The sequence below is a fragment of the Spea bombifrons genome, chromosome 1 (genome assembly GCF_027358695.1).
Source record: "Spea bombifrons isolate aSpeBom1 chromosome 1, aSpeBom1.2.pri, whole genome shotgun sequence".
NCBI lineage: Eukaryota > Metazoa > Chordata > Amphibia > Anura > Pelobatidae > Spea > Spea bombifrons.
The window spans coordinates 18,097,673-18,241,851 of NC_071087.1; the positions used below are offsets into that span (position 1 = coordinate 18,097,673).

Consider the following 144,179-nt stretch of genomic DNA (forward strand, 5'->3'; position numbering starts at 1 on the left):
CCAGGACAGGCTCTGCCACACTGACACCCAAACACACACACCGGGACAGGATCTGCCACACTGGCCCAGCCCGCCCTTGGCTTCACCTGAAGAAGATCATCGTTTTGGAATGGCCCAGCCAGAGCCCAGACCTGAATCCAATTGAACATCTGTGGGGTGATCTGAAGAGGGCTGTGCACAGGAGATGTCCGACAGATCTGACAGATTTGGAGTGCTTTTGCAAAGAAGAGTGGGCAAATATTGCCACATCAAGATGTGCCATGCTAATAGACTCCTACCCAAAAAAGACTGAATGCTGTAATAAAATCAAAAGGTGCTTTAACAAAGTATTAGTTTAACGGGGGGCACACTTATGCAACCAGGTTATTGTGGGTTTTTTCCCCCTCAAAGATTTCAGTTTGTTTTGCAATTGAATTGTTCACGTTATAGACCACATTAAAGGTGGAAAAAGTTCTGACATGATTTACCTTTGTCTCATTCTTAAACACAACAAGAGCCTGGCATTTTCACAGGGGTGTGTAGACGTTTTATATCCACTGTATGTACGTCTTCATTTCTACATAGTTATATGCTTAAATTGACTAAAGTGACCTGAGTCCGACTGATCCCTCAAATTCATGATTGATTCCTGTGAAATGGTAAATATTTGCTTTATGAGTTACAATCTAGCTTTTATTGCAAAATAAAGTACTGGTCAGCAGGGGGCAGCACCAGGATGTCCCTTGGTGGCTGTAGTAAGATGCATATATATATATATAACGCATGTTTCTTAACTTATTCACATTAACAAGAATATAACAGTAAAACTGGGTTTTAATGCAGACAAAGCAATGTGCAAAATTATTATGAAACTCGTATACTGATCGCTCATAATAATAAAGCTGGTGGAGTGGTAGGTATAATAAATACATGTCCACTATAAACATTCTTTTTTATAAAAGTTAACATGGTATTTTTTTGTTTTTCATCACATTGCTCAGTCATGCAAAAATTACTTCTGTATGAACCCTCCCCCGCTTCTGCCTCGGTTAAAGACGGCCGTGGCGGTCGCAGGGCCGTTTTGTTTCGATTTAGGGCGGCCTAGGAGGCAACTGCCACCCTACCCTGCGAGTCCCTGTAATCCCGTGCACAGCTGCAAAGCTACCTTCACATTAAATTTCAGAGGTGGTCTTAGCCGGGGTAGAATTACTGGGACCCACAGGTATATTGTGTGACTGCCCACTCCCTCCCACAACACACGGAATACTGCCTGCACCCGAAAACCTTTTGACGGGTCCCGCGGAACCTGCATCCCAATGCAGTCCTCTACTTCAAACTTTCTGGGTTTGGCCCTTCATAATGCATAATGGAGTTGATCAGTTTAAACTGCTACTTCCCAGTAAACCCACCTGTCAGTTCTCATTTTACTTCCAATATATCCCTTTAAAACTGGAATCACTACCAGGTAGGCTGTAACCTTGCCGTGAGTGACAAGATGGATAAATTCACTAGTAAGCAGGAGGAGAAACAGGTAATGAAAGCTGAGGTCAGTAACTATAAGGTCGCAGTAGCTGGGGGTGGTAACCACAGGGACTGGGCAGACTGGAGCAGTGGTCTAAACAAGCCAAGGTCGGAAGCCAGAAGGTCATAGTAGCTGGGGTCAAGAATGGAAAAAGTAACAGAAGCTAGGGAAAAGGGGTCAGGGAGCAGGAATGGGTTCCAAGATGCTGAGTTCCAATACAGAATAAGCAAACTGAGCAATTGTGAAAAGAGCACCATACATTTTAATAGGCCATCTGTGTGTTCTCAGAAAATGAGTTTGTGGAGCCTTTAAGAATAACTTATATCTAACTAATATCTAATTATCATTAGCATTGACCACCACATTGGAGTAGTCTACAAACTATTTGGATCCAGCTTGGTACAAAATGCATTGAACATTTCATTGTGTTTTTGGAGATGGCTGTTGGAATTATATAACTCTAATCATAGTATCATGAAGAAAAACAGATGAGCTGTTTCCTACATTGACAAATATCCCATGTATTTTTCTGTTCATAGATGACCAAGCCACAGACATCCTGCCAAAGCTTTTGAAATTAACATACATATATATAGCTAGCAAACTGGCACATTAAACTTTGCCTTAAAAGAGAAAAACTGCATTTTAATGCGTAATAAATCAGTCTTTTACTTTTTTTTTTTAAAAAAAGGTTCATTACCGTGAGCAAATGCAGTACAATGCAAGCATGAACCGAGTCCTTTGTTTCCTGCCTACCATGAAATATGAGTTCTTAACCATGCCATGAAATGTATTTGCTGGTTCATAATACATGCTCATTATAAAGTAAAAATGTAATCCTTTCTTTTTCTACTTTAGTTCATGTTCATTTTACATCAAGTATAATACTACACAAAGTAAATCATAATAATATAATATTTTACTTCTTTAAATAAGAGAATCATGCAGATGGCAAAAAAAAATATATATTGGAACGTGAACAGACCTGGATCTTCTTTCTTTATTCATACACAAAAGTATTGATTCCAGGTGGCAGGTGAAAGGCTTTAGCAGATGTCCCATCCCATAATAGAGATTACTGTATTCACCTAGGATGCCAATTAAATGTTATTGCATTGGTGGAGGGGATGCTGGAAACATCATTACTATAATATCCATATTCATTATTAATGGGATATTAAATTTGGAAAGGAAATGCAACCCAATGCAAATATGTATAGATGGGTAAAAGCAATTGTACTACCCCGTTGTGAATTATGTTAAAGTGCTAGCATTACTTAACTAGCCTCTTCATAACCTCATTTAACCTTCAATCAGTTTAATTCAACATCTGCAAGGTGCCTGTACACATACATTGATGTTCATCGCCACCAGTGGTGCACCGGCACCGTGCTGGAGCCCTCCTGAGGAGGACTGAACTGTCTGCCGCTGATGCAGGATGGGGAGATCATTGATGAGGAATGGAATCATTGCTCCTACAGGCCTCTGTCTCAGTGCTCCCTTACGCTGTGCTCTGGCTATTGATGGAGAGGGATATGAGGGAGAGAGAAATAAAACGGAGAAAATGAGAGAGGAGAGAGAAAGAAAAGAGAACATTGAAAGAAAGGACAGAGAGAGAGCTGGTTAAAGTGTGAAGGGAAGTTTGCATGTAAAGGAAAGTATGTAATGTAAGGACAAATGTATGGTAAGATGTTTGTGTATAAAAGCAAGCATGAGAAAATGTGTATGGATAAGCATGGGCAACAGCAAATGTACCAAACTGTTGGTTTGGGCCCTCTTAATGTTCCTGCTATATCCCCGATGATGTTTCTTCTTTTTGCTGCCTAAGGATGGCCTGTTTTACTTGCATTGAGAGCTCCTTTGACCGCATGTTGTAGGTTCACAGCAAGGGCTTCCGAATGTGAATACCACACCTCGAATCAACTACAGATTTTTTACCTGCTTAACTGATGAAGGAGTAGCATACACATATCCCTGAAACAGCTTTTGAGTCAATTGTCCAATTACTTTTGGTCCTTTAAAAAAAAAAGAGGGGACTACATATTAACCCCTTCAGGACACAAATTATGTATAGTTTTTTTCAGCACAAGTAGGGCTTTATTTTGAAATAACAAATAGATATATATATATCACAGAAGTGAGTACACCCCTCATATTTTTGTAAATACTTTATTATCTTTTTATGTGACAACACTGAAGATATGACACTCTGAGTGTACAGCCTGTATAACAGTGTAAATTTGCTGTCCCCTCAAAAAAACACACAGCCATTAACCCCTTAATGACAAGACTGTTTCTTACTTGTAGTACATTTTGGGACAATGGCTCTTAACAGTTTTCAGTGTTGCTGTAATGTTCTTCTTTCTCATTTTGTGCACCCACACACATTATATATTGTTTTTTTTCAGGACAAACAGGGCTTTCTTTAGATACCACTATTTTTATCATCTAATTTACCATTAAAAAAACGATAAAATATGGTGATTTTTTGTTAAAAATTACTTTTTCAAAAATCTTTAACGCATCTGCAAAAACTAATGAAAAAACCTGCTAAACAGATTCTACTATTTGTCCTGAGTTTAGAAATACCCAATGCTATTTCAAAACAATTTTTTCCCCAAAGCTGGTCATTCTGCCCCATGTGCTATTTTGGGTATCTTTGAAGTTGGCCATTGCAGTTTACCCCATCAAACACAAGTTTACCCCATCAAATACAATAGGGTCCCAACCTCCACTATCTATTACTGCCCCAAATCAGTTCCAGGGATGGGCAGGGTAAATGTCTGTAGTGGAGGAATTAGGGAGGGGGGGTGACTAATATATACTTATATATGCACCATGGGGTGGGGGGATCTGATATTAAACTGAAACAATGCCGGTCACTCCCTGCTTGCAGATTCTGGCTGTCTGCCAGAGATAATCCCCTCAGCAGGTGATGGGACGATATACTGCTGAGGGTAGCCACAGAAGTCTTTACATAGTCAGGGCCCATAGTCAATAGGGAGGAGGCTGGCAGTCAGGCCTCTCCAGTGGCCCCAGTGATGGAGATTTCCATCACACCGTAAATAATTTTTTCCTTAATACAGTGGCAGTACGAGTGGGTGTTCTCTCTTAGGGACAAGTAGCCTGTAAATCTAAAAAGTGGTTAGGTGTCCCCAAAACCCCTCCTCCTTACCCATAAATATGCTACCGCTCCGTAGGACCCCAGTAAGTGACAAGAACACATATACATGCTTACAAATTTATTCTCGGAAGAAGGGAGGGATAATGCAACTGTATTAAGGAAAATATAATTTACGGTAAGTGAAACATTTTCTGTTTTTCCTGACATACAGTGGCAGTACGAGTGGGATGTAACAAGATCCCTGGAGATGGTGGGGAGGGGCAAAACTTAGGAGACCACCGACTCCAAAGACCACCTTCCACCCGAAATCCGCTGCAGAGGAGGAGAAGACGTCCAGCCGCTAATGCTGCCCAAAGGTACTGAATGAGGACCAGGTTGCCGCTATACAGATTTCCTATGGGTTTACCACACCTTTTCAGCCCATGAAACTGACATTTCAGTCAGTGGAGTGAGCCGTTACTGGAAATAGTAGCGTCTGGATATTAGCTTGGTAAGACATACGAATGGTATCTTTAGAAGCCGCTTTTCCTGCAGATCGACCCAAAAAAATAATAAACAAGTGATCGGTCTTTTGGATGGTACGATTAATATACATCTCCAAAGCCCTTTTGACATCCAACATGTGCCATCTACATTCTTCTGGGGAGGAAGGAGGTGGAAAAAAGGAAGGAAGTATCAAGGGCTGATTGATATTCGACCTGGAGATAACTTTAGGAAGAAATTAGAGTTTCAAATGAAGTACAACCTTGTCTTGATGGAAAATAGTGAATCTTTCTGTGGAAGATAGCGCTTGGATTTCCCCCACTCTTCTGGCAGATGCAATTGCCACCAAAAAAACAGTCTTTAAAAAAACATCTGACCAGTAGATGAGACGCCAAGTCTGAGAGTAAAAAGTGATTAAGGGACGAAATCTGACCCTTTAGCGTCGAGACACTGAGACCTGAAGCAAAACCTTCTCGTAAAAAGGATGGAGCTGATATCCGGAGGGAAGACATTAAAACCCTTGATGGAACACCATAGAAGGAACTTTTTCCAAATACGAAAATATAATCCTGGTAGAACCTCTGACAGATCTCAAAAGTAGGTTAGACATCTCTTAATCAATGCCCTGATTACTCAGAATCAGCCTTGCAACAGCCAGGCTGTCAATCGGAACATCCGAATCAGCTCTGGACGAAGATCTCTGTTGTGCAATAGTTGTTCCGAATTTGGAAGTTCCCAAAAGGTTAAGATCAGTTTGAGTACCGAAAACCAACTCCGGTTTGGCCAGTAGGGAAATAATGGCCAAGACCCGGGCCTTGTCTGTATAAATTTTTTTGCAGAATCTGGGGAATCAAGGCCACCGGAGGGGGAGATGCAGGCCATATGGAATTTCCACCTTATAGCAAGGCCGTCCAGGAATTGAGGTAAGTCCAGCTTGTTGAGGGATGCAAATACCGGAACCTTCTTCTTTTTTCTGGTCACCATCAGTTCCACATCGAGAAGGCCGAATCAGGATGCAGAAGATCTTTTGGGTCAAAGACCACTCTGAGATCACCGTGACCTGCTGAGATCGCCCGCGATCCAATTGTCGCAGCCTCTGATATGGGTGGCCAAGATATCTTCTAGATGTCGTCGGGCCCACATCATTAATTCTACGCATAGACTCTGAAGCCTTCTTATCCGTGTCTCCCCTTGTTTGTTTAGGTAGGAGACAGTCGTCATGTTGTCTGACTGTATTCTCACAGATTGACCTATCTGGGGTCTGAAAACATTGAGAGCCTGAAGAACCGCCCTCAGTTCCCGGTAATTGGATGACTGCAGTGAATCTTCTGGAGACCATCTTCCTTGTCTGAAGTGGCAACTTAAATGTGCTCCCCAGCCGGCTCCTGAAGCAACTGTCATCAGAGCGATCCAATTCCTCAGCTGGAACGATAGACCTTTGGAGAGATGGACTGATTTTCTCCACCAGCTGAGTTGGGATATAACCTGCTCTGGGATTGTGAAGATTAAATCCTGGTCTTCCTCTCGTCTGGACCAATTTGTAAGAATCTGCCATTGCAGGGACCTTAGCCGAGCCTTCACCCAACGACTGCCGGGATGGATGCAGTAAGAAGACCCAGGTCGCTCATAGTCCTTCTGAAGGAACAGGTAGGACTCCTTTGTAGTGCAGCAATTTCTCTTCTTATCATCCTGATCCTCAGAGTTGAAAGTAGAAGGCAACAAGAAACTGAGTTCACCACCAATCCCAAGAATTGGATCCTGATGGAAGGTATAAGGTTGGATTTTTTCCGGTTGATGATCCAGCTGTGACTTTCGAAAAATTGAATCATAGATGAAAGGTCTGTCTGAAGCCTTTTTGGAGATCCGGCCAATCGTCTACGTACGGAACGATACAGATCCCCCTCCAACTCAGGTTTGCTGTTAAAGGACACAAGATCTTGGTGAAAATCCTTGGAGCTGATGATAGTCTGAAAGAAAGAGCTCTGAACTGAAAATGATGAGTCTTACTGTTTGAACAAATAGAGAACCTGAGGAATTTTCTGGACACTTCGGCAATCGGTACATGGAGATAGGGTCTTGCAAGTCCACAGTCACCATGAAGTCTCCTCTTTGTAGAATTTGAGTGACCAAAAAAAATGTTTTCCTTCCGGAAACAACTGATTGATAGCGGATACAACTGTTGACCTTCAGATAGAACACTGGACAGAAGGAGCCATCCCGATTTGGAACCAAAAAAAGTCTTGAGTAAACTCCCTGGAATTATTGGTGACTCAGTACTTTCTCTATGATGTTCTTCTTTAGTAGAAGATGGCTGGAAAGACCTGGTATTCTTATACAGGTATCTCCTATTCCACTTGACCCTTCTATCTTAAGGGAAAGCTCTTGTAGTGTCTGACATCTGTCTAATCAGATCTTTTAGATGGGCTCCAAACAATTTCTTCCTTTCAAAAGGCAATTCACACAAGGATGCTTCAGATGCGGAATCTGCTGTCCAGGTTCTCAACCACAGGGCTCTATGTGCCACAGATGATAAACCCATATTTCTAGATGATAACTTCAACAACTTTTGTGAAGAATCTGTCAAAAAATTGTTAAAGTCTCAAATTGTTCATGAGTCTTGTTATCTCTGGATCCGATTTGTCATAGAGACAGTCTTCCAATGCCTGTATCCAAAACTCTGCCACTGCTGAACTGGATACTGCCGCCCTGCACTGAAAACCTGCCGCCTGAAAAACATGCCTGCAAGAAGTCTCCGCTCTTCTATCCATGGGGCCCTTGAGCCCGGAGACTTCACCAATGGGAATAATAGTTTTCTTAGATAGCTTGGTGTCCTTGGAAACAAAAGCCCTTTTACCTGGGTTGTTCTATTCCCTCTCAATAAGCTCGGTCAACTTGGGTAAAATAGGGAAACCTTTGATCTTAACCAGATCTTCGTCTTGTAAAAGCCGTGCCACCTCCTTAGTGAACTTACGCAGCTCTTGTGGAGGAAAACCAGACTCATCCTCTGAACTTGATGTCTCAAAGTGATGATTGAGAAATTTCAACCAAGGAAAGGTCTGACTGTGAAGAGGACCTGGACCTCTTGCGTTTATATGAGGATCTTTCATTCACCTTCACTTTGGGTTGAGCAGCAGAAACTTTAAATGTCTCAAATGTTTGGGCCAAATTCTCATGAAACCAACCCAGAAAGGATTGCATGTCCTTTTGCTTTTCCTTAGCGAGCTGTTCTGCTCAGCAGTAATTACAAAACTTTTTCTTGCAGCAATTTGGAAGAGGGGTGGCACATTCAGTACAAGCAACATGCTTGGATTTGAAAGAGGATTTTTTGGGAGCAGGTGCGGGCATTTCATCTTTCTCTGATATATCTTGCAAAACCGGACTAGACATCTGGAAATAAAAAAATAAAATTGAGATTTTTTTTTTTTTACAATAGGGAAGAGGCATTTTAAGGAAAAGATAGAAAAATTTCACCTTAAACTCATCTGGACCATGGTGGGGAGGGGGGGGATGCTGGTGAAACAGATCTGTGCTGACAAGCGCTGCTGTCAGACAGGAAACAAAATACATTTGAAATTGGCACCCTCTAGAAGATCAGATTCGCGCATGCACTGTAGCGCGATCGGATCCTCAGTGGAACGCAGCATCACACGGGTGTGCGTCCCACCGTAATACGCACGCTCCCAGGAAATAAAATAATCCAGACTCCAAACCCTCCGTAATTATAAGCGATACGGAGGGAAGCCCCTCTCTGCTCACTGCCCGGGGAGCAATCGGAGGATGGATCCCCCAGGCAGCAACCCGTGTGCCTCACCAGCCTTCTGTCAAGAAAGAACCGGGGTCCTATTGAGCGGGAGCATATTTAAGGGTAAGGAGGATGGGCCTGCGGGGACACCTAACCACTTTTTAGATTTACAGGCTACCTGTCCCTAAGAGAGAACAACACCCACTTGTACTGCCACTGTATGCCAGGAAAAAAAGGTTCAGTTTCACCTATAAAAACTATTTATAACCTGTCCTGTTTCTGGAAACACCTTATATGCCTGGTATTTTCATTTATTTTGGCACTTACATTGGACTCCTTAATGACCAATGACGGACCAGCCACACAAAAACGATCAGTTATCGACCAATGACGTGCCTGGCACATCATGGCATCAATCAAGCTTAGAAAGCATTTTACAATCGCTATCTTTGGATAAAGCGTTGCTGTAATGCCTCGATATCAAGGCACTCCGCAATACTGAGATCGACATCAGGGGCCATATCTGGCCCCTCCCTGGGGAAGCCATACGCTGTATTAACGGTCGCCTCCTAAGCTTCCATGGTGTCACTGAAATGCTTCGATAGCGAGGCACTCGGCAACACCGAACACCCACCCCAGGATGCACTGTGACCGCTCTCCGGAGATTTCGCCACTCGCAAGATGGCGGCATGCTATAAAAAAATAACCAAGTTTCCAAGAGGGTCTCTTCAGACCCTCCTGAGAACTCTGGCTCCACTTGCAGGTTGAATGCAGGTACTGCATTCAACAAGTCAATGGAGCCTAGCTTTCTAATCACAATATGATTAGTAAAATATTAGAGAGAAAAAAAAGGAAAAAAAACTTAAAATAGCTAAGAAAAAAAATAATTATGCAGTAATATCACCATCAGGGGAACCATCCAGTTCCAGCAAAAAGTCCAAAAATAATAAAATTAAAACAAAATTAAGTTCTAGTGCTAAAATTTGTGCTGTATCTTCCAAAAAATCCTGACATTTCAAATACCCAAGGGGTGTCTGCTTAATGGGATAAATTGAGGTGGCTGGGTTCATACATAGGCACGGACAAACCCATGCATGGTTGGTATCACTGTACTTGGGAGATGTTGCTGAACATGTATCGGTGTGTTGTTTGACAGTAGCATATACCAGGAGCTATAAATTCATACCTGAAGTACAATTTGGGTGAAAATACAAAAACATACTACCACAAACTTTGGCAAAGGCTGCATGGAAAGGGTTAAAATACCAGCATTTGAAATAACTTAGGGTGTCTAGTTTTCAAAAATATATGGTTTGATGGGGTAAATTGAATTAGCTGGCTTCAAAGATGGCCCACTTAGGACATGGGGGCAGTAGGATCAGATGTCAAAGTTCCAAGTAAAAAAAAAAAAAAAAAAAAGTGCAGTTGTCAAATGTGGCATTTTACCTCCCAAACAACCCGACAAATGCATGCATGGGGGTATCACTGTACTCGGGAGATGTTTCTGAACACATATTGGGGTGTTTGGCTGTGACATATACCAGGAGCTGTAGATCCATACCTGAGAAAGGGTGGTAGTAGAATTAGTGCATGAAAAGGGTTAAAATACCACCATTTGAAATACCTTGAGGTGTATATGGTTTGGTGTGGTAAATTGCATTGGTTGGCTTCAAACATACCCTAAATAGCACATGGGGCAGAATTACCAGATTTGGAAATATGGTTTTGTAATAGCAAAGGTTACTTGTACTTATTGCAGAAAAAAAACATAAAAACATTGGGTATTTCTAAACACAGGACACATAGTAGAATATATTTAGCCGTTTTTTTCATTAGTTATTTAGATGAATAAAATATTTTTCAAATAAAAGTGAGAAAGTGTATTTTTTTTCAATTTTTCAAATAGGAAATAAGATGATATGATCAAAATAGTATCTGAAGAAAGCCCTTCTTGTTCTGAAAAAAATATAACTGTCACTAAATGGGAAAGGAGAAAATTACAGCTAAACATGATCAAAGCAAAAGTGTTAAAACAGCGGTCACAAAGGGTACAGAAAAATTAAAAAAACCAGCCTGGTCATTAAGGGGTTAAATATGAATGTGCATCGCTGTTTGTAAACGAGATCTTTGTGGTATGCTGGGAGTTGCGTCCCAATGGTTGGCTGCAGTATCTTGAGAGACCCTCTGGAAACTCTTATTTTGAAAGGGAGCTGCCATGTTGCTAGAGGCAGCATTTCTCTTTCAGGTGGCAGTGTGAAACACTCCTAGAAACAAACAGGACACCTGACTTTTTTTGTGTTGCCAAATGCTCCAATATCGAGTACTTTTTTTAATTTATTTTTTTGCTAAAAACGCCTATAAAAACCTGGCGTTTTTTTTGTGAAAAACGGCTGCAGCCAGATGTTAGCTGTAATTCAATAGGAAATCGCAAAATGCCATTTCCACTTGGCGTTTTTCTGTTTAGCGTTTTTTCAGTCCTCTTTGGCGTTTTTCTGCTTTTTTGGGCTCTCTGGCAGTTTTTCAAAATCGCAGCATGTTGACACTCTGGCGTTTTTTGCAAGAAATCTTGGCGTTTTTCCTCCAATAGAAGTCTATGGGAGAGAAAAAACGCCATGAAAAAGCCATGTGGGTTTATTGCCTTGGCGTTTTTTCCACAGTTACAATGCAGAGGATGGACCCAGTATCTGTGTGTCCTACGAGAAATAGGCTGAAAACAAACAGTTTCACACAAAACAAAGTCCTGGACTGGTTCATATTGAATTTTACACCATTTGGAACAAACATGCCATTACAAACATACGCGACTGGATCCTGCGTGCCAAAAGCAACAGCTAACAATTTGCACCATCATTTGGGGCCAATCTTCCCAGAGGAGCAGACATTCGGAATAAAGCATGCCTTACAAACCACAGAAAAGAGACAAAAGGGTCTACCAAGTAAATGACATCAGGAGAGGGCAGATACTTGCCATTTATCCTAATCCCTTTTAGCTGGGTGAAACTTCTAACTTGTAAAGGCTGGAAAAACTGCCTAAGGTCAAAAAAAGCAATTTCCACAGAAAGGCTAAAACGCCAGAAAAAACTGCAGAAAAACGCCAAAACGCAGGTAAATGCAGTGGCAGTTTTCCTGGCGTTTTTCATCAAGAAAAAAACGCCGGACAAAAACCCAAGTCGAAACCTAGCCTTAAAGGTGTGCCATGATGTCCCTTAGCATGTACCGGCACATATAGCCTTTTTTCATGCAGCGGCAGGGACAAAGTTTCTTCTTATCTAGTAGAGGTTTTTTGTTTTTAAAACAAAACCTTACATGTCCTGAAAAAAAAGATGTATAATTTGTGTGGGTACCTGGAACACCGAAAAGAGGTGTCTTGATTAAACCAACCTCTAGTAAAAATGCCAATTCAAATCTACTATTTACGGTACTGATGCCCTGCTATATCGGGTGTGCTAAATTACAGAGCGCCAAAGTCATAATTTACACCTCTCACAGTGCGTGTGGACCACCAAAACTACAATAAACTACCAATACAGCCCATGAGAAAACATGTATTTCTATTAATATTTCTATCTATTGCCGCATTTATAAATTAATATTTCTATGAATACTGGCGTGTGTGAGGTTATGGCCCTGTCGCGGTAAAGACGCGATTTCCTTGGGTCTCATATAACAGACTGATACCATATACGTGGTGCAGCTGGTACTCGGTGTGCATGCTCAGTCTAATGCTATGTGATACATGAAGTACCTCACTGAAAGCCGAGCCGCCCTCCCAAGCCATTGAAACTAAACCTGCCGCGATTCTCACACACCTACGACTGCTCTCAGTCACAGCGGCACTGCTTCCCACGCCCTTCCCCCTCACGACAGTTCAACGTGCTCCCCAGCTCCCGCCAGCCAGGATGACAGCGTATCCTCCAACCTGGCCCCGCCCGCAGCCCGGAGAACCCAGAGAATCCCTTTCGACCCCGCCCCCTAACGACTCCGCCCCTGCACTGCGGCGTCACCGCCTGCTGACGTGTACGCGCGCGGCCAGCCCACCCTGAATCGCTGCGCGCGCCGTCGTCTGATAGTGGGAAAGCTGCGCGCCCCCGCACCCTAAGTGTCGGCTGTCGGAGGCGGCGAGTTCTCCGGATCGGTGTGGAGTGCAAGTCCTCCCCGGGCCCTCCTCCTGTCGCTTGCGATGTGATGATCCGAGCAGCGACCAAAAGGACAGTCATGTGTAGCCGGGAAACGGCAGGGATGGTAAAGAGGCGGCAGCAGCAGCACCGGGTACCCGGCTGGTGGGCGTCTGGTTTCTGCCGTGGTTGGAGTAGGTGCCCCGGCGTGTGTCTAGCGCTGCTTCTCGTCTTATTGCTACTGCTCCCCCCGGCTTCGGTGTGTACGGTGTGCGAAGCGGACGGAGGTGGCCCGCGGAGAAGGCGGGATTCCCCGGCGCTGCTGGCAGGTACTGGGCTTTGTGGGCAGCGGCTGTACTGTGTTCGTTCGGGTATCTGAGACGGGCAGCCCGGCTGTTACTGGGGGGGGGCCCGCGGCTAGCAGTAGAGAAAGGGGGACCGGTACTCTGTGACAGTCAGCAGTAGGTGCTCTCGGTATGAAGGGTTAACAGCATCCCTCCGGCAAGGAGCTGGCCTTCCTCCCACTGCAAAGCTTGACTTCCTTTAACTGCCCAGTCAGGAAGACGCTTCTTCCTATGTGACCCCCAGTCTCCTGCCTCTCCCTGCTTTTATAAAGATGAATGACCCCCCCCCATCCTGCGGGTAGAGTTTAACGAACCCAGCGTTCTGTAATTATCCGAATAACGAGTGTAATGTTGAGCCGGGGTTCTGGTTTCGTACTAATGGCCATTACCGAGAGCTTCATATAAACAGAACCGTTCGGCCCATGTAGCTGCCTCACTGACCGAGCTGTGATCGCTGCTCGGTCTTAGATTTAGGTTAGATTTATGCCTGTCCCGTGTACGTTTAAATACCCTTGCTGTATTATCCTCTATCACTTATGCCGAGAAGCTTTTCCACTTACTCTCTCAGTAAAGTAAAACCTCCCTACATTACATGTAAGCCTCTGACCCTCTACTTTTAGATTATGATCTCTTGTTCTAGCATTTCCCCTCTTTTGAAATAAACTTCCCTCCTCTACTTTGTTAAATCCCTTTAAGTATGTAAATGTTTGTGTCGCCTCTCTGTCTTTTCTATAAACTACATATTCAGATCCCTTAGCCTTTCTTGATAATTTGTATCCTGCAAACCATTTCCCATTTTTGTTGCCCTCCTCTGAACTCTCTCCAATGTATCAATATCCTTCTGGAGATGGGGTTCTCCAGAACTGCTCACAATACTCTAGGTGAGGTCTGAGCCCCACAACCCCCTCCCTCTTCCTGCTACTAGTGCCTCTCGCTCTACAACCCAGCACCCTGCTTGCTTCTTCCAAATCTTCATTGCATTGCCTGCTTACCTTTAAGTCATCAGAAATAATTGCTCGGAACAATGTCTCCAGCACTATATGATGCCTTTTATCACATTTTAATGTTGGAGATCTTATTCTGCACATTTCTCCGCATTATTTGGCTACATGCTGTCCTTCAGGGACCAATCAGCAGTTCCCTTTTTTTTGACATTTAACTTGATGATGCTGTCTGGTAGAGTAGACGATGACGTTCGTTCTACTGTTTTAGTATTTTTACGTAATGATGACTGGTTGATTTCTTATCAGTGTTATTTTTCGCCATGTGAGTGCTGGACATGCTATCACTCTTTAGTCTTATCTGTATATGATTTTTTTGGGAGTTCAATTTAAAACCAGTGAAAATCTGTAAATAAACTAGGCGAAAATGATACATATTTGTCTTTGCTGTGTTAGTGTTAAAGTCCTTTTGTATGAAAACCGTTATAGTTTATGTTGCTAACCATTTGTGATTTATTACCTTTGGGCTCCATTGCGGCTTCAAAGAAGAAAACCTACAGGGGAGTCCCCCCCTCCCCCACCTACTAAGTAGACTATCGAAGAGGAAGAAATACATGTGTGGGATGTAGTAATGGGCAAACATCACATCACGTACCATATAGCAGGTCAGGTACCTGAAAATCCATGGTTGTTTTTGTCCTATACAGTTGCGCCTACCTAGCTCGCTAGCAGTATTGCAGTGATTTCCAGTGTGTGGATAGGCTCCTCATACAGTATCTGCAGTGCTCTGCAGGTATCTGCACAGAGGGTAGCCGGGAATACTTCTTTTAAGGCAGTCCCTCTGCCATCTGTGTCATTCCTGGTGGTAATTGTCAGCATCCTCCTGCTTGCAGAGGAATGAGGAAGCTGCATGCGGAGGGGCTTAAGCAAATGATTAGGTTTCAGTGAAAGCTGTGAGCAGGCAGCGTTAACCCCCTGCGCTCCTAGTGTGTTGCAGTGTGTTTACATATCTGGCTTCCTTTGTCTATGCATCCAGACTGTTTCAAGTCAGAAATGCAGAATAAAAATATTAAATATCGTGGGGGGGATCAACATGCTTATATGGTTCCTCTGTCTGTGAATAATAATTTGGGGGGGGGATCCTGATGACTGGGCCAGTCCATTGGTAGCTAATAACGTTGCACTATTTCCATTTTTATAGACAAATCTCATTTCAGGAGCAAACTGGTGAAAATGTGCAATCACCGTAGCAAGCGATGGAATGCTCTGTGTATTATTCCACTTTTGCCAAAAGACCCATAGGGGGTTGTTATGTACACAAATCGTTTCTGGGGATGTCTAAGAAGTGGTCTTGCCCTAGCAACTGATTGGGGCATTCCTTTGGTTGCCATGGTGATATTATTCCCTTTTTAAAGGGACAGTTTACTGTCCTTGACACTTCTTATAAAGAGTAAGGGACTCTGTGAGCACTTTAATTACCATTCTTCGAAACAGTAAAAAATACTTAAGTTTCAGCTCTGTTTCTGCAGCTGCCCTCATCCTCCTGATTAGCAGGTTGAAGCAGCGGCAGGAAGGAGATCCCACTGAATAAACCCCATCTTACAACATTCCCTGAGCCAGTTCTAGAGCTGGCTAGGTGTAAGCACTGTTTATTACATGCATGTATATGTGTTTGACTGAACATATCTGCCGCTGAATGGGGACCCTATGTGCATATGAGGGCTGGAGTGTCCCCTTTAAACTTTGCACCAGAATCCCATTTTGACAAATGATAATTCATAAACTAGCACCACGTATCTCTTTACAATTCAATCAAATAGAAGTGAAGTCCTGCGCTTTTCTATAGAATGTTGGCTATGGCTGTAACTATAAATGAATGCAGTTTAATGATTTGGGTATTAATACTGTTTAATTAAGTAGACTGGTCAACAGGCCATCACTGCCGCCTGCCTCAGCTATGCCCAGCTATAGGTGGGTAGCCATTCTGGGTCTTGGAGTAAGTGTGCTCCTGTCCCCCCCCCCGAGGAATAGTGGCCAATAGTTTTGAACATAGAAAGGTGAGAATGCCGTCACCAACCAGAAAGGTGTCTACTGTTTAAATGGGGAGTTACGTGGCATGGTTACTCGGGCTTGGGACACAACTGCCAGCGGCGTACAACAATACATTAGAACTGTGATAAAATGCAATAATACAATAGCAGATATATTTAAACAGAAACAATACATTAAAAGGACCAGGACCCAGAACAGATCTGAAAGATTTAATTTGCAGTCTATAACTAACACAGTCTTATTGTACACTGTGCTAGTAAAGTTATTTTTGTAGTATAGATAAATTATTCCATAAATCCACTTTATAAGATTTTTTTGTATAACTCTAGGGGTGTGGCCTGTTATTGGATTTTGAAAAGGAACGCATTAATGTAATTTTCTTATAGCTTATACTTTTTGTTGTTTATTTTATAGTCAGGGTATTTGACATAATGGGAGATGTTTAATTTGTTTAATTTAAAAGTACGGCATTTTCTCAATTTCCTGAATTCAGTTTGAGCTGTGTGGATTGCAGTTTCAGTTTAAGTAACAGGGAGAAAATGAGCAGACTGACTTGCCAGACAGGATCTTCTTGTCTTTTAATATGTTACCTGTTTTTGAATATGGTTCAGTTATTTCTTTCCGTTTTGCTCCCATTATTTTCCACTGCTGATGTGTGTTGTGAGTGTTTTATGTACGTTGTGTCATTAGAACACTATCTTGGAGACAGTACATTTTCATGCAACTTCTCTTATCCATTTGACTTATAGAGACTCTTCTTGGTGGTCATCATTATTGGTATGCTTGAGAGAAGGCAGATTTAACTATCGATTTTTAGAGACCTAGTAGAAACCATGTGGCTCTCTGTTAACCACAAAACTTTCCTGTAACCGGAAGCTAAGTGTGTCTTGGACATTCAGATCATTAAACATTTCATGTAGATGGAGTGGAGGACTAAATGTATGGTCGTAGTAGAGACTTGCATGTTCAGTGGGGAGATCAAGCGGACAGGTAGCTCATCTTTTGCAAAACTGGGAAAGGATTTCTCTTTTGGGTAATCATGACTCTCTACTGTGCCTCCTCTCAAATCAGATCCTGCTTAATATGCTGTATGTGGCCCAACGTGTCCTTCTAAGGTGGACTCTTGGTTTCCCTCCCACTTTAATGAACACCATAAAGAGAAGGGAAACTCTTCAAGGGAGATGAGATATCAGAAAGAGGAGAAGATAAAGAAAAAAAGATAGGAGAGACAGAAAAGGGGGAAAATGGAAGTGTTAAAAATTTCTCTTCTCGTATTTTAAGCAAGAAAAGATCAGTGTCGGCAACACATGGGTTCTACCCGAGAACCCACCAAACGCTAATCTAGATTATGTAGAGGACAATCATCCTAATTGAGTTTCCCTAACTTCTTCCACCTCAATATTTCAATAATTTTTGATACTGTATTAGGTGCCGATGGAAGTTTTGAGGATCAATCTTGGACGACTTGATACTTTTAATATTTAAGATAATTCTTTTATAATTCAAAATCATCTAACATAACACTGTAAATGGCTGTGTGTATATCTGTTGGTAAAACTAAGTTTAAAAACCGTTGGTTTGGTGCTTTGCTGTCATTGTCACAGCGTTCCATTAGAGTGGGCAGGGATGTTTGTGAATTAGTGAATACCATCAGAATGTTGTCTGTAAATAAACCAAGGTCTACCTGTATTTGTTTGGCATAGGAAGCCCTATTACCTGAGAATCTGTCCATGTTGCTGTAGTGCCGGTATATATAGTATTGCAGATATGGGCACCATTTCCTTGAACTGTTGGAAATCACCAGGGCTACATTTGATGACAGGATCAGAATCCAAAAAAAAAAGACCAATGACGTTTACCAACACATTTCTGCCTCAGAACAAAGAAGTAGCTGTAACAGTGGTTGGCATCTTTCATAATGTTTATGGTTTTGTGGGTATTATCCTATTGTTGGTGGCCGGTTCAAAACCCTCTTAATGTGGATTCAGCAGTTGTGGTAAAATTTGGGTTATTCTGTTATGTTTGCATGTACGTTTCCTTGCGGCATCCTTCTTTCTGTTCTTCGAATAATTTTTTTTTTGGTGACTTCTAATATTTTTAAAGGTTATTTAATAAGACCCACGGTGTGCCAGACGTTCATTTAAGAATAGTGTAGGCTTCTGCTTGCATTTGGCAGTCACTCTTAGTGCTCTTGTACCACCTTCAAGGATATAATTTCTAATCTCTCTCTGATACTTAAAGGGACAGTAATGTCTTTTTTTTTTTTTTTTAATACCAGAAACAGTGAAACACAAACAATATCTTTACTGATCCTTGTCTTGCGTTTACTTCCTGATATCAGGTGGCAACAGAGGGTATTTGCATACTGGTTGGGAGATCATGTTCAACCTGCATGTGCTTCTGTTATACTAGCCAGCAATGATGGTGTGCGGAGATAAGCTTAAAGGATCTGCTAATTATATATATATATATATATATATATATATATATATATATATATATATATATATACATACACACACACTGTATATGATTGATGATTGGTGCTTTTTGATAACTTGGTTTCTGTAATGAAGATAATTATGCAAATAGTGCTGAGTGGTCGATTCATGTAAGGCAACGGGGTAAAGGAATACCTTTTGTGACTTGTGAGTTCAGAGGATTGTGAGAGGGATAAGTACTTTTCGATCAGCAGAATGATTTTAATAGCCCTTTGTTATATTTTTTTCTAGACATTTTACATTTTCAAAACAAAAGTGCTAAATACACCTAGTAAAATATCTATAAAACCGCAAAATGTAAAAAAAACAAACTGTAAAAGTCACTGAGGACAGTAAAGGGAAAGCGAGATGTTAAAATATTAAATTACTTAAAACTGCATGCAAATATGAACTGTATCAGATAAGAGAGCCGGCCGGAGAAGTTTAGTACATGCGGTTATTTATCGCCACTTGTTTCTTTCAGCTTCCTTTTTAGATTAATTTACGGTATCTTTACTGTAAGACAAAAACAGTGATATCCATCTTAGACATTTTATGAAAACACTTTCTGACTGAATAATATGTTGTGTTTCACGATCCGGAATACTTTTCCAATATTATTACTTAGAATATATAAAGAAGTATATATAATATATATTAAAAAAAAAATGTTCCACTTTTATTTATGCTACAGAATTCCTGACTTACTCATTGGTACCACGGTATCCTTAAGTACATTATTTTGTGGTTGTGCCTCTAGAATGTGACTTATTTATCTGCAAAAAGGTATCACTACTGTAATACGGTAGTTTAGAATTTTCAAAAAAATACTTGACTGTGATTGCATCATTTTAACGAATTGTGCATGACTTGCAAATGTACACAGCATGCATGAATCTTGGTGTAGTTACAGCACCTCTCAGTAGGTGTATTGTACATGGCAAACAAGCTTATAACTGGAAAGAGCCATGGAATTACATAGCAGTGCTTGAGTTGGCCGCAGTACAGAGCCAGCCAAGCCTGAAGTTTGGAACAAAACCTTAAGTGAGTCAATCTGTGCATCCTTCCAGATGTGCGCGAAGAGCACGTGATGGAGGGTAGCAAGTGCTTAAGCTTCTTCTGGCTCAACTCCAGCTCTTATTCCTGCCAACCCTGTCATTGGAGCCCACACTGGCTAGCCCTCTGTATGTATGTATGGTATATACTGCGTTCCAGGAACTGGCTCAGATGCTATTTTAGCAGCCAAGTTGTTTGCATTTACTTTGCATTTCACATACACATCTAAAAGTGGCTGCTTGTTCTCTAGTATACATATACCGCTGGCAGTGCATATTATTATGAGATACAGTGTTATGGTAAATTCCGATCCCCCAAAACAAACTTTGATCAAGATGATCTGTGGTGTCAAAGGAAAGCATGAATGACCTGGTTTGACATGGTGAATAGGCTTCAGTAGGGTTCCTGTGGATAATTAGATTTAGGTCAGCAAAAAGATTACCTTCAAAGAGCATAAAATGATTTAACTATGTTTTGTAGACCTTCCTAGCTTGACTTTGAATAAAACAAGATCATTTACGCAAGGCAGTTATGAACACACAGGAAGCCCTTGTCACATTTTGGGATGTAGTGATGGTGAAGGTTTCTTTGGGTAACCTACATTTTTTGCTTTAAAAAACAAACAAAAATACAGTAGTTGTGTGTGTATATAGGAAACAAATACACATAGGAGGTATATACCGTATTTATCGGCGTATAACACGCACTGGTGTATAACATGCACCCCCATTTTAACAAGGAAATTTGAGTAAGAAAAAATAATTTTAACTTGGAAGCTATGAACTTAATGTTGGAATAATATTTATAACATTATAACATTTATTATAACATTTATACCACTTATAAGGCAAATATGAAAGAAAAAGCACCTCTTTGAACAAAAAAACTGAACAAAAAAAACTTCATCAGAATCACTGCTATCTGGGAAACCACACACACACACAGTAAGACACACACACACACTCAGACACACACAGTAAGACAAACACACACTCAGACACACACACACACTCAGACACACACACTCAGACACACACTCCCTAACCCACCTTCTCAGGATCTCCCCTCTCCCTCCCTAACCCCCCTTCTCAGCATCTCCCCTCTCTCTCCCTAACCCCCCCCCCCGGTCACTTACCTTCAACTCCTGTGTTGGAAGCGTGAGGCGTTTGTCTCGGGTTTCCTGACGCTTCACTGCTGAGCGCCGGCGTCTGACATCATATGCCGGCGCCCAGCGTGAAGCACCGGCACCCGAGACAAACTCCTCACGCTTCCAACACAGGAGTTGAAGCGCCGCCAGCAGAGGAGTCCTGGATTTCTGTCAGTCAGGGGGGCCCGAGAGTTGCCGAGCGGTCGTCTTCAGCAACCGCTCGGCACCCCTTGGGCCCCCCTGACTGGCAGAACTCCAGGGCCCGGTCGCAGTTGTGACCCCTGCGACCCCGGAAGTTCTGACACTGGCTCTAGGATTTATCGGCGTATAACACGCAGGTAGGGTTTCAGCTTCATATTTTAGTTAAAAAAGTGCGTGTGATACGCCGATAAATACGGTAACAGTAACACAATAGCACCCTCTGCTTCCTCCTCTGAACGCTGTGACATTGTACCTCCATCGTCGACAGAGGTAGCCGTCCGTATGACATGTCTGCACAGTCTGGTTAAGGTAGAGAACACTATTGTTGCAAACAAGCCCTAATGTATATTACAAAGGTGAGATTGTGCTAGAAAACCTTAGTGTAGTTCTTGCACTTCATATACCTGCTTAAGGTGGCTGCCCCATGTCTGTATGCAGTGCTGTATGCAGTAATCAGTGTTGGCATTGACAACACCCTGGTTTTATTTTTTGTTTCAATAACCTTTTTATCTTCTCCATTGTAAACCCATTCATTTGTTCATTTGTTGTTTTAATACTCTTGAATACTGCTTAGTGATTTTAGCGTAAATCTATTTCTGTTCTAGGGTCAGATATTGTACCGGTGCAGTCCACGCTTTGCTCTTAGGGTTATGTTCTGAAGCATGTGACTTAGTTCTGTCGCAGTAGTATGTTTGAAAGGAAAAGTTTTGAAGGTGTACTGTATCATTTCATGGTTGGATCGCCTGACTCTTAAATCCATTTCACAAAACAGGTGGTACCCATGATGTCACTTATAAGCCAATGCCAATTAGCCACGTGCCCTACAAAACCGGCCAGTTAGTCTGGCAGCTAGCATCTCTGCAGTCTCTATTGCAAGGCATCTGGACTGAACCCTACAATACTGGCTCACAGTAGAAGTAGGGTAAGAAGGGCAGGAAAAACAATTAAAGGGGCACTGACTGACCCACAAGGGAAGAATGCATATTAAAATACTCTGCGGCCCTCCTCCATGGTCTGACACGTGGGAGCACTTTCTGCACATGCCATCGGGAACCTGAACAGACCTCTGCATGCTGCGTTCAGTGAGCGAGCGCTGGATCTGACTGGAGATGAGGGTATCATGCGCATGGAGACGTGTTTGGTCGAACGCATCTCCGGCATGTAAAATAGCTGGGAGGCGGGAGAATGTATAAATGCATAACGTGTGTGTGTGTGTGTGGGGGGTCATTCTGTGTTTAAAAAAAAAAAAAAAAAAAAAAAGGAACCAAGCAGGTATTATATGCATTAAAGTGCATGTGATGGCTGGAGTGTCCCTTTAAAACCAAACTGTAAACTGGACCTTTAAGGCTGCATTGAGTGCTGATAAAATAATTGAATAGCAATAGAGAAAATGAACAGTCATCCTTGTTATAGGGATTAATGTCTATATGTCTGTTTTGTATCATTTATTCTATTGCAAATTAAATTAGAATTGATACATTTGTATCTGGTATTGAATCCAGCCCTTGTAACCCACCTAATGCATTTTCTATGGTAAACATATGTAGCTGTATGTACACAATTAAAATAATTTGCCCTATATACCCCTTTTCACACAGCCCTCAATTTAGATGCGCAGTAAATGTACAAGCTTGTTCTAAACACAGCATCTCTTCACAGTTTTTAAAGTAGTAGTGCTTAAGGTTTTTCTGCAGCGTAATTCATTAGGATCTTTTAAAGTACTGACTTGTGATGAGTAGGCCGTATGTGGGAATGCTTACCATCTGCTTGGCCCATTAAGCTGTCTACTATTGGCACAGCACGTTTCATAATATTTGATATCTCATTCCAGTTGCTGAACGCTAAAGCTTCTCTTGCATTCGTGTAATAAATAGCAAAATAATAGAAACTTTTGCTCTTTTCTGGGGGGTAGGATTAATCATTTGTAAAATGTAGTCCGATTAACAAAAAAATAAATGTGTGTATATATACATATATATAGTTACAAAATATATATTTTTTATATTATCTAGAAATGTGTGCTATTGGACAACCACAGATTTTGACAATAAATAAGGAATACACATCTCATAAGGAAAACACACAAACAACTTAAACCTAAAATGCGGGATTCCATAAAGCGATGGCATTAAGTAGTTCTGTTCTGTATTTACCGGTCAGTTCAGCTCTTTGGCTGCACCTGTCTTCATATGAATGTCGCTTAGTAGAAGGTAGGATTTCACCTATACATTGTGCCAGCAGTTTTCTAGCAAATGTATGGAAGACATTTTAAGTTCCCCATGTTCAGATCTGTGGCACCACAGATAGTTGTCATGCCCCCAAAGACTAATGGCAGCTTGTTGGGCTGGATGGGGACATTGACAATCCTCTCTGTGTGACAGTATGGTGCGGGGCGTTGTCTGACGCAACTAATAAAAAAGACCAAGGTGTTTATAATTGTGCTAGTGATGGCCTGGTGGACAGGGATAGACACGGACATCGTTTATGGTGGTCATTTTTAAAGCTATTGTTCCTGCTCTTTCAGTGCTTCCTTCAGTTCTGGACACTAGGTATGGCATCATATCCTTGTGTTGAGCATCAATAGAGGGCATACAGCGCAGGGGAGCACTACAGCTGTAAGAGCAGACATTACACTCTCTTCATTTTAGGCTGGTTAAAAGGCAATCAATGATTCCCCCAACCACCCTGCTCGTCTGAAGGAATCCGTCAGGGTTATCTACACCACAAACTGTGGTGACGGACACCTTGCTGACCCCTGTTGGCAGATGTGTTGGAACCAGTGGGTCAGGGGTACAGACATCATACTATACTCAGAAAATAATGGGAAATTAATCAAAATTAAATTCATATATAATTGTTAAAATACACAATCATCCAAAATCTAATTTGATTTAGGTGGTATAGTGATTTTAAAACGTTTTTTTTGGGGGGGGGGTCTTAGTTTTGCTCCTTAATCATTAATTGTTAATGGTTTATTTTATGTGGCAGTAGTTTAAGCTTTCATTACAAAGGGTTGTAAAAAAAGTTTTAAAAAGGTAATTATGTGATTTATGAATATGCATCTAAAGGTTTCCCAATTGCAGGTAAATGCTTACACTTCACCTTTTTGTGTAGTGATGTAATGTAAAAAAAAATGCGTTTTATTAATATAATTTTAAATTACAGACAAATTGCCTCACAAGATAATTTTTTACACAGCTGATTAAAAAAAAAAAAGAACTTCATTTTTATAAAGTGCCATTTATATAAAAAGTGATTCATAGTGATTCAGGCTGAGCAAGGAGTGTGTTAGATAAGTGATTTGCATCCCGCTCCCACATGCCATCACATAAACATAAAACGAAAGAGATGAGATCAACTATGACTCTTGAACATTCTAAATTAGTGTTTACAACATCTTATGTGTTAAACCGCTCCAAGTATCAACATCACATATTAGCACTTTTTCTTGAGCTCTGTTGGAGTTATGAAACTGTATTCTATACAGTATACATCTTTTGTTGTTTTACTCAAGTTGAAGCATAATATGTCTTCATTCGTGGGCCTTAAGTGTATATTTGCCCTCAACAGAACATGGAACCAGGAGCAGAACAGGGCAGTCAGCCTCGACCTCTAATCCACCCCCCCCATTACCATCTGCTTTAACAACTGGTGCATGAACACATCCAGTCCAAGGAGAACACTGAAAACACTTGTGTTTTCTTGCAGTAATTACAGCTTGTACAATGGTTGCCTGCTTTCTAAGATGAACATCTTGCCAAAGTGTGTGAATGTCGCTCAGTTCCTGTCAGCATATTATGCAAATCTTTGATGGAGCCCCACAACCAGCTAGGGACTTCCCTGCTTCCAATCCGGACCTTCGGGTCACGCTTTCCCCGCGTACAACACCCGCTTACATGTATAATATACCCATCCAAAAAAAAAAGTGTTGACCACATGTGAACACATAAGATAACAAAATAACAAGATGACAATCTTTGTGCAGTGTATAGCTTTCTCACATATTGGTAGGCACTGATTTGAGGTTGATTCTGTGGGCTTTATGAATTGTGAAAGCCTTATGCTGCTTTTGCTGCTATATCATTTTGTATTTAATTATTGTATAATAGATGTATAATTGGCCCGTAGCAGCACTGGAATTATTTCTCTGCGTCAGGTTTACAAAAATCTTGCTCAAACAGCTGGACTCTAGAACAGTTTGTCATCTTCCTCCTGCTGAAACATGCATTATCTGGCATTTCTTGATTATTTTAATGCGCAAAGTCATTTCAGTAGTTCTTTAACCGTTCTAAAAATATTTCCGGCGTGAAATGTATGTTAAGAGCTGGGTTTGGGAACTTTTGTATTTTTCTTTTAGCAAAATTAGTGAATAGCATGCTTCTTCTGTAAAAATAGAGACATGGTTAAAGTATGAATGCAAAATCTACCAAACCTTATGGTATTGCACAATTTAGTCTTAGTGCACATTACGGTTGTATTCTAAGCAGATTTGTATTATCTTTGCAGAGTAAACTGGTAATAACGGATGCTTTATTTCATGCTTCAATAATATTTACAATGAACTGGTCAAGATTTCCTGTATATGAAGTGACATGTCAGCCATGTTATTAAATAAAGGTTGTAGTAAGGGCCCTCCTCGCCTGTTGTTTCTGTAAACAAATGGATACTCCAGCCATCGTATGTGCCCCAAAGGGACACTCCAGCCATTATATGTGCTTTAATACATAAATGAGTTCCCTTTAATTTTCTGTTGTGTTCCTTTTGCAAATTATGTTAGATACTACTTGCTATGTCCTGTCTACCCATTGTACAGCACTATGGAATTTGATGGAACTATATAAAACAATAAATAATAAGCCAACTAAATACTTTAAAATGCTGGCCACGCTTAAATAGAACATGCAAACAATTCTGATCACAGGTCATGCCTTATACTACATTGTTGGGGGGTCAATTAGATACTATATACCCATTGGACTCTGGCTGAGAGGCTAATGAGATACATTGAAAGTTTTGACCTCATGTACTCTACAGAATGTTTTACTGAGCACTCCAGTTTGGTGTTTTCTAATTAGATTAGTATTTTTAGTACAATGTTGCACAGTTTAATGGTTTTATCTCCCCCCTCTGCCTCATTTGTTGACATGGGCTTCCTATCATGTCTGAAACCATTCTCTGATGTCTGTCCGCATGAGATGAAGCTGGTTCTCAACTGTGAAAAGGAATACATTGGCTCAGTAACCAAGCTCTCTCATCGAGCCCATGACAGGGCTAGAGGGACGGGACAAGCGCCGTAGAGCGCTCTCACGCTGTTGTTGGCTTGGGCAATAAGGTGTGTGACTGGCACAAATAAAATATAATTGTATGGTGCTTTGCTTGTGTCTAAAAAAAAAAAATAGGTTGGCTTCTTAATACGGCTCATAAATTAAATTCTTCTAAATGTCAGCTTTTTTAAAACGTTTATTATTACACACTTGGTGTGCTCAACTTGTCTAACAGGATACTTTTACTGGTTTTTATGTGGCTGTTTTTCACATTTCGGTACTTTGTGTTCTCAGTATAGTCTACATTCTGTGAGACGTTGTAGAATGACCTGAATTTCCAAATCTATACTAAATGAAATATATCTTAAAATAAATAAATAAAAAAAAATACAGTAGATCCAAATATTTCAAAGGGGGGAAGTTGCATGTTTAAATTCACATTTATTAAATAGTTTCTTCTTAATGCATAACGAAAAGGTGCAAATAAACTCATCTGCTTCAGCGAAAAGAAGAAATGTCGGTGCGCTAAGCTAGTCACAGGCTCAAATAATACAAATGTATAATACGAGGCCTACCAAACAGGTGTAAGCATGCTGCAAAAACAGTGTATTGGCTGTACAATGTATACAAAAAACAAAAACTTTCTGCGCTTCTTACCCAATTAAAGTTGGCAACAAATATATAAACATAATATAAATGAGAGGTTTTGGTTATATGAATTGGCCAAAGCATAATTAAGCTCACCCGCCACGTCAAGGCACACTCTCAATAGGGTGAGAACCTACTCTCACCTCCTACATAGTGGACACACATCTCCAGCGACCATGGAAATCCGATTTAAGGATAGACTGCCGGCACATAGATAACTGTTTAAGCTGTGTCTGTGAATTTGATTTTTAATTATTTTGTGTCTTGGCTGATGTAGTGAGGACCCTTACTATTGAATTATTGGCATACTAGAAAGTCTTTTTGCTAAATTGCATAACGTCATAAGTATCATAGCTGAAATGTAACTCTTATTAGTTTAGTGCCAAACGACATGCTTGTTCAGAGCCCCTCAGCTCTGAGTTAGTTAATTTTGCAAATTTTCTCTTTCTTGTCACACACTGAATGCTTTATCCTGAGTAACAAACTGCGGCTCATGCTTCTTGGAGTCACATACCGTTCTCAGTGCCAAGCATTCAATGTACCCAAAACTCTTATACTACCATGAAAGGACAGCTCATACCTGGATTAGTAATGGCAGTGTTAACCCTTTTCATGTGATTGGTATACCTGCTTTCTACAAAATAAGAAACCTGCGCAAGGTGGGCTTTCTATATATGGCACTAAGGTATTGCATTTTCCAATTAGAATACCAAGGTTTCCTAAGATTGTCCCCTCCTGACTCGGTGAGGGTGAATAATGTTGTTGCTTCAAAGTGACAGTCCAGCCATCATATGCAATTGAATCCATATGATAGCTGTATGGCGTTGACCAGTTCTTCAGAATTTCCCAAATGCATTTGCCCCTTTCCCCGTCCCTCTCCCCGTCCCCAAGCTATTTGCCGTGAAATACTCACAGAAACATGGCTAGAGCGATCCACTTGGTGATCTACCTTCTATCTTTTTTTTTTCTCTATTCCCCTACTTTTTTGCTGAAAAGGCAGCAATGTAAACTGTATAATTATACTAGTGCTTACAGTAAGTGCTCTTATACTGAAGCCATCATCTCAGTGATGCAAAAGAAAATGCTGGCCATTATGTTATTTCCCACCTGACCCCATTTTTCTCATTGGTTTGAAAGGGCAACGTAAAAATGTCAGAAGCAGTAATAGGGGACCTTAAACTAATCACCTCTCGCATAGCCTATTCTTCTTTTAATTTCAGACTTTTTGTATTCATTTTTTGTTTCAGTTGAATGTAAGCTGACCTTCCCAGCCAGTGTTTAGGCTTCTCAGTTTTCAGTGGCAGGAGCAGGTCACCATTATCCTTTGCTTTGCAATGACAAATAAATCAAAAGCAAACAGGGCAGTAAACTGATTAACTAATTAATCCGTTAATTAAACTGATTAATTAATTTGTAAAACTGGTTAACATTACAGGGACACTCCAGCCATCGTATGTGCCCCCAAGGGGCACTCCAGCCATCGTATGTGCCCCCAAGGGACACTCCAGCCATCGTATGTGCGCCCAAGGGACACTCCAGCCATCGTATCAGCTTTAATACATACATGAGGTCCCTTTGATTTTTTGTTGTGTTCCTGTTGCAAATATAAGTGGTGGGATGTAGTTGCAGGCATTGATTCGGCTGGCATGTCTTCTGAAAACATTTACTATAAATAATCGGTGGCACGCGTGCTTAATGTTTACTGCGTAAGGGTGTACTCCATTTTCCTTTTGTTAAATTAATTACGGCTTCGCAATTAGCAAAAATTCTGACCAAGAATAACATTCTGTGTTGGTTGTGTCATTAATTCCTTTGTTATCAGTACTTGCAGATGGAGTGGAAAATGCTTTCTCCCCCAAATCATCTCACTTCCTTTATCATGGCTGGTTGCTTTTTTCCTGAATACTTCTAATTTAGCATGGGTTTATCTTTCAACCTTTTAGGATATAATAAATCTAAATGCAGCATACCAGTTATATTAGATATTTGCTAAAGAAACACCCTTTTAACATCAGTATGTATTGTACATTTTATTTCCCTGTATAACAGATCTGTGAACTATAAACCTGTGTGCGTATATACATTTGTGGTATGTCTGTCTGCGTAAATATACGTATATTTAGTGGTGAAAGCTTGCTATTCAACCCAGTAGTCGGCTATCACAAACCAGAAGCGGGTTCTGTATTCAGCATAACAGTATGGAAATATTTTTGATACTTATCTCTGAAATTTAAAAAGGGTTCTGTAATAAAAAAAAATTTAAAAAATCCACGTGTTTCATCTTGTTTCATCCTGTCTTTATGTGCCTGCCCTATTTTAATTGTTATTTCTTTTCATAGATCCTTATATCTCCCTGAGTCCTCCATGCCTCACTGAAGAGGACCGATCAAGCCTGGAAGCTATACGTACAATACACAAACAAATGGATGATGATAAAGATGGTGGCATTGAAGTGGAAGAGAGTGTAGAGGTGAGAGACAGTGCACTAAGGAACTGTTAAATGTCACAAAAGCTGGTGCTGTCAATTGCTGTGGCTTCTAGGTTTTTACAGCTGGCGCCTAGGTGTTTGTAGCATTTTATATTGATTTCATACGGGTATAGCTGTTTCATGCTCCTATAAAACATGAAGTTTGCTCCCAATTTTGACTCTTGGGTTCTGCATTGCATTTGTTTGGCATTGCACTATATGAAATAAGTTCTATGGCGTTTTTGAGTATTTTTGGTTTTAATGTTCCATTATATAACAAACAGGCTTCTACAAGTGCATTTTCTAGTCGTCTAGACGATAATTTTAAGTTCTGTTGAAAACAGCAAGAAGCCAGCTATGTTAAAGCTTTAATTTGTTACCAAACTGTACTTGAAACATTGGTAGCAAGGTAGCCCACTCCGTGCAAAGGAGGGTTAATGGCAGAATAAAAATAACGGTGGGTCATATCTCCTCCGGTGGTGTATTGGTCCTGCTCTTTCAGGACTCCTGAATTCAAAATGTGATATAATCAAAAGGAACAAACAGTTTGTGTTACTGTATCAAAAGGACCTATAGCTTTTCTTGCTTTTGCTTTATTGTAACGCTAATTGTTTTTTTGATATTTGGTTTAAATGCGATATCTGTGGCAAAACTAACCGCAGTTTTGACTTCGAAAGAAAGAGGAAATAGTTTTTGGGATGGATAAAACATAGAAACTCTTCTCTTGGAAGCATAGGAGCTGGTGAGCAAGGAATGAGGTGTGTTGTGGGGCAGAATTCAGCTGTACGTTTTCATTGAGGAACCAGCTCTCACGTAAAGGAGGTTTTACTGATAGATAAATGGGATTGCCTCCCAGCAGACGTGGGACAGCCTTATACAATGGGGGAGCTTGAGGATGCATGGAATAGGCATATGGCCATTGAGAGTTTAAGACAACACCAATGACTGATTAAGGTTTGCAATGCATCTTTACTTCAAGAAAAAATGGCGGACTTGATAAGCCAAATCTTTTTATTCACCTTGGTTTTAAGTAGTTTTACTGTGGACCTTTGGAGAATTGTACATGTTTTTCAAAATCCCACTGCTCCTATTCAACAATAGATTTAAGAGATTAAATCCTGTCTATTCTGGTTAGGAACATTTTTCTAAAAGATTTAACATGTGCAAGTCATAATTTATTGATTATAGAATTAAGAGAAACATAAATGTCAATCCAGAACATAGAGAATGAATGTTTTTTTTTTTTTTTTTTTTTTACAAAATAAGACAAATCTAGAATATATTATTAAAATAGATTTGTTTTCTGCCTAAGGCATGCATTTGGTGTTCATAAAAAGCCACATCAAGAGCGCATCTCAATAAAAATATATGTGTGTGTGTGTGTATGTGTGTATGTATCTAATATTTTAGATTTAAAGGACGCAGACATGTTAATACATTTTCTGAATACTCAAAACGATGATTTTGGAAGGTTTGTATAAGTTGGAGTCTGATTAAGCAGGTGTTGATTTATCCTACCTGTAATGGGCATAGGATAATAAACTAAACAACAATGTCAGTATGGTTCCCGACAGTATATTGCATTTTTGGTATCAATTGAAAAAAAATATTTAAATAATACAATAATAATTTCTGTAAAAAATTAAGGTTATGTGGGAGGATGACTGTTTAGGTTTGTGAAGATGGATATCTAGCTTAATATTAACTGTTAATAACTTACTGATAAATGGCTCATTTAAAACATTCCATCAATTACAAATAGATTTCTGTCTACCAAATAAAAAATATTAAACTATATTAGACTTTTTTTTTAAAACTGATTCTGTTTTATACAGCAGATTGGAATCCCTATTGGGTAATAACAAAGATTATCATTTAAGCAGTGTTTAGGAATTTCCCAGCTATGACTCTGTATATTTAAGAACTAATACATATATAAGTATTTTTGAAATACCAGTATATTAGATGAGTACTACTCTCTCTGTGTACATCCCTTGTATGTTTAGTGTTTATGTGTTAGAAGCATTAAAAATGGACAAGCGTAAGGATCTGAGCCACTTTGACAAGGGCCAAATTGTGATGGCTAGATCGCTGTGTCAGAGCATCTCCAAAACTGCAGCTCTTGTGGGGTGTTTCCGGTCTGCAGTGGCCAAGGAAAGAAAAGTGGTGAACCAGAGACAGGGTCATTGATGCGCCTGGTGGGTGAAGGCTCGTCCATGTTGTCAAATACAACAGACAAATTGCTGAAAGAGTTAATACTGGTTCTGATGGAAAGGTGTCAGAACACGCAGTACATCGCAGTTTGTTCCGTATAGGGCTGCGTAACCGCAGACCAGTCATGGTGCCCATGCTGACCCCTGTCCACTGCCGAAAGCGCTTGTGTGTGTATTTATGTCTTTAAATTGTAGGGATTTATGTAATTTACATATTGTTTCCCTTACTTGGATTTGAATATATACATTTTATGTGCTTTTTTTCAATGTAAAAAAAATTCCTCTTTTCTATAGAGCCTGACAAAAAAAGTATGTGAATAGCTCTAATACCTAGAAGTATTTGATAACCTTATAAACTATTATTACCGTACTTTGTCATTGCCAAGGGCGAGGTGGGATTTGGAACGTGGTTTCCTCCTGCTTCTTCCTTCTGTGTGCTCCGTGAATGTTTGCACATTAAGAGCGGCCTCTTCCTCCCTTATGTTTTTCAGTAAATCTGATAAGAAAAATGGTGGCTAAAGAGGAAAAGCTTCATGATTCTGCAGTTTCCCACACAATGCTTACATGGAAATTAATAATAGCTGTCACTTGTTCCCTATTATCACAGGTTAGGCACTCAGAGTCCTAATCAGCACTATATTACGCTAGATCCATTACAAATCGCTTGGCACATTTATGCATATTATATGATCAGAAATCGCCTGAGCTTTTATAACATTTGTGGTCAAGTAATATATTCATTGAGGAGCTTGTATCTGGGATCTGTTTTTTTACAAGCAAATAAATGCCTTTACAATAGACAAAATATTGGGGAGAGGGGGGGTTTCTTAGGTTAATAGCACTAAAATAGTATTTTCATATAAATATTTTCCCTTTAAGCAAAGTTAGATTTTAGGCAGCTTACTAGAGGCAGTGAAGGGTTAATTGAATTGTACATTTTGTAAATATTTTTCAGATTATTGTAGTGATCTTTGCCAAGTCTACAATGAACTTGTGCTTTGTGCTAAGCTTTTAGAATAGGCTTATAGTTTTAAAAGCTTGAGTTTGAGACTTGATATTAAAGATACATTTTGCCTTAATTTGTTTTTTGCTCCGCAGAGCACATGGTAAACATAGTAGTCATTGCATTCGTTTAACATGCCTCTGTACCGAAGTTCTTTTTACATGGAGGTCTTTTCCTAGGGACCCCTACTTAAACATTTTTAAATGCGTCCTTTTGTGGCTGGATATCTTTTCTTTTTTTTTTACTTTTCTTTTCATGTAATCCAGTGAAAATATCTACAGCGTGTTGGAAGAATAGGCAGTATCCAAGCCTGACCTTGTCATCCTCTTAAAACATGAAAGCGTCATGGTTGAGCAGTATATTAACCTTATGAGTGTATGGCAACCCCTAGCTTCGCTCTAGAAATGAAAGGTAATCAGCCGTGTAGTGTTCTCCTATTTCTACCCATGGGATAAAAGAAGGCAGCTGCTTTTATGTCCATTCTTTGAATGCCCAGTGCATTTTTCGTGTTCTCTGATATCTATTCTGTTCTGCCAAGAGTTTTTTTCCAAAAACGGTTTAAGATACTGTGAGATAAATGTAACATTATCTACATGCGGTTATGATACTGATCCCGCAGATCTTATAGATGTGTTGTGTGTGTGACTTGACAGACAAACGGTTGAATTTGCTTTGAAGGAATACCTAGAAATATTCGGTGCTTGAGATACGAAGCCTAATATTTCACTGTCTTGACTGTGCATTATTGAGCCCAACACAGGAGAGTTTCTCTGGCAAGACAGTCATAGCTAATGGGGAGGTGGCCATGTTCAGTCAATAATCTGCTTCAGTTTGTGAACGTTTCCTATAATCGTATGATATATTTGATCAATAAAACCTGAACCATCATGACATATCTAGAACAGATGTGGCATTGACTGGGTTATCTTCACCAGGTAGAATAGTGGAAATAACCTCTGTAATACCCTCTTTGGTGTGACCTACGTGAAGAAATGGTTTTTGTTAGGGCTTTATGCAAGTCCGTGTGAAGGCTCTTAGCCTTTGCAGAAGCTCTCGTAAGTGGCATTTTTCTTCTAACCTTTCTAGTTGGTTTTCTTCATTGATTACGTATATCAGGAAACCCTGACCATTTTTACCTATGCAAATAATAGTACATTATAAAGTACAGCTGTTCAAATATTTGAGTACATGCAAACTTTTTTCTCTCCTGCTAAACTAAACCTTAGGTTATGCAAACATTTGTCAGCAACTGCAGACTATAGTCTACGGACAGTGGGTGCGGAAATAATTAAAATCATATATAGTTAAATGCTGCAACAAGGAATGACTTAATATGATCATTGATTTCCCTAAATTGTTTTGCCCAAATCAGGACACTTGCACCCTGGTGAGTTTTAGGGAAGTTTTTATAGCATGTCTGCGGCTGCTTGGATGCTTGCTGGTAACCCTGTTTCACGAACCCGATTATTAGTTGATACTTGGGACGTAACTGATCTCATGCTTCCCAACGTGCCACAGTGTTCTTGCTTTGTTAAGGCTCAGTGGCTCTTGAATGGCTGCCATCATACTGTCTCTGTTGCAGAGCTATAGTCTGTATTCACAGAAGTAACAAAATAAGGCTGAACAGGGCTGCTAACTTCCTTTTTCACAGGCCTTATGAGCTGTCTACGTGGATAACCAATTGCATTAATACATTTAAAAACTAAATTAACGGTAATTTTTCTCAATGTGCCTAAAAATGATGTTCCCTGTATACACAATGGGAATACTCAGAAGAGTAAAGACACAATTAAACTGTATAGCAACTCTAGAGGACATTGTTTGGGCAATAATTAGGTATCGGTTGGCAAATTTGTTCTAAACTCTTCTAAACCCCCAAATGTCATGTCATTCAAAATGAGTTTATTCTTCATAGGTCATAGGGTTTATAATGGACCGCCAACAGCATTTTGTAGACATCTAATTATTTATACAATAATATATAATATAATACGTCATCATGAATTTTACTTTATATCTCCACACATCAAATGTATACAGATAGTCTCTGCATTTTAAACTCTACCTGGCATGGCTTGTTGCTGTGTGTCTTTGGTTTACTCCATCATGACCAGAAAGTTTACTGTGCTAACTAGTATATCTCATACATCCTCCCCCAATTTAAATGAGGGCCTTTGGGAGGTTTAGTGTTCCTGCATGCTTTGGTTCTGTCTTCTCTATGAAATTTAATGCCAAGTATTTTAAGTTAAAATGATGCACCTGTTTGACATTATGAGCAACCTTTACCAGGAAACAAGCACCAGTTCGTCAATCTAATCAACTGCTTATGTGTCAGGGGAATCCGAATCCAGTCTTGCTAATGATCGGCCCATTATGTGTTGAGGAATGCAGTTCTGCTATAAACGATGGCGCCTTTTAGTAGACGTGCTTATTGACGAAGTCTGTGCTTCATACATCTAGATAGTTTTCACCCCGTCCGTTTCTTTCTGAACAGGGTTTCGAATGGTTGAATAAGTGGGTTAGACGCATGAATGGTAACAAGCTGGTTCTGTCCTATAGTAACACCAAAAACAGACAATTGTCTAGAGACATTAATCGTTCAACAGTCATTCAGTCACTAGCTACGTGCGCAGCTCTACATGTTACCGTTTATTGTAATAGTAGTCATTAATGTATGGAAATGGGAGGCATCCATCGTGCCGGCTATCGCGTTTTTGCAGGTGGTGAATGTTGTTTTTGTGGATCAGTGTCTTTAATTAAACTTGCAGAATAGTTCTGATGTAACCTAGCCGGACTTATCCTTATTACGTATAATCTGAATTTCAGAATTTGACCCAGCTGAATTTATTCATAATGAACCCTCTGACGGTTTCAGTATGTATTAGCTGAGAAAGCATCGGATCAGCTGCTCGTTTTTTTTTTTTGCATGTGTCGAGTACGAGTCGCATAACGTGTTCAGTAGAGTCGGAAGCCGGGCAGGCGCTGCGTTCCAGGTAATTGGCTAAAGAGAACTCGTTTAGGTTTGTAGCCTCAAACCTTAAAAGATGGATTTCATGTTGTGATCTCATGGGCATATTTAACCGATTTCTCCTTGCTGCTATGTTCAGTTTGTTATCAAGCTGAGCCTGAAATACTTCACTTTTTCATTTTTGTTACTTGACACAAAAATAACCCCTTTTTTTCTTTTCTACATGTTTGTGTTCATTTGCTCTCCTGGAAATAGAGAATTTCACAGTGAGTGTATGAAAATGTATTTGCCAGTGATTTTTTTTTTATTATGGGGCAACTATTACTACAGTAAAAAGTAAAGTTAATGTCGCTAGAAAAGGGAATGGAAACCCAACCTATTCCGAATCTGTGATGTACATTTGATAAATGTGGTGACTGAGTGGACCTTTGCTCTCTGCTTGCCAGAAGTTAATACCTCCACCCGTAACTGGGCCATATTGTTATTACAGGACCCATCAATGACAAACACTTGTTTCCTCTGCAGATTTGCATGGCTAATACCCATCCTGTCCTTTCTTCTTATCACGGCTAGTTTTTGGCATGTGCGTGTGTGTGCGTGTGTGTGCGTGTGTGCGTGTGTGCGCGTGTGTGCGTGTGTGCGCGTGCATGCAGCGCAGAATGGCCCATGCCATAAAACCGTTTCTCAATCCAAACAGAGATGTTGCATCTGCTGTTTCCTTAAAGACGAGGAGTTAATAGTTTTTGTGTGATTTCTATCTTTCGGCTCACTAACTTTCTTTACAATAACGGGAGCTCCAGCAGGCTAGAATTACATGAATCAGCAATACACAATGTCACAAAGAGAAAAAAGTGACCTTTCTTGCGCCTACCTACAAAACCAGCAACACCTTATACATATGTGGTTTCCCCACCCACACAGCGTGTAACAATATACAATAAACATCCAACAAAATTGGTATCTAATAAGATAAAACAGAACCTGGAATCTCTGGAAATTCCTGGTTCAAAGGATCTTGCAAACCGATATCTTGAAGAAAGATAAAAAAAACCAAAAAAAACAGTGTAATACAGTACATATATCCCCCCCCAATGTTGGATTCACTCACAAACAGGGAGGTAATAAAGGCTCATCAAAACTTCTGTCATGGCTCTCCAGATGTCCTTGGGCATGCAAGTACCAAAAATTGGGTGAAAAAGAACAGAGTGGTATCCTCGGTGACAGGTACTTTATTTTAATTCGACATACAAAATACATTTTTTTTAGTAAAAACTATTAAAAGTTGCTGTAATTGCGTTAGAATTACATGAATGGTGCCTTAACCAGAGAAGCTAGGCTTGTGCTTGATTTCACAGCTTTGTGCGTACCGTGAAGTGTATGCGTAGATGTTATTTTCTGGATACGTTGTTAGGTAGCCAAACTTCCGAAATCCTAAATGGGAAATTAGCATGAGAAAAGGCCCAGTGTTCTGTACATCCCTGCCGTTATGTCTTTGCTAATGTGCTTAGTGAAAGCATCTCATTTTAGATGCTGTGGAGCGCAGCAACCCTTTGGCTGCAGCGGCTCAACCTGAAATAGGGTCTATGGATCGGCTGACAATCTGCTCACAATAATTCTTTCCAACCATTACTAGCGCACAGTTCTCGTCTTGCTTTTATGATGTAAAATGGATTAAAGAGACAGTAATCAAATGCTATAACCTGCCATGCCCCTTTCAAAATATAAGCAGCCATTTTTTTCGTCATGGATTTCAGGATTCAATACATGTTTGCCAACAATAATAGGGAACAACCATGCTGGTTCCCCTATTAACATGGAATTCATTGATCGTTTATATGAAACAACTTCTTGGTTTAGGTTCCATTGTAGCGGTTAGAAAATGAAATGGTGCATTTGTTTCATAATGTACAATTTTTGCTTTTATTTTGCTACATACTCTTACCTCTTATATTTATTATCCATGTTGCTTTGGTTTGCTGAATTTATTTATAATGCTCATATATAATATTTTCAAAGCTTATCACATATTGTATAAAAGGAGTGAGCTCAGGTAAACCTTTGTTGGCAAGTTTACAAATCATTGTGCTTTTTTCCATGAGATGCCATAAACCATCCTCTAGGTTAGCCGTTTGTGAATGTTAGGGTGCTTCTGCATGTTCTTAAATGCATTCTGTGATATTAAATAATTATTTTGATTTCCCTTTCATGCTTGCCAGCTAGCTACAAAGTAAGTTTTCATTCTCTGTGTGTGTGTGTGTCCGCATTTCATGTCATGCCCTTTTGAACATGTTTTGTTCTGTGACGTACACGTCATACGTGCTTTCAAACTCCTGTGAAGTACAGTAAATATAATTTGGGATAAAAGGCATTTAAGATGTGTGGGGGTTTTTCCCATTAAAAAGTCAGGGGTAGCATGAATGTACGTGCGCTTGTTAACATCGATGTTTAGGGTTATAGCATAAGCTGAAAGCAGCGAGATGCCATGTTTCACCTCCTTTTCACAGTGGGATTGTGCATGATGGTGAGAACTCATTTAAGGCAGATAAAAGCTTTTTAAAACTCTTCCTTTTGCTAAAGAATGACACTGACCATATTTTAGTCTACTCTGCATAGAAAAAGATACAATTCCTCCATGTTATTAAAGAGAGTGGATAACTGCGCTGCACAGTATTTCAAAATGCTTTCATGCTTTCATGTACGGATGATTTTTACAATGTGGAGCTCTATATTAATCAGCACAATTGATACCTCGTGCTGTGCAGATGTCACAACTGCATCTATACCAACATTATTGTTAAAGAGCATCATACGAGTTTTGTTGGCCGTCTAGGCAGTCCATTATATATATATATATATATATATATATATATATATATATATATATATATATATATATATATATATATATATATATATATATATATATATATATATATATATATATATATATATATGTGTGTGTGTTTGTGTGTGTATATATGTATATGTATATATATATATATATATATATATATATATATTATATATACACACACTCACTGGCCACTTTATAAGGCACACCTTGCTAGTACTGGGTTGGACCCCTTCTTGCATTCAAAACTGCGTTCATTCTTCGTTGCATACTTTTTACAAGGTGCTGGAAGCATTTAACCCAAAGGCACATCCCAAAGGTGGCCGGGGGTGTGTGTGGGTATGTATGTGCGTGTGTGTGTGTGTATAATATATATAGATAGATATATCTATCTATCTATATATATATATATATAGATAGATATCGATATATAGATAAAGATAGATATAGATATATATATTTATATATCTATAGATATATCATCACCCAGTTCTAAAAACACAAGCTGTTGTAAACATTATGAAAATGAGTTACTAGCCAGCTGCCTATCACTAATGCAAATCTGCCCTACATGCTTTTTAATTAAAATCCTCATTCAGAAGGTACATAGACCCCTTTCATTTGCCCACCCTTACTAATTTCATTCACCCCACCCTCTCTTCTTACCATCATGCTGTAGGTAAAAGCAGCCGCCAATCATGTATGCTAGCAAAACATCAGTGTTCAGATAACATACATGTGATTGCGGCTAATCCCTTACCTTTCCACCGTACATGAGCAAGAAGCGTATTGTGGCTCAATGGAGTTCATGTATTATGGCTAGAAAATAATTGACTGAACATTTTCCTAGGAAATACTGCCTAAAATACTAGGTACTGGATAACTTTATGTAGCAAAATACTTTATTTTTGTAAAGAAATCAATGCGTAATTTTTTACTTCCGAATTCCCTGTGAAATTACATACTAAACGTCGGTGAGCGAAATAAAGGCAAATATTCTCCAAAGCGTTGCCAGAGTATTTAATTCTCACCCTCGCTGCGGTGTACTGTAGGAAGTGTGCAAATTTTCATGTTTCCTTGTCAGATTTAAACTTTGCAGTGATGTGTTACAGAGCAAATCTGCCGATGTTGTCAAAGGGGTTTCCTGTTTTTACTGCAGAAACATTTTTATTTTAATTTAGATTTTTCAAGAGTGCTTACATAATATATATATATATATATATATATATATATATATATATATATTATTACACACACACACTCTATAATATATATGTATAGAATAATTTGAAGAAGCTGTTAGTCAACATGAAACACATGTAGGGCAGTAGGGATACAGTATGCTTATTGTAACTTGTTATAGTGGTATTCTTCCATAGAACAGTCAGTCCAGAGACTGACTTATTGTGAGCGATTGTCAGTTAAGGTTCTTCACAGGTTGGTCTAGCAATCGTTTTAATTATAGAACAAATACATATTAAAGGGAGCAAATATATAAACATAATATAAATGAGAGGTTTTGGTTATCCAAAACCTCTCATTTATATTATGTTTATATATTTGTTGCCAACTTTATTAGGGTAAGAAGCGCAGACAGTTTTTGTTTTTTGTATACATTGTACAGCCAATACACTGTTTCTTGCTGCATGCTTACACCTGTTTGGTAGGCCTCGTATTACACATTTATATTATTTGAGCCTGTGACTAGCTTAGCGCACCGACATTTTTTCTTTTCCCTGTTTGCACATATTAAAGGGACCCTACAGCCATCTTCCCTCGGCTAGCGGTATTGTTCGGCTGTGCCTTCGTGGTACATTTGCCACGGGTAAGCTCCAGCGCTGGCTCGGTTGGGCTTCCTGGACACAGAAAACTGCGTTCCTGCCACTGATTGTGTCTACTTTTATCAGTTTTTGTCCAGCATTTTTTGCATTTTGTAATCCTGCAGGTATCGCACAGTACTTTAATATACATTCTTTGTTGGTGAGGCTGAGTATGTCCTATTCCCTCCCAACATCTGCTTAATATCAAGACTTCTATGTGTCTGCCTGACAGCAAGGATATTTTCACCAAAGTATTTTATTCACAAAGCAAAATATTGTGAGCGGCAAAAGTGGTTTTACGGTTTAGGGCAGGAGTAAGGGAGGTGATATTGTGTCGGTCTTTCTACAGTCACTTGGTTCGTGTTTAATCCAAGTTATTGTAGAACCCTTTGGGTATTGTGTTATAAACAAGGAGTCCGGCAGGTTCTAATACAAATGACGCACGTGCGTTTGGTAATTTATTTGTGTGCTTCCTGTGTGGGTAAAACACAATAGCTTTCTTTCCTGAGCATACAGAATTGGTGTCGTTTCCACACATAAAAAAAAATCAACTACTACTATTAATAATTCCTTTAAAAAAGTTGGTCTCTTTTATTAGCTAGTGAAGTACTGGACAGGTTGTAGTTATTATTTTGTTTGGAACTGGACTATTACCATTAAATTTTGCCACCTAAAGATTAAGGCTGTTTAGGTTAATGAAAAGTCTGTTTAACCAAAGCCAAAATGTGATGACCTCCGATTTAATAATAATTAATGCATTGGTAATGTTTTGCTGCTGCACCTTTTGGCTTAAAGCATATTACAATATTTTGGGGTTTTTTTGTCCATGTAGTCAGTTTGATCAGTCACTTTGAACTGTATGGACTTTCGCAATATTATTTAAGTGTGTTTTTAATTTGTTTTAAATGCCAACCAAGTAATTGGTTGGTGTATAAAACTCAATTATTTAAAAGCAAAGGTTTGGAAAACACCTATTTCAGGTATTTATAATCATCTAAAAAAAAAAAACAGAAGAAGGTTTTTTCCCTGAACTGATGTTGCCATTTTAGGCCCAGAAATGTTACTCCCTATTTCTGTAGAATGTTAAATGTACTCGGTTGTGTAGCTCAAGTTCTTTATACAAGGAAATGCCAGCTGCAGTACGGTATGGGGCAAGTGGCTGCAGCAAACCATAGATCTACAATATGTATGTTAACAAATATTGTGAATATAAATTTGGTTCTAGTACTTTAGTAGCTGGTTCTTAGGCACCTCCTATGGCCACCCCGTGCATCCCACCTAGAGGGGTCTGGCATAGTTTTTACAAACACAAATTTTCTATAAATTTCTGTGCGCTGTAAAATAGGTATTAGAAATGTACCTGCTGGATTGCAGTAGCAAAGCTAGAACTTGTTTGTCTTCTGTAATTTGTAATGGAAATAACTCTTACGCAATAGGGGATGCCATAAATGCAGGCATGCTAATGGTCCAACAACCTGTGCACATAACAGATTGAGCTGTTCTCAGTGACTAGAACATATGGACAATTAGAATGGCCATTTTGTCGGATCACGAATCATTGGGGGGGAGGGACGACGTGACGATGCACGTGTACATGCCGCGTCGTTAGATGAGCCGTTACGCTGGTTAACCCGGCACTTGCAGCTGATCCGAAACGGCCGATGCCGACATCGACGCTGACGCCGATGCGGCTCATTTAGGTCGCCGGTTCTGGAAGCCGCTTCCTGAATCCTCGAAGCCCCCTACTGCCTCCGATTTGATCCCCGACTTGATCCGCACGCCGTTTTCGGAGCCTCGGCGATCACCGACCGCAGCGTAATGCTGAAGACACTGTTTAATTTGCCGAGTGCTGCTGAATGCCGTTGGATATTTGACTGGCGTTTCCTGGAGCTTATCGCCTAAAGCGCTTCTAGCTTTTTCCTATGAAAACCTATGAAAACCGATGAGAAGACCTACGAAAACGGTGACGTACATGATAATATGATAATATGATTTAATGAATATGAATGGGGACCTATGAAGATTATATATCAAGTAGGAGGATGTGCAAGGGAGAGGCGAAGAGGAAATAAGGAAATAAGGAAATAAAGAAAGAAATAAAGAGTTAAAGAAATAAAGTGATAATAAAGTGATATATAAGGAAAGTAGACAAGTCTCAAGTATAGAACAGAATATAAAAGTTTTTTTTTTTTTTTTTTTTTTTTTTCCCAAGAACCTATGATATTTGCAAGTATAATATCTTGATACTATTGGGAATATAAGACACCTGTAAATTTAATACCTTAACATTACCTGGAATATATGGCTAATGTAAATCTAATATCCCAATACTACTGAATATTTTTTTTTTGGGCTCCAGCAGACTGGGAGCTGGTGGGAGCTGGTGCCTATGATTTTTTTTTTTTTTTTTTTTTTTTTTTGGATACGTTTGTACCTGAATAGCAGGCATTTTGCTAATTCCCAGGTTACGCTTTAAGATACAATATCTGGATAGTCTTGACGTAAACCAACTGTTGGATAACTTTAAAATGTCCACTAGGAAAATGACTGAGCAAAAATCTCTCTCTAAACGAGAAAAGGAAAAGAAAGATAAACAGGATCGGCAGGATAAGAGACTTTCAAACTTTTTCTCGCCACAAACAGATAGGTCTAGGAGAGATTCACGACAGATAAACACACCGGACAAAGATCTAGGAGATAAAGATTTATACGATATGGAGGATCCCTTGATAACTCAGAAAGCGCTGGAACAACAGGTTGTTACACCAGAATATATTAAAAGCTGCTTTGATAATCAGATAATTTTAATAAAACAGGAGATCCAAGATAACATAAAGGATTTGAAAAACGAACTAACTTCTATTGGTCAAAGACTTAAAGCAACAGAGGAAAAGGTTGTGACCCTAGACCTCATTATACTTGCTCAGAAAGATATTATGACTAAGCAACAGACTAATCTAAGACGCTTGGAAACTAAGTTGGCGGAAATGGAAGACAGATCCAGAAGAAATAATCTAAGGTTACGCAACATTCCAGATGAGATAACCCAGCATTTTATGGGAGACTATCTAACTGCCTTTTTCAAGGCTTTGGGTTTAAAGGATGGAGAATGTGTTTTAGATAAATGGTTTAGATTGCCAAAACCAAGATCATTTCCGCCGAATGTCACGGGAGATGTTATCATTACATGTCATTCATATAGTATTAGAGAAAATATAATGAGAGCAGCTAGGTTTAGTCAAATTAAGGAGGCCCCATACTCTAATATTAAGGTATTTCAAGATCTTTCGTTCCAAACAAGAAATGATAGAAAAGCTTTTTCGGAGTCTATTTCTGTTCTTAGGAAACACAATATAACATATAAATGGGGTTCCCCTGCAAGGATTATTCTAACAATAGGAGGCAAGACGGAAATTTTAGATTCCCCAGATTCAGCGATGAAATGGATAGCTCAACAAGCTTTTGTTTGAGCAAATATACAATTGCATTTTTTTTTTTTTTTTTTTTTTTTTTCTCTTTTTTATTTATTTATTCATTTTTTTTTCTCTTTTTTCTTTCCTTCTCCACTCATATTTTGGAGAACTAGTTTTTCACAATAATGGTTGTATAGTTACTCATAGTCAGATAAGGAGTTAACTTGGGGTCACGGGATACAATATATACATAATTTAATATTTCAATACTTATCCAAGTCTACGGAATATGCTATACACAAATGGAGAATAAAAGTATAATTGAGCACTATACCTCTAGATATATTATATCTTAAAATATTCATAATACATATTTGGTGAAGCTTTTGAAACTATTATCTTAGTTAAAGGGTACTATTTATATTACGGGTTTTTTCTTACAATTATACACATAAAACACAATTTAAAAGAAAATAAAATAATAATGATATACCCCCAAGAGATTGCGTGTCTCACACTATATAATAAAGAATAAGGGATTGGGCACAGATAGGATATTATTATGTGTATATATATACATATATATATACATATCTTGTGTGTTGTTTCTTTTTTTTTTTTTTTTTTTTTTCCTCTCTCTTCTCTTGGAGAACTATTTTCACATAATAAAGAATAAGGGGATAAGGGGATATAACACATATATAATTCAATATCTACTTGCCTCCCCGTGTCTATGTAACATGTGGAGAGCAAAGTAGAATTGAGTATTAATCTTATATCTTTAGATATATTATATTTTTCTTAATATATTTATAATACACAGGTGGAGAAGCTTTTGAAACTATTGTCTTAGATAACGCGCACTATTTTTAATATTGTTTTTTTTTTTTTTTTTTTTTAACACATATAAAACACAACTTAAAGAAAATGAGTCAATCTAGATATATCTCCATACGTCTATAAATAATGAGATAGGGTCTTTTACATTATATAATAAAGAGTAAGGGAGGGGTTATAGGTAGGATATTATAAATATTATTATTTTTTTTTTTTTATTATTATTATTTTTTTTTTATGTTCTGTCTTACGTATTACTGATTAATAATCTATATATTAGGGTTTTTAAGGCCCTAATATATATCACTATATATACTTACCTGCCATCGATTCTCTTTATGCATGATTAGCTGCTATGTGTTTTTTTTTTTTTTTTTTTTTTTTTTTTTCTCTCGGGTTACCAGCATGACGATTCAATACTTTACCATTTATCTTCTTATTCGAGTGGAAGATGGTGCTATTTAGCCGTGGGTGGGGATGCGTAACACGGCATTTTGAAATAGATAAGCAGTCGATAAGGTTAATCAAGATCAAGAGAACTGTGTATGTTCTAGTGTTTTATTTAATGTTTGTTAAAAATTTATGTATGTTATGTCTATTATTCGGGATGCACAGAGAAGGGAATATAGAGGATCGAAGATTCCGGGACTATGGTTAAAATATTGTCAATTAATACCCAGGGTCTGAATTCTCCCACTAAGCGCTCAATAGTGTTTGATTTCCTTAGAAAAGAAAGAGCCCAGATCGTCTTTTTACAAGAGACCCACTGGAAAAAATCGGACAATATGAGATTCATCCCTAAAAGATACACTTATACGATTTGCTCTTCACTGGAAGGTTATAGAAAAAGAGGAGTGGCTATTCTTATTAGTGACGAATTGGACGCTAAGATTATCTATCAAGAAACTGATCAAGAGGCAAGGGTTATAATAGTAATAATGCAAATGCAAGGTGAATTGTACACTTTGATTAATATATATGCCCCTAATGGTTCCTCTAATAGTTTTTTTAGAAGTTTATTTGAGAAAGTTATAAGAATTAAACAAGGAAAAGTATTATTTGCGGGAGACTTTAATCGAATACTAGAGCCGGTATTAGATAAAAAAACTAATAATGCCCAGATTACGGATAAAAATGTAAAAACACAGGCACTCCAATTTAAAAAAACCGTAAGGAACTTTGGCCTATTGGATTTATGGCGGATCTATCATCCAGAAGAAAGGGATTTTACGTGTTTTTCTAAAACATACCTCTCATATTCAAGAATTGATTTATTTCTAGGTGATGATGAGATAGCAAGAAGGGTTAAAAAGATTCTAATACAGGATATCACCTGGTCAGACCATAACGCACTAATAATGGTTATTCTACCTGAAAATCCCAAAATGAGATCAAATTGGCGTTTAAATGAAAATATTTTATCTAAAAAGGAGAATAGGGACTACATAACAGACATTACAAAAAAATACTTTCTGGAAAACGAAAATAAAGAAGTCCCCTTGCCAACAGTTTGGAGTGCTTACAAATGCGTGATTAGAGGCCATTTTATTAAATTGGGGACTATAATGAAAAAATCCAGGGGGGCCTCTCTGGCTGAGTTATATCTAAAATTTTATAGAATCTCACAGGAAAACAAACTTTCTCCTTCAGAATCTAAGACTAGAGATCTAAATGAAATACAAAATAATATAAACGAAGCACTAATTGAGGAAAAGAATAAAAACTTACATTACTTAAAAATTAATTGGTACTATAAGGGCAATCGAGCCGACTCATTATTATCTAATAAACTTAAGGCTAAGAGACTGTCAAGAAGAATCTATAAAATAAGATCAAATGGAGAACTTTGCCTTACTCCTGAGAAAATTGGAGCAGCCTTTAATGATTACTACAAACTTCTATATAATTTAAAGATTAAAAAGCAAGAACATGCATATGAATATTTTTTAAAAAAGGTGACTCCCAAACTATCAGAAGACCAATTGACGTCTATAAATGAACCTATAAAATTAGAAGAAGTTAAAAAGGCTATTAATGAAATGCAAAACAACAAGGCGCCAGGGCCTGATGGTTATAGCAATAAATTCTATAAAATTTTCAAAGATCTATTAGCGGACAAACTCACTAAAACCTTTAATGAGGTGATTAAAACTCGTTTTTTTCCTCCTGAAATGTTAAGGGTAAATATAGTCCCAATATTAAAGCCTAATAAAGATTCAGAGGTCCTCTCTAATTATCGTCCGATCTCGTTATTAAATGGGGACGTTAAAATCTATGCGTCAATACTAGCGATGAGGTTAAAAACTGTTATACATAATTTAATTCTTCAAGACCAGACTGGTTTCATTCCAGGTAGGACGGCGAAGAATAACATTAGAAAAGTCATTGATATACTGGACGTCTCTTCGCGTTCGGGGGTCCCAACTTTAACCCTGTCATTGGATGCTGAAAAGGCGTTCGACAGGGTTAGTTGGGACTTCTTGGAACATACTTTAGAAGCCTATGGTTTAAAAGGAAATATTTCTGAGGCTATTATGGCCCTCTATACGTGTCCGTCAGCAAGAACAGTTGGCCCGGGGATAGATTCTCAATGGTTCCCAATTACTAATGGCACAAGGCAAGGATGTCCATTGTCACCTCTTCTATATGTATTAACAATTGAACCCCTTGCCTCCGATATTCGAGGAAATCAGGATATACATGGCTTTAGAATTAATACGATACAAAGTAAGATTAGCTTATATGCAGATGATATCCTTCTCTTCTTGGAACAACCCAGAACATCCTTACCTGAATTAATGCGAATAATTGAAATTTACTCCAAATATTCTAATTACAAACTTAACGTTAATAAAACTGTTATCATGGCAAATAATTTAAGAGAGGAAGAATTAAGATTTATAAAATCTAACTTCGATTTTATCTGGGCTAAAGATAATATAGAGTATCTAGGGATTAAGATTTCTAAGGATCCGATAAGGACAATAGAGACTAATTTTCTACCGTTATTAAGATCCACAAATAAAACCTTAAAAGACTGGAAAAGGAAAGAAATTTCCTGGATCGGTAGAATAAATACTATTAAATCATATATCCTTCCTAAATGGACATATTTATTTCAGATGTTACCAGTTCAAGTCCCTAAATTTTGGTTACGTATGATTCAGACAGCTTTTAATAAGTTCATCTGGCTAAATAAAAAACCTAGAATAAGTCTAAAACTCCTTTCTAAGAAAACCAGAGAAGGAGGACTCGGAATTCCAAATATTGTGGAATATCATGATGCATGTATGATAGCCCATGTAATGTCCTCACAGATAAAAGAAGCCAGAGATGAAATATGGTATCAAATTGAAGGGAAAATGATAGGTCAGAGAGATATTGCATCCCTACCATGGATTATAAGATCTAGTAGCAAAGAAAAAATTTGGGTGAAGAGATCTCTGGTTCTAGAAAGCATACTAGAAGTATGGGATAGGACAAAAAAAAAACTAGGCCTACATAATACGATAGGGAATTTTCTTCCCTTAGATGTAATTTCAGGCAATATAGATAATTTAAACTTAAATCTATGGAAACAAGCAGGTATCCATACTGTCCAAGACCTATGCCGAGATAATGAACTTAAATCTTTTTTCCAGATACAGGAGGAATTTTCTATACCTCCCAAAGAGATATTTTCATATTTAAGAATAAAGGGTTTTATCTCAAAATGTAACCTACTCTATAAAGGAGAAGATTTAGAACAACTTAAAAAATTGTACAGTATGAGGAACACTAAAGGTATGATTTCGAGATGTTTAACCCTTATTAGATCCCACCAAAATTACACGCAGATCTCGGCAATTAAATTATGGGAAAGGGACTTAAGGAGGACTATACCTTGGGAATCTTGGTTAGACTCGCTACGGCGGGTCAATAAAGCTATACGTTGTCTGAATATTAGGGAAAACTTCTATAAGGTTGGTTATAGATGGTATTATGTTCCTACTAAGTTAGCAAAAATGTATGGAAAAACAGAAGCAACATGTTGGAGATGCGGATCCAATATTGGGGATTATATACACACCTGGTGGTCTTGTCCCCAAATAAAAGACCTCTGGAGAAGTGTTTTTGACCATATTGAGGGGATGACTGGAATTAAGTTGCCCTTTACCCCAGATTGCGCCCTTTTACATCTGGATTGCCCGTCAGGCGCAAAGACAGATCTATATTTAATAATTCACATACTTCTGTCCACTAAGACACTTATAGCTAAATATTGGAAAACTAATAAAGTTCCCCAGTGGCCAGAGATTAGATTACGTTCATTATACCACTGTAAAATGGAATTGGGCATAACAAAATCAGTTGGCTATAGCTTAAATAAGAATATAAAATGGGAGAAACGAATACAGCTCCTGGAAACTGTGCAATAGGAGATATAATGCGTCCCCATATCTGTTGCATCCCGAAGTTTTGTCTTGTTTTGTCTTGTTTTGTCTTGTTTTTTTTTTTTTTTTTTTTTTTTTATTTATCCTATGTTTTACTGTTTATTGTTAAAATGTTTTTTATGTATGGAAAATTAAATAAAATTTTGATATGGAAAAAAAAAAAAAAAAAAAAAAAAGAATGGCCATTTTGTCTTCTGTAATGAGAAGATATATGTCTGGATATATAGATCTGCTTTAGAGAGCCAAGTAGGCTACCTGAGTTTAGTGACATGATTCATTTTGACTTGGTGGTCTATTGAGCATCATTAGAAATACGTGTAAACCTTTCCTTCCTAATCACCTAAGATTCATAGTAATACCGTATTTGCTCGATTATAAGACGAGGTTTTTTTCAGAGCAAATGCTCTGAAAAATACCCCTCGTCTTATAATCGAGGTCGTCTTCTAATTAGACCTCAAAAAAATGTCTGCTGGGGCCAGGCTGCTTACCGGTGCTTTGGTCCCGAGCAGCGTCTCTTCTATTAGCAGCAGGAAGCTAGTAGAGTGTCACATAATTCTGCCTCCCCCTCCTTCCTCTGGGGGCGGGGCCAGAGAAGTTGCTCGCACAGCCGGGCCCCTGCAGAAGTCTGCGAGTGGGAGATCTGCAATTCAGGTAAAGGGGTGGGGGGTTTGAGTGTGTGTGTGTATGTGTGATTAATGGAATGAATGAGTATTTAAATGTTTGTGAATGAGTGTGTGTGTGATAGCATGGATGTGTAAGGGGGGGGTGGTAGCATGGCATAGGGAGGCTGTACTCAAACTCCTATCATCCCCAGGTTCCAGCATGTACTGGCTGCCTTGGCTTGATAGGAGTTTGATTGCTGTTAGCAGTTATATATAAATATACACCTCCAGAAATGCGGCGTATGTAGGGGGTTAAAAGGCATATCATGGGGCAGAGTGGCATATAGGAGGGCATAAGACATTTCTGGAGGCAGAGTGGCATATAGAGGGTTAAAAGGCACATCATTGGGCAGAGTGGCAAATAAAGGGGGATTAAGGCATTTCTGGGGGCAGAGTGGCAACCTTGGGGGCAGATGTGCAAAACTGGGGGGGCAGGTTGGCAAATAAAAGGAAATAAAAAAATATATATTTTTCTCAATCATAGCTTTTTATTAACCCCTTAAGGACCGGGCTCATTTTTCGTTTTGTACCCTGTGGGACCGAGGCTGTTTTGACACTTGTGGTGCTTGTGTTCAGCTGTAATTTTCTCCTCACCCATTTAGTGTACCCACATATGTTATATATTGTTTTTTTCAGGACAAGATGGGCTTTCTTCAGATACCATTATTTTGATCGTATCATCTTATTTACTATATAAAAAAATAAAAAAAACATGGTGAAAAATTGAAAAAAAACACATTTTATGACTTTTATTTGAAAAATCTTTTACTCACCTAAAAAAGCAAGTAAAAAAACTAGCTAAATAGATTCTACTACTTGTCCTGAGTTTAGAAATACCCAATGTTTTTATGTTTTTTTGCTGTTTTTTGTAAGTTATAGGGCAATAAGTGCAAGCAGCGTTTTATGATTTCCAAATCTTTTTTAACAAATCTGCTCAGTCTGCCTGCATCTCCTCTTTGGAACATCTTTGAAGCCGGTTAACTCAATTTAACCCCCTCAAACCATATATTTTTGAAAACTAGACACCCAAGGGTATTCCAAATGCAGTTATTTTAACCCTTTCCATGCACCAATTATACAACTACACTTTGTCAAACTTTGTAATAGTAATTTTTTTTATTTTTTTTCACACAAATTGTACTTTAGTTATAGATATACAATGTGTGTTCAGGAACATCTCCTGAGTACAGCGATACCCCACATGCATGGGTTTGTCGGGTTGTTTCAGATTTAAAATGCCACATTTGGGAAGTGCGCTTTTTTTCTCCATTTTGGTCAGTCTGTACCTATGCCCTATCTTTGAGCTAGGCCACTCCAATTTACCCCATCAGCCATTTTTTTTTTTATATATTAGACACCCCTTGGGTATTTGAAGTGCTTTTATTTTAACTCTTTGTTGAGATTTTTGAGAAATTTTAGCACTTGCTCAAAATAATAAACTTTATTTTTTAATTTTATTTTATTTAATAATAAAATTTATTTTTTTTTACACATTTTGCTGGTACTGGATGATTCATCTAGTGACATCACTGCATAATTATTTTTAAATGTTAGCAAATTTTTTTTATTTTTTTTTCCATTTTTTATTTATTTTTTGAATATTTTACTAATCACATAGTGATTAGAAAGCTGGGCTCCATTGACTTGCATGGTTGAATGCAGTACCTGTATTCAACCAGCAAGTGGAGCCAGTTCTCTAGAGGGTCTGGAGACCCTCTAGCGAACTTTTTTGTCTCTATTGTTTTATTTCCCGGGCCGCCGCCATCTTGCTTGATGGCGAAGATCACCGGCAGCGGCGGCTGTGACCGCTCTCCGGAGCGGTCACAGCCCACCTAGAGGTAAGTGTTTGGTGTCGCTGGATGCCTCCTGATAGAGGCATTCCAGCGACACCATTTAAGTTTAGGAGGCGATCGTTGATCGCCTCCTAAACGCTTTTAAAACGGGCGTCCGCCGCCATACAATGTATGGCGGCTGTTGACGCCCCGGGGAGGGGCCAGACATGGCCCCCGATGCCGATCTCGGCCTTGCTGAATGCCTCGACATCGAGGCATTGCAGCAAGGCCGTTTAAGCGAAGAAAGTGATCCTTGATCACTTTCTAAGCTTATTTAATTTTTTGACGGTTCAGGACCGTCAAAGGTCATTTAGTGACCTTCTTGTTATGACGGTCCTGAACCGGCAAAGGTCGCGAAGGGGTTAAATATGAAAAAATTGTTTACATGAATTAATATTTACTAGTAAAACTTTTTTTTCCTATAGGGTAGTCTTATATTCAGGCTTTTTGTTTTTTTCCTAAATTAATATTTAGATTTTGGGGGGTCGTCTTATAATCAGGGTCGTCTTATAATCGAGCAAATACGGTATTTGAAAATATAAAAATATTTATGCAGGCGCCCTCTCTAGTGAATAGACATCCTCTGTTACCAAAACTGTATTCTGCTGTATATTATCACAGAATTTCTTACTGGTAACAGTTTCCTTAGTTTAGTTCTGGAAAAGAGCCCAGTGTTAACAGATGTCCTTAAATGGACATCTTTACTTAACACTGAAAAAGTAAAATGCTACATAATGCTATGCAGGTATATTAACTAAATCTACTTATTCATTGTAGAAAATCAGACATTCACCAAGGGCTTGACAACAATTATGTGCTGTAGGCAAACACTTTACCTATCTTTTCTTTTGCTATGTGTTGGGATGGGAATGTGATCACATTAGTTTGCTGGTAGGTTGAACATGTTCCTATGCAATATGAAGGGCAAACTATCCCCTATAGTAAGAGCTGAGTTGGCCCCACATATAATGCACAGCCATCTCAGTCATACTTAGATGAGAAGCTCGCTGAGGTTGTCCCATTGTTTACATTGTGAAATGTTCAGTTCACCTCCAAACCCCTAAAATAACAGTTTAGTGGATAGACCACTTAGTGTGCCCAGCTATATAACTACCTCGGGTCTTTTTACACCACGTGCCACCAGCGGCGCTTGGGTAGCTTGTCTGTTATTACAATTTGAAGTCTCATAGTCTGCTGTAAATTCTCACCAGATGAGAATATTGAGAATATTGGACCTGCACTAAACATAGTAATTGTTGACATTGATATTAACTAGTCACTTTAGCAAAAAAAAGGCAAAGAACCTTTTGTGGGAGCTAACAGTGTGTGTTGTATTGTGTTTCAGTTTCTCCGTGAAGACATGAACTATAAGGACGCATCACACAAACATAACCATTTGCACAGAGAAGACAAGCACATAACGGTTGAGGATTTGTGGAAGCGATGGAAATCATCTGAAGGTGAATAATAGTCCCTTAGACTTTTTATCTGTTATCTACGTATATATTGGAATGCAATGTCTTTGACTTAATGGGATAGAGGCTGTTGTGATTTTTCTTCTTTATCATCTATCTGGCATGGGCATGTTATCAAAAGTCCCTTCATGGTAAATTTCACCTACAGCTGGATGCACTATGCCATACACACAGATTTTGTTCTCTTAAAAAGCATTATTTTACACCAGTCCCAAGCCTTTGAGTAAAGCAGCTTTTACTTTAGACGTTGCAAGCTGTATGCTCAAGGTGTCTGTCAGTCTGCAGAGTGATCCGATCACACACAGGGATTTTTTTTTTTTTTACCAGAATCAATATTTAAGTTTACTTCTACCTTTCATGAGCCAAAATGTGTTATTCTTACTGTAAATTTTCTATAGCAAAAGTTTAAAAAGAAAACAAACATTTTAAAAACAGAGGTTATGCAAGCAAATGCTCATAAATGGAATTTATTTGGGACCTTATTAAACAGTTCCTCCACAATGATGTGAGAGACTGATAGTCATACAGAAAATGGTTACTTTAAGTTATTGCTGCTAAAGGTGGTTCTACAAGCTATTGAATAATAAGGTGTTCTTAGTTTTTCCACACACGGCTTCTCCACTTTGGGTTTATTTTTATTGAATAAATCGTAACATGGTGTAATATGTTATGTATTGTTCATCTGAGGTTGTATTTACCTCATTTTAGAACTTCTAAGGAACAGATGATGTTTATGTCCTGATATGTAAAACCATAAAATTCAAAGGGGGTGTACTTTCTTTTTCACACGACGGCTTTGTTTAAGGGAAGGGATTTTACATATACAATCTAAATCTGGAAAATGTTACCTTGTCTTTTTTTCATTTGCTTTCCACTATTTGAAATTCATTCTTCCTCATTCATAAACAGTAACCGGAAAATCTCAGAACATGCAGTGTAATAAAGCTTGCAGCTGAGGAATACATGGCACATACTCAAATCCATCCTTACCCAGTTTGCTCAGTACTATTTATTCCCTGTTGTGCTTCTGACTTTTAACCAATTTTATAAATCATGTTATTGCAACACTTCCTGCAAACCCAGTAAAAATAAGTAATTTTTAATGCAGCTCGAGTTTATGGCAACAGACAGGTTTTGGCATGTAGCTTAGATCTGTTGTACGGAGTACATCAGGCCATAATTCGGGATGCTCATCAGAAAAACAATGAGAGAGTTTACAGTAAGCATCTTATTAAAAAAAAATAGTTTATTAATTACACTAAGTATTTGCAAGAGATCTTGCAGGTCTATTAAAGCTTTTCTTGTAGAAGATCTCTGGGGTTGGACCTTAAGGGAGTTGAAGCCACGGTTCCCCTGTTAATGCCTTCTTTGGTGAATAAACCTCTTATGGTTTGTTAAATTATAACTCTCAACACACAAAAGTTATGGTGGGTAAAGGTGATGGAAAACCCTTTGACTTAAAATTAAGGGGGTAGTAGAAGCATTATTAAACACTCATCTACAGACACCAGACAAGCCAGAAGGCTTGTTTTTCCCTCAGACATCTCATGGTGCTGCCACAACCACAAGGGATTCTGGGTAGGCACATGCAAATAAGGTCAATCATGTATAAAGGGGATAGATATAGAGGCAAAAAGGTGATCATTGCTGACGTTATTTGCATGCGCCTACCCAGAATCCCTTGTGGCTGTGGCAGCACCATGAGATGTCTGAGGGAAAAACAAGCCTTCTGGCTTGTCTGGTCTCTAGATGAGTGTTTAATAACGCTTCTACTATCCCCTTAAATTATAACACAAACTTTGGTACAATTGATGCTAATTCTGTATATAAATATATAGAACGATTTCTATTATTCCTGGTAATTATTGTACAGTATTATGATAACCCAGTATACATGCTCTGCCAGACTGAAATACTTTGATATGTCTAATTTGGCATCCATTACTTTTGTAAGTAAGGGTGAGAAGTTTGGCGATAAATGTCTACGTGTTACTCCACTGAGTTCAGCTGAATGAAGGAATTGGATTTCAGAGAAAGCTGTGCCAGCTTTAGAGGTTATAACCTGAAGGTGAAGGGTGGGTTTGAGTAAGTACCAACACAGTAATGCGGAGACAGATAATAAATGTATATATATATATATATATATATATATATATATATATATATATATATATATATATATATATATATATATATATATATATATATATATATATATATATATATATATATATAGTATAATAATTAGTGCATAACAGCAGATCATTATTTTATCAGGCTAGGGTGGGGTATCAGCTTGTCACGAACAATCTTTGACTACAGGACCACTGAAAGCTTTATCTTGGTCTTGTCTTTATGTCCAGTAGGTTCCCAAGCTCATGTCATACATATGAACATATAGTAATGACTACATGTCATTACTATATTAACCCTTGCAGCATCCGCTGGCAATTGTAATTCTACATTTTCGAGGCTTTTATTTCTTAAAAGGAGATTATGGCTTCTTGCTCTGGTATTTATTTGTTTTTATATTCTTCCTCCATATGATTTTTGAATTCATTATTCCTATAGATGTTTAGATGTTTTTCCTGTTAGGTATCTTGACCATTGCTCCCTTTTATGGTACTTTCGATTTATGCATAGAGAAATCACCATTTACCTAATTTTCTAGATGCTAAATGCAAGCTTATTCTGGAACCATTATATTTGGCTTCGTCAGTGAAGATGGCCAGAAGTCCTAAACGATTCTTTGGGCATAAAGGGCAAACTCCCATTGTCTTGTGACAAATGCTGATAAAACACAGCATGCCAATGCACATAAATTAAAGAATTAACAATGAGGTGATGTATTGCTGAAGTCAAAGTCTTTAATCTGTGTAGCACGTTGGTACGTTTTTGTTATGCATGAAAAGCATCACAGCACAGGTAGGTTGAGACTCTTAAGTAATTTTGTGCATTCACAAGCTATCTTGACAGAATCTTGTGTTTTGTCAGTTTTTGTTGTTTTTTTTTTTAGTGGTTCTCCAGCCCCACACCCCACACCCCACATCGCTGACATGGTTAGATTGAAAGTACGCTAGCTAATAATCTTGGGCAAGGTTTTCCATGGGGTGTCCTTATTTTTGGATTTCATCCATGTGCGCAGCCTGCAGTAAATCCTGTCTTTACCGATCTCTCGCACCGTGTCTTTCCCAGACGGATTTAGCCCGTCATATGGTGGTACTAACCTGTGCTGACATCAGGCATTAGTACATGAAGCTGCATATTCCTGAAAATAAATTGTGCAATGCGTGGCTTGTGTATGGGACCTCCGACACTCTGTGTTTGCGTGTACATGTATGTATATACAAATGGGGAGGTTCTCTTATGAAACATTAATGAAAATACTAATTACATACATATTACATACATAAGACTTGCTAAAGAATGAAAACGGACTTGAATGATGGGAGTTCCCCTGTAACAGATGGTTAAAATGTATTTTGTTGTAAAAATAATTCAGCCTATGTGTTTGCTATTTAGGATTGTCTCTTTTTTTGCAAAAAATCTATTAATCATTATTCACAGCGTAGAAAAAATATTACGCTAGAGTGGTGAGTCAACAAACAAAAGAAAATCCAGTACAGCCTGTAAGTGTTATCCACAAAAATGTTCTAAATATTAATCTGGATAAGAGGTTGTACAATGAATGATTGTAGTAAGGCTGGTTGTGTGAAAGCTGGGCAAGCCGTGACACGTACTACTGAAGCATTAAGTTTGATACAAAACTATCACCGTAAGAGCAAATCTTTTGGCAAAAATCTGGCCAAATTCATCACCCAAGGATGGCGACGTGTAAAAATGGTTTTGAAGGCGTTTGGCGCATGTGAGAATGTCAGTGCGTGTCTATGATGTGTGCTTATCACGCACGTCATTGCTGTTTGTATGTATATAATGTCGCTTTTGTCAGGGTTATGTAAGCTTTATAAGGGGTGGTTGGACAAAAGTCTCCAGAAGCTTATTTGCTTACTCTCTGTCCACATAAGAAGTTAAAAACAGAACTTTAAATGGTTTCTTGCTTTTGTCTAGAGTTGTTTCCTTAAAATGTTTTTCTGCTTTGCCCATTGATCTTTTCAGCTATTTAAATCTTGAGGCTCAATTAAAGAGTAAACGGACAAAAGTCAGTTTTTTGGGGGTTTTTATCTTTTTTTTATTTTTTTATTTATTTCTGTTGGCATTCTGTCATAGCTAATGAAATACTCCCCTTTTTATGTTGCTGTCTGACAGCATATGAGCTGTAGTCACTATAATGCTGAAACCAGGGGCTTTCGTTCAGAAACAGTACAGGGAGTCAGCCGGTCTAGGTAATAATCACTTTTATAATAGTGAAATTATAAAATCATTTTCAATAATGATATATAATAATCATTGAAAAGAAAAAATGTCGGTGCGCTAAGCTAGTCACAGGCTCAAATAATACAAATGTATAATACGAGGCCTACCAAACAGGATTATATAATAATCATTGCTCAGTGCAGGAGATCTTCCCCAGTCTTACCTTGTATTGTACCTTTATTTCTGCAATGGTTGCAATGATACCTTTTGAAGAACAGCATCAGAAATGAATTTGCTCCATAAATGGTTGCTCTTCACCAGGAACTTGACCACCTTATTTGTCAGAATTTCACATTTAGCTTCCAGAATGGACGAATACAACAAACTTCAAAGTCTCATTATAGACGCCCCAGGAAAGACCTTTATGGTTCATTATTTGGCCAAAACTGCGGCCACCCAACTGTGAGGGCTGTTATGCTGTGAAAACATCTAGGAGTGACAACCGATCAGCTGCAAAGTAGTAGTCCACACAATCTCATAGAACAAAGCCGCAGATTGCCGAATCCTGTAATAATCACCTCTCTTGTATTGAAACTCTCTGTAAAGAGTTCCACGCTGCCTGTGGAACGTTGGCACGTAAGCTGTTCAGGAGCTTAAGGAATTGGTCTTCAAAGGCAGAGAGCAGTTGCATACAAGCCTAAGACAGCGATGCCAAGCCTCAACTGGAGTGGTGTAAGATTTTCCAGCATTGGATCTCTAGGGTGATGAATAATGCTTCACCATCTGACAGACATCTTTCAGTTTTGCGAAAGTCTGGACAACGCTGCTTATCTTCTCAGTACCAACTGTGAAATTTGGTAGAGGGTCAACCACGTATAAATGATTTCATAATTCCAATGCTTAAAACTGCCTTGTTAGATGTGTCCCTATTTTTCAAATTAGAATAAAAACAGAGACTGTGATCATTGAGTTGATGCATAAAAATACAGTATTCTGCTCAGAACTGCTGTTAACCCCTTAAGGACAATAGGGGTTATTACTCGTAGTATATTGTGGGACAATGGCTATTTTAACATTTTTCGGTGTTCCTGTTTAGCTGTGATTTTCTTCTTTCTCATTTCATGCTCCCACACATATTATATATTGTTTTTTTCAGGACAAACAGGGCTTTCTTTAGATACCATTAATTTTATCATATCATCTAATTTACTATAAAAAAAATGATAAAATATGGGGATTTTTTGTTAAAAAATTACTTTTTCTCACTTTTTAAACAAAAAACTTTTACTCATCTGCAAAAACGAATGAAAAAACCTGCTAAATAGATTCTACTATTTGTCCTGAGTTTAGAAATACCCAATGTTTTTATGTTTTTTTGCTTTTTTCTGCACGTTATGGGGCAATAAGTACAGGTAGCGTTTTGCTATTTCAAAACCTTTTTTTCCAAATCTGGTAATTCTTCCCCCCATGTGCCATTTCGGGTATCTTTGAAGCCGGCCAATGCAATTTACCCCATCAAGTCATATATTTTTAAAAACTAGACACCCCAAGGTATTTCACATGCTGGTAATTTAACCCTTTCCATGCACTAATTTTACCACCAGCCTTTGTGAAACTTTATGGTAGTAAATTTTTTTGTATTTTTTTCCACACACGTTGTACTTCAGGTATAAAATTATCGCTCCTGGTATATGTCCGTGTCAAACAACACCCCAATATGTGTTCAGTAACATCTCCTGAGTGCAGTGATACCCCACATGCATGGGTTTGTTGGGTTATTTGGGAGGTAAAAGGCCGCCTTTGTGAGGTGTGTATTTTTTGGCCATTTAGACATCTGATCCTACTGCCCCCATGTCCCATATTTGGGACACCTTTGAACCCGGCCAATTCAATTTATCCCATCCACTCATGCATTTTTTAATACGAGACACCCTATGGGCATTTGTAATGCCAATATTTTAACTCTTTCCATGCTGGAATTTTTGTAAAGATAAAGAATTTTAGGACTTGCTTATTAATTTTTTTTTTTTTTTTTTTTGGTGACAGTGGGGATTTTTATATGTTACCATATTATTTTTATTTTTTTAAACATTTTTTAAAAATTTTTTTTTACATTTTTTTTTATTTATTTTTTTACTAATCACTCATTAGTGAGCTGGGCTCCATTGACCTTGTATGGTTGGATGCAGTACCTGCATTCAACCTGCAGGAGGAGCTCGAGAGTTCACAAGAGGGTCTGGATAGACCCTCTGTGAACTAAGATCTATTGTTAATTCCATCCTGTGAATGACGGCAACGTCATTCACAGGATGGCACTTGTGGTTGCTCTTCGGAGCAATCACAAGGTGATCGGGGGTCGGGGGCTAGTGTTGCTGATATGCCTCGATATCGAGGCATGTCAGTAACACCATTTATGCTTAGGAAGCGATTCAGATCGCTTCCTAAGCTGTTTTAGCCGGGCGCCGCCGCGATCTTTCATGATCGGTGCGGCGGCGGCCATTTTTCTTCCGGGGAGGGCTGCCGAGGGCTGCCCTCCCCGGATCCACGGTCAGCCTCACTTGGGAGGCTTCCGTGGATGCTGCAAAGCCGCCGATCGCGGCGAAAACGCCGCGATCGCGGCGATGCAGCTGTTTAACGGCAGCCCGTACATGTACGGGCATTGTCGTTAACCCGTTGCACGGCAACCCCGTACATGTACGTGGATTGTCGTTAAGGGGTTAAACAGTAGGTGCAAAGCTAAAGAACTGTGTGAAATGACTGCCTGAAAACCGAAAAGTCTTACTACTTACAAATAGATCACTAGCATGTTAAAGGGGTGCCTTAGCCATCATATACACTTTAATGCTGAATGTTTCATGTAAATTAACATTTCTCTCTTATGCGAATGCTTGGAGGGATTCATCAAAAACCCCTATAAGAATTTGTCCTATTTTCCTGCTCCTGGGCTTGCAGGACGTGTGGTCAGCTGAAATCATCTTCTGCTTGCCAGTGCTTACATGCACCATAGCCATAGTCTGGCAGTTCCAGCGCCTGCTCATGCAATACCTCCAGGGTGTAAGGAGATTGGTTACAGTGAAAATCAGACATTGGATGGAGTGGTGTGCTGCTGCTCTGAAGCTGAAGCTACACTCCACTAAAAATGCGTATTAAAGTACTGCTTTGCTATTTATTCTTCATTAGCGGGACTGCATTGGTCGCTGTAATAAAAAATAGATTCACCCCCAGTGACACAGAGAAAATAAATATACATACACATGGTGAGGATAAAAAAAAAACGCATACACTGCAGTGTTACCCACTACATACTGTGTATTTGTAACATGGCATTCACAGGACAAGTGCTAACCAAGTAGCAGTCTCCTTAGAAGATAATGAAGCATTTATTGATAATTGTTAAATTGCTATTTGTTAAGAAAAAAAATACATATCTTTTAAATCCAGTTCTGCTGTGACGTTGGGTATTGACTGTCTAATTCCAAAATGATGGCATAATAACCATGTACTTTTAACACAGCGGTAAATATTAGGGGACCAGGGGTTTGTTATATTTCACATTTTAGTAGGAAAGCCTGAATTCACATACTTTAGCCTCATTTACCATGCTGAAGGAGTTTTGATCTTTGCTTGTTTATAACATATCGCGCATTTCTGCAACAATATCTTCCCTAATTGAATTCTTTCACAGTATTTATTATGTCATCGGCTTAGCGTGCATGTCCAAGCCTGTAATGTGCTATTTCATTAAGTTATTGTTATTATGTTTAGACCCTGATCTTCTCTTTTGTTGCAGAGTTTTAAACAGACATCATCCTTAATATATTTAATCTGCTTAGTGTAAACTAAAAGAATGCCTATGTTTTACCCTAGAGTCACCCAGGTAATTCTTTCCCTACTGTATTCCGCGATCATAGCTTCGCAGCTGGATGCATAATCATTTCCAATGGAATGTTAAGCCACCCGGAATTTAATTTAAATTTCCCCTGCCTGTTTTTGTAGCTAAAGCTAGAATTAATTTACCAAAGTTTAACTTGGCTTTATATATAATATAGCAGAGGGGGGGCATCACTGTCACTGCATTTTAGTGGTTAATGTATTTTGATTCCAGCCTCCGGGTTGTTAGCTGTTAAGCTCTGACCAGAATGAAGCACCCTGGTTAAAATTAAACGGTTGTGTTCATCCCATCTGCCTTCAAGTATAGATTTCATGACCAATAATATTTATAAACTCGTATACATTCTTTCACAAGCACATTTAACCCTCCCACACCGGCTATTTTATCCTTCATGTGAATAAATGTTTTAGTATATTGCTGGTTTATTGCTCGATTTTCATATGGAATGTCTTCATTTTTCTTTTATTTTTGGTTAAATTGCATTTCATTTATATTTTCATGTTTGCCATGTCAATTTCTTAAAAAATGTATTTACGTTTAAACTTTAGTACTTCTTTAAAAATGAATTTCCATCTTCCCTATTTAAATTTCTCAGAAAAGCTCCATATTTAGCTTCTGTGTGAGGATATCCGGAAATGATTTTTTTTCTCTCTCTCAAGTATAGGTTACACATTTCGGTCTTTTGAATTAGGTTGTCGAATATTTCAGAATTGGACAATAGTATCAGTTTGTAAATACGTCTCCTGCGTGGATTAAAAAGGAGCTATGCGATTTGTCTGTGAATTTGTATTATAAATCAGTCCAATCTTATGTTCTTGTAAAAGAAAGCTTCTTTTGCCATTGAGGGTAAAATTACTTATGTTTGATACTCATGCTTTTACACTAGTTTGGACTAGATTGAATTTAAGCCCATGATTTTATTAGATCAGGATCCTCCCTTTAAAAATAAATATTATGCATTATGAAGGGTCTACTGTTAGTGAGCGTCTCGTAACCTCACTGGCTGACCTTGAAAACTGCAGAGTTAATGTGGGCCGATTTGCCAGGTTAAGTTTTCTTTAAATAGTGAAGTTGGGTAGTTGAAACTGCAGCTCGCCCTCAAATATTTCAGTGAATAAACCCCTTTTGTGTTAAATTACACGAGAATCCTTTTCACTTGCTTTTAATCCCCTGTTGAACTTGGGCTGTCTGTGACCTTAGAGACTGCAGTTCTAGAAATCAGCAGTGGCTGACAGCCCATATCGAATGTCTTCTAAATCACCTGAAGCTGTGCTGTCGGCACAGTTACTGGGCTAAGTCTGAACTACAGGCCCAGAATCCATTTGTAAACGTAGTAGAAAAGGCTAAGCAAACCTTCTAATCTGGATGATCCCTCCAGCTGCAGTTAAAGATCACAAATAAACCACTTTTTAGGGTTTATTTAATTGTAAGACTTACATATATATTTTCTATTTCTTTTTTCCCAGTTCATAACTGGACTGAAGAAGAGACCTTGCAGTGGCTGCTTGAATTTGTGGAACTTCCGCAGTACGAGAAGAACTTCAGGGAAAATTCTGTGAAAGGAACAACTCTTCCAAGGTAACTTGCTTAATGCTTTTTAGTGGACAAAGCCTTGTGCAGTAAATAAAGTTGTAAACATCAGTAGCTGGACCATGTCTACATAAGGAAGTAGAATTAAGACATAGGCCAGTGTCCTCCAGCCTAAGTTACTCATGGTAGCAAAATAAAAATGCCCTCTTAGTTTCCATTTTTTCCTGAAAATCAAGGCAAATTCATTTATGGCTCTGCATGTAGCATGAAATCTTGGATAACAGCGATTTACATTTCAAAGCCACTTTTAAATATATATGATATAGACACTGATACGCTATATAGTACATCTCAGAGCTTTACAACTCTTGCACAATAAACAAAACAAAAAACACTAAAACAGCGCCTTGTACTCAAACAGTAGAGAATGCCTTCCTTGTATTAGGTGGCCTGTATTAGGTGGCCTGTTTTTCCATGTGTGAGATATAGCGTTTGAGATGCATGGCCTTGTGCAAATCCTAAGTAAATATATATAATCTCCACTTTTTAAAGTTAAATACACCCGTTTGTGTGCACTTTTTATATTAGGTTTATCTTGTGTATGAAAGCTTTCTCGGTTAAAGAACAACCTGCTTTATCATCGCACATTAGAAGTGTTTTGAACTCGGGTACAGGAGCTTCTGTCTGAATTCTCACTGCATGGTAAATGATCATGTACGACCTTATGTATTATTTATGCTACGTGTTTTGTTGTTAGACTGTGTAGTTTGTCATCTCCATAGTCTTTTTACATGGTGAAGATGATGAAAGATACATGATCGTTTCCCAGTGTGTTCAAACGTGATAATGTGATCCAACAGTTTTGGTCCATTAATATAACATTTACGTAAGGTGCTAAATGCAAAGTGTTGTATTAAACCATACTTGTGCTTTCTGCATATATCAGGATTTTTTTTTTAACATTGTGTTATTTTCTTACGTTTTCTTTTAATACATCCTTTCATTTTTACCATATCAACAACCATTTGCACTTAAATAGTATAGAGTAAAAAAAAACAATCTGCAGTTTAATTCTGTCTGACAAGGGCTATTTTTGAAGCAAATACAGACAAGCCAGAAGACTTATATATTAATCTCTATATATACTCTTCATGTATACAATATACATTTTGTTGCATAATTTTGTGTACGATTTTTAGGCCACTTGATAAATTAATGGTGGTTATACGTCAGGTCAAAAAAGCTCATTGATTAGGTATAAAATTATATTCTGGTGCAACACGTTTGAAAAGCGGGCTTATTACCATAGCAACCAACAGACTTACGCTTTATGGTGATTAGACTATTTTTAAAACTTGATATCCGTTTCCTTTTTGATGTTACCCCGGTTGAATGTGCTGGATTCATAGCGTAAACATTTTTCTACAAAGCTATTTGTACAATCATACCTCCATATTGAACCAAAGACTTTACTAAGTCGTTACATGTAAATATATATATATTAGTCATGCAGCACCGTGTAGCCCCATGTTAACATTTTCATAAACTAGTGCAGTGTTTATTAAAATGAAGAGTTGGCTGTTTGAAATCGCACTATAATTATAGTAACGTTTGTAAAATTTACAGTAAAGCGTACATTTTGTAAATACTGCATATTGCGGGTGGGCCCTGCTGACGTGGTTTAATCATTCACTTGGTCTTATTGGTCTCTCAAGATTGTAAGCTTGTTTGTTTTGGGTTCTATATATTTCTATGTGCAATATTATTACATAAGTTATGGTGGGTAAAAGGTGATGGAAACCCTTCCATTTAAATTTAAGGGGGTAGTAGAAGCATTATTAAACACTCATCTACAGACACCAGACAAGCCAGAAGGCTTGTTTTTCTCTCAGAAGTCTTATGGTGCTGCCACAACCACAAGGGATTCTGGGTAGGTGCATGCAAATATGTGAAATATTAATACGAATACAGGCAAAATGTATACTGTACGGTTTTTACGGATATCGACTCTATTCATACATACATTTTTTTTTATCCCACAGGATAGCGGTAAATGAACCATCGTTCATGATTTCACTCTTGAGAATTACTGATCGTAGCCACAGACAGAAGCTCCAGCTGAAGGCTCTTGACGTTGTTTTATTTGGACCATTAACAAGTTAGTGCTTCAGTATCTTGTATCCGTAATTAGTTTCATATAATTTGTGTTTTTTACTATAACTGATTTTAATATATTTTTAGGACCTCCTCACAACTGGGTGAAGGATTTTGTGTTGACGGTTTCTATTGTGATTGGTGTTGGAGGGTGCTGGTTTGCCTACACACAGAATAAAACATCCAAAGAGCATATCTCACAGATGATGAAAGATCTGGAAGGTCTTCATAAGGCAGAGCTAAGTCTTCTTGAACTTCAGGAAAGGTAATATTTTAAGAGTTGATAACATTAATTCAGTAATGTGACTAATACCTATGTCTGAATTGATACTTCTGACTCTTGTTAAAGTTGCAGTTCCACCTATCGTGACAATTTTAACGGCAAAGGCAGCATTAAAAACATAATTCCTTTGTAGCCTTTTGGCTTTCATACAGACTGTGTCTATGGTGGCTGCAGCATTTAGTTTTTGTGTTGTTTGTATTGACACACTTTTTTTTTTTTTTTGTCAAGGCTACACAAAGCCCAGGAGGAGAACAGAACAGTGGCAGTGGAAAAACAAAATCTGGAACGTAAATTAATGGATGAAATGAATGATGCAAAACGAGAGGCTCACAGACTGCGAGAACTGAGGGAAGGAGCAGAGTGTGAGCTCAGTCGGCTAAAATACGCCGAGGAAGAACTAGTACAGGTACGAGAAGTGAAGCAGCACTTCAGCGCACTCAGACTGTGTATGTAAACATACAGTAGGTTTTGCTAACTTTTGCAGCCTGTAACTTATTGATGTGTTATCTTGTAGCTTTTATGTTGTGACCCTGTTTTCATAGTGTCTTTGGCTGCTTGTCTTAGTATGCTGAATGCATGGTTCTATTTGTGGTCCCAATACATTTCTTATTTCAACACAATGTACTAAAGCACAGTAATATTGGTTTTAGCTCTGTCCATATGATATGTCAGTAACAGAAGGGTATTTTAAGGAAAATAAAAGTGTAATGCCTAACAAGCATTTGTCTTTACAGGAAGGCCTGTGGGGGTTACAGAGTATTTTACAAAAATCATGACCTTCTGCAAGGGATAGATCCCTTTGTTTTTCCTTTGACATGTTGGCATTGAGCCCTGGGTAGGCCCATGTATATCTCTAAATCTAATACTAAGTGTTAATGTGATTGTCATGAAATCACACGTACAGTGGCATTGGGTTGGATGCAAACCTACCAAGATACGGCTCTTGGTTTCTTTTCACCTGGTTTATTTCCATGCTACCATTACTTGCTCTGCGTCCTGGAAAGTTGTAGCTGCAGTTTGCAAAAGTAAATAAGTAGACAAACTTGACCAAAGAAGCTTGGTGTCACCATCCAGAAGTGTGTGACCTCTTTATTTTAACCCCTTATTTCTTAGAGAACCTTTGAGATACTACGAACAAATGCTTGGTATGTGAAACTCAAATATTAACATCTTGTGTTGTAGGTTCGCATGGCTTTAAAAAAAGCAGAGAAAGAATTTGAACTTCGATGCAACTGGTCTGTCCCTGATGCTCTCCAAAAGTGGCTTCAGCTAACTCACGAGGTGGAAGTTCAGTACTATAACATTAAGAAGCAGAACGCAGAAATGCAACTCGCGATAGCTAAAGAAGAGGTCAGACTTTTAAGATATAAATAGTCATAATTACACAGCTCCTGTGTTTGTTTTTAATACCTGCTTTGTGTCTAGATTATCTTTCTTCTAATTTTGTTGTAAACGCTATTGTTCACTTTTGACAAGCTTGGTTCCTATCGGAAAAAAACTTGATCTGATTGCATGAAAGCTTATAATAAAAATATATATAAAAATCTGTAGCATTAAGAATAACTAGCATTGTTAATGAGCAAACACCATGAACTGTTTCACCAGAAGTTAATTAGCACATGACAGGAATGATATCATGAGATATCCCAAGGATAATGTGAAGGCTATTTAGGATGAACTATGTATGCAGATGCCTGCAGTTTTATATCACAAAAATAAATATTATTTTCTCCATACATAGCCCTGTAGCCGTATCTTAGAGCAACAATTTACAGCTGGCTATACACTTTTAAATTACATTTATAAAGCAACTACTTAACACGGTGGACATTTAAATAAACTTATTCCCACTCTAGAATATTGGATATGTATTGTGTGTGATGTGCTTGTTTGCCTTATATAAAGCTTGCATTGTTCTTCACATTGTCTGCTAAGGAATTAGTATAAATTAGTATGGCAGCTTGGCATATAGATCCTTCTTAGTCTTGGCACATCCTAGATTAAGAAAATCTATTGTTATTTTGTTGATGTTCCTGGTCGGGCCTGAATCTTCACAGCGTTCCCTTGCACACTAAATACCTCATATTTATTCCTTTTTTCCAGGCTGAAAAAATAAAAAAGAAGAGAAGCACAGTTTTTGGGACTTTACATGTTGCACACAGCTCATCGCTGGATGATGTGGACCATAAAATTCTTGAAGCAAAGTAAGTAGCAAGGATTGGTTTACCTTGATAAATAGGTTTATTTATGTATATATATATATATATTAGTGCTTCAAGCTTAGCTATAAATCTAATCTTAATACAATTTTATGTTTAATGTTTTATATAAGTCACATTAATGTTATTACTAGTTTTCTACATGAGGGATTGTGAAACATTATATAGTGAATTTTGATAACCTGTTTGCAAGAGGGTTAACGTTTTAACTCCCTGATTCACTTTATTAAGGCTTCAGTTAGCCCTGCATAATGTATAGTGATATCAGGGCGTTGAAACATTTAGAACTCTGTAAACACATTAGCAGTGCTTTTTCATGTACCATCACCCCAAGTGCATCTTAGCAGATATATGACATGGCCCCAGTGCCTTAGGTTTAATACCCAAATGTAGCTTTAAGGCAGAGATAAAACTGGGTTTGACTGTCCCTTTATGTTGATTATCTCATACAGTCCCAATGGGATCGTTTGGAGGAAACTGAAGGAGTATAAGGCCAAACTGGTATTAGCCCCTCAAAGCTCTTCCAACGTGAACCTGATTCTGTTATTTAGGCAGCAATTATTTCAGTGTTCAAAATGACTTAACAAATCTAGCATCTTAAAGGCAGACAGTGCTTCGGCACGAGAAAATACAATTACATTTAGACACAGAATACTTGTCAAATTATGTACAAGAAGGCATAAATTTTCTAAAGAAATCTAAAATATTTTTTTATATCTTATATTTTAAGAAAACAGCTCTACAAATTTTAGTAGCTACCAGGTGACCAAAATAAAAGTTAAAATGTTTCTATTAAAGGAAGGATTCTAATTCTTCCAGACTCCAAAGCTATATGAATGCTCCACCGAGCAGCTTACAGATGCCAGTATGATCTGGAGCCGAGTGAGCAGTGAGTGTAATACAAAGAAGTACAAATAATTGTAAGAAACCGAGAAAAAAGACTGGTGCAACATATTAGGCTATCTGGTAATTAAATGCCTAAATAGATTAATAACAACAATTAAAGATTTTGTGCATGTTAAAAAAAATGCTTATTAAAAAAAGCAATATATTTAGGCAACTGGCTTTTGACCCCCTTGGAAGGACTCTTTTCTCCATAGTGTTAATGGGCCAGTTTAACTGGCTCATTGAGCAGTAGCGTGGCAGAAATCCTGGACCTGCCGCCCTAGTAGACATCAATGTTTTTTTTAAACGACGCATTGTATTTTGTTTTAATCATTCACTGTAAACTGTTTCCTAGGAAAGCCCTTTCTGAGCTGACTACATGCTTGCGAGAGAGACTTTATCGTTGGCAACAAATAGAAAAAATGTGCGGTTTTCAAATAGTACACAATTCTGGTTTGCCAAACCTGACATCTACACTGTACTCGGATCATAGCTGGGTGGTGATGCCCAGAGTTTCAATCCCACCGTATCCTATTGCTGGTGGCGTTGATGACCTGGATGAGGACACACCTCCAATAATCTCCCAGTTCCATGGTATGTGCCGCTTTCAGCGTATCTCAGACATGCAAATCAAACATTGTGGCTTTTTTTGACGTAATTCAAGCTCCTTGTAAATCTACCTTAGTGAAAAGAGCAAATATTTACTTTTTTTATATGCATTTTTAGCTGCGCCTCTATTTACCAAAGTCTTCTACATTACTGTTGTCTGAACTCCAAAGCATTTTTAGGCCGCTTTTCAGGTTATATAATCTGTTGTAGTGAATTATTAAAAATTTATAACATGCCATACAGTAAGAATATATATTTTTTACTCCCTCTATGCTCCTCCAAGTGTCTGCCCCTATAGCAAGCTCACATTAGATATGCTTCAGTACTTATGTTCCTGCACTAGTTATCAATCATATGTTTGAAGTTATAGGACAGCCATACTCAGGATCTTTACACAAATGCACAGTGATTTTTTAAAAAAAAATAATTATTTTGGTACGTGAATACAGTTTAAAATCCTAGCTTTAAGCTGTATTTTTCCTTCAGTATTTTTTTTTTTTATTATTATTCTTTGTAACAGGGCTGTCCAACTGGTGGAGTGCAGGCCGGATGCAGCCCGCAAGAGACCTATGGATGCACCGTGACCTTCCTTAGAACACCATGTTTTTTATACTTAGATCAGCCCATGATCTGTATTTGGCTGTTTAGGTAGTGGGCTTTAAGAAGTCAGCAACGTCAGATCCTGCAGCATAGATAAGGTCCTTTGCTAGGGGCTATTGAGTAGAAAGGTGGAAAAGTTATCAAGGGGAAGATTAAATCCCCAAATTCCCTTAAAAACTGAAGTTGGTAAATGCAAGTTCAATCACGAGAACATTAACCATGTATAAGAACACAGAAGAACAGTTGTTTTTCCTTGGAGCCCAAGACAATCTAAAATAAGCACTGTGTAGATGTTAGGATGTATGTACTAGGCTATTGGTACTAACTGTTATGATTCACAGTTCAATGGTTTTAGTTTTAAAAACATTAATAAAGCTAAACCAGGTAGATAGGGTGTTGAAGTGCCAATATTGATAAAATACAGGACATATTCTGTGAAATGAAAACAGCATAGTTTTCAAATATTTATGCAGGCTTTCATAGTTCTGCTTATATGGGAACTATAACAAAAGCAAGATGGATGTGAAAGTTTTCCTTGCATGCTGTAAGTGATGGGAGGTCATATATCATCGAGCGCTTCTACCCCCCTTTCCCTGAATCACTTTCTAAGACAGTATTAGAGGCACTTGTCCAAATGTTAAAGTAGTAAAGAGGGCATTCTTGAAGTAGCTTGAAGTTAACTTGTGATAAGAGAGCACGTGTATGGGTGCTCCCAGGTCGTCTCCCTCTTGCAAATGTATTCACCAATGAGCCCAAGATCACCATGCTTGTATCATTGTGATGCTATCTTACTAGACAGGGTACAATGTCACTGCAATAAAAGGATGGGGACTTAGATTTAAAGTAGTGTTTCTCATAGAAATATATTTCATATTAAAAAAATATTTTTATTAGTGTCTGTACCTTTTTAAAATTGATGTGTGCAAACTGATTGGCCATTTAGTTCAGTAATTTATAAAAGCTCAGAGCAAAAAATAAAGCAATTTGCATTTGATTATCTTGTTTTTTTATTTTTGGTTATTAAGCGACATAAATAAAAATTTACTGTGGGATTTTTTGTAGCATGTGTACAATATACATAATACGCAAGTTTTAGTAACATAAATAATTTTAATATGCATTATATAGTTAATACATTTTGCTAATGAGATATCAGACATATATATATTAAAAAAAATAAATCATAAAATGTATTTTAAAGTTATATTTAATTGATTCAATATGTTCATATGCAAATACTCAAATTGAAATAGCTGCCCCAAAGGATTGGATGTGATATACAACATTTTTAGTTTGCCACCCATTGCTGATACTCATATGAGGCCTTACCCATTACATACTTGTGTGTTATAGTTTATAATGAACATCAGGGGGGCAAGAAATGACATTAGTGCATTCAATAAACCAGTTGTGCATTATGAAGGTCAATCCTATGACCTTCTTCAGCAAGAAAAGTCAATTTGGCCAAATATAATGTACAATAAGAGTTAATGAGTTTTTAAACACATAGTCCACTTGTATAATTTCAAACAACTGAACTTGCATGGCTGTGTTATATGTAGTCTGGGCATGTGATATCTCAAGAGATGTTTTTTCCAGTCCAGTCTTTTATTGCAGGGGGTTGACACATTTGGTTTGGATCTTGAAGCCAGGCAAATAATTTAGGAGCCAACTTTTCTTTTTCTTCCCCAATCACCTTTTTATTTTCATATATCACCCCTTGGTCTGCAGTTAAAAGATAATTATTGGGGCACTACAACATAAAATGCACCTTTCTTCAGTGATGCATCACTTTGTACTGTACTGCAGTTAACCTCTTAGTGACCAGGGGTATTTTAAAACATTAAGACTTAAGCTTGTATTGTTGACCATTATTCTTACTTACACATGCTAACACCATACACTAGTAGACATGCACATGCTAACGTCTTATGCTCGCAAACACCAACAATTTACAGGAACACACACACTAAATGCATAACACCATACACGCTAACACGACACTCTTATACACATGCACACACTATTCAACGACATACACACACTGGCTAACACTATACATATATAAAAACACACATTCTAATACTATGGAAACATACACACTGAATCTGGCACTACAGTACAGTAAACAATACTGACCCTGGCACTATACATTTACATACACTGACTCTGGCACAATACATATACACACGCTTACAGACTGACTCCAGCACTCTACATATACACACTGACTCTGGCACTACAGTGTACACTCGTAGAGACCTGCCACTCAGCTGCCTATTTTCTGCCATTGTGAATCCGGCGCCCTACGCTTTCCTGCATGTTCAAGTCACCCTCTTCACAGCGTCCCACAGGAAAGCATAGGGTGCTGGATTCCCAATGGTAGCCCTGGCCAGATTTTACCCCCTTGTCCTACAAAACCCTGGGTGCCAGGAAGTGGTTTCTGGTCACCATGGCAACCTGGAGCTGTTTTATTGTAATGCTATTGCTACAGGAAACTTGGACAATGTTCCAAGCTGATAATGCTCAAGTATTTAACCTGCATTACATTGTAAACAGAGACCTCTAGTGTTTGAAAAATTGAACTGCTGCAGAAATCAGTCAAACCAGTGGTTATTGAACATTTAATATAATAATAAAAACATTGTTATATATATATAAATTAGCCACATCTGCAGGCCTAATATAAAACAATCCTTGGCCTATGTGCTTGATGTATTAAATGATACATTTTGTGGTATTTGTGTTCATTATTCTACTGTGTTCTCCCCCCACAGGGACCATTCTAAAAACCCATGGGAGCTTAGCGAGAAGCAGCAGCATGTGTCGTTCTCGGCGAACAGTTATTCCACCTTCTCCTAAGGCGCAGCATGTCCTACAGTCACCTGATCCAGATATCCTGTCTGTGTCAAGTTGTCCTGCTCTGTACCGCACTGAACAGGAGGAGGATGCCATCTATTTCATTGCTGAAAAGCAGGGGTATGAGACGGTCACAATTTATTTTTGTATATAATTTTTTTTAGTCACCCATGTGACCTAGAACAAGAGACAGTAAGGAAAAGAGGACAAACGTAAATGACCTGTAATGCTATATGGTTTCCATTGGATAATTTGGTATAGATGAGCAAAGTAACAAGCTTCCATATGATTTCTGACTATATTTTGCATTGTAAATCCTAGTAAAAAAAATTGAGAATGATTTAATTTTTGTTTTTTATGGACTAGCCTCTGTTTAAATGTTAAGTTTTCAGTCTAAAAACCTAGTTTTAATTTTGGATCTGTTTTAATTTTTAGACTAAGACAGTAGATGTTCCACAAAACAGTGGAAAAGAGCACAACAAAGATTACTGTTTGGCTCCTAATCCTTTCATATTACAGTCCTGCATTTCTCTCTAGAACATTTCAAGAACATTCAAAAATTGTTGACACCACTCTCAAACAACTAAAATGTGCTTTTATTTTGTGTATTAAAGGGAGACCCAAGATACCGGTTCAGAATGTGATTCATTGAATTCTTCCATTGGAAGAAGACAGTCTCCTCCCTCAAGCTTTGAAGTGCAGCTGGTTACTTCTGCCATTAGGAAGATATCAAGAGAAGAAACCTCATGTGAAGAATCCTTATCTGGAGACTCTCCTTTAACAGCAGATGTTTCTAAAACATCTCCTGATGCAACAGGTCTAACAGAAAGCCAAAGCATGGTTTTTAGTCCAGCAAGTAAAGTATATAACGGTATTCTGGAGAAGTCTTGCAGCTTGCACCAACTTTCCAGTGTTATACCAATCTCCAAGCTACCACATCCATCCTTCCCTTCCTCTTTAAATGATGGAAAGCCAGTCCAGGAGGTTCATGGCATCCCTGTGCTAAAGACACCATCTCATGAGGTGTCCCAAAATGGAGAGAAAAGCAAGAAGCAATCTAAAATAAAGGTCCTTTTAAAGAAAATATCAAAATAAACCCCTTGACTGAAAACAAGGAAACTTGCCTATCATATTAGAAATGTAGCTCCTTTTTGGAGTTCTCAAGACTGGATGCTTCAGAATTTAATTGTCCACTAATGTCTGTGAAGGTCAAGCCAACAATCCCTGAATTTCATTGAAAAGTGGATCTGTTTACAGTCACTTTTTCTATTTATTTCTGCTTTTAAGTTCTTAGTTATGTTTTTTAAGAAGCCACTTCGGACACATTAGGCTTTAATGGACTAGTAAGCCTTACCTGGGCTTGCACAATATTCTTGTTTACTGGAGCGTCTTCTTATCTTTCCACAGAAATATGAAATTTTACACAAAGGACTAAATAACTTAAACGCATTGCACTACAGTTTTCCAGAATGGAAACAAATATTTGCAAGTGATATTGTTTTAAGATTTGTAAAATGACAGATACCAAAATATCTGTTTTCACTTTTAAATCACCTGGATTTTTAAGTAAAGCCTAGAATTTCTAATGAACGGGATTTCCTCAGATCTCATACATTTTGTATGTGAAGCGTGTTTAGAATTACTTAACTTTCAAGATAAATGTCCTGCTGTAAAGATTTTTTTTCCTTCTGTCCCCTCCACCAGGACTTTCACCATATTTTTGACAAAGTTATAAACTGTATTATATATGTAGATACCATGTAACAAGAGGATATGCTCTTGGCTCCTTATGCAAGTGATGATGGTGAAATTTAAGTGAAAGAATGGGTTTGTTTACAGGCAAAGGGTTCCTTGATTTGTGGATCTTCGCATTATAGTTGGAGGCATTTACTGTATTTTGGGCTGAAACCCCATTGTTACATAAGCATGCACACATGCAAAATAAATTTTTGTTTATATTATTGATAAAGTGTTACAGGCAAATCTGTTTTACTAGTTCAAAATTGACACCATGGGTATTGTTCCATTTGTATGCCATATGCATTTCGCACGGCCCAGATGACTAGGAATTGCAGTGGGTGCCCTGACTACTCCTAACAGATTTCTGGTTCTCTGCTACAAGAGATTTGTACATGATGTAACATACTGAAAGCCACTTTTAACTACTAATACTTTTGCTACTACAAAACATAGGTCTCATCCATTTTGCCAATAGTTCTCCATTAATTTGTTTGCCTGTTAAAATCAGAATCACTATATTTAGATCTGTTACATTTCAGGATGTTAAATTTTCCAATAAACTAATTTATTCGGTTTCTGGAAAGAGCTTTCTTTCACACGTATTGACTATTTCCTGGCATTACTGTTATCTGTATTACAGTTATTCTGGCATATGATGTAATTACAGCAATGCTCTGAAAAATACCCCTCGTCTTCTAATCGGGGTCGTCTTCTAATCAGACCTCAAATAGAGGTCTGATTATGAGACTAAGATCCAGATCCCCCGCACCGCTGCAGGGGACCTGGATCCTCCTGTGCCCCCCCCCCATTTAACACCCCCCCACATACACTTACCGGTGCGTCCGCTGCAGCCGGGAGGAGGTGTGGCTAGCAGCGGGGGTTGTCTGCGTCCGTCGCGCATACCTTCCCCGACTGTCAGAGATCAGAGTTCCCCGCACCGGTGCGGGGAACTCTGATCTCTGACAGTCGGGGAAGGTATGCGCGACGGACGCAGACAAACCTCCGCTGCCAACTCCACCTCCTTCCGGCTGCAGCGGAAGGAGACGTCAACCCGCTGCCCCGGCAATACAGCAGGAAATTGGAAGCACCGGTAAGTGTGTGTGTGTGTTAAATGGGGGCATAGGGCATTTCTGGAATGCCTTATACCCCTATATGCCACTCTGGCACTTAGGGTGTTAAAAGGCATATTATGGGGCAGAGTGGCATATATGGAGGTATAAGGCATTTCAGGAGGCAGAGTGGCGTTAAGGGGGCATTTAATAGAGCACTCTGCCTCCTGAAATGCCTTATACCTCCCTATATGCCACTCTGCCCCATAATATGCCTTTTAACCCCCTAAATGCCAGAGTGGCATATAGGGGTATAAGGCATTTCTGGAGGCAGAGTGCTCTATACAATGCCTTTTAACTCCCTTAATGCCACTCTGCCTCCTGGAATGCCTTATACCTCCCTATAAGCCACTCTGCCCCATAATATGCATTTTAACCCCCTAAATGCCAGAATGGGATATAGGGATATAAGGCATTTCTGGAGGCAGAGTGGCACATAGGGGGTCAAAAGGCATACCATGGGGCACAGTGGCATATAGAGGGTTAAAAGGCATATCATGGGCCACAGTGCCATATTGGTGTGGCAAGCCTGGGGGCAGATGTGTGTAACTGGGGGGCAGGTTGGAAAATACAAGGAAATAAAAACAAAAAAAAATTTTTTTCTCAATCATAGCTTTTATTAAAAAAAATAGTTTACGTGAATTAACATTTACTGGTAAAACTTTTTTCCTTTAGGGTTGTCTTATATTCAGGCTTTTTCTTTTTTTCCTAAGTTAATATTCAGATTTTGGAGGGTCGTCTTATAATCGAGCAAATACGGTGTGTGTATATGTACATATAGATATAGATAGATAGATAATCAGTAAATATGACATGTCTATCATGTCATTGATATTTCTGTATCCAGCATTGCAACGATTTGCATTATTTTTAGAATATGAACTTTCCTTGAGGTTTTACCCCCTCAATAATGCACAAACAAAACAGTTTTGTAAATATTTTACTTATCATGCCATATACATTACAGATCAAAGCAGATGGAGGGAAAAATAGTTTTCAGTACAATAAAAGGTACACTGATTAATTTAGATTTTCAGGAGTGAATGCGTATGCGGGAGGGGCTTTAACTTTCTCTTCACTCTATGATCAAGGGGCAAGTTTCTCCAGCATGAAGGACTGAGTTTGCCACTTGTATAATGCATGATGATGAGACAAAGGACCTTACTGTGGTGGGCTTTCATATTGTAAAGTGAAGCCAAGGAGTTGAAATCAACCCTCCTTTTAGTGGAACATTTTGTTCAACTTAGAAAAAAACACAATCTTTCACATATATGCCTTTTCAATGGGTTTAACCACATGAAATAAACATTTTGTGTTTGACATCACCATATTGCCTGCTTTGGAGTCACATTTGAGTGTGAGCATAAAATATAAGACAATTTTACTTGAATAAAGAATTATTTCTGGGATAGGTTTGGACTTTAAACTTTTTTTTTAGAGTGATGTTTGTTCTGTATTTATCTATGAAAATGATAGTTTTGGTAGAGCAAGTGGAATGGCACCTGTAAGATTCAGTCCACCAGCTTTAAGCTGAATGCCAGTGCTTTGGACGAAAGGCTTGTCTTTATATACGGCTATCTCAAATATCAGTCTGCATATAAAGCTGTGGATGCCACGGTCTCAATTACAGATCCTCCTAAAATGAACAAAAATCTGTCATGTCATCAAGAATTATTTAAATAATATCTGCCTTTAATTTAAATAGTAAAAACTACAGAGCTATTTGAGGCTTGGATACGCTGCTGATATTGTAGATTTATTTTTGTACCCCGCTGGAGGACTTTCATAATATCTAGGAATATTTAAGAATTAAAATTATAACCTATGAAATATATTGGTGTGTATGGCTGTAGGTCGTATTTTAGTCTCCCTTTCTCGAGTCAGAACTCTAGTGCAATTCAATCGGTGCCTTAAGGTAATTTGTACTAGTATAATTCTGCATAGTTTATTAGCTTCCTGACCACAGCATATGCAGCTATAGCAAGCGGTAATGTAAAATGTTCCACTAATATAATTTTAAGTGTTTGCTACGTGTCAAAAAGGTGTGGTGAGAGCATTGTGTGTTTAACGTGTGTAATATCTAAATACTGTGTAGCTTACTATTGCCCTCTATACAAGTATAAAGCCATAACATCATAAAGTCAGTATCACAAGTCGCAAGAATCGACTGTATACGTTGGAAATGCCAAGGCAATATCTATTTCTTCTTTTCCTTTCTGTTACCCATTACTTCTTTTTAAGGACAACCGGGTCCCAAAACGTCATATAGTTCCTACTCCAGCTTTCCAGCTGGACCAGTTTGTCTCTGGTCTCGATAGGATCAGTGAATATTAATGAGTTCCCATCATGTGTCATGATTAATCGCGTAGGGAATTCAGTAAGAAGTTATGTCATTGAATCACATTCTGTGGTTTCTTATAGCTATATAGTCAGAGAACAGATTTATCCGTGTTAACTTTTCAGGTCAGGGCTTGTTCTTGAATTCCTTCAGCAATACATTTTTTTATCTGCAAATTATTAAAGAAGACAATGACGTCCTTGGGGTTGTCTTGGTATGATGGGAAGTCTGATTATTATTTTGAGCTCTATAAAGATTTTCCTTTAACAGGTTATTTTCTGATTTTAGAGACTCAATTTAACTTGAGTTGCATCTCTTTGCTCTGTGAAGTAACTCAGTAACTCCTTGCAGCATAAGGTATACTCAAGACAACCTTTGAGTCCAGTAAAGAAATATTTTATTTACCAGCGAGCTCATCCTTCCTACTTGCCCCAGACAGAACCAAACTACAAGTAACGGACTGCACCGTTAATACCTGAAATGTATGTTTAAGTGCCAATTTTGTCTGGCTTAGAGTTGTGTCAGTTGTTTGTGTGCATTTGAGATTGTCAGGGTGCCTGAAGCTTATTAGTGTGACAGGAGTGCTTCAGCACAATAAGTGTGAGCAATTATTCATTGTCGCTTGAGGATACATTTGTTTTTGAATTAAATTGTGTAGGAAATGAATAGTCATTGCTAAATAAACAGCAAAGTGGGGATAGGCTTAAACCCAAAACAAGAAAATCCCCTGTGCACTATTAGGAAAAATGCCACTTACTTTATAAAAAAGAAGAAAAAGAAAAAAAAAAAAAAAAAGATTAAACCCAAGCAGGAATAGGTATCCAGAGGCAATGATTTTAATTAACAGAGGGAGGTAGTCACAATATGTAAAATATGTCATGCTTATGGGAAAACAAGGCCCAAAGCCATAATTTATATTTCAAAATTAAATAGTAAACCTCTGTGTTTTTACAAAACCTTTAAGGTGGATTTAATGATAAAATTCGGACACTATATGAAATTAGAACTACTACCACCTAGTGGCAGAATGACGATTTGTTTTTAAAGAATGGCTATGCATTTGAAGGAAACATGGCATCCGACAGCAATCAGGTTTTGTTCAAATTTGCTCATTGACTACAGCAACTGCATAGTTTACGTGCGTAGAGCTTTAACCCCTTCAGGATAGATAATAGTGCGAAACTAGTAACCACGGGGTCCCACTGCAAAAAATGCCCCTGGACTCCCCAACATCACCAAACATGTCCCACAGTGCCACCTTTGCCCTCAAACATCTTGTGATTGCTCCCTTTGCTCCTAAATGGCTGGTCTGTGCCATCATTGCCTGTGCCCTTTGCAAAATACTCTCTGGCACACATTCGTAAGCACACTTACACAATGCTAACATATCCATGCCTATACATACTAACACACATGTACACACTGATTCTAAGTTGATGTGTTACAAGCAGGAAAATGACAAGGGTCAAAACTCCAGCCTTTGTGGGGTGTTCCTGGTTTTCAGTGGTCAGTAGAGTAGCGGGTGACACTCATCAAGCGGGTGCCCGGAGGCCCGACAGCCACCTAACGCAGGCCCGCATCTTAATGCTGTGGAGCTCGCACACTGTGCGAGGAAGCTCTTTTCCCACCCAGGTTCCTACTTCCGCTGCACAAGAAAATAGTTTTTTCACACGATGTGTGGGTGCCACAGCAGTAAGTTGGGCCGTGCTGGGGGCCATGCATAGACGTCTGCATGGCCCCAGTGATGCTCTGCCAGCTCCTGGATGAGTGACATCTGCAACAGAGGTAAGGGGGTGTGAGAGAGTGAATAAGTAAGTTTTAGTGGCAAAAATGGGACAGGCAGGCTGTTTCAGGGGCAGAATAAGCACAGGAAGACTGTTTCAGGGTAGGGTGACCACATGTCTCGGATTGCCCAGGACAGTCCCGGAATGGGACCTTAAGTCCCAGGCAGCCTCAATCCAGGACAATGTACTTTTTTTTTTTTTTTTTTTTTTAACGTGGATGAGAGGGGCACAACCACTCAGCAACCACTCAGTCTCTTCTGCGAAGCCTCTAGCTCGGTCGCAATGCCGACATGTCATATTCCGGCGCTCAGCAGAGAAGCAGCGCGCACCGCGGCAGACCAGGGAGACAGAGGCCTCATGCTCCCAGCGAGGGACTTCTGAAAGGTAAGTGAACTACAAAGAGGGGAGAGGGGGTAGATGGTGAGAAAGGGGGTAGTAAGAATGTTGAAATGAAGAGTGGGAATTAATGTGTACATGAATTGTGTGACTGAGTGGGAGTATGAATTAATGTGTGGATGAATTGTCTAAATGAGTGAGTATGAATTAATGAATTTGTGTGAATGAAAGTGTGAATTAGTGAGTGACTGTTAAAGTGTTTGTGTGCATAGATGTATAATTGATTTGTGGAAAGGCAAAGATGGCACAATCAGAGTGTTTGAGCCTTGGGGACCAATGTGGCACAGGCAGGGTGTTTATAGGACAAAGATGGCATAGGGCAGGCTGCTTGGGGACAAAGTTGACTCATGCTGGGCTGTTTGGGGACAAAGATGTGTGTAACTTGGGTGCTGCTCAGGTTCTATGTGGGGAATGTGGACGCCAGGGCTGGATTTGGGGTGTGCAATGCTAAGTTTTTATGTGAATTCCAATTGATCTGTACCTACAAAGCTGGGTTTGTGTGTTATTCTCTTGATCCATATGCTACATTTCCATACGTTATTATTGTATACCTGCAAATACAGGATTTGTATGTCTGATTCTATGCCTTCAGTGCCGAGTTCACATGTGAATTTCAATTGAGTTATGCTGTACCATATCTGTTCAGTAAATGTTATTTTAAACATATTTAATTTATAAATTTGTGAAATAAATATTCTTGCCAACATTATTTTTTTGTGAAGGGGTGCCACATACAGGATCCGTCCTGAGTGCCAAATACTCTAGGTAGGAAAGCAGGAAGGAAGGAAAAGCAGTGAACCGGTGACATTGCCATGGGCAGGGCTGGCCTTAAGTGTTCTTCTCTGGCGCCCCCCTAGGCAAAAAAGAATGGGGAAAATTCTTGTAACAAACAACAAGTTTTAATTAGAGATTATTTATTTGCAACTGCAAACAAGTACAATAAAATATAACTGGAAACACTGGTAACAATAATGTACCTTAAATACATTAAATACAGGGAAAAAAAACTGCTAACAGTGCAATATTTGTAACAAAAACATTTTTCCTTTAAATATTGAAAAAATTGGAAATATTTCCTTTGCACCCCCACCATGCATGATACCATGCAATAACTCCCTCTGCTCCCACACATAAAAAAATATATTTGCCACACTAACTGCAGATTAGGGGAAGACTGTGAAAGTCAGTGCAGTCTTCCTTCCTTCTGACCCTACCATGTGTTTGAAAGGTCCTCTCTCCCGTACACTTCCCCAGAGCCCCTTTGTCCCTTCATTCACTAAGCCTTTGTTTTCCTTTCTCCCTGTAGTTCAAGCATAGATCAAATAAACAACACATGTAACCAACACTTGCATGTATAGCATTGTAGGTATAGTCCAACAGAATAACACTCAAACCCAGCTTTGCAAGTATAGATCAACTGGGGATCACATGTAAACTCAGCACTGAAGGTATAGATCAAAAAACCAACTCATGGAAACAGCACTGCAGGTATAGACCAACCAAATAAGATATACAAACCCTGTATTTGCAGGTATACATAAAGAATGTGTGGAAACACAGCATAGCAGATATAGATCAACAGAATAACACAAACACCCGTCTTTGCATGTATAGATCAACTGGTAATCACATATAAACTCAGATGCAAATTGCTGAACAAGTAAATGCTGGTTCTGATAGAAAGGTGTCAGAACACACAGTGAATCTCAGTTTGTTGCGTATGGGGCAGCATAGCCGCAGACCAGTCAGGATGCCCATGCTGACCCCTGTGTGTGTGTATTGCTTACCTGGAGAACACATGGCACCAGGATGCACTATGGGAAGAAGGCAAGCCAGTGGAGGCAGTGTGATGCTTTGGGCAATGTTCTTCTGGGAAACCTTGGCTCCTGCCATTCATGTGGATGTTATTTTGACGTGTACCACCTACCGAGGCATTGTTGTATATTATGCACACCCTTTCATGGACACAGTATTCCCTGATGGCATTGGCCTCTTTCAGCAGGGTAATGCGTCCTGCCACAAAGCAAAAATGGTTCAGGAATGGTTTGAGGAACACAGCGAGTTCAAGGTGTTGACTTGGCTTCAAATTCCCCAGATCTCAATCCAATCGAGCATCTGTGTGATGTGATGGACAAATATGTCTGATCCATGGAGGCCCCATCTCTCAATTTAGAGGACTTAAAGGATCTGCTGATAACGTCTTGGTGCCAGATACCACAGCACACCTTCAGAGGTCTAGTGGAGTCCATGCCTCGATGGGTCAGGGCTGTTTTTGTGGCAAAAGGTGGACCTACACAATATGAGGTAGGTGGTAAAAATGTAATGACTGATCGGTGTATAGTTTGTGAGTGTATTTAAGCACTCTCATGTCAGGTAGCATTCAGTCATTCATTTGAATTTGCGCTAGTATACTTGCCATACAGAGTCACATGTACTTAGGTTCGAGTTGACTGCTTGCCATAAAGAGTCAGATCACTGTGGTACTTAATAGTGAAAGCCATGCAAAATATCACATAACTGACAACAACATCGTGTAGGTCTACAAATAAAGGATGTTTTTTTTTTTAAATTAAGTCGGTACTTACCTAGATTACTGCATCTTGCCCCGTGTTTTATGATCAAGGAAAAAAACTGCTTTTTCCTCTATAAGTATACTTGCTGCAACAACTCATTTGAATGTCTGTTTTTCTTCTGCAGGGATATAAACATGTAATGTAAAAAAAATATGTTTTAGCAATACTGCCTAAGTATTTGATGACCAAAAGGATTTGTTTTATTGTATTTTTCTGATGGTAAGAAGAAAAATTATTTGAAATGTTTTGAAACTAAAGTTTTGTTTTTCACTTTATAAAAACCTATTCCAACTTTTTTTTTTGGTGCCTTGTCATAGTATGTGTGAGCAGAAAATAAAGAGGCCATCAGAAATTCCATTGGGGTCTCTACAGACTCCGCAGGGGCTCTACTACACTGACAAACCATACCTACTGTGTTGGAATTTAATGCTGTTTGTGTGACGGCACTTGTACAGACATTACACTCTGTATGTCAGCTCAGAGCCCGAGTTGCTGAATCTTGATGACAGAGAGGAGAGCAAGGCTGTCATCAGATTGTTGCTGCAGTGTCAGTTTTAACCCATGACATACCAGGTGCATCATTAATCTTAAAAGTAATCACTTTGAAGTATCTTTTGCTCTTGCATTTAATGTTAATGTAGCCAGTACATCAGCTGTCGCTAAAAGGGTAAAGAAACATCAGATTTGGAAAATCAGCAGTTGTCAAGATATATCTGAGTTGACATTCAATTTAAGAGACCTTTGAATTTTTTTTGCTATGTCTCCAAAATGGACTTGCAAAATCGATGTCTAATCAAGAAGAAACCTTTATTTGCCTGTTTTACCAGCTCATGCAGTATTTGTTCTGTTCTATTAGTTCCTGCCTGCTAATGTTATTGTTCGAGTCTAGACTTGAGCTTGGTTCTTCTGGGCTGCTGCTTGCAGAGCACTTATGCCCAGGGTTGCTTCGTGCTAACAGAAGTCCACACTTTCCTACCTTCATTGGTCCTGGACTGCTACAAAAATAGGCATTTTTAATTTATTTTTATTTTTGCTTAAGCTTTTCAATTGAAAATATAGATACAAACCCTTTATTGTGAGAATGATGTTGAGTTAGCTTACTGTATATGACAAGGTGTTGCCCTTCTCTGAACGTTTCATAATTTGACAACCTGACTCCTGTGCAAAATAAACATACAGTATGATCAGTGTAATCTTTAGTGGAAAGAAAAGGTTTCACGTCATCAACTTAGAAAGTAATTTTTATTTCTCTAAAATTACGGTAACTTGCATGATCACTATCTAAGTAGGAAGAAAAAAACATAGTTCATGTTTGCTTTCCCTTTCAGAAAATATAGTTTGTTATTTTGGTAGTGCTGCAAAATACTATTGTTACTGCACCGGTCTAGACTGGAAATATGGAATGGAATGTGTAAACTGTGTTACTTGCTGTTAATCTGTTGGATAACAGGTTGTGTTCAGTTTTCTACACACACACACACACACACACACACACCAGTTTATGAAACACATAAAAATATAGACATTATACAGATATCTTATGAACTACTTCTGGACTACCCATCTTCTAAATTCTATATTCTCCTTAAGATACACTAACCAGACAATCCAGATTTGCCCATAATTCCTAGCATCAAAACTGTCACTTATCACATATCCAGACATACTGAAAACATATGAAAACCCTTTGTATGCACGACAATAGATTATCCATGAAGAAATCTGCAAGGATCCAGTCTGAGTATAAATTCTGCCTAGTTATGCTAGAAACCTCAATGCCCATGTGTATGATTGCCTTTTCATGGTGGTCCAAAATCTTCAAGTTAAAGCAGAGTCCGCCTTCCCTGCCCTCTCCTCTACAGGTATGTTCTGTTTTGAGGCTGTTATTCATGTTACTTTACGAGGAATTTCAGTAATAACACAATGGGATTCTTCACATAGAAGGAAACCTGTGGTGTATTTTGGGAGAGCTCTGGGCTGCCCTTGACCTACAGCAGCACCCCATCTGCCCCGAAAAACATCCTTTATGCTGAGCACCGAGATTTGAAATCCTATCCTGATGCACTGCATTTACAGGATGTGTGGGATAAACTATGCTATGGATGTTGTGGCAATTCCAAGGAAAAGCTTTGATCTCCTTAACCGGCTCATGGAACAGTCGTACATCAGGGATCCGATTTGAGGGCCACCTCATGGAGCGACCTCCCTGGTATACACCGCTGAGCATGGGGCAGCGTTATGTGTAGTGATCAGAACCTACAAGAAACCCACAATACAACGCAAGTCTATATACTGTGATATTTGTTCAGATTAGGTTGAAAGCCAATGCATGTTGTAAGTGTAAATGGCTATAACATGGTAATTGTAAATGAAGACTGCCTGTAATATACACTCAAGGATAAAAGCAAACCCTATACTGCTTTTTTAAATAAAGACAAACTGTGATATGTGGCTCAGCTGACATATAACAAACTTACTTGCTCCAATGTTTAAGCAAAGTGTATAGTAATGAAATACATTCTCAATAAAACTGGGTGAACCGCAATAACAGATGAGATAGTAAAATGTGTTGACATACAGAGTTCTCTAAATCTACCACTTCACAATTTTTTCTCTGGTAACATCATGAATTGAAGTAATAAAAATGCCTCTATCAGACTACTTCTCATGTAAATTATATAAAGGATACCAGAAATAACTTTATAGGCAACTAACAAAGCAACACGGCTGGGAAGTTATATAAGCTTTAAAACAGGCGATACGGATATCACATTATACTTTACCTACGGGAAACCTCTGTTTTGATTTTTAATCAACATTTCTAGCATGGTGCGTCTACAATAGAATAACTGCACTACTGGACAGCTCTAGTGAAATACGTATAGTATGCATATTTAATACCCATATAAAGTTTGACGGGTAAACTATGATATATATGTGTATATATATATATATATATATATATATATATATATTCTATAAATAATACATACAATTATTATAATTACAATGAAGCCAACATATAAAGGAATAACTGTAGTAGTGATGAACATGGAAGGAAATTTACAGACATCTTCTGGACTACCCGGTAATCCCAGTTTTTCCATTATTCCTGGCATTAAAACTGTCTCTGAGTACATATCCAGACATTTTGAAAACCCTTTGTATACACTAATAGTTACTTTTATAACTGTGTAATGGTAACTATAGATTTACTTTAAATGAACTTCCTGCATGGTAGTCCAATACTTTGCTACAGGAGAAGCACCCCCTTATACCAATTAGGCCCCCACATCACCTAGGAAAACAAGTACTGTGTTTCTTCTGTACAGTGCAGACAAATGTGTTACTGACATATAAGTAACCAGCAAATGGGGGGCCAGTGGCAAAAGCCTATTTTGGCCAATTTTTGATCTGTCCCTGCTTGTTAACATCTATACGCCCTGAAGTTTTACACACAATTTATTATGTTTTCATTCACTAGAGTAACCCAGATACTAAATGTCAAGGCAACGTATGGCAGGTATGTTCTTTGACCCACCTGTTTGTTTATGCAAAAGCACACACAACAATGTTTATAACTATATATACACTCATATACACTTATGTATGTTTATATATATATATATATATATATATATATATATATATATATATATATATATATATATATATATATATATATATATATATATATATGAGTCACACAAACAGATAATGGCTAAAATGACATAGCATAATAATCCATACAAAGAGAAAGACAAATTGTAAAATGAGATCCAATGTTCTTCTGCACATAACCAAATTCAGCTTCTATTTTAGAATAAATATTCAGGGTGTTGAATGTTCTATAAATAAGAACATTTTGATTTGTTCTCTGAAGGCTTATCCACAGACACACAGCGGGCCTATAAAAACAGCAACAGAGCAATTGATGAACAGATGAGCTAATACTCTAATGAGGTCATTAAGAGATATGCATTTTTGAGTTTTTCTTTTAAAACAACTATTCCAGATGGTATGGCTAAATGACATTTTTCTGATTTTCCTCATTTCCTGAAATACCTATTTTATTTTTAGTCAACAGTAAAATATGTACTTCCTATGTAATTCCTTGGATAGAGATAGCTCTCTACTGGTTTTATTGGTTTGCTTTAAACATTTAACTGCATGTGTTAAACTTATAATTTTATGATTTGCATGTGTTTTATGAACTGATGTGAGCTGTAACTTAATACTTATATTAACATATACCATGAAGTCTCATGTAGAGATTTTGCATATAATAAAGATGACCATTTATGACATCACTTTGAAGTATCTTTTGCTCTTGCATTTTTTGACGAAACACAAAACTGAGTGTAAAAAATAAAAAAGTAAATCCACAAACATTTTTGTTTTGACTTTTCAGTTATTAAAAAAGGGCTAACCGCACTAAACAGTTGGAACACACTGCAATTAAAGGGTAAAGCAGTGCCTGCGGCAATAAAATAATAAAGGAAAAATAATTCAGGAGGCTCTTAAAGACTTTAAACTAACCGTTAACATGAGTGCATTAAATAGGCAATTATCAATGTAACAAACATACAGATTCCAGAAAAAAACCCATAGAAAATTAACAGATAACCACACATAGCTCACTAGGACACTGACATACAGTGAATAAATACAGATTACAGATAAGGGCTTAAGTTTTCATAAATACCATTCTTATTTTATATACCAAATATATAATGGTGAACCAATGTTTTAATATCTATTCAAACGGATATTTAATATTTTTAATAATAATGATATTCCATAAATAGCATTATATACTGAGATATACTTTTGATATTGGTGTGTTTGCTGTGAGAAACCAAAGGATCACATAACTAAGATTAGATACTAACATCAAACAATTATGAACAAAGATTGTTGCAATATATAGTAATCATGTAAAGGATCATCTCAGCCTGTAGAGGGCACTCTTGTACAGGACAAAAAAATGTAAGGGATTGAAAATAGGGAGAAAAGTAAAAATCCATACGTACTCAATAAAACTAAATAATCATAAATTGGTTTGAAAATACACTTGTTCTGAATAATGATAAACATTTTGTAGATACAAAAACTTTGTTCTCTAATGAGAAAATATGATCATTAAAGTAGCTTCAATTTTCTTGTAAATTCAGATGAAAATCTTGAAAGTGCTTCTTTGAAGCCATTAATTTCCCAGGAAACAAGAAAATGTCCTGATAGGGACAGCCACAGTAGACATCAAGTTGTAGTGATTTAAACATAATACTTATGGGATTACAACAGCATCTGATGTGACAAAGCATTCCATTAAATACTGCATTATTGCTCTGCTGTGATTGTAATCAGTTCAGTTGGGTGCAAATTACACTGCCCTGTGATCATTTACACAGTCCTCTAACTCTGAGTGGGTTTAGTATAAAAACTGGATATATATATAACATATAGGTAGAGGATGCCACTTCACCCATAGCCAGTGCTAAACATTGTGCGACCCACAGTATGTAAGGCGTTAATGGATATCAAGGGATGTTCCATGATCCTCTAGATGCCGACAGTCAGAGCCATTTTATAGACCCTGAAGAAGGCGTTTGACATCTAAGCCTCAGGAATATCTCCCCAATGCCCTATCCAATACGTCTTTAATAATACAAAGTGTTTTCATTTTGTTAGAGTGCTTTGTTCAGCATTGGTGTGGTGAAGCTACAAAATGTAAACAATTTCAAGGCACCCACACCCACCACAGCCACTTCTCCATTGTCTTGTCTTATTTTGGAGGGAGGAGAGATCTGTCCATTGAAAGGCGCTTATTTCTCCTGCTCCCTTGTGTTGCTTTGTATATTAGTTAAATTAGTACAATTGGTACAACTAGTTCAATGCCACAGTAAGGAGGCGTGCAAGAATTCTCATCGATTTCATAAATGCATATAGTTCCTTTGTAATTTTTGCTCTATTACCAGAAACTGGGACTGCAGAGTCACCACGAGATTTGACATCATATCCTAAGGGAGGTGTACATTAAATGCCCCTAAGGCCATATGTGGGCTGGAAACTCTTTAGATGTGTGTTTACGATCAGTTATGCATTGATTTTGCATTAAACAGCATTGTGTTTTTTTTTATTTCTTTGTTTCAACCTCACTGACAAATATTTTTGGCTCAAAGTGTTAGTGGGATACTAATAACAAATAAATCACGCCACATATAAAGCAGCCATCATTTTTATACCTGCCACCCTTCTGTTATATGATTGCTTAAGTAGCAGAGGTGAGAATTTTAACTTCCCACAGTAGCTAAACATTGAAATGATGATCAACTAAACTGTGCTTACAGCAGAAATTCAACCATATTTGCCTTTGTAGAAAACATTTCTCGACAAATCGCTAAAAGCAATTCACATGAGGTTTCTGTTGCTTGCTTGTTCTTTACCAAGTCACACCAGAGTTTATCTTTCTGTGCAATCTCCGATGATCAATCCGATAGGCAGCATGAAGGTACCTTGGAACACTTGATCTAATAGTCGGCCATAACAAGCCTACAGTTTGTTACATCCAAGACATGGATTGGACGGGAATGTCTGGATTCAGGTCTGGCCATCTTTTTAATTTCTAGTTAAAAAAAGAAAAATTAATAAAAAATTAGAAAACCCCTGTTGCCACTTTAAATTTCTTGTCAAAACTAGTATTTTAATCTGTAATAAATCCCTTAAAGGAGCCGTGAAGAATGACACTGGGGTCATTGTTATGGGCTATGCCTATTAAATTGAACATAAACAGTTTATGTAAGTATGTTTTTTTTAGGGAGTTATCCTTTTGTTAGGAAGACCAATAGCGCACAAAATATGGCACACAAAATATTCTGTTTTAGTCTGATACCTCTGAATTTGGACAGTAACTAAACATTCAGCAATCAAGAAAAGCAAAATAAAACCTCATTAGCTGCATCTGTGATGTAATCGATAAATCTAAGTTTATGTAGCATGTCAGATAAGAACCATTAATGTGTTTTTATACAGTTCTCATTAGCTTTAATTCGAGTACCACAAGTTCAAGTGCTGTATTGTGCAGAGATCCATTTTATCCAGTGTCTGGTCATAAATTTAGATATGACTCTACAAGTTCCACAGGGTGATTATACGTTCTTTATAAACATTACTACTACGGTTTATTCATTTGCAAAGAGTCACCTACCTGTTCACCCAAATATTACTGTGTATTACTATGTCATAATCAGTGTAATTCTTTATGATTTATTACTTCATACTCAAAACATAAATCAAAACATTTTTTGATGTAAGGTTTTGGGTTACATACAGAATTGGTCCATTCATCTTTTAATCTATCTACCACCTGTCCATTCCATTTCTGTTCATGGATATGGACACTTCCGAACACTCATCACTAGACAGCACAACAGCGCACTGCTGTGCACAGAGCAATGTATACACTGTAACTGCAGACAAGGTGCCATGACTTTTCAATCCTTGATTAGATCAGTTTATGTCACACCTATCTGCACATTTTGAACATAAGTGTTATAAGCACAAAATTGCCTTTTTTTGACTACAGTGATATAACGGGGATTGCAAAGGATGCCCCAAAGGACCCCAAATCTCGGTTAGCCAAGCTGGATTTGCCTTAATGTGGCCAATGTCTACGGCACATCTGCTTACAACAGGGAAATCTAAAGCTTTGCCAGCACACTTACAGGGACATGATGAAGGCTGGGTGATTCGATGGGCATATGCTTCCTTGTTCTACCCAACTAACTCCATTGAATACCAAAAAAACCCCTTCTTTTTATGTTAAAATATTCTAAATAGTCAACATTTAAAAACAATAATGTTTTAAAGATTCTCCAGTGACCTGCCAGCTATATTTAAGACACAAAGGTTTTCAAGGTCACAAACTATAAAGCAGAAATATAAACAAAGCTGGCTGGTGGTGGGAAATGTATTCTATGCTTGCAGAAATCCCAATTCATTATTATGTGATGGAGCAATGGTTTGGAGCAATTATATTTTCTAAGTTATTGTAGATCACTAAAAGGCCACTGAACAGGTTAAAAATGTAAAACAACTGCAGAGATCTTCAGCCTGTGCCGACACAGAAACGGTTAATATGTAAAAGTCCTACAGGCTTCAGTATAAAGAAAAAAAGATAAAACTTGTATAAACTGTGTTTGCTTTGTTGGCATCTTAAGAGAACAACAGTTAAAAGGCATCCAAATATATGCAATGTGATCCCCTTCAGACTCAATTGTTTGAAGTTTTTTAATGAATACAGAATGGGTTGAAGCTTATTCTTATGTTGCTATAGAGGGCAATGTTTCATTGTAAAATCTGAAAAAAAAAACCCTGTTTGGAATATAAACTTTTTTCTATACAAAATAGCATTATAAGATTTACAAAAAAAATCCCACACAACTCAGACTATTCTTATTTTTCTGAAGCTGGCTTCAGGGGCAAAATTCTCCAAAAGACTATAGGGGACTAATATTTGGATCATTTATTTGTTTGCAATTGTTCTTGAATTTTTATTTCCAGTGTCTGGTATTCTGATTTAATAGCATCTGTAACTAGTTAGATACAAAGTTCCTCTATTGTTGTTGGATTACAAATGCTACCATTCCCAGCAAGCCTCTGGCAAAAGAAAAATGCTAAGCTTATGCCTTGCTGATGAGATTTGTAGTCCAAAGTAGACATAATAAAAAAAAAAGGCTGAAATGCTGATGGGAATAGTAGTAAAATAATGAGCTCAGATTTTTGCCGAAATCTAAATTGAAGAGTGGTATGAGTTTATTTGATTTTTTTGCTTGCTATCAAAATGTAAGAAAAAAGATATCTTATTTTCATTCTTGCACTTTTTTTTCCAAATTTTCAAATTCACTCGATTAAGACACAATGGTCCTCGGTATGCAACAAGAGGTCAAAGAGTATTATGACCAACAATGTACTTTGTCTCTTTCCATCAGTAGGTCACTGAACTTGAGAAATGGGCTTATTCTCGCTGTGCTTTTTTACTGAAACCTAAATGAAATGGGTCAGAAAGCCATGAGCTGATAGATGAGTTTGCATTTGTGCTTCTAACACCTTATGAGAAACGTTCCCTAAAAAACGAAGGTTTGAAATTGGCCCAAGGTTGTCGATGCAACTCGGCTCTTCCCGTTCGTGCTTCTTGTAAGAAGTCAGGCTTAGTCTGAGTCTGTCTCTCTGGATGTGAGGAATAATTACAGGGTACTCGGTTTCCATTTTCATGGTAAAAGCTAATCTATTGAGTCAGTGGGCTTCCATCTGGTTTGCTGTCATTTCAGCAATTCCCTTAAAAATGAGGTTTTGGTTTCTTAGTTTGCAAACGTATTAATAAAGGGAACCTGTCACCCAAGAACTCTTTGTGACAGGTTTGTAAATCATAAAAAATGATGTGTGTGCTCGGCTAACACAACCTCTAGTGAATGTATAGATCAGGCAAAAACACTTCTTACATTCGATGTCCCAGTTCCTTATCCAGGGCCACCAAAACCGAGTTCATAAGTATGTTAATCAGTGAAATGTGAGGTTGGGTTAAAGATAGCAGAACAAATGCTACATCGTTCATAACCATGACGGGAAGTTTTACAGAAAATAACACTAGGATTAACTGTCCAATAAAGAAAACTTTTTGACATTTATTCAACAAACATTGCAGAGTTAACTTTATACCAGAAAAGACCTTATTAACTTAGCTTCTTCAGCAAGATGTACTTGGATGAGATGTTTGGTGAATAATTCCCAAAGTGTCCTTGTGTACAGGTAATGCTTTAATGTTTTATTATTTTAATAATTACCTCCATGGTCTCAATTGTCATAAAGCTAAACTAAAATTTGATTGTCTGAGAGGATGAGGTCTGATGGAGAATGTTCTGTCTGGTGGAGAATGTTCTGTCTGGTACTTGACACCATGGAACTAGGCAGAGGTGACTCTAGGTTTTTAGGAGCCCTTAGCAAAAAAATAAACATCGGGGGTTATCATCTTAAGTACAAATGAAAAAGGCTATTATACATAAATGCTTTTGATAACAAGAAGAAGGAATATAATAATGAAGTCAATGTAAGAGGAATTGGCGCCCCTTAAACCAATGATGGTCCTAGGAAGTTGATTATTCTGGTGTAGAACAGCTGGATTCCAAGACTGTAAATTAAATTGTAATTTTACAGTCATGGTGACAAAACTGATCGATCTCAACCCAATAAAATTATCTGAGGGTTCAGAAATCTTCAAAGAAATTCAGCGTTCCATCTAATTTATTCACATGGCATATAATTCAAGAGACTTTTGATTATTTACATTAAAGATGAACATTGCGTTGTGCATTAATCACTGAACAGTTGTTAATCGAGCAGAGGTACATGGGTTCAATTGCTGTGAAAGGATTTCATTTCTACCAACTGGTCAGTCAAAGATTTCTTTATAAACTGCACAAGTCTCATCTGGTGGAAAAATGATTCAAGCTGTTATTTATGTCTTTCATAGACCGGCTAGATTGACAGCTGAATCAAGCAAAGTTCTTTTAGCCATATGTTTACTGGTAATTGCATGGCAGCTGAATTCTGTATAGTTTTAATTGTGATTTCAGAAACGCAATCTGCCATTGTTAATGTGCAACAAAATCTTAAAATCATTAAAATATTGTGCGTAGAGGCATGTATGTAAATATTAATACTGCGTTACATCTCCAATATCCTTATATACTGTATAATTCCATGAGTTCTGTGCAACATAAGAGGGATCTGTCGCTTTCCAAAAATCTTACATTTCACAGTGATTTACAATAAGTTAACCCGTGTTCTGGTGCATGGAGATTAAAATAAGCAATATTTAGCATCTTCATGATATGGGTAATTTCTTACCTCAATGACTGGATATTTTTTGACATTTTAAACCATGCTTGTTTGACTATGAGTCTATGTTTGGCATACCTACACAAATTATATATGGTTGTCTTAGGGGCAAGTAGGGATTTCGTGAAGACTTAGTAATACAATATAGTGAAATAATTAAAAATATACAAACTTTTTGCAATTTTGCTGAAAATGTCCTACATGGGATAGATGCTACTTTATTTACAAAAATGTGGGATTATGGCAGTGAATTTCATATTACTATTGGAAATTTGATTTTCCCCACACATAATTATTCTTATTTACTTTTTAACTTTTGTGTATGGTTCTTATTAGGGGGCAATGCAACATGACTAAAATGGGTTCGAATATGTGCAACACTTCTATAGCATCCTCATTATTAATAATCTTGCATTGACTGTATGCAACACTTTTCTTCTTACAATTATAATGTCCATAATACATTTTGGCTAGCAGTCTCTTCCTAAATTAATCAAGTAATACATGTATGTCAATATATATTAGAATTAAAAAAGGAAAAATGTGCACATAAACAAAAACAAAAACAAATAAATCTCCCTCGGTGTTAATGAATGGATATAAGCTGTTTACAGAATTTTAAAAATGCTTTTTATTTTTTTGTTATTTTTACTCTGTACTTCCCAACATTATATATTTATTCCATGTTCTCCTGTCAAATGTTTTTAACAAACCAAGCTGCTGTTCATAGGTTTTGGTAGATTCCTCAGAGATTTTCAAATCTTACCTTGTATGGAACATTCAATATTATCATTTTACATTTTTACACAGTTTTCCGGATAGTCAATGTATTTATGTTTTTAATGGTTAATCTCACTCCTGGGGAAAGTGATATAAAAATAAGAGTTTTGTTTGCTGTAAATTAAATATTTTGCTAATATTTACCATATAATGCATTTCTCTTACCTAATCTCAAATATGATAACTTTGGGGTTATTTTCACATCTTCAACAGTATACTATAAATATCAAATGACTTGTATAAAATAAAAAACATCCCTTTTTCTAATTGAGGTATAGCTGGAATAGTAGAAAATAACTGTTTTCGTCCAAAAATATGCAGTTTTGTATTTTCATAAATTCCCTTGTATTCTCAAAAAACAGGGCCATCTTTATATCATGGTAAAATGGCTAGCTTTTCAGGATCCTGGTGACTGGTGTGAGTAACCTGTGTCTAAATTTTGCTCTTCTTTTCTGTGTAATATCTTGATAAAACTCTACCTGTCAAAGTAGTTGAAGAGGAGAGATGCTGGGGGATAGCTGTGATGAAGAAGCTGTTACTTAGGGACCTCTATGCTGCCAAGTGTTCTCTCCACAAAGATCATTTTATCTCCAATGTTCTAGTTTACATCAGCATGCGCATACATACTTGTATAGTTATGGGGGTTGCTGCCCTAGGACTTACCCAAGACAGCGCTTTCATTCCTGCCTTACATCTCCAACTTCCTCTGCCAACCTTATTTTTGCAGAACCCAGGGATATGATGTCATATCCTAGCACTTCGCATTAGGCGCACTGAAAAGTTACTATGACAGCCTTCAATTGCAGTGTAACTGGCCAACTGAGTGGTTGGCTTTAGTGTCTACCTTCTAATTCACCTAAGCGAGAATATGCCACAGGAACCTACACCCAATAGAAGAAAAAAAGACTTATATCAATCTTGTACCCATTTTTTTTTTACAATCTCAATATGTGCATATATACTGTTTCAATGAATATGACCCCTTTTTATTTCTATGTTTTAGGTTCCCTCTAACAAGCTGGAAATCTGATTCTATTTAGCCACTCTGGTTAGTTCATTATTACAGTATTTTTCTTGGTTATTAAAATCCCCATGATTAACTCTTGACACATTTGCAAAGCCTTTCTCATTCGTAACTAAAGACAAGTTTCATTCTTATGACTAATGTTGGGTATTTAGTAGCTTTTTTTTCTTTTCCTACTTTGCCAGTTTCCCAAATCATACACTACAGTATACAGTAAACCTATTTAACTGTGTTTTTACAAAAAAAGCTTACCTGTTTCTATATGTATATATTAGATATCATATATTTTTATTTATTGTTTTATATAGTTCCATCATATGCCACTATATGGGTAAATAGGATAAAACAAGTGATATATATAGCATAACAGTTTGACTTCTAGAGACAACATGTGAGAAGGGCCATGATATGCATACTTGGGAGCAGGCATGTTATTTTTTTTTGTTCTCAAGGTTTGCGTGATCATTCCTCCCCCTTTGACGGAAGACAATTAGTTCTGGCATTCTTTGCAAGGGTAGCAGAAAGCAAACAAATTCCCATGAACATTTTTCACCGATTTCAGCTACACTGAGGTATAATAGTCATACTTAAACACATCAGTTTTTCCCCCCTATTTCTAAATTGCTGATCATTGTTGATCTGTTCAGGCAGTCTTTATCAGGTTGAGTTAGGAGACGGGAGAGAATTTCCGACAAGGGAGATAATTCAAGGAGAGCAAAGATTTTGGGCTACTAACTGAAGGTCTTATAGCAGTTCCTCACAACACCATAAGGATGTCCAGGGAGAGCAGCCATTTAAGTGACTTTTCATGCTGACCAGATCCCTTATCCACATCTTTTATGCGTTAACTATACATTTTATTTTATTTATGTTTTAAACAGGACTGAATAGTGTACATGGAGCATGTTCTCTGCAAGATATGCCTTTTGCTGCTTTGCTTGAATGTCGCTATCCTTTTGCTTACTATCGATTTTGGTTTCATGAGGTAAAGTATTCAGTAAATATCTACAAAACAAGTCGTTTTTTTTTTTTAAATTAACTTTCGGTGTCTTCAGCCAGAACACATGCCTCTAGTATCATCCTTCTTAAATTGATACATTAATGAGCATAGTTTACAATGTTATTAACCTTTAATCACAGCTATGTAAAGTAATGTTAATGTCAATATAGTTACTTCATATAATTAACCTTGGATATTTTTTTTCCAATTGAATTATTTTCAATTGATCAAACTAAATAATTACATCAATGTAATTATTTAATTGATTATAATTAACTAATATTTACTATTACTACTTTTTTGGATTGTTATTGCACTTCCCATAGATAAATATTTTTTAATAAGAAAAAAATATGTATGTCAAAGATTATGAATGAACTACCTATACTGGCAATTAAACACTCATTTAAATGAATGCCATGTGAATAACCCTGTGTCCCAATGCAATTACCAGATTTTAATCAATCATGATGTGTAATTTTCAGGAGTCTGCACTGAAACTGGCAAATTTGTCTGTGGTTATCTTAATAAAAAAGACATAGTTACTTGAGTCTCTTTCTAAGAAGTTAAGGATTCACCCAACTGACCAAACTCTACTTCAGTTGCATGCTCGTGCATGCTAGCACTCATAAACCTACTTCTGGATTCAAAAACCTGTTGTTTACAAGGGCATGCAAGTGACTTACATTTTGCATGTTTCAGATAAGGGCATGAGAATTCAAGGTGAGCTTACATGCCCTCAGTAAAAACTTGCAAAATACCTCCCTCACTACAATAATAAAACAAAACTTTAGCGAAGGGGTCCACTCATGCATCCCCCACCCTATGCTCGGTGAGGTGTGGGATAATTAAAGAAACCTGGTGGGGATACATTGGCCTATGTTGCCTACCGCATTCATATTCACGTCTATGCAGCCAATTGAACCCAACAGAGGATACACCACATGCTTCAAACAGTGGAGCCAATTGTTTTGAATTTACTGCCATCAGGCAAAAATGGATTATTATTTATTTTTGCATCATTTTTGGGTCAATGGGCCTTTCTGTGTATGAGGGCTTTGTGGATTATTAGCAGGGGGCGTGTGAGAGAGAGGAGGTATATTGTGCAATATACCCACTAGGGGGTATACACTTTACAGGCTGTGGGACTTATAGCCCCTTTGCTAATAAGAGACCCCATTTGATTTTGCTTTTTTTTAATGTACTTTTATTTAATTTTTACCCTGAATGTATTCAGCTTCGGTGAATAGACCTGTCTTTGTGACAAACCTTAGGATGTCATCAGGGCCGGACTGGCCCACCGGGATACCGGGAAATTTCCCGGTGGGCCGGAAGGTCCGTGGGCTGGGCGGCCAGCAGACTTACCCTGAAGACAGCCGCTGAGCGGCTGCAAATGGCATTCAACGCCTCCCTCGGTGCCAGGGGCGGGCTGGGCAGGGGGGCAATTGCTCCCCAGGCTGCCCGAAATCTAATCAAAGCGGCCGCTGGGTGCTGATGCGGCCGGCCGGCCAGCCGGCCGGCATCAGCACCCATCAGCCGTGTGCGATGGCCGCCTAGTGATGGGAGCAGTGTGAGGGGTGAAAGCTCCGCCCCCTCGCACTGACCTTTCACCCCTCACGCTGCTCCCATCACTATGCGGCCATCAGACTGCAGGGAATGTAATCTAAACGGCCGGTGCGTGCTGATGCCGCCGGCCGGCTCTGGTTTAATACTTTTTTTTTTACTTTATATGGCAAGCCGATCCAGCTTACCATATAAAAAAAAAAAAGTGTTAAAGTAGCTCCGGCCGGCGGCATCAGCACGCACCGGCCGTTTAGATTACATTCCATGCAGTCTGATGGCTGCATAGTGATGGGAGCAGCGTGAGGTGGAAGCTCCGCCCCCTCGCGCTCAGACTGCTGCAGCACCGGATGTCGGGTCAGTGGCATCCTGGCTGTCAGCATAGAGGAGAACAGTGTGCAGCTACCAGGAAGTCAAGAGAAGTAGAAGGTGAGTAAAATGATGTATTTTTTGTACTGTATTATGTGTTTTGTATTTGTTAAAAACAAAAAAAATCGGCATGTGTGTGTATGTAAGTGTGTCCCCCTATATGCCACTCTGCCTCCAGAAATGCCTTATACCCCCTATATGCCACTCTGTCCCATGATATGCCTTTTAACCCCCTATATGCCAGAGTTGCATATAGGGGTATAAGGCATTTCTGGATGCAGAGTGACATATAGGGGGTCAAAAGGCATATCTGGAGGCAGAGTGGCATAAAGGGGGTTAAAAGGTATATCATGGGGCAGAGGAGCATATAGGAGGGTATAAAGCATATCGGGGAGGCAGAGTGGCATATAGGGGGCATAAGGCTTTTCTGGAGGCAGAGTGCCCCATGATATGCCTTTTAACCCCCTTCATGCCACTCTGCCTCCAGAAATGCCTTATACCCCCTATATGCCACTCTGTCCCATGATATGCCTTTTAACCCCCTATATGGCAGAGTGGCATATAGGGGGTTAGAAGGCATATCATGGGACAGAGTGGCATATATTATTTTTTATTTAATATGGCAAGCTGGATCGGCTTGCCATATAAAGTAAACAAAAATGTCCCATGATATGCCTTTTAACCTCCTATATGGCAGAGTGGCATATAGGGGTTAGAAGGCATATCATGGGACAGAGTGGCATATAGGAGGGTTGAGGCATATCAGGGAGGCAGAGTGGCATATAGGAAGGTATAAGGCTTTTCTGGAGGCAGAGTGCCCCATGATATGCCTTTTAACCCCCTTTATGCTACTCTGCCTCCAGAAATGCCTAATACCCCCTATATGCCACTCTGTCCCATGATATGCCTTTTAACCCCCTATATGCCAGAGTGGCATATAGGGGTAAAAGGCATTTCTGGATGCAGAGTGACATATAAGGGGTCAACGGCATATCTGGAGGCAGAGTGGCATAAAGGGAGTTAAAAGGGATGTCATGGGGCAGAGGGGCATATAGGAGGGTATAAAGCATATTGGGGAGGCAGAGTGGCATATAGGGGGCATAAGCCTTTTCTGTAGGCAGAGTGCCCCATGATATGCCTTTTTACCCCCTTTATGCCACTCTGCCTCCAGAAATGCCTTATACCCCCTATATGCCACTCTGTCCCATGATATGCCTTTTAACCCCCTATATGGCAGAGTGGCATATAGGGGGTTAGAAGGCATATCATGGGACAGAGTGGCATATAGGGGTATAAGGTATTTCTGGATGCAGAGTGACATATAGGGGGTCAAAAGGCATATCTGGAGGTGGAGTGGCAAAAGGGGGGTTAAAAGGCATATCACGGGGCAGAGGGGCATATAGGAGGGTTGAGGCATATCAGGGAGGCAGAGTGGCATATGGGGGGTATAAGGCATTTCTGGAGGCAGAGTGACATAGGGAGTAAAAGGCATTTCTGGAGGCAGAGTGGCATATAGGGGATTAAAAGGCATATTATGGGGCAGAGTGGCATATAGGAGGTTATAAAGCATATCAGGGAGGCAGAGTGGCATATAGGGGGGCATAAGGCTTTTCTGGAGGCAGAGTGCCCCATGATATGCCTTTTAACCCCCTTCATGCCACTCTGCCTCCAGGAATGCCTTATACCCACTATATGCCACTCTGTCCCATGATATGCCTTTTAACCCCCTTCATGCCACTCTGCCTCCAGGAATGCCTTATACCCACTATATGCCACTCTGTCCCATGATATGCCTTTTAACCCCCTATATGGCAGAGTGGCATATAGGAGGTTAGAAGGCATATCATGGGACAGAGTGGCATATAGGGGGTATAAGGCATTTCTGGAGGCGGAGTGGCATATAGGGGGTTAGAAGGCGTATCAGGGGGGCAGAGTGGCAAGCCTGGGGGCAGAGGTGCATAACTCGGGGGTAGGTTGTCAAATGAAAGGAAATAAAAACCAAACATGTCTCAATCATAGCTTTTATTAAATATGGAAAAAAATAGTCTACATGAATTAATAAAGAAATAAAAGTTTCTTACCAGAATATCGTGAAGAATAATGTGATCAGTGTTTTGTTCCACTGAATAAAATGGAACTCTTTCATCTAAAAATGTTCGCAGTAGTAAATGTTTTGATCCCATTATGTGTAATGTATTTCATTTATTAGGGCCTTTTAACACTTTTGCTTTCTGGCATTTTAATACAAATAATGAGATAAAAAGAATGGCACATAGTGTGACTCGGGTGTGTATAAGGGGTGCGTGTGGGTATAAGAGCTTCACCGTGAGATAAACTATATGGGGCTGGTCTCCAAATTTTTCCAGGGCTGCTTTTCAGTCCCAGTCCGGCCCTGGATGTCATCACAGGTTGCTCCACATCTCTTCAAAATTATGCTGGTGATTATTGTATTTGGCATTAAGGTAAAACACTCTCTGTAACATGCCTTATTCTTGTGCACTTTTGTGGTTGTGTGTAGTCTACATTGATGTGTTTCATTCTTTTTTATAAAATAAAAAAAGAAAATGTGCATTTTTATTAGGAAAAACTTGTTATATAACTACTTGTTATTTTACTTACAGGTTGTTTACAAATGTTAAACTTCCCAATTTTATTTAGCAAATAAACCTACGTATGAACTAGTGTTTATAAATGTAAAATTAGCGATGTACAAAAAACCCACCTTATGTGATTACGATGGGAGTAGCCATTACACAAAAGCACAAGCTATAGGGATTCCTTGGGATTTCCCCGGATAGGCTACTTGGAAGTCTCCCCTTATGGCAGAGGACTAGACTCATTCGGTTTTACTTTTAAGAAAATGGCCAATTCTGCTCGTCTCTGTTGATCCATCTGCATTATTCTGGCCTCCTGGAGCACTTCCGCATCAGGGAGGATACTCAGCGTGCACCAGTAAGCTGTCCCTGTGTTGTGAGCCGAGGGTACGCTCTGATGCAGACACTGAGTGAGATAAAGTGTGATAAAGAGCGTGAGTGACAACAGAGTTGATATGTGGTGATTTTAAACACAATAATTGTGATTATTAAAATGTTTATGTAAGTAAATGGTGGTTTGGTATGCATTTGGTAAGATAAGACAGACAGTCGTCTGACCATTATTTTCCCCTACTAAGTAAGTAAATTATGTCGTTTTCATTGTCGTGCAGGTACAACATCTGATTCTACTTCACCCATAGCAACAGCAATGGAAAACAAAAAAGAAATTGCTTGACCTAGAGTATCACGTTAAATCTCTGATTTGACATACAGCCTCCATCTAAAGCAATAACCCAAACTAACAGATTCTTGCTGAAAAGAAAGCAGAAAGCCCCATTGTTCCATTATGAATATGTGTACATAAAGGCTTGAAAAAGGTTTGGTTACATAATACATTATGAAATTGTTGTGTTAAAATACATCCAGATGGGATTTTTCAAATAATGGATTTGAAGAGCTTTGTTCCATTTGTAACATTGTTTTAACAGTAAATGATGCGCCCTTTATGCCCTATGTCATCTACCACTGATAATACATGTGAAAAATCACTTAAACTTTTTCAGAATTTTTATTTATATCCACTGTATTTTACAATAAAAAATGATAAGTAGGACTATGCCTAAATATCAGTCTTTTAACTGAAGAATATTGCTACTTTTGAATAGTTTTTGTAGTTATTTGTAGCTTTTATTTTTGTGAAAGAATACGTGAAAATAGAATAGAAACGTCTGATAAGCTGGATCCTTCTTACTTCCTTTATTTTTCAGTTCCGAATACTGTATATCCACATATCTTTAAGAGCTTGGTTTAGCATTTTTATTGACTTCATCCAAATCAGCCTATTTATTGACCAAAAAGCTGTTTTGTTTTTTAGCACATCTAAAATAATAAAGCAACCTTCTTCGCTAAATAAAATGTGAATTCCTCCCAATTGTGCAGTTTATTTGAATGAAATCTATTATGTTTGGCTTACCACACTGCAATCATTGATGTATGGTTCTTGGAATATTGTGACTTCTGGGATTTTGACACTGTGCATGCTAACTAGCGAGGCTGCATCAGATCCATTTATCATTGCAGAAACCTTCAAGGTGTATGGTACTAATACTGCTATGCACCACTTAATATGACAAGACCAGAGCTTCCACAGATTATTCATAGAATAACATCAATGAAAAGGTCATTTAGGACTGCATTTGGCTTATACGAATAATAATTCTGTGTCTGTACTTACCGCATTTGCAAAAGATTCCATGTTTTGCCGTTTGTTTTTTATATTATTAAAAAACATGAAAATAAAATGAGTAGATAAGGACAATGCCTTTTTGATAGACAATATTTATATACATAAATATATATGTACATATGCATATATCATCTCACTGGGAACATAGTATATATTTTGCAACATATAGTGCTGTGAAAAAGTATTTGCCACCTCCCGATTTCTTCCATTTTTCCATATTTCTCGCAGTTATATTACACAAATATTTCAGATCCTCAAGGTAATGTTAATATTAGACAAAGATAACCGAAATGACCACAAAATATAGTTTTTAAATGTTTTGATGTATAGAAGGGAAAAAAAGCTATCCATCCCTACATGGCCCTATGTAATAAAGTTATTGCTCCCTTAGTTATGAAATCAAGAATTAACTAAATGTAACTGATATCTGTATTCAATTTCACTGGACACATCTAGACATGTTTACTGCCAGCCCTGTTGAACCTATTTTGCAAAGTGAAATAGGCTAAAATGTCCCAATAAGCAGCACACGATGCTGCAATCTAAAGAAATTTTAGAACAGATGAGAAACAAAGTCACTGACATTGGTTGGATGAGTCTGGTGTAGAAGAACTTGACTGGCCTTGACTGAAAGCCCTGACCTCAACCCCATCGAACACCTTTATGATGAACTGGAATGGATATTGTGAGCCAGGTCTTCTTGTCCAACATTACCTCACAAATGTTTCACTGAATGAATAGGCAAAAAATCCCACAGAAACACTCCAAAATCTTGTGACATGCCTTCCCAGACAAGTTGAAGCTGTTATAGCTGCAAAGGGTGGGGGGACCAACTATATATTAATGTCTATATATTTATAATGTCATAAAAGTCTCTGTAATGGTCAGATATCCCAATACTTTTGTCCATATAGCGTATTTGCAGTAATCAGTCTTTTTGCTAATCTGTCCAGTGCACATGTATTTACTACTGATGAATAGTCTTCAGTTTAGTATTATATTTTATTTTCCTTATATGTTTCATAACGCACACAGTTCAAAGTCCTATGTGCTCATAGATCTCTTTATATACCCATCCTTTCTACATGTACGGGCTCAAATTGCATTGTTTTCAATGGGTTTAGGGACCGCCCGTTGTCCTTAAGGGGTTAATATATATTTTTTGTTATTTGTATAATATTTGTGCTAGGACATTTGTTTAATAGATCTTTTATATTATTATTTATTTTGTTTATTGTTTTTGTATTGTTTTTTGTTTTGTGTATTTATTGTGTCTTTTTGCTTTTGTAGGTTCTCCCTATTTTCTAGGGAGTTTCATATTTCCAGGATTAGCTGCTTTTCTTTATATTGGTTGTTACTCATCCTTTGAGTCCAATTTCCCTCCCTATATATGGTTGGCAATTACATTAATTTATTTGTTTTTCTATAATTCACCCATAATATTTGATTATTGTATTTCTTTCCCCACTTTGGGCTGGTTTCTTTGTTTTTTTTTTCTTTTTCTTCACATGCAGTTTGGTTATACTTCGAAGACGCTTCATTTTGTTATCACCATGTCTCCCCTAAATTTAAGACTAATAATAAGGACATACAAGTGTACGTACAATATTTTGTGTGTGCAACCTCCTTACCTGATATACTGTGGCTCCATCAATCGTCATATATATATTTTTTTTATTATTAGTTATTATTACATCTCTTTAAAGCTTGGCCAAGCATTGATTTCAGCAAATGTGAAATATATTTCATAACATCTGTCACTTTTTTCTCCAAGTCACATTTACACCACTTATCAAGTGTAAGTATTTAAATGGTTTTCAAAGATGCTATTCCCATTACATTAACCACGATAGCATTTTAACTCCCTCTATATTAACAATGATGGTCCTGGAAACTTGACTTTGTAATGTGATAATATGCTGTCAGTATGATCCCGGTCACTGCCTTTAGATAGTCTATTTGTAGAATACGTGTTATCGCTTTAGCGCTATTGCTTACATCTTTCACTTATCAGAATTAACTGACCCTGAATTTTGTATAAAGAATTAGCTATTATATCTGTTTTCTCTGTTTCACTGTTTTTTTATGAACAAATATACAAAGTACTTTGATAGAATGGCATGGCATACGACGAAAAAAGGATTTTGTACAAACAACCACTATCTCTTCATAGAAATACAACAATCATTGATGCAAGTAACTATTATTCTGATGTTCAGGAGTAAAAAGGATTCAACTGACCCTGTTACATAGTCAATTATAGCAAATGCAAAGAATGAGTATTTCAAACTCAGAAAAATGGTCTGTTTTATAGTTAATAGTCAAACAATAATGGACATGAATAAAGACACATAAATATGCAATAAGTGTATAGGATCAAGGTCATGGAATCACAGGTAAACTTTGAAAATGATATATTAGTATACCAATGATTTTTAAAGGAACTACATGCCTGTATAACTATTAATGTCCTTTTCTTCATTAAAATGAGCCAAAGCAAAGACAAAACCTGTCTGTTGTGTTTGATGTTGAGTAGTTTACCAGCAGTGGAGGGATTTCACCTTTTAGTGCAGAAAAAAGTCTAATAGATAGAACTGTAATTGGTCCAACAATAACAATGTGTCTACTTACTAATCCTGTGTGCTAAACTTTGTGCTAACAAGTTGAAACTGGTATGGTGAGTGAGTGTGCAATGAGTTTACCATCAACCAACTCGTTACAATAGAAACATTTAGTCGCACAAGTTGTGCAACTAACCGAAATGTATTTTAATACCACCTGCAGTTGTCAGCTACAAAACTTTTGTCTTTAAGGTTTTCATTGGCCAATTTGACCCATTAAGAATACACATATCTGCCCCAGTGTTTGAGTAACATTCCTTCCAAAATCCCTCTGGCAATTAAAGAGTGAAAAGGTACACATCTCTGTAAAACTGCCAGCGGAATACAAATTTACTTAAAAACAATTCCTGTTAAAATGCAACATCCTAGCAGCAATGGGATAATATGAAGTGGTCTTCAAGAACAGATCTCAAGTACTGTAAAGATCTTAGGTGTAATACCTGCCTGTGTATAAGACGTAAACTTTACACTCAATTTCAAGTACTTGTGTATAATGACTCCTGCTTTATAGGTTAGTTCTAAAATCTCATTTACATATACTTACATGCAAATATACTGACGCTTATACGTGTACATACTATGACCCTGTAAGCCCCAGGGGGATGATTTGTTTGGCACAGGTGCTGTACAAATCATGTATACAGAGTGTGCCAGTGCTCCATTCCCCTCCCAGGGAAAGTCCATACAAGAGTACAGGTGCCTGGCATTTAAATCCCCTGAACTGTCACAATCAAGGAGACTGCTGAGGGGAGAGGAAGTTGCCCTGCAAGGAGAAGCCCTGAAGACAATCCCTAGGCCACGTGTGGCACTACCCGCCTGAACCTGTGCATTTTGTATGGAGGAGGTTTTCCAGAACCTGGCTTAGCTGGGTCTGGTGGGGATGTGTATAGTCAGGGAGGGCTCCAAATGGGAGCTAGGCTTTTCTTTTTTGATTTTGGGTGTTTTAATATGTACACTTGCAAAGATATCACACAGTTTGCAAATCAGCATTCCTGAGCCTTATTGCCCTAGAGGACTGTGCTTAAGATCCCTATTATGGCGCTCAGCTACAGGGTTTGTCAGAACACTCACATATACACTCCATACCTCACACACATCTACACTTAGGACCCCCTACCAGCTTACCTACATATTCATTGTGGTCTCTAAAAGGTCTGTTCTCCTACTGCCTGCATCTGAGCATCAGGAAATTCCATCATATGCTGAGACAGTGGTGAGCAAGCAGTCAGCAAAGCCCTCTCCATCAGCATTCCTTCCGTCTCAGCAGCCTGACTGAGCCTGAGTGCCGGGATATGAAGTCATTTTCTGCTGCTCGGACGCAGGCAACATGTGCGGAGTAAGATATTGCAGCATTACAACTATGGATAGATATATATATATATTTTTTATACTCTGGTATAATATGCACCTACTTTTTAAGAACACTTGAAAGAGCTGTCAACTGTGTGAATTATACCTGAGATGTTACGCTAAAATTATTACATGCATTCCACATGACTTACTTATCATGATGAGACAACAGACAAGAGATAGATATTTGTATGCCCATTCTAAAGACTGTTCTATTTTGAAGTGTTATACACAAATAAATATTCTAAACAAAAGTATCCCTTTATCAGTAATATCATTCAGTCGTCTGTGGTTAATTGCTCCCCTTAAAATACCAGGCAAACAATACCCCCTTGAGTTTGGAAACTAGCCCCTGCAGCCAGATGTGATACTTAGAGTATTGCTTGTTCTATGAAAGACCTTTAAGACTCATTGTAGGGATACTTTCTATTGATTTATATATAATTAGAAAGTTGAACAGGATTTATACTATCATTTAGGCCTGGTATGCATTATAAATAAAAAAACAATTCCTTCTTGGCATTCATTAATTCCCCCTTGGAGTCACAAAGGAGTTTAATTTCTGGGCAAATCTGGCAAGGATTTAAGATAGATTCATGTTTGTCTTTATCTATCTTAACTTGATTATGGATAGTTTGAAGAGGTTGATCTTGATGTATTTATCTATCTCACTTTTACAACCTTACCCATTCCATTTTTAAAATCGTCATGAGATTTAAAGCATAATTTGCTGCATGTCGGACTAAAAGTAAAGCTTTTACATTTTTACATTTTACCTTGAAAATCCTCACTTTGCATCATTAGGTGCAACCTTCTGGTAGACTGCAGATTCATTTTGGAAAAATCGCCCATTATGCACGAGAAGACCTCTTGTGAACAACTCTGCTTTGACCTTGTTTTGTTGATCTTTAGCAATTATTAGTAAATCTGTGTCCTTGATGATAAATTTGCTGTTATTGGTTTATTGACTGTTCCCACACTCTTGTACTTATTTCCTTTTGTATTTGGAAGTACATGGCTCGATGAAATCACTCTCGGTTGGAAGCATCACAATATTAACCGCCGATAACATTACTTTTAAAAAAAAAATTCTCTTATATTTTTATAATACAATACACTTTTCTTTGCTTACTCTGAATATCAAGATACACTATCAAAACTAGCATGCTACAAAGAAGAATACATATTCCTAGCCTGGATATATAAGGGTTCCATCAAAATATTTAGAGAGACGCAAACCAAAAGTGATGTTAAGAGGTTACAAAACAAAGTTATGATTGATTTTAATTGGGAAATGATTATATATTTATATTAATTGTTTCTTAAAGAATGGGAGTTTTCGTTTTCAGTTAACACTGATACCGGCTGTTTCTAAATAAGACACTTAAGGGAGACAGGGAAACCTATTGGATTGAATCATTACAATTCATCAAATGAAGCACAACTCAATACACCTAGATCAAACAGGCTTTCTTGGGTGAACACTAAACAATGCGAGAGAGAAAAAAAAACTATTTTATCTTAAGGCATGTTAAGCCATGTAAAATCCTAACCATAGACGTATCCCTGGGTACCTTCCAAAGTATTTGACAAGGTTGCACAGATGCATTTCTTTTCAAACACTACAAAAGTAAACTGGTTCAATAAGCTAGACTAAAACTCTGTGGCAAGTTTTTGAAGATAAAAGTTAAATATCAGCAGAGGTTTGTTTCAAGTGCTTCTTAAGTTTTGCGTTTTTAAAGTTTCACAGCCAATGACCTTGACCTATATTTCTTGATGGAAGCTTTTAATCATTTTTTCCCCCTAATTATACGCTTGACATTACACAACTCCTTTCAATGCTGCACAGATATTAATGCAATATATCTTGTTTGTGCCATTGTGTTCTACAAAGATGTATTATATATATATATTATATATATTAGAGAAACACACTGTATGTATCAAAGCTAAGAGATTTTGTTGTTTTTTTCTGTTTGATGTATACGAATATGAAAAATGTTGGAAAGCATCTTATGAGTTTCCAGTTTATCAAATAAGGCTATTTCTATATAAGAACAAATTAATAAAGGAGTGCAAAATCTCTTTTTATGACAAGTGTACCTTTTCTGTTGTCTTTTATTCTGACCTAGTGCCATACAAGTGTTTTTTTTATATACCATACATCCCAATTCTCCCTCTTTGGGACCTAAATCTTTACTTTCCTGATGTGTCTCTTTTCTAGGAGCTCAAAATGTTAAGTGGAGTATCGGTGATTAACAACGTGTTTGTAACCTTGGTTGATTTGTTAGTGGTTTGTTTCAGTAAATCTGTAGTTTTTTATGTATTATTCCACATGTAATAAACATGACAAAAGAAGATATAAACCTCGGCATTATGATAAAATGTATCAGCTATACATCTTTAAATTCACCATTTTTAGATTAAGTAAACTTTTTTTTTCATTAGACATTCATTCCTGGTCATTAAAAAAGCTTTAGTTCTGTTACTAAATGTAGGCCCAACCCTTGTGACTTTCAAATAATAGATTTCTTTTTGGCTCTAACTAAACATTGAAGGCTTGGATGAATTTCTATTGAGTTGCCTCCAATTCCGTGCCGTGCATACCTTATTGTATTATACACCTCCATTGGCTCTATTTAAACCAACGCAGTAGCCTTTGTAAATGTTTCTCCAGGTGCTATGGTACACATAATTCTTTTAGGATAATGCATCTTTTAAAATAGTCAATATTATGTTTCTATTAATAGATACTTCTCAGGTGCTTATAGAGCTAATAGAAGCCACACCATTTCTCTTGCGCCTCTGTCTTTTTTCTTATACATGTATCCAGCCCTATATTTTTCATTTATCTTATACATATAAAATGCTTGTCACTATGTGAGTTATCATGCTGGTTGGGGCTTAAGTAGAAGGTCTAAGAAGAGAGTTGTGGTGGTATAATCTGATTGGATATGATTTATCTGTAATTGCTGCTATCGATAAAGAGTTGTTTGGGGTTCTGTGGTTGTGGTAGGGAATGATTTTTGTATAATGGAAAGCGGTGTACCAGACAAAATGGTGTTTTTTAGGTGGACGCAGGGCAGGTATAGGCCAGGCAATTGTGAGTGTGGCATAATGGGAAGAGAAGGAGAACCCCAAACAGTGCCCCAGCTACTCCCTCAAACCTACCAAGCTGATGAGGACCTTTAATGTGGGTCGCGTTCCTGGAGAGAACTGGGATAACATCATATCCTGGGCTTCACATTAATCCTCACAGAGACAATAGTACAGACCTCCATGGTTTTAACAGGCCGGATACTAGGGTGATTCAAGCCCCATTAAGAGCTATGATGCACTAAAAGGGCCAATCACATAAAAGGACAATCAGCACCTTGTTGAGTTGCTCGGTGGCTGCTGCCCCCTCCATATCTGCGGCCTACAGTAGTTTGCCTAGGCCAGAATATGCCATGAACACTTCCAAGCAATAAAGTAGTATCAGAAAACTCAAAACAGTTAATATGTTACCTGTGTGAAACAACAGCAGAGTCCAGGTTAAATCTCTAAAACCTCAAAGCCACAGTTTTTAAGAGGAAAGGCTTTAATGCATGCCTGCTAAGTTGGCACAACCACGATTACTCTAAATAATGGCTCTTTGCATCTAAGTAGTTCACTGCAGGGGATTAAAACAAGAGGCACAAGTAATACCTACCCACTCCAAAAAAATAAGAAACACAAAGCAGAGCGAACATGTTATTTTCAAGAATAGAAACCTAATGCCGGATATACAAACAATAAAATAGGACAATTTACAAAAGATAAAAAGTAACCAACATCAGTGATTGATCATTATTCCATCTACATATGTGCAATGAATATGAAGAGACATTATCTGAGATGTACTGCTGAATTATATGCTCCAAGCAAATTAACTTTGTATGGTAGCTGCTGCCTGCAGGGCATTTAGTTACAAACAATACCATTATACAAGATATCTAGATGCTGTATACATATTTAAATCTCACCATTCTGTTTTATTTGTGAATTAATACAGCAGTTATTATTCTATCTCATTTAGGTCTCAGTGATTTAAGGTTAAGAAACATTTTTATACAAAAATGCCTAAATTGTGTTTGGTTCTTGGTGAATTTAGCTGCAAATGATATTTAAGTGCAAACATGTAAGTTTTTTGAACTATAAATTTTATTTTTAAAAAACTTTTGAACATTGCACAGTATACAGGGCCGGCCTTAGGGGTGTGCGACCTGCGGCCGCACAGGGCACCATGGCGACAGGGGCGCCTGCCCAGGACTTAAATTAAAACATTTTTTTTTTTTTACTTTATTTAACATCATCCATGTTACATAAAGTTTTTTTTAACTTTATTTAACACGGAGGATGTTAAATAAAGTAAAAAAAAATGGTGATTTAATTTAAGTCCTGGGCAGGGGCGCCGAGCGGTCGCTCGTGAAGTTTTCAGCAACCGCTCGGCTTTCCTCACTCTCTGTGACTCCGCCGCGGTGCCGGCATTTTCATGCAGAGCGGGAAGACCGACTCCGGCAACAAGGTAAGTAAGGATAGGGAGAGGGGGTAGATAGTGAGAAGGGGCGGGGGAGAGGCAGTGAGAAGGGGCAGAGGTGGTAGATAGTGAGAAAGTGAGAAAAGGCAGAGGGGGGAGATTTTTTTCCTTTCTTTTTTTTGGGAATGGGGGGCGCCAGAGGAGTAGTCCACACAGGGCGCCAGAACACTTAAGGCCAGCTCTGACAGTATACTATGTTCAGGGTTGAGTACACATAATAATAACATTTCAATTCCTTTTACAATAACCTTTGGTTATCTGCAGGATATTTTCCTTGAGAGGATATACAAAGCCCAAATTAGAGTTCTCCAACTTTAACACCCTCTTAATCTTATCCCATCATGCATTCTGCCTTTTGCACTTGGTTGCAGACACTTAGAGTAACACCGTCCTTACTTACAATTTTAAAAATGAAGTTTGTGTTCTAAGTTTTTCTGGTGTTTATGAGTGGATACAAGCAAGGAGGTTGATCCATGCTCGTGTTTACTCTGGAAATCAAAGCTGCTTAACAGGGGCAGGGATCAGTGTGTGATGTCCAGGTGGAGGATCAGTGTTTGGGCATGCCCACTCCCATTGTTTCAAGACTTCTTGGTACAGGTATCTTTTGTATTACTGCATTGAACCCTTAAAGAATCGGTAGACCAATATACACTTGTCTCACTGAGACTCACTTGCTGTTATGTGGTTCAGCATTGCTAATCTCCCTATGTTCATGAGTTTAGTGTTTGCTATTCTGGCCTGGGCTGTGTTTACTACTCCAAACCTTTCACATAGCTACCCACCATCCTGCTTTTGTGGGGAGTGGGGATCAAGAACCATTCTGCGGCCCGGGGAGCTGTAAAATCAATGAACGTCTGTGCTGTTGCAGAATACATGTCCATTACTGCTCCCGCGTGGTCAACTCACTGGTAAGTGGCCACCACTCTACCAGAGCTAAACATGCCTCTCCTCGTCTCTAGCCACACTCCTAATGTAGCACATAGGGGGAAATGCTATCTGTGCCTCTCTCTAGCAATTGACATTGGCTAGTTCCCGACTTCTGCTCTGTTGCATCCTGTGCAAGATATATTAGTGATCAAGGGGCAATCCTTAAGTTTATGCAACACTATTTGATGGCCCACAATCTGATTACCTAGTACCTTTCATTTCTGAACAGCAGCAAAATTATAAAATCAAATTTATTTGCAGGTGGCTTACAGATTTATATACAAAAAGCAAAGGAATGTAATACTTGGTGAAATTTAAAACGAAGGAAAATCTGCTGTTTTACAATTAGTGAGTTTTCTTTGTAAGATTGACAAATATGTCATGCACCTTACTGTCAATATACAGATGGCAGGAGAAAGCGGAATGCGGATAGATCAATGGGAACAATACCAATAAATCCATATAGAATGATGAGAAAGGCAGATTTACAAAACATTGATAATCAATAACTCAACAACAAGGAGATGAGGTCAAAGAGATGGAACATTCATTTACCAACATAAATGGCTATTATTAACTGATCCAGGAGGTGAAGAACAAACCTTCCTGAGACAGCTTAATTCTGATTTACCTTTTAATCCTTACTATGGAATTCTCACTTTGGCTTGACATTGTGTGGGAAACTGTTGACCTTTTAGTTTATTTTGATTGCACGCTCACAGATACACAGATACATCGTTTGTTAACAGTGGAAATGACAAATACCCAAATGGTTTGGACAATACGTAGTTTGAAAGATCATGACATATTTGCTGTATGAGACAATTTATTAGCCACATATAGAAGATAAGTATCAGCAAAAGTGCTTTTAAGCAGGTTCAAGAGTTGAAGTTCTCTGTCTCTGCATCTCAACTGCAATACTAAGGGAATACAATTGGGTGACCTGGTACCTGTCACAACGCCAGGACAGGAACACACACACCACAGAAGTTATTCATCCTGGATAACCTACCAAAAGGGATGAGCCCTAAGACAGGAAACCAGGGACTTTGATGACCCCAATAAAGTGAAGGGTCAGGTAGGGGGTAATACTGCAGGAAATAAGTATAGGTAGAAAAAGCACTTGCTGCAGGGCTAAATACCTGTAGATAGGAGATGCCAGAGGTATTTGCTCTGGACAGATAGCCCCAGGAAGCCAGACCAGGTACATAGGAAATGTAGAAAAAAGTCCACTAGGGGGCGCTCGTGTGTTCCATTCAATGAATGTATTGATGGAGTTCAGTGCGTCATAGAAAGGGCCTTGAGGTCCATATGTCAGGATATAAACCGGGAAGACAAACCAGAAAAGGATCCAATAGTGTGTTATGTATATGGCACTAGATACGCAGCAAGTGGAAATATACTTACACTTAAATAAGTGTCAAGATGCTCGTAGTTTCTGGTGATGATCTGGTCGCGTCTATATATCCTTCTGCTTTGAAGAGTCCAATGATGAGATACCAATGTGTGTGTGGTGTCTAAAAACCAACCACTATTCACATATAAGGTATATTAAAAGAAATATTTATTCTAAATTAGCAGCCAGCTGGATCCATATCAACTGCAGCTTTAAAAAGTATTTAAAATAACATAAAAAGTGATAATACAAATAAAAGTACTGATAAAATAAAATTATATCATAAAAAGTCCTTGAAAAGTCACTCAACGCGTTTCGCCGTGTAAGGCTTCATCAGGAGTAGTATTTTCTCAGAAGTGAAGGTCCTTTTAAATGTTTGTTTGGCGCCATCTACTTGTCTTCCGTATTGTAGCGTCTGACGTCAGCTGGACAATTACTTCCGGATTCAGTTCATTCATTGATATGCCGGGGTCGCTGCCTTCAGTGAAGCTTGGATCCCGATCGGAGGGTTCGTTGAACCGTAGGATTAGAGGTAAGTGTTAACACAATGTAATCGTATTGTTTGTCTTTTACGTTGCAGGCTACCCTCCTGCAGAGGGAACATCTTAATCGGTATTAATACCGATGTGTACGGCAGTTACGAAGATTAAAGAGTAAAAGTATCGGGGCAGTGAAGCGGTGATGTTTGCCGAAAACGAGCAGTGAAACGGGGATACAAAGAGATATATATGAAAACAAAAAACGGAGATCTGTAGGAAACATACAAAACGGAAGATGAAGCATGGCCTGATGATAGGAGATGCCGGATGTATATGAAATGTGTTATGCTGGTATATGTACCAATACATAAATGAATGAATTAAAATGGATATATATAAATGAGCATCATGTGATTATATGTGTGTATTGAATTAAATAAACTGAGTCCATGAAGGGAAAAAAGACTTTGAAGCTGGTTGTTGTATATGAATTATAGTATATATATAAAAAATAGTATATATAAAAAAAAAAAAAAAAAAAAAAAAAAAAAATATTATATATGAGCTAGGATGTCAAGCTCCATATTTAATCCCCCGCTTTTGAAAGTTTTTAATTTAAATATCCATTCTGTCTCCTTTTTAATGAGGTTCTCCGTTGTGTTGCCTCCCCTCCAATGTTTGGGCACCCAGTCTATGCCTATAATTTTAAATGTGTCCTGTGAAAAGAGAGGGCAAGCATTACAGTGTCTTGGGACACTGTGTTTGAGATTTTTGTTTCTGATGTTGCCCAGATGTTCTAAGGCTCTCTCCTTTAGGGGTCTAGTTGTCATCCCCACATACTGCAGGCCACAGCCGCACTGGAGCAAGTATATAACATTTTTGGTGGAACAATTGATGAAATGTTTGATAGTGTATGTTAAACCAGTTATGTGTCCTGTAAAGTGTTCAGTCTTTCTGGGTAATGGACCACACATTTTACAGTGGCCGCATTTGTGGAAGCCATTAGGTTTGGCCCCTAAAAACGTACATGAAGATATATTTGACTTTGGTTTAGAGAGTACACTGGGAGCTAGCATGGTTTTTAGGGAGCCTGTTTTTCTAAAGATGATTTGTGGCTTGTCAGGTAGGACTGTCCCCAAAATTTCGTCATTTTTTAATACATGCCAATGTTTATTGAATATTCTTTTTATCTGGTTGGCATGGGTATTATATTTCGTAAAGAAGGAAAAGCTATAATCTCTTTTCAGATCTGTTTTCTTGTTATTGGGGTCAAGAAGGTGTTCTCTGTTTAGTCCCTGGACTTGTGATAGGCTGCTCTTTAAGGTTTCTATGGGATACTTTTTATCAATGAATTTTTTTGTTATTTCATCTGCTTTTTTCCTGAAATCGTCATCTTTTGAGCAGTTCCTTCTAATTCGTGTGAATTGGCCCTTAGGGATGTTGTTCAACCACTGTGGGTGGTGACAACTGGTGTAGTGAATGTAGCCATTTCTGTCTGTGGGCTTCGTGTAGTTTCTAGATAAAATTTGGTTATTTTCTATGAATAGTTCTACATCCAGAAATTCAATTTGGGTGGTCTGGATGTTGGAAGTGAATTTGAGATTGTAATTATTGTCATTTATATGTTTTATGAATCCCTGCAATCTATCTTCTGTCCCTTTCCAGATAATTAGAATGTCATCGATGTATCTCCTCCAGAGCACCAGGTCTGCACCGTATGGATTGTTATTCCAAACCGATTGATCTTCCCATTCTGCTACAAATAGATTAGCATAGCTGGGTGCAAACCTGGTGCCCATTGCTGTGCCGCATAGTTGTAAATAAAATGTGTCCTCAAACCAAAAATAATTGTATTTGAGGATGTGTTCTATGCATTCAAGGATAAATAATTTTTGTCTGGGATCCATATCTCCATCCCTAGAAAGTATGTTGTTAATAGCCTCAATTCCTTGTGTGTGGTCTATGACCGTGTAGAGTGAGGAGACATCCATGGTGGCCCATAGCCACCCAGGGGACCACTGTATGTCTTTTAAAGTGTTTAGTAAATGTGTAGTATCTTTAAGGAAAGATGGAGTGTTGGGAACATATTTTTGTAAAAAATAATCTACGTATTCAGACGTATTGCAGGTGAGAGAATCCAAACCACTGATTATAGGTCTCCCAGGGGGTTCTTTAAGGTCCTTGTGTATCTTCGGTAGGAAGTAGAACACCGGGATTTTAGGATGTTCTGCCTTTAAGTAAGAATATTCTTTTTTATTCAAAACTTCCAAATTTAGACCCTTCTCCAGTATGGCGTACAGTACAGCACTGAAATCTTTTGTTGGGTTTTGGTTAAGTGTTTTGTATGTAGTGGTGTCCCCTAATATTCTATTGGCCTCTTTGATGTAATATGTTCTATCCATGACCACTATGGCCCCCCCTTTGTCTGCTTGTTTTACAACTATATCATGTCTTTCTTTGATGGTGCGTATAGCTAGTTGTTCCTCCTTACTTAAATTAAATGTAGTCAGCCGATCCTGGGTTTGGAACACTAAACCGGTAGCTTAGACTGTATGCCTGAAGGATGAAAATTAAGAGGATATTTTAACCTAGGAAAAAAGGTTTTTAAAAATAACCATTGCAATGCTGGCACATTTATACTTATTCAAATTAATAAAATCAAGACAATTATCTATTTATTATTATTCATATTAGTAGTACACAAAACAAAGCAAGAATTCAGCATATACCCAGCGAACACCATTCAAAGAACACCTATATAAAAGCCATATCAGTAGTAGGAGTAGAATTCATTCTTACAATACATTTTATACAAAGTTACTATGCTATTGCACATTGCAATGCTGACTAATATTCATCACTGTGAAACGTTTTCCAAACCTCATACAAACTTAACCAAAAGACAATATGTGTGCTAGAAACAAAACTAACATTTAGCAAAGTAAAAATAACTACATTCTACATTGCCTCTGGCTTGGACCACAGCCCGGCGTTGAGCAGAGAAACAAATCATGTATAGTTTTCACAAGTCTTTTGCTTTTCATTTGGATTTCTGTTTTATATTGTATTATTTCTCATGTGCTTTGAGTTTTGTAGAACATTTTCACTATTTCAATATTTACTCAGACAGTAGTATTGGTTTTCCATGCAAATGCAGAACGTGTTACTGTGAACATAATCTGCTGTTGGTCAGCCACAATCCTGAATTTGTTCTCTAATGTCCTTTTCAAGAACGGACGGCCAGACTTGTGGGTAATCGTGACATAACAAGTAATAGATAACACGACAATTTGACTATTACACAAGAAGTAAAAGTTACATTTATAGCCATACTAGGAACTATTTGTGATCAACAAATATTAGGCGTATAAACTTTTCACCTTTTTTTTAGTTATTGTACTTTTGGTATTTCTGTTGATTAAGAGGAAATGTAGCAATTGATGAATAAGTCAGAAGCGATGTAGGGAACTGACTTTGCTTGATCACTTGACAATAATACAATACAATAAGTACAACAATCACAACTCAATAGATTATAATTGATATGTATGTGTCACTGGAAAGAAAGCCAATAGCACTTATCACATATCAACTCCGCTTTAATTTAGAAGAATGTATCAACAGTGAATTGAAAATGCATTTCAAATTACTCTGAACAAATACAAAATTATATTGGTTTTGTACATGGATATTTGCTCCTGCTACATATTTTAATATTGTGGAAATTAACAGTTAAAAATCAATACATGATGCCATGCGTTCATAAGTCCATTACTTGTTCATAAGTCCAGGCACATGCACAGTAAGCAGAATTATTACAATAGTAGGACAGCGAACATGATCAATAACATTAAAATTGGCAACATAAAATTTGATAAGATTAACACTTGCCAAGACATACTGGAGCATGGGATATTTATGTATTTTGTTAGTGTTGTTTCATAGGTTCTTTCACCACACATCCACATATATGCAAAGTATTTCTTTTATACATGGGTTTTTATAGGGTATTTGGAGGCAGCATTTTAATGCTAAGATGCTTTCATATTCTATGCTTCATTTGACGATTGAATGAGTCTGCAAATATATCTATACATGTGGTGTAATTGTTGTGTTTACATTCACTTCCTTTATTTGTTGAGTCACCGGATTGGTTTGTGTCTCCCTTGGTGTTTGATGACAATAAGGAATTTTATAAAACAGTTTAGCATGAATACCAATCCTCGAACCTGTCTCTACCTGAGCATGATGCTTCATAGGAAGTGATTGGTGTACTGACTTCAGACTTGACTTTTTGTGAGTGTTAGCATGAAAGGGTAGGCAACGGGAGTTGAATCTGGTTAGCCGAGGTAAGCCTTGACTGAGCACTCTACTTCTTAGTAACTAGACCCAAAACTCTGGCTAATAAAGTATACATAAAGACAGAAGAAAAACATTTCTAAAATTGTTCTCATATAAACATGTTTTAAATCCGCATGAGTTTTGAGATTACTTTAGAAAAGAAAAGTTTTCTGAAAGCTTAAGTAGGAGTTTTAGCCAACAGTCTTAAACTGTTTAAAAAAATCCAAAATACAATCTGACAAATTCACTTTAGATTCACTCTAACGCACACGTTGCTCCAAGTATTAGAAGCCTGTAGTACATTTCTATTGACTTCAAGAAACCCCATTTAAGTCTATGGAGCCCAATAAAGTCTATGAAACATGTAACTTGCAAAATTTAAAGTTGCAAGCCTCGGCAAAAAATATTAAAAGTTATTTGGTTGACTGGAGTCAAGTCTGGTCAGTCAAGTTAACCCTTCACTTGATAGACCACTTGACTTCATAGCTAATGAGCCCAAATGTATATGACATACACATGTGCATTTGTGATTATAGCTGTGTTTCAGATTATTAAATAAATACATAATCGCATCATTTCATGGCACAGTCTGTTTTGTTTTATTCACAAACTGTAGAAGAGTCTGAACAATCATTCTCCTAGGGTGTGAATTATAACTGCTATTGTTTGATAAATGCTTCCAGCCACAATTACATTCTGGTTCAGTGTTATAAAACGTAAGCTACTGGAGGAAGTTAGCCAACAATCAAAAAAAGTCAGGGAGAGGGAAAAAGCTGATCAGGTGAGACAAGCGTGCTTAATAAAACTATATCAAGAAATACATTATAGACTATAGTTTGATAAGAAATAAAGAAGGTCTCAACAGATAACAGCAATAGCTGAATAATTATGAGCGCTGGGTACTTGTTCAAAATAAGAGAGTTTGGAAAATCTGGTTTTAGAACTGTGAAAGAACCTGCAAAGTATTAGAAAGCAGCCTTCTAAATCCCTGACTTAATGAAAATGTTGAATTAGATTTAAATGTATGTTTTTACTCTTTGTAAAATGTTTCTTTTCGTAACCCTTTGACTAACACTTTGTAAGAATGAACTCAACGATGCTTCCTTTCTTCATATACTGTATACATATATATGTACTGTATATATACATATACACATATACAGTATATATATATATATATATATATATATATATATATAGTATAATCAAGATTGTAAGCTTGTGAGCAGGGTTCTCTCTACCTAATCAAGTTATAGTATTGTTGTAGTTGCAGGGCACCTGGGCAAGACAGCATAGGTTTAAGTGGACATCACCCAAATCATATGATAAGTCCTACTTTTTAGTAGAAAGGGAGTGCAAACTAGCTAAAATACTTCAACACCTCATACACTTGTGTGCTTTTCTGAAGGGTTAGTCCCAGTACCCTATATACGGTATATGTTCTGGGCGAGTCTGGTATATCTAGTTTTTGTGAGCGTATTAAATATTCTGGCTACTTTACATTACCAATTAGCACTGTGTTATATTTAACTATTTAGACGTGTAACAGGCCTTTTATGTCTGCTTTTTAAAGAAACTTAATGCGGCTTTATAAACATTGGGTCTATTTGTTGTTGCCAGAGGGCTACAAAGGTATTTCACAGTTTTGTGCCAACCTGGCTACTCATTGGGTTGTGTTCCAGAACCTTCAACTGCTATGCCAGAAACAATGTTTAAATCCTTATAATTACCCCTTCAGAGGACAAAACCGGTGTGTTATTTAGCAATTATAAGTATTTAGGAACCTCAGGATGCAGAGTTTAAATTGTACATGATCGATTGTCTGCCATGGACCATAAGTGGTCCATGGGAATCTCCAGGGTACCCCTCAGGATAATGCATGTGGAAGAGAGGGCATTTGTCTTGAAAACATAAAATGTAAAGTACCAAGAAAAAAAACCATAGCTGAACCCTTTGTTTTGTATTAAATTGAATCCATTGCAATTTCCATGCATCTTGTAAAATGATGATTAAATCCAAAACCACTAGTCTATAAAAGGATTCCCAAAACGTAATTGAATTCGTGAGAAAAGCCAAATCGAAGGAAACAAAAGTACATTACTTAAGGTAACTGTTTCATTTTCCTTTCAAATCTGTGATTGAATTTTTACACAAATGAAGCCCTTTTATTGTGTGGAAATTGTATACGTCTATGGACTACAGCAAATTACTAGATTTGTCACAAAATCTGATGTATTTTCATCTAGACATTTTTGCCAATGGGCTGCATGAGTTAAAAAGAGCCAATTGTAAGCCTGTGCTTGACAACTTTATTTTATGTTTAGTTCTGCTTAATGATTGACTGGCCTCAACACAATGATCCGGAATAATGGCCTTTGACCATCTGTATTGTGATAAGAACATAAAGATCTTTTTGTAACACTAAACGGATCTGCCAGCAGCTTATTGCCACACAATGCAGATGTGTCTCATGCTTCAGTTTTTATTTGCTACCTGCAGCTTAGAAAATTATTTCCCATTGTGCTCATTCGTGCCACACGTAACAGTGTCAAAGAAACACCAAGAATAAATAAAAGAACCTAAGTACAAACCATTTTCTTTGCTACACATTTATAAAACTGTTTGACATCATATTTCGAAATATAAAATAATGGCAAATATTTCTCTAAAACAAATAATGGGAACAAAGATGGAAATTGATTCTTATATAAGATGATCGGTAGTGCAATACGATCATGACATGGAGAGTAATTGTAAAATGTCAATGTCAGCCTGATCCTTTCTGGGTTCCATCTAATGGTGTCTTGTTCAGTTCTGTTTGTTTCGTATGATTTATGCAGCAGGGTGATTTTTCTGCCTTGAAGATGGTTAATTAATACTGTCATTTATTCAAGAGGGGATATATTCTTCTTCCTGATCATACCTTGTAAAAGACCCAGAAGGGGTTTAACGACCGCCTGCTATGGTGGCAGAATAAAAATCACCTGAAGGCACCAATTCAGAATTGCAGACAACATTTTATTTTCTACAGTTTGTGGTAGGTGCCAGTTTGTTCCAGTTGACACTACGTATTTATTGAGTGTTTTGTTCCCCATAATGTCTCAAAAAGGAAAAGTATCACAAATGGCTAGAAAACTGTTTCCTTTTCAAACAATGGGGACTATTCACTAAATTGTGAGTTCTTGTGAGCTGGTTAAAAATGAGTTTGCAGCAGCAAACCCGCACAAGCTTGCAAATTTACTAAAGTCAACTCACATTAGAAAAAATTATTCTAAACTCTCAAATGTTCTTCTGCAGAGTAGTCGAGTGTATTGAAATTGAAAAAGCAAGCAGACTCATTAACCTACAAGATACCTACCAGTTACAAAATTCACCTTGATTGCAAGCCAACTTATGAGTCCTCTACCTAAACACCATTAAATATATGAAAAGAAAGAAATAATTTTAAAAAAGTTAACGGACCCCTATTACATGGGGGGTATGATCATGTGGGCAGTGAGGTTAAATCAACCTGGGGAGTATAGCCCCCAAGTACTGTATACCCCATTTATCCCATCACTTGCTTGATACTTATTTATTAAAAATATAGTCAATATAGCATTAATAGAAGACATTTAAAGCATGAGCAAATTTAACTGAAAATAGATTTATTTATTTTTTATTTTTGTCACTTTATGCTGTGGCAGCTGACAGCTAAGTGCCCCTTAACTCCAAGGCACCCCTAGGCATATGTCAGCTTTGTCTAATGAGAACGGTGCCTCTTTGCATGTGTATGCAGGTGTATGTGGTGGCCCCTTGGCGAGAAGTCAGTTTAACGAGGTCATGTATATGGAGAAGCATACATAAAACATTAGAACAACCCAGATGCCAGTCTCATTATAAGTATAAGAAAAACGAGGCTATATTATCATTGTGACTTTTACTTACTGAGATACATTGGAATGTTTAATAGAAGCAGAGCCTTTTTCTATAAGTTTATATTATAGTCACAATATATTTGTGTATGCACAGTGTCTCTAAAAATAATAAAATATACATCCATCTGTTCATCCATCAACATTTTTATCTTTGATTATCCATGACATGAATTGTAGAGGGGCTATTAAAGGTGGACTCCAACCACACTTTTATTACTACTATAAGAGTAAAAATAAGTTTTTTTTGGAACAGTTCTAGTTTTTGCATAACATAATGTTTTCAGAAAGCAGTATAATAGCTATGTGTACGTGTTCTAGTTCAGTTTTAAGCTACTAGACAAACACCCTGACTCGTTATCATACTGTCAGTGGTATGAATAATTTCTTAGAATGGTTTCGTTTTAATCACCCAGCTAGACACTCTTTGGAGGAACAGACTCTATTAGCATAGCCATAAAGAATCAGCTCAGTCTGGTGTTTGAGCATGAAAAGTCACCCAAAATGTCACATGACTGACAGCAATGGCAGCCTCCAGGTCTGCAGATAAAGTAAGTTTATTGAATCAAATGAGACAATAACAGCACAATATTTTATGCTTATGGAGAAAAATATATATTTTTTTCCCATGGGACTAAAATATTAAAATATATATACCTCTGCATCTCTCTACCTAACCAACCCACCGTCCTTACAAGAGTTATAAATAGACACCAGCCAGAACTGACAGCTGTTATTGGGTTGTTACTTACAAAACTGACCAGAATTTTCATTCAGACATCAGATAACATAAAAAAAAATAAAAATAAAAAGGAATCTTTTAAAACCTCTAAGCACTTAGTAGCCTAAATTCTTCCTTATAGAAATCCATGGAATCAGTTCTAAGACCTTTAGTACATACTGCTAGCACCCTATCTCCGCTTAGTGTTTTGAGCTTTTACAGAATACGCTTAAGAGCTTTAAAGTTTCCCCTGAGGCTCGTTATGCAGCGACCTTAGACACTAAAGAGAAACGAACAGGTCGTTTCTATGTGCTGGGTTTCACTGTCTGCGATGCGGCTTCAAATTCCTAACAAGGCCGAGAATTCTGCTGAAGTCCTTATCGGAATCCTGTATCGTGTATTTGCTGTTCCTTGATAGTTTGACAGTCTCAAGGGATCGCTGCATATGTCTGTTTGATGATTTTACGGTAGAAACATGAGTGTGAAGCTTATCAGAGCGCTGTATAACCTCTTGTTTATTATTTTTATTATATAAATTGATCAAATTCATTGCATTTTTTTTCATGGAGGCCCAAGGCAAGGCAGTAAAGATGTAAAACAGCTCATTTTAAAAATACTTTACTGATTAACATTTTAAGTCCAGCCATTTAGCAGTGAGTTTGCTTAAGAAATGCGTCTTTTGTTTTAAAATGTCAAAATCTGATATCGCACTCTTTAAATATCTCAGAATAATGTTGTATTTGTCATTGTACATGGTGCATGGTAATAAACAGGTATAATATTACAAGTATAATACAACCATAAAGCTTATAATAAATGCTTTTGGTGTGAAATAATCAGATTTGTAGCAGCGTGTGACATGTTCCCAAGAAATAGGGCAAAAAATGGCTCCCGTATGAATTCTTGCTAAAATAGCCATTTAAGTACTTAGAACATTTCCAGTGGGTATAAAACCCAAACCAATACAAAAACAAATAGAAAATCCCATTGTACGTCGTTGCAATATGATGGCCCTATATAATTCAATAAAATCCCTTTTATAGGGAATTTCCATTTTCCTGCAGGAGTTCTTGCCATTTGGGCGGACATTTTTCTTCTTAAGTACCACATAATTGTCCAAGGATCATTTTCCCAGCACAACACGTATGACAAAAATCCCATTCAATCCTACATATCTGTACATTACACAACAATACTGTTAACAAACAAAAAAGATTATATGGATTGTTTTTAGTTTCAAAATAGTGTCCTACATTGTTTGTGTAATATGAGAATTTATTTAAAAAAAAATGTATGATGTAAATGAATGAATACTGTATGAAATCATGTAACTTTTTTTGCATTAACCATTTAAAAGGAACGTCTATTTTGCATTCCGTATGACCCCTTGTCTGGTGTGAAACCATGGGAACCAACCACAGGTTTTTGTGAAAATAGTTTTTCATAGATGCAGTATGCCAGCTACTCATGCAATCATGATGTGATTGTTCCTCACCAGCTACAACATACGATCCAGGAAAGGCTTAAACTCTGCTGAGGTCTACAGGCTTCAGGTATATTGCCTTAAAGTCCTGCAGGAGCCATACTTTACTGTGTTACATCAGGCGTACCCCAGCAAGTAATTGGAATTTTTGGGTGGGCATTAGTCAACAATTTGATTGATGTGCCACCCACAAGGCTTGATATACTGTATGTATGTGTATATATGTAAGGGCTACATCATCTGTCTTTTAAGTGCTAAACCTTGAAAGTTAATGATCCTTTATCATTTCTTTAGGATTTTTGATTGCTTTGCTTTTGCACATGCCTAATGCCTCAGGGCTGATGTACTGGTGAAAACAAGAGAAGATACATTTTACTGGACATCAACAGCAGGCATTCTACAAGCTAGATTTCATTATATTTCAAATGTAGTTACAGTGCAAACCAATCTCATATAACCTAAAATAGGTAATAATTCGACTTGTGCATTCATTTTCGGGCGAACATGAAAACGAACACGAATATTGCGTTTTCATCGTTCAAACCGGAAAATAAGAAACAGCGGTGGAGGCAGCAAAACATAGACAAAGACACACAACATGAAGAATCTTCGTGTTCGTCTACAAATCTCCCTGGTCCCTTCCCCATTTAGCCTACCTTATCTAGGCAGCATCGCAGGGATTGACGGAAGCGGAAATCCGTAGGTTCCTCGTCAGGGGTTAAAGGGCTGTGCGAACGAACCTATTGGTCCCTGCAGGCGACCAATAGGCTCACTCGCACGGCCTTTTTAACTCCTGATGGTGAACCTACGGATTTCCGCTCCCGTTAACCCCTGCGATGCTGCGTGGCATGTACGGACCTTTAACTGTTGAAGCAGGGAGACCAGTGGTCTCTGCTGGCCAAGTTGCTGGACCAGGATTTTAAAAGTCTGTACGAGCGACACTATTGGTTGCCAGCAGGGGGCTCATCTGCCATCAACCAATGAACCAACAGGTGTACTTCATTGGTTGATGGCAGAGGAGGCCCCTGCAGGCGAACGATACAGTTGCTCGTACGAGCATTTAAAATCCTGGCGCCAAAGCTGCTGCATAGTCCGTACCACGTTAACCCCGTATTAACCCCATCTACAAAAAACGAACACAAAGAATGTACATGAATATTTGCCCGAACCGAACACAGGAATGGGCGAATATTCGCGGTATACAAAGTTTTTCCCCCCACAAAGACGAACACGAAGACGAACGCGAAGAGCTGGCCGGCGCCCAAGTCTAGTAATAATCAACTTTTACCTTCTATGTTACCCCCTGCAGAATTTTCCAGTCTGCATATACCCCTTTCCTCGCCCTCAGCTATTTCTACCCAATACATCTCTCTGCAAATGATATACTTACCGATATTCACCTACAGTGCTGGCTCAGTGAATGCTGTTTAGTCCACTGAATGGAAAGCTTTTAATAGGAAAGCTGTTCTGCCACTGATTGGCTGTTCAAGCAGCCAGTCAGTGGTTAGATTTCTCAGACCATAGAGGAGGAGGGCAGCTTTCAGCTCAGGTAAGTGGTTTTATTTTTTTGTTTTGAAAAAATTCATATTAAAGTACTTTGTATGGAAGTCAATTCCTAAAACAAAAGTAGGTAAGTGTGCAAGAATGTGACCCGCACATAGAAATACAAAAGTACCTTCATACAAAACCAGCTAGCTTCTATGTCATGCAGCAGGTAGACACTATGGGAAATTCCTCGATTTTTAACTGCAACTTCTACCTCAGATGAGCTAATAATAATAATGACAATAATAATAATACACTAGTACAGTGCATCCTTGACCTCATCCATGATATGGAAAAGTGATGAGGTGATAAATGGCTAAGGAAGTTGATCAGGGATACATAGCAAACAATTGCAGCTAAGACGACCTGACTGGTACACATAGTGGTCATCAAATTCTAGATTTTAGTGGTTAACTCTTACACTGCCCTAGGATTGTAATGTAGCTATTATCACTCTTGCAGGCAAAGTGTTAAAACTCAAAGCAAGCACGTGAAACGTAAGGTTTGACACAATGAAACCACAAACAACCAACATGTCAATGTGGATATCATTTTTATACTGTATATATAAACACCACTGCAGGAAATATGTTTCAGTGCATTAGTCTGAAATGGTGTGCTTACTGAAACAAGTGAACAGATGGGCTTATGCAGAGATGCACACCTAAGCTGGCTAGGTTATATGCAACAAACAATTTTACATACACGGTCACAAAAGGCTGTAATGTAGATTTTAAATAATATTCAGGATCTGATAGTAATCATGATCTAAGACATAAATTGCAAGTATAGTAATAGGCATGACTTATAAAATGGCTGGTTCATTGATGTGCAATTTGTCAACTGAACTAAAGGCTGAGCTCTACAAACTAACTCCACTTAGGAGTCAAAATCACCAGGTGGCATTGCCTCAGAAATTTCATAGAAGCTTGCCCCATAGTCTCTCACATTAACTCTTCATAATTTTTTTGCTGCCCTTTAAAACTGCAACCTTGGTACTGGAACGTCTCTTGACACTGCATTTGGTTATATCAGCTGTAATTTTTTGAAGGCTTTACTGGTGTATTGGCGACAGGCTGGTAAAATTCTGCAAATTAGAGAGTTTAATTTATAGCCAAGAAAATGGTGCCAAGAACAGGAATTTGGTTTCAATTCTTACACCAGTTCTATTTGGTGCAATAAGAATCTGTATAAAAAAGTTAGATTGCATCTTTCTCCTAAAGAAACAGAAGTGCTTAATGTGTAGTTAATTCGCTTTATGAATAGACTGGGATTAACTAGCAATAGGTGGGCAATTTAGATGAGGTACACTATATGGACAAAAGCATTGGGACACCTGACCATTACACCAACAGGGGCTTTTATTGCAATACATTGACATAAATATTTAGTTGGTCTCCTCTTTGTGGCTATGACAGCTTACACACTTCTGGGAAGATATTGGAGTGTTTCTGTGGGATTTTTTGCCCATTCGTCCAGTTGAGCATTTGTGAGGTCAGGCACTCATGTTGGACGACAAGGCCTGACTGGCAATCTCTGCTCCAGTTCATCACAAAGGTGTTTGGTGTGGTTGACATCAGGGGCCTCTGTTGCTCCATGGTTATAATGAAGCACAGAGGTTGGTGGGTTATAGGTTATAGGATCTTAATTTTAAATGCTTATTCTTTATTGGTGTTTTATAACACATGAGTGCATTAATATTTTTTTTCTCAATGGTCACTATTACAATGTCTGTACAGTGTTCCTGAGATGATTATCTATGGACATTTTAGAATCTTGTCACATAGAAGCATCAGAGCATAGACTCCTGTTGGTTCTAAGAGTAAGTCATTTTCAAGGAAACTATGGTCAAACTCTATTAGGTTAAGTATAGGTGCTACAATAATTGTTGCATGGGTAGGGATTTTTAAATATCAAAAGCAACAGCTACAAACTGTCCGTGGTTTTGACTGTGGGTCAGATCAGCACCCAGCATGCACACATGTCCGCAAATTCCACAAGACCTGAATAACGTGGAAACAGAACACAAAGATGGGTTGGGAGAAAGTCAGGCCTTCTTAGGGAATATCATATATATATATATATAGATATATCTAACTTGTCTCAGAAGACACATGGTCTAAACCAAATGCTACAATATAATTTAGAGTGGGAATTACTAGTAATAAAACCATGTAAACATATACATACAGATAGGAAGAACGCCAGCTTATGTGTCTCTCTTTTCTTATTTAACTTGAATACCCAGAATAACTGAAAAAATAACAATTAGCATTTTACCACAGATTAGTAATAATTTAACAAATATTTGCACTATGTTGAAACACTGACAGCTCTTGTGCTAAAACCTCTTTCCTGCCGGATAATCTAGCACAGCAGTAAAACACAAGTCTCTCTGGCAGCCAAATGCTTATTTATTTATTAAAATGGAAAAAAGCGGATGTGTAATTTTAATAAAATTAGACTTTGAAACGCACTTGAAAGACAGGTTATTACCCGCAAACAAAGTAGAAGAAAGTTCACTTTTGCATCGCCAATTACAGTTTTGAAAGGAATCGCATAGATATGCCAGATCCTGGTGCTACTTTCTTTTGTTCCAAAAATGGTGCATTAGCTATATTATACCAGACCGCGGACTCCGGAGTTCAGTACAACGTGTTCCGAAGCCGCGTGCATGATCACATTCTTTATGGTTGACTTCTATGGCTATTAATTGTTTTGTTTTAATTCAAATTTCTCTCTTATAAAAGAAAACAACATTTTGCTTGCTTATCCACTCCTGGAAAGTCTCCCTTTTCACTCCTGCACCATCTGGCTCCCATCAGGGAGTCATCATGCTCAGCCTTTGGTATTTTTCCACCACTTGATACAGGCAAAGCAGTATACTTATATATGTATGAATCTGTAAATTGGAAGGGTATCAATAGGGAAAATGTCTTGTCTTTTCTGGAATCAACATTTCTAAGTACTTACTAAGTATTACTAAAGTATTACGCTCCAGTTATCCTTGAAATGTTTGCACTTGGGATGTTTTATATATATATATATATATCTATGTGTATATATATATATATATATATATATATATATATATAATTAGAAATAGAATAAATAAGCCATCATGCCTATTACTCTAAATGATGTCAAATTAACTTAATATCCCACTCTCCGTAGCAAAAAGGTTGAACTGAACAGCAATCAGAAACTCTGTGTACAAAAAAATTAGTCTGATGGAAATGATATGAATATGAAATGCTTTGCCGTGTTGTTATGGTTACTGAACCTACAAGTAACGAAGATTAAAATCATTTTATATTCTGCATTCAGCTGCAATGTTCGGAACATCCAAGGATGTAAAGCATTGCAAAAAGAAAATTAATGAGAAATAGACTAACAGAATATTTATGTAAATTTTCAGTTGTCTGTTTTTTGAGACTTGATCATCAACAGCCTTCGTACAAACAAACAATTCCTCTGGCGCAAATTCAATTTATTTTCTGCCACACACATTTCTGATTTTTAACTTGATATTGGCTTTTTTTTTGTTTATTCCACCCTGTTCATATCGCTGAGTGATAGGAAATTTCAGATATGCATACTTCAAAAAAAAAAAAGTGAAAATATTCGAGGAGAACTCAAGGCTTTAGAATCCTTGCCTGATAATTATGTTGGCTGTAGAATGAGAGTCTGAAGTTAGTTTGATTTGTAACCTTGTGATTTGGATTAATGGGGCATTCTGATCAAGGAACCATATGAACCTTGGTGTTCAATGCACAAGATAGGAGAATATTAACAAAGTAGTCTTCTGACCTAAATGCATCCACATTGAGCTCAGATACTGTATGACACAAGTGATGCATTAAATAATTACAGTGTGCTGCAGTTTCTTTGACGATAACGGCAAAGGGTATATATTAGAAAATAAAAATTCTTGCAAAAAATCTTATTAGGATTTGTCTATTGATGTAGCTGCTACCATTACAAGCCATTTTGGTGCTCAATGAGGTCGAGTTGTATGGACTTGTGTGTGGGACGGTACATATAATTGACTGATAGGTAGAAGTAGTAAACCAATGAGAAGCGGTCTCATTGATGATTATGGCTGTGCTTGATGGATCCAACAACTTGTGGGAGTTTCTCCTTACTTTTTTGAATCTGGCCAATCAGCTTTTACAATTGGACGGGACAGGCATTAGATATATAAGTGTGCTGGTGCCATTTTAACTGACTGATGAGAGTTGAAGTGCAAGGCTTGATTGATGCTTACTGTTCATATACAATACTGCAAGTTAATCAATAAACTAAGAATAGTTTATTTTAGTGCATAAAATGTACTGGTGTGGATTGGAGAAGCTGTAGTGCACTACTGTAGTGTATGTATTTAATTTATATACCTCTTACAGGGACTGCATCAGACATGTCTTACCAATTGATTGGAGGCAAAACACACAATATTTTGTATTATCTTTCTATCTCATCATATATTATTTTTCATCTTCATTGATAAATATTAGTGACAAGACTAGTCTGTACCTGGTCGTTCAGTTGTTTAAAACGTAAAACCTGGTCCTGAGTAAGACAGGTACCTGCCAAACCTTTAATTTGTTGACAAGTTAATTTTTTAAATTATCTTGTATCATACAGTATAATTTTTCATTCATAAATAAATATTGGTAACAAAACCAGACATTTTAATATGTATAATCAGTGGTGTAACTACATCAGTTCCAGTGGTCACAACTGCACCAGGGGCCTCCCTCAACCCCTGCCACCACTTGTTCCTGTCTCCTTGTACCGGTTCAAAATTCTTCAGAAAGCTTCCAACCTGGACCAGTCAAGGGAGACAGGGTTACGTCACATTATGCTGCTGCCATATCACCTTCCTTACTCTAAGGCATCAATTAATCAAACCGGTCCAATATTTGGAGTCCCATAGCGCGCTGCTGGGTGTGTGTATAAATTGGTGCAGTGCTTCTGTTACTGGTGGTGTTGGCCCTGCAGTGCAAATTGAGTGTGGAATTTTTCCTTAACTGTGGGATGGTGCCGCTGTAGGTGAAAGGTGAGTCCAGTAGGTGTCAGGGACCTCCTCCTTTAGGAATGCTCCAGAATATCATTTAAGAATCAAAAATTGCCAAAGATGACTTGCCGAGAAATGAAATTTGTTGTTTAGAAACAAATGTGGCAAAAATGAAACCAAAATTTAATCCAAAACGATTTTGCTTGTAGTGTAGAAATCTACCCATTGTCCCAGTCCCCATATTGCACCCCCAAGACTTGCCCCATCACCTGGATTGCATCCACAGGACTTGCCCCGACACCCAGATTGCATCCACAATATTTGCCCCAGTTCCCAGATTAAACACAGACATGGGACTTGCCCAGTTTGCATTGATATGATTTACCCAGCACCCACAGTGGCCTCTTCTCAGAGTTTCATGTCTCCACTAGTCTAGGTCAGGCATGCCCTTTGTCCATTCTATACCTTTTAGGCTGAAAATAGTAACAGTGATGGATAGACTGTCAGAATACACAAATATACTCTACCCTTACAAATTCTTGCCCATAAAATCATATGCAAACACTTTTAAAACACACACTTTCTCTCTTCTCATGATTGATTAGCTATCTCATTATCTGTCAGGAACCGAGTCCATAGAGATGACTGTAATGACCCCGAGCGCCCGATGATAGAGTTCATGAGTTCAAGATGCAGAAGCGGAGTCACAGGATAGGGCCTGGTGCAGGGCGACTGCACTCACCCGGATGTTGAACATCTAGGGTTGCGCAGCCACATACCAGTGCCCAGACATAGCAGCAGATGTCCAGAACGAAGCAAAGTGATATCCTGCAGGCACCCTGGAGCAAGCAAGAGACATAGCACTAGAATCATGTGCATGATGCTGCATGCTGGGAGAATGGAAGCTAAGCAGAGTAAATAGCAGAAACATAGCGAGCAAGGGACAGGGAGACCAAGCAAGAAAGATAACCAGACAAAACATACATAATACAGGGCACAATAGAGAACAAGACTAGGAATACTCAAGATCTGACATGAACAGGACAGGACACCCCTCTACCGGGGTTTCAGGACAGAACACCCCTCTACCGGGGATACAGGTTACATCACTAACTGACATAAATAAATACAGGAACTAGCCTAGGACTACAAGATAACAATTGGAGATTCCGTCATATCATATGGCCATAGTATGCTTAGCCCACCACTACACCAAAGTACTCCCATATACAGTGGGTCCTAACGCTAAACCCTGCCTACAGAGGTACTAAACAAACTAAACATGAAACCCAAACACATAGCAGAGAGACATACCTGTAGACTGCAGACTGAGACAAACATAACGGGGACACACACCTTATAAAGGAAACAGAGCTGAAGCAAAGAGCAGAACTAGAAGCAAGGAATAGAAGATCAAAACAGAGCATAAGGAAATCCAGGAATGGATTGCAGCAAATCAGAAAAACTGTAGCAAAACAGGAACAAACAGAAACATGCAGCTCCGCAGCCTGGGTAGAGCATGACATTATCTATCCTCTTTCTTATAATCTCTCACCTTTCAAGTTACCTAATTTTTACCCCCTTTATCTTTTATCTCTCCCCTTTTCTTTGATCCCCTTTTCATTAGCTCCTATTTCTCTTTATCTCATATCTCCTTTTCTCTTTCTCTTACTTCGTCCTCTTTATCTCTCCCATTTCTCCATACCTATTGAATTTCTCTTTATCACCCTACCTCTCTTCTTCCTCTTTCTCATCATCCCCCCTTCAATCTCTTTCTCCTCTTCATTATCTCTCCATATACCTTCTTTTTCTTTATTTCACCTCTCCAATGTATCTTTGTCATCCTATTTCACTTTTCCTCTCCTTCTATTTCACTTAATCTCTCCTCCTATTTCACTTTATCCCCCTCCTATTTCATTCTATCGCTCCATTTTCTCCCTAGCTTTTCCCTTTATCTTTTATGTCTGCCTCTACTTCATTTTTATTCTCCTCTTTTTTATTCTCTCCATTTTCTCTTTACTTCTGTCCTTCTAATCTCTACCCTTTCTCCCCATCTCTCCTTTCTCATTATATTCCCCTTCTCTCTACTGTTCATTATCTTTCCCTATATATTTGTCTTTATCTCTCAATTTTCTTATTATCTATTCCATACTATCCATCTCATTACCTCTGCCCCTTTTTCCCATCGCATTATCTCCCATTCTCTCTCCCCTCCACATTATCTCTCCCATATATCTTTCTCTATTTATTTTCTTACTATCTATCTCTTACTCCCAGTCTCTTACCTTGGTCTTTGGAATTAAAAAGATGTCCCCAGAACACCTTATTGATAGTAATAATCTGGGGGCATATTCTCCAATAATACCCCCTTCCTAGCCTGAGGGAAAAAAAATCCCTACTTCTGACATCCATTCAACTACCCTTTGTTTGGAACTTCCACAACCTGTAGTAAAAAATGATTACCTTTTTAGCACCGTGCAGCAATAATCTGCCAAGAAGTTTACAGTTACTCTGCCACCTGATTATTATTATTAGGCTTTGTTCTTTAAGTCTTTGATACCTTGAAATGAGAAATCTTACTTCAATTTTACATTTGAGGATCTGTTTGAAAAAAATATATGAAAATACAGCCATATTACATACGGCAAGCCACACGTAAAACATACAAAAATGAAAATATGAGTGAATTAGGAGTAGCATTATACCATCTAGTGCAACACAGTAAACATGGTTATGCATGTATCTGTCAGGAGAGAACATGTAAGGGCCTTATCAACTCTTCCTGCTGAAAATGTCTTGGCTCATAGTTAGTATTTGAATCAATATTTCAGTCTGAGTACTGATGGCTTTTGCTTGTTGGCTATTGAAGCTGTTCCATTGAAAATGGTCTATAGTATGCATCCCATGATCACAATATGAGTATCAAGGAGATTTGCGTGCATCACAACCAGGTCTGCTGCGCTACAGGAGTTCTGATTGGTGGAGCAGGAGGGTGGACAGCATACTGCACATCCATTGGACAGACTAACTCAGTTACCTCTACTGCTGGTACCAACCCCGGACTGTTACATGACTACACTTCCGCTTGCTCCTTTCATCGTATTTCATCGTATTTTCTTGTGACTTAAGGGCATTGTGACTTCAGCAGAAAGTTTGCTTTGTTTTTTTTCAGGCTGTTCCAATGTATTGTACACGCAGTTTACACCACAGCTGGTGATCAGTTTAGCTGTCTGGCTGATGCGTAAGAACTGGTCTTTGGTCACCACTGCCTGTAGGATTTATTCTTTCCTTAGTAGGTTTTTGCCACTTTTATTTAATACAGTGGACTAAATGAAAAATCCAACCATACTTGTAGGTATCAGATCTAACAAATAAAGACTGATACATTTCCATACCTTATATACACTTTGCAATAGCTGCTCTGGTGTAACATGAAAACAAATGGATTTGTCAAATTCTTTATTTGTAGTTTGCCTGTTTCAAAGGGCTAAATGTAAGGAACTGCTAGATGTGTGGTATGCAGTTATTTGTTGTTGAACTACAAATCTAAATAAACACACCAAAGATAGCTCTGATAGGTGAAAGCATGAGTATGGGTAAACCAAAAATAAACTGAAAAAACCTTAGATTATGCTGTTACAAAATAAAAACAAAATAATTGCTGCTGTTAGGTGCACACTGGTGGAATGAAGCCCAAGGAGCAGCGCAGCTTATGCAGAGTGGGCCTTGACAGAGCTTGTGAGTGGGCTTGAAGGAGTAATTTAAATTGATTGGTTCAGGTTGTTATGAGTGGGGTTAAGTTTGATGGGTATGTAAAGGGGAACCATTTTGTATGAGATTCACTAACTTTTTTTTTTCCAGACCTGTGTTGTCCTACCCGCCCTCCATTTTACGGTGGTGTTTTTTTCGGTGGTGTTTTTTTCGGTGGTGTTTTTTCCCCGTTTTGTCACAGCGGCGGGGATAATTTGGAAGATTGGTTTGGTACAGTGTGTTTTTGGTTTGGTGTGACTAATTTGACTTGGTTATGTTTCGAGCTGGCCTGTGGCTCAGAACCTTGGGGTGTCTTGGTATGCCCCTACATTGGTTATTTGGTTAAATTGGTGGCACTTGGTATGTGGTGGTGCCAATGTTCATATGGTTAATATTATTCATAAATTGGTGGTCATTGCCATTGTTTATTGTGGAGACAAATGTTATTGTTGTTCAATTGTCATGGCCTGTTTTGACAATGACTTTTGATAAAAATGTAAATTGTTAATAAAGCTGTGGACAATATATTTGCACTCAACAAACATGTGCGTGTCTTTTTTTGGGTGTGCTTTATGTGTTTACGGTCATCTTGGGGCACAATCCACTATGCCCTCCCCAAGCTTCTAAATAAAAAATTATCACCCATAAGGCCGTAATGGGGGAGTCAGTGCCGGGATCCACCAGTAGTCAACACTTGTCCAGGCTGCAATGTTAGTTATTGGACAATTTTAAAAATCTAAAATCTAAAGTCCTGGAGCCAGTAGCTGCAGTGGCGACTCTAGAAACAATATATAGGGGGGGCACACAAGATACCACAGTCAAACTGGGGGGGCATTAATAATTTCCACCATTAAATCATACCACTGAAAACACACACACACACACATATATATATATATATATATATATATATATATATATACATATATATTGCCAAAAGTAATGTGCTATGGAATGATACTTTTGTTATTGGACAATACAATACTTGATCATTCAACATGGGAAGCCTAAAGCCACAATTTAGTACGACTAATCCTTGAAATCCTTTAAACAACACAATACCTTAACTTTTGCACTAAATGATTTAAGGGCCTAATATTAGATCCTGCTGCTGATATATATATATATATATTAGCCCCTGCTGCCCAAATATATTATTAGCCCCAGTTGCCGATATATATATATATTAATATTAGTCCCTGCTGCCGATATATATATAAATATTAGACCCTGCTGCCGATAGCAGGTATAGATCAACACATTAACACACAAACCCAGCTTTGCATGTATAGATCAATTGAAATTCACTTGTGATCTCAGCACTGAAGGTATATATCAAATAAACAGAATCAGACATACAAATCCTGTATTTGCAGGTATACAATAATAATATATGAAAGGTAGCATCGCAGGTATAGATCAAATAAATACATGGAAACAGCATTGCAGGTATTAATCAACTGAACAAGACATACAAACCCTGTATTTGCAGGTATACATAAATAATGTATGGAAACATAGCATAGCAGATATGGATCTACAGAAGAACACACAAACCCAGCTTTGCAAGTATAGATCAATTGGAATTCACATAAAAACACGGCATTAATGGTATATTTAAAACCCCCTAAATTACAGGGATAGATCACAGGTTGCACACCCAGATAACACACATACGATTTTCCATCTTTGTCCCATATACACCCTGCCTGTGCCATCTTGGTCCCCAAGGCTCAAACATCCTGCTAGTGCCATCTTTGCCCTTCCACAATTATACAGCTATGATACGCACAATCACATTAACTCATGCTCTCCCTCATTCAAACAAATCATCCACATATTAACGCATGCTCTTCCTCATTCAGACAATTCATCCACATATTAACTCATGCTCTCCCTCATTCAGACAATTCATCCATTTTAAGAAACTACGCCCCTTGGAGCTTCAAATGAGGTGCTACATGTATTTCTAGGACAAAAGTTGAGTGCACAAATAATGATGGAATATGTCGCTTTGGCTAGAAAATATGTTTTTCTATCCATAGCGACATGTTCATTTGTGTCTTGCGCACTCCAGGTTTGTACTAGAAACACATGCAGTCCCTCATTTGATGCGCCAAGGGGTGTAGTTTTTGCAAATGTGTACTTTTTGTGCCATAATTTAACTTCCTACGTGAGCAGTAATGCCACGTCAAGGCTTCAACCCTAATTACTGACCATTCACACGCCTTTCATATCTCCATTCACTCGCAGAAGCACACACACCATACTTTCCATACATTCACTCACAGAAGCACACACCATTCTTTCCTCTTACAATCCCAAAGAAATGATGGTGAAGGGAGAAAAAAAATCACTTTTACAGCAAAAATAAGTTTTGCAGTAAAAATGCAAGGCGCTCCAGGGATGATATGGTTACTCACGTACCGCACAGGCTAAATGGCTGATTTTAATAATATTTGCAGTTCATCAGGATTTCAAAAATTGCCTCCCTCTACCGTTGGCTAAATTTAACCCCATGATCAAAGGGATCATAGGATTAAAAATTAGTATCGGCCATTTTTAAAAAGGGAATGTGACTTTTTATAGCTATATGATCGCTGTGGTAACATTGGCTACCACAGTGATCATTTAGCTAGAATACTTAAACTTTTTTTTTTTTTTTTAAAGTTAAACTACTTTGTTTAAATAATTTAATTTGGGGGTCTCTAGGCAATTTTGATCTTTTTTATCTGCCTTTAGAGACCCCCAAATAATTTTTTTTACATTTTTATTTTTTTAACTTAATATTTTTTATTATTTATTTACAAGCTATATACCGTTGGAAAGGCGAGGCGATTACCTTTCCAATGGTATATGTTGGGGGTATGTAGCTGCTTAGATGCCTGAGATACAGACATCTAAGCAGCATGCCCCCATACCTCTTTAACTGACAATTGTCAGTTGTTAATAAAGTTGCGCGGTGACGTCATCGCGTCATTGCGCGAGACGTCACCGGGCAGATCGGGTGGCTCCGGTGATGCCCTTCAGTTTGAGGGGCAGATCGCCGGGGTAGGTGGTAATGGAGGTCCACAGACCTCCATCAAGGTAAGGTAGTGCTAGTGACGGCATGGTGCCGTCGTTAGCACCTGACTGGGACTGCTAGCGATGGCACCATGCCGTCGTTAGCAGTCAAGGGGTTACAAATTCGGCGGGGGGGCAACAGGGGGGGCAAGGAATAACCTAGGGGGGGCAATTGCCCCCCCCTTGCCCCCCTGTAGCGACGCCACTGAGTAGCTGGCAAACAAAGAGGAAGAGAACAGTGCCTGACAGCTCCTTTCACCAACCAGAGCATCAACTTCATCAGTGGCAAATGATTGCTGAAAGCCAGAGGCAGGGGTTTTAAATGGTTTGCCACTCCTACCCATTGCCTAGTAGATTGAAATAGGTCGCTTCCCCGTCACACCTAGGGAGTTGCTAGGGATGCTTGAGAGAGATTTATGAATACAGTTGAATGAACTGAAAAAGGCTTTATTGCGAATAGAGTCAATGACTGAATCCCAAGACAACTCTGCACAGCATTCAATAAGACGGTGAGAAATAAACCTTAACATCAGATGAATACATCACTTGAATTTTCATGATCAATTAGGCCAACATATACACAATTAATTTTAATAATTGAATGAACTAGGAGTAAAATTTAATTAAATGTTTAGGTATAACATTTTCTTCCTAACAAATTGTAAGGGTATCTGCAGTTTTTTGATAAGTTAGTACATTAGTACAAGTACCAACACCTAACAGTGTAGAAATCTCAGTTGTGTTATTAGATCATTAGATCATGGTGGAAACCTTTTAGTTAGCTTATTGATTTATTATGACCAGTGGAAATGTTAACTTGTTTTTTTGTGCAGCACCTTATTATTTTGCTGTGGAATGATTTTTTTTTCAGTTTGTTTATTTGAAGTGATTAATTACAATTTTCCCCAGTTTGGGGTTTATGGAACATATTATTAAAGGTTATCTTTTAAATGTGGTGATAGCATAATCTAAGGTTTCTACAAATCTAAATATCCACCAGAAGACTTTGCAGAATTTGATCCCGGCCTTGGTTTACAGCAGTTCTGAACACTAATCCACACAATTTATACTGTAGAGAAGGTCTTGTGTTTGTGGCTATATCTTCTCTTCATCATTCAATGTTACAAGTACAACGTGTGGATTGCTTTGGGGCACTGAGGTCTAAAATAATATAGCAAAATACTAAGTTCTGACGAAATCCCCAAAATGCTGCACCTATAGGAATTTAAGTTTGTGTTGCTGGTTTTATGGTTATGGTATACACAAAGGGGTTAAAGGACTCTTTAACGGAAGTGAAAATCCGTAGATTTGCCGTCAGGAGTTAAACTTGTAGCGGGGAGACACGCCAAGTTCTCCTTCAGGTGTTAAAGGGCCGTGCAAGCGACCAGTGGTCTCTCCCGGCCAAGGATTGGTTGCCAGAAGGGGGCTCGTCTGCCATCAACCAATGAAGTACAGGTATACTTCATTGGTTGATGGCAGACGAGCCCCCTGCAGGTGGCCAATAGAGTTGCTTGTACGGACATTTAAAATCCTGGTGCCAAAGGTGCTGCGTAGTCCGTGTTGTGTCAACCCCGTATTAACCCCTTCTGCAAAAAAACGAACACGAAGAATGTAAACGAATATTCGCCCGAACCGAACACAGGAACGGGCAAATTTTCACAGAATACGAAGATTCCCCCCCCCGCCCACGAAGACGAACACGAAGACGAACACGAAGACAAACATGAAGCGTTGGCCGGCGCCCAAGTCTAGTATATACTATAAGTATATATATTAGCAGAATGTTTCAAATAAGGCTCTATAGAAAATAGTGATATTTTTGAGATCATAGTAAAGTCTCTCAAAGGGTAAATGAACTCTAGCATTTACTCCGGTAATAAAAGGGGGAAATTAGCTCTAGTCATAGAAGGGGCAGTAAATTCTGGTATCAAACTACCAGTTCTCCAGTAGAATGCAATAAAAATAAATATAAAAGGAAGAAATATATTTTAAATCGAATAATAAATTCTAGTGTAATGCCTAGGAAGTCATCTATAAATGTTATAATACTCATTATATTTACGTTTTGGTTCTGTTTGTGCTCCTAGAAAAATATATGTTAACTAACTTGTTTGGAACTCATTACTTAAGTGATACAAATGGCACATGTCTAATTAACCTCATCTTTTGATAGGACCACATTAATTATGAAACAAATTAGTAAGATTATAAAAATACACAAGATGAACAACTATGCAGGAGAAAAGGTCACTTGCATACTGGTAAGTGTTATGGTATGGAAATTACGCTATATGCCTTAGCATTAAGAGCTCCAGTGGAGATAACAAGAATGAATTATTTAAAATGCTGAATTAGACAAAAAACAACACCACAAATCACAGAAATATGTGAATTTGTTTTAAAGTATCAGATGGCCTTAGAGTCCAACTTGAAACCTTAATGCTGCGGTTGGTATTTAAATGCCTGGATTGGATTAATGTTTAATACATTTAGAAAAGCTCCTTGACAAAAAACAAATTATATTAATTAGATAAATTACGTGTCTCAAAAAAATGGTTTGAAAGGTCTAGGTAATAACAAATTTACGAACAAAATATTGCATCTTAGTTCTATTTAGCCTGATGTTAAAAATTCTTCAGAGTACTGTTTTTTATAATGTTGCTTCAAAATTTATCATTTTTTTCCCCAAATTTTGGGGAATTTTCATCCTTGGGCAGTCCCTCTCAAACATTATTTGCATAGGGTGGATCTTCTTTAACTTAAATCACGTGATCATCATTTTATAGGGGCATATTTGGACGGATATTGAATAATGTATCTATTTGTCGGTCTGTCCATCTGATCAGTCTCAACTTTCAGCGAGGGAGGAGTACACACATATTTAACCGTAATTATCAACTGGGTGCAGATGTTTATGTGTGTGATGCAGCTCAATTGTGATAAGGACCAATCAATATTGTGAAGCTACTTCTAATGTGCAGCCTTGTTGACGTATTGCTAATGCTAGCAAGAAAATAAATTCCCTTTAGCAAGGTCACTCACACACTCACAGATCCAATTCTTAGCATGATGCAAATGTAATTTGTACATTTTGAAATGTATTTCTGCAGAATACCCTCATATGCGTTTGTCCATTTGCCCTGTCAGTCAGCTATTTGCTGTGCAAATATTTTTGACCAGTGGAGCGTCCTTTTAATGCTTTCCTCGCAGTCTAGCAAACAACCAAGTATATTGTCACAGAAAATCCTATAAACTTTAGCCAGCACAGTCTCTGTATGTAATATATATACCGTATTGGCACCCGGTTATAGGCCGCACCCTTAAAGTTTTGTGCTATTTTAAAGTAAAATTTTATTTTTAAAGAAAAAAATCACATGAGTAGAATAGTAAAACAGTATTTTACCTAATGAACATGAATACATGTATTTTAACATTTTGTTATCTATTATGCAGCATAGTCAGCATAGGTTATATACAAACAGAAATTTGGAAAACCAATAGCCATTTTAAGGTCCCTCCCTCTTAATTCATAATGCACCTTACTTATAGAAATGCCACTCTGCCCACAGATATGCCACTCTGCCCCCAGATATGCTTTATGTCTTATGATATGCTTTATGCCCCCTGATATGCCCCTCCTTCCCCTAGATATTACACTCTGCCCCAATATGCTTTATGCCCCCTAGAAATGCCAATCTGCCCCCTAGAAATGCCACTCTGCCCTCCCCCCCAGACTTATCAAAGCATCCCCAGACTCCCTGGTGTCTAGAAGGGGCAGCCAGTGGGCATCTGCGCGATGCGCGTAGACATCGCCAGTACCAGCAGCAGCGGAGGTTGTTTGCCCGGCGCCCGGAACTGCATGTCCTGGGCATCGAGCAATATGAATTACATATACATATTAGAGTACAATACTGTTTATGTATACTAAACCTTAGAAAGCAGAGTCTCCGTAGTATTTATTTTCTTCCCGTTAGAGCCCAAACTAGATGTTGCAGATGAGTCAATACAATTGCCCTTCAGCTCCGTCAAGAATTATTGATGAGGAATTAATGTTAAAATGCCATGTTTGAAAATAAACTGCTAAATTAAGTGTGTCAGTACTGCCTTCAAATTACACTGTGCTACAACTAGAGATATTATCGCTCCAAGTATTTAAAGTACGCCTCTAGATAGATTTACAAATTGTGATTAACTTCTCTTAGATATAATTTCTCTTTATCAGACAACCATAAAATATATTTGCCAACTAGTAAATTAACAACTAATAATACCACACCATGATTATGTTAGATTATCCTTCTATCAATGACACTAATTAATATAAAATATACCTATGTTTAAGTGTTTTTTGCTGAGCATAAACTATTCACTTAAAATTGTTCATGTATGTTTTTTTTAGTAATAACTTTTATATAGTAAGGTTACCCTTTTATCATATACTAAAAACAATGATGAATAGCATAATTCATTAACTATGCATGGAGAGACAGCATGTATGATTTTGTACATGATTTGTACATGATTCTGCAGCTTCCTTCTCCCTACATGAGCTGCCATTTCTTGCCATTGATTGGCTGCTGGGAGCAACCAATAAGTGAAATTCTCATATTCTGCACATGTGCAGTTAGACCCCTGTCTGGAGCATTTGCCAAGCGTATGACGTGCATGTAGATGTGTTTGGCCAAACACGTGGCCACAATAAAATTAGTTAGGGTGAGCAAAAGGTGAATGCATATAGGATTATTCAATTGAAACACTGTGTAAATTCAAAGAGACCTCACAGCTATCCTTTGCATTAAAGTGCATATGATGGCTGGGGTGTTATTTTAATTTACTAATAGCTTAAATTTATTCATAGCAGATTAGAGTATAATTAGAGTGCAAGCTCACAAGACAACTCTTCGGGTTACAAGTGCCTCTAATACACATGTACCATTTACATAAATACAATGCAAGGAAAAAAAACAGATATGATATACTATTTGATAAAGATTTGGTAAACCTGTAAGTAATTACAGAAACACATATATTTTTTATGTTTATAATAATTACATATTGTTTGGAAAAGGTTACGTAAGAAGTCTGTACATAGTTTGTAATAAATTGATTGGTTCTTTTAAGCTACCACCAGAACTTTATGATTAAAGTACTTTGACCACAACGGAAAAAAAAAAGGTTTTGAAATTAAAAGTCAGAGACATTCTGAAAGCTTTTAATAATCAAAGATAAACGTTAAAAGAAATCACATGGCTATACACTGCTAAGCCTTCTTCCTTCAGCTATATTTTTATCTCAGTGACCTTTATTTAGTTATACCACTTTATGTCCCTGGTGAGCAAAATAACATGTACAGTTTAAATAACCTCTTGCTCATTCATAATGATTGTGAGGAGCCGAGAAGTGATTCCATAAAGGAAGTTGGGGAAGGGAAAATTACAAGGGAATGCTTCTCCTTGCTTTGTATTTACATCTGGTGATTTGTATTAAGATTTTAGATATGTCTTTAGTGGAAGGAAAGGATTAAGTGTTTTAACATTTTCATTGCAAGGTATTGCAAAGAAAAATATTTTTTAGTTTTTAGCGTTTAACTGTTTGGGATTGAGTCATATTCTGTGCCCTCTAACGTAAAAGATAAAGAGACCACCTACCTACTTGCCCACCTTCAAGTCCCTAGGTAGGGGGGATGAGGTCCATCGGTGTACCCTCTGGCTACCAGGAACTGGAACTAATGTAAATTCTAATTTTTTTCTAGTCATGTAAATTCCTGTTAGTTTAAAGCAAATGCCAGTTGTAATAAGACCTTGCACATCTACCTGGGCTATAGGCGTCAAGGAGTTGGCAGAAGAACTGCAGTTTCATTTCACCTACTTTACATGGAGTTATGAGTAGGAAATGGAAGATTAAATGAGTACCCAGCAGTGAAAAACTCCAAATAAATACAGCAGATGTTTCAACATAAATCCTTAATAAATTGCATGTTTTCCTTACTGGAATCATGGCTGTTCCTTATATACTGTTCTTACCTAAAGAGATCCTGAAAACATACATTGTAGGAGGTACATAAGGTTTGCTGGGAAACACTGCTTTGTACTAATCAAGATGTTATTCCAGAATGTCTACGTAGAACACAGTGCTATAATTCATTACTATAATCTGGTAGAATTAAATATTTTATGTTCCCCAAATGAATGACGACACCTGAGGTTTTATTGATAAAATAAAATCAAAAAGTGCGCCATGATTGTACTGCTTAACTGAGCCTCTTAACTGAGTGTTTGACTAGGTAGGTAGGTGGATTCCTTATAGTAATAAGCTGATGATCTCCAAAAGTAATCAACAAGTTGAGTTCCAATGATCTGATGATATCTTCAGTGGCAGAAGAATCTAAAGTAGTAACCTAATTACCCAAGAAAACACATCCTATTTTAGTTCTAAAATTTTTGAACAGCCTCTCTGAATATGTATTATTATTATTATTATTGTATTGCATTCCCCCCCCCGCTGCCTTGTAAAAACGAGCATTTTATAAGCTTAGATGTGAAAAAATACAAACAACAATTATTGTTGACTAAAAATACAATATGTAAAACCAACGAGAAAAATAAACATAGAGACTTTGAGGTATGTCCGAAAAAGGGAATTGCTGAAATCGGTAATAGTCAATATGCTCTAGACACAAGGAACAAAGAATTCTACAAAGGAAATGAACCAGAGCTTCCAACTCAGTTAGAAAGTGAATGTGTGACT

At 37.9% G+C, this 144,179-nt stretch overlaps 1 protein-coding gene across 2 annotated transcripts; it reads left to right on the forward strand.

The window, feature by feature from the left end:
• Positions 1-12,916: 12,916 nt before the first annotated feature.
• On the forward strand, positions 12,917-74,732 carry STIM2 (stromal interaction molecule 2). Of its 2 annotated transcripts, XM_053458350.1 has the most exons (12): positions 12,917-13,294; positions 29,438-29,568; positions 52,943-53,057; positions 62,745-62,856; positions 64,851-64,966; positions 65,050-65,227; positions 65,474-65,651; positions 66,428-66,595; positions 67,349-67,449; positions 68,705-68,943; positions 72,336-72,537; positions 73,032-74,732. In XM_053458350.1, the coding sequence occupies exons 1-12, from the start codon at positions 13,036-13,038 to the stop codon at positions 73,510-73,512; spliced, it is 2,280 nt and encodes a 759-aa protein (XP_053314325.1). In that variant the 5' UTR covers positions 12,917-13,035; the 3' UTR covers positions 73,513-74,732. The 2 variants fall into 2 exon arrangements, with proteins under 2 accessions (XP_053314325.1, XP_053314326.1); XM_053458351.1 differs by lacking the exons at positions 72,336-72,537; positions 73,032-74,732 and adding an exon at positions 69,479-69,827 and having other exon boundaries at positions 12,922-13,294.
• Positions 74,733-144,179: the final 69,447 nt, after the last annotated feature.

Bases quoted from the DNA above. Each gene is read 5' to 3' on its own strand.
- STIM2 (XM_053458350.1), top strand. From the start codon at position 13,036: ATGATCCGAGCAGCGACCAAAAGGACAGTCATGTGTAGCCGGGAAACG. The intron at 53,058-62,744 runs GTGAATAATAGT...CTTTTTTCCCAG, and splicing joins GCGATGGAAATCATCTGAAG to TTCATAACTGGACTGAAGAA. The intron at 67,450-68,704 runs GTAAGTAGCAAG...ACTGTTTCCTAG, and splicing joins CATAAAATTCTTGAAGCAAA to GAAAGCCCTTTCTGAGCTGA.